The sequence below is a fragment of the Suncus etruscus genome, chromosome 5 (assembly GCF_024139225.1).
Source record: "Suncus etruscus isolate mSunEtr1 chromosome 5, mSunEtr1.pri.cur, whole genome shotgun sequence".
Classification (NCBI taxonomy): Eukaryota; Metazoa; Chordata; class Mammalia; order Eulipotyphla; family Soricidae; genus Suncus; species Suncus etruscus.
In genome coordinates, this window is record NC_064852.1 from 73,740,862 (window position 1) to 73,885,040 (window position 144,179).

General features: G+C 35.5%; 1 protein-coding gene and 1 non-coding gene across 3 annotated transcripts; both read right to left on the minus strand.

The window, feature by feature from the left end:
* Positions 1-26,033: 26,033 nt before the first annotated feature.
* CYTIP (cytohesin 1 interacting protein) lies at positions 26,034-113,560 on the minus strand. Of its 2 annotated transcripts, XM_049773128.1 has the most exons (9): positions 113,505-113,560; positions 59,396-59,552; positions 49,249-49,298; positions 48,655-48,709; positions 45,487-45,589; positions 45,188-45,281; positions 42,100-42,169; positions 28,320-28,386; positions 26,034-26,500 (listed from the first exon to the last, which is right to left on the minus strand). In XM_049773128.1, exons 2-9 carry the CDS (start codon positions 59,546-59,548, stop codon positions 26,034-26,036), a joined length of 1,059 nt encoding a protein of 352 aa, XP_049629085.1. In that variant the 5' UTR covers positions 59,549-59,552; positions 113,505-113,560. The 2 variants fall into 2 exon arrangements, with proteins under 2 accessions (XP_049629085.1, XP_049629084.1); XM_049773127.1 differs by lacking the exon at positions 113,505-113,560 and having other exon boundaries at positions 59,396-59,566.
* A 3,514-nt stretch (positions 113,561-117,074) lies between these two features.
* Positions 117,075-117,178, minus strand: LOC126010692 (U6 spliceosomal RNA). Its single transcript, XR_007496707.1, has one exon. It is a non-coding gene; the product is annotated as a U6 spliceosomal RNA (small nuclear RNA).
* Between the last annotated feature and the right edge of the window lie 27,001 nt (positions 117,179-144,179).

The following is a 144,179-nucleotide window of genomic DNA, read 5'->3' on the forward strand; positions in this document are numbered from 1 at the left end:
TGCTTTTGCTGTGTCCCATAAGTTCTGATAGTTTGTGTCTTTATTGTCATTTGTTTCCAGGAACCTTTTGATTTCCTCCTTGATTTCATCTCGGACCCACTGGTTATTGAGTATGAGGCTGTTTAACTTCCATGTGTTAAATTTTTTCTTCTGTGTCCCTTTGCAGTTCACATCTAACTTCAGAGCCTTGTGGTCAGCAAAGGCAGCCTGCAAAATGTCTATCTTTTTTATTTTATGGAGATATGTTTTATGTGCCAGCACATGATCTATCCTGGAGAATGATCCATGTACATTGGAAAAGAATGTGTATCCAGGTTTCTGAGGATAGAGTGCCCTATATATATCTACTAGGCCTCTTTCATCCATTTCTCTTTTCAGGTCTAGTATATTTTTGTTGGGTTTCCATTTGGTTGACCTATCAAGTGTTGACAAGCCTGTGTTGAGGTCTCCCACAATTATTGTGTTATTATTGATATCCTTCTTCAGATTTGTCAACAATTGTATTAAATACTTTGCTGGACCCTCATTCGGTGCGTATAAGTCTAGGAGAGTGATTTCTTCTTGCTGTACAAATCCTTGATTAGTACATAATATCCATCTTTGTCCCTTACAACTTTTCTGAGTATAAAGTTTGTGTCATCTGATATTAGTATGGCCACCCCCGCTTTTTTAAGGGTGTTGTTTGCTTGAATGATTTTCCTCCAGCCTTTGATTTTGAGTCTATGTTTATTCTGACTATTCAGGTGTGTTTCTTGTAGACAGCAGAAGGTTGGCTTCAGTTTTTTGATCCATTTCGCCACTCTGTGCCTCTTAACTGGTGCATTTAGTCCATTGACATTGAGAGAAATAATTGTCATGGGATTTATTGCCATCTTTGTGTAGAAGTTTGGTGTGTTTTTTGTTCTGACTTGTTTTTAGAGTAGATCTTTCAGTTTTTCTTTTAAGGCTGGTTTTGAGTCTGCAAAGTTTTTGAGCTGTTGTTTATCTGTGAAGCTGTGTATACATCCTTCAAACCTGAAACTGAGTTTTGCTGGGTGCAGTATTCTTGGCGAAGCATTTATTTCATTGAGTTTTGCCACTATGTCCCACCACTGCCTTCTGGCCTTGAGTGTTTCTGGTGACAGGTCTGCTGTAAATCTCAAGGATGCTCCCTGGAATGTAATTTCCCTTTTCGATCTTGCTGCTTGCAGTATTCTATCTCTATCGGTGGGTTTCATCATGGTGACTAGGATGTGTCTTGGGGTGTTTCTACTGGGGTCTTTTTTAGCTGGTACTCTTCGGGCATGCAGGATTTGGTCACATGTTTTCTTTAGCTCCCCTCTGTCTTTTAATTGGAGTTTATCATCCAGAATATTTGTAACCCACGCTAAAGGCCTGTGAATTATCTGTTGTGAAGAAACTTATAGATCAAACAGAATGTACTGATAAGTCTTTTTGCTAACAAGAAAGTGTAATTTTTTTTACCCTTGCAGGAAAGCAGATGTTGGAAATATCTCACAAGTAAAATTTATGTATAAATACACCTCTGTAGCATTTAACATACAGATACACAATTATGATCCACCACAACAACTGAGTTTATCTACTTCCTTTGTGAAACCTTGCACTCACTTTCCTAAGAACCTAGAGAACTCCCTGAAGTGTCTGAAAAAATAGGCCGTGACAAGGTTTCTCTTGTACATTTCATCTTTCAGTACTAGAATTAGACATTCTCTAATATTTCTCCCTGTGTTTCTTTAAAAAATAAGTTTATTTATTTATGGATTGGTTGGTTTTAGGGCAACACCCAGGGGTGCTCAGGGGTCACTCGTGGCTTCTGCAATCAGAAATCGCCCCTGGCAGGCTGGGGGTCTATATGGGATGCTAGGAATAGAACCGGGCATCTACAGGGGTCGTCCGCATGCAAGACAAATGCCTTACAACTGTGCTAACTCTCTGTGTTTCTTATATTAGAAAATGGTATTAAGATCTAAGAACTTGATGCTTGGTGTATTCATTGCTACTAGGTTCCCTAAGCTGACAAAGAAGTTATGTGTGTATACTAACCTGTGTATACAAAACATTTTATAGTGATTCTTCTGTACAATCCCAATATATATTTTAAGTTAGTATTGATAGTAAACAGACATCTTCAATTCTACTCTAATTCTACATGAATCATTCTAGCCTCTTCCTTTGCTTATCAGTAAAATCCTATTCCAATTGTGAGAAACAAGATTTCTGTCATTAGCTACTCATTTATTAATAGTCCAGTTCTCATTTATACAAACAGAAGCTTCAGAGTGCTTAGCTTATATAATATTTTCACCTAGAGCACACATTTATTCATGGTATTTTATCTTTAGTTTTATAGATTAAATCATTCCCAAAGTCTCTTAGGTAAGTTTCTTTTCCTTCCATTTTCTTTTTCTTTTCTTTTTTGGTTTTTGGTTTTTGAGTCACACCCGGCAGCGCTCAGGGGTTACTCCTAGCTCTATACTCAGAAATCGCTCCTGACAGGCTCAGGGGACCATTTGGGATGCCAGGATTCGAAACACTATACTTCTGCTTGCAAGGCAAATGCCCTACATCCATGCTATCTCTCCGGCCCTACTTCCATTTTTTTAAGTAAGTTATTGCATACGTAGCAATGCAATTTAATTGACACATTTTGCTTTTCCATCCTGGGAATCCCCCAACTTTCTCGGTGGGTTTATAGTAATTTGCATACAATGAGTCATTCTCTGTGCTGTAAAATTCTGTGGTTCTTAATAAATGCATAGTATAATGTATGCACAATTAAAATATCATAAAGACTAATTTTACTATTCTTGTCTCAGTCTGCTCATAATACCATAACAAAAATTTAAGGAATAGTAAGCTTAAGCACACAAAAGTTATAATTTTATCTAGTCAACATCTCACTCTTATTACTTTTGCATCAAATCACTAATATAATTACAGCAATGCTGGATTGAAATTAGATTAAGTTACAAAATGGTGGTCAAGAAAATATAGTTTCATGTTTCTACTCTAAGTTTCATCAAAATTAAAAATTTATGTCTTTCTCATATGCAAAATATATTTATTTCATCCTGATTGTCTCTAATACTAAACTATTTTAACATGAACTTTGAAATATTAAATCCAGGGGCCGGAGCAATAGCACAGCAGTAGGGAGTTTGCCTTTCAAACGGCTGATCCAGGACAGACCTCAGTTTGATCCCTGGCTTTCCATTTAGTTCCCCAAGTCAAAAGAAATTTCTGAGCACATAGCCAAGAGTAATCCCTGAGCGTCACCAGGTGTGGCCCAACCCCCTTCCAAATTAAGTCCAGATTCTCATTTAAATATCATATTATGATATGATTTATTTTGAAATTATGATTAATCTTAATTAAATGATAAATTTTAAGACAGCTTTAAACTAGTGAATCATGAAAAAGAATGGATTTCCTAAATATAATAACGGGACAAGCATAAATCAGGTAGCCTGTCCCATTACAAATGGGAGAAAGCAGAGTGAAGTATGTAGAGGCATGTTCTAAGAAAGTACAAAACATAGCAAGCAAAGTCCAGAAGATTTCAAGATTTAAGGTAAATATTTTGTTCAATACTCTACCTTCTGAATCCACTTAGGTAGAGATCATACTAGATAGCCCCATGTCCAGAGCATCAAAGTCACCTGAAAAAAAGCCCAAAAGCACCACTGTTCAAAATCTGGAAGGCCACCCTATTAATATGTAGATTACCTTCAAGGTTATTCTTCTCTATTTTGATATATAAAAAACATATGTAAACAAATTGCTCTATTTTCTTTTCTATGAACTTTAATACAGGCAAAAGCCTAATATTATTTCTTCTTATATTTACTCCTTTACATTCAAGCTAGGAATGTTTGCCAATGCACTCTGTTACTATAATTCCTGACATCTGCTGCGGTGGCTGTTATAACAATGGTTCAAATCTGAACTAAATCTTTAGCAAATTGAGCCACACTTGCTTTCTTTTCTTTCTTTTATTTTAATTCCTTTTTTATCTTTTTTGTTTGTTTATGGGCCACACCCAGTAGTTTTAGGAGCTACTCTGTCTTTGTCTGCAGAGTTTGCTCCAGCAGTTCTCAGAGAAACATGCAGTGCTGGAGATTAAACTGGGGTCTCCCATAAATAGAGCATATGCTCAACCGATTGAGCTACCTCTATGGCCTCTTATTTAAGCCACTTTATTATTGGTTTCTTCACAACATGTTTCCTCACTATTATTTTGCAATATGAATAGACTGATCTGTCAAACATTCATATTCTGTATTCTTTTTTGCCTAAAAATCCATTTTTATGTATCTTCTTTTATTTACTGTAAATCAGTAAAAAGAACTTGTCATATCTTTAATACTTTGCTTATAAATCTCCTCTGCTACATATTCCATCTTTTTTTTTTTTTTTGCCCACAAATTTAACCTTCCAGAAGATAGCAGGACACAGTAAAGTCAAGTTCTTTGCCATCTTAAAACAAGAGCTTCTCTATTATCCTTTTATCCATGTAATAACTCACAAGAAGCATCTTTAATGGTTTTTTCTAACAATGTTCTGTTTAAGATAATTATGGATCACTAATAAGATGATGTGTTCCTTCTAGCTCTCCTCTTTTTACCTTTTGGTTTCATAATATTCACCTTTAACATTCATATCTATATTGGCAGATATTCTAGTCCCCTCAAAACTCAATAGCCTTTTCCTGCCAATTCAGTTCTCGGCCAGTTCTTCATCTGCTTTTTATTCTTAGATATGTGTCGCAGACACACCCCTTTTCTTGTCTGTATTAGTCAGTATGCCATAACCAATACCACATAAGGGTGGAATAAACAAAACCACGTTTTCTCACAGATATGGAGATTGTGCAAGATCAAGGTTTTAGCAAAGTTTAGTTTCTGGTGAGCATGCTCTTTCTGTATTGGCAGATGTTTGCTTGTCCTCAAATGACCTTCCTATCCTCAAGGCTCTGCTGGTAGTCAGACTCCAGAGTTGTGATAAAATAGATTCCCCCCTCTCCATCTCATTTGTGGTATTTCAGTACAGTAGCCTAAAAGGATTAAGATAACTCTATAAAAGTCACAAGTGCAGTCCATCTGTTTAACTTATAAGTGCCTACACTACTTGCATTGGAGTGTGCGAGCACGCACACACACGTTCACACACACAGCGCACACATACATTCACAAACACACACACAAACACACCATAGACACATCTTAGAAACTAGTTATCTCTTAACTCTTGCTATATAATTGCATTTTCCAGAATATCATAGAATGGAATCATACAATACAGAATCTTTTCAGTCAAGCTTCCTTTACTTAAGCAACAATTATTGAAGATTCATCATTACTTTTATGCATTGATAGATCATTTTAATAGGTTAATTATGTACCAAAGGTTTTTCTTTCATTAGCCCATAAAAAAGAATTTTAATTGCTTCCAATTTTGTTTATCTTGAGTAAGACTGCGACAAATATTTATATAAAGATGAGTATTATGGTGGATGCACATTTTAAAATTCTTTTGGGAAATACCTAAAAGTGTGATTGCTAGGTAAAATTAAATGATAAAACTATGTGTGGTTTTGTAAAAAACAAAACAGATATTTTTCCCTAGTCATACTAATCACATATACATGAACTACTAGCTTGTAAGTGAAAATTTCAAATTGAATTAAAAATATATATAGCTGACATTTTAGGACATTAATTTGCTAGTTATCTACCACCCAAAAAGATATGTCTATTCAGATATTTGATTATTTTAGTCAAGCTGTTTGTGTTCTTAATTTTGAATACTAAATTGATTTCTACATAGATATTAGATACAAGTGTTTTTTCAGATATTTTACAAATATTTTTCCTGTTTATAATATTTCTTCTTACTCTCTTCTTCTTACAGTGTCTTTCAAACAGAAGTTCTAAGAATCAATAAATTTAAATGTATTTCATTTCTTTCATGACTTATCCTTTTAGTGTATATGAAAACTATGCCCAAACGCAATAGTATTTAGACTTATGCCTGCACTATTTTCTATAAATTTTACATTATATGTTTTAAAACTAGGTGTATAATATATTTTATCTAACTTTTGTGAAAATGTGTAATTATACATTTAGATATGCAGTTCTTGCATAATTGTTGCTGGAGCACAAATATTTCTCTCTACTTATTTCTTTGTCTAAAATTAGAGTAAGTACTACTCTATTTTATTTATCTGTTTCTTTGCCAATAGCTCAATGTTTTTTTTAATTTTTTAATATAAATTATTTAAGAACCATGATCACATACATGATTGTAGTGGGTTTCAATCATAAACAGAACACCCCCCCCCCCTTCACCAGTGCAGCATTCCCACTACCAATGTCCCCCTGGTCCTTCCTATCCCCTGCCTGTATTTGAGACAGGCATTTTACTACAGTTACTTTTTTAGGTTTATTAAGCTGTTTTTTCCCTTAAATCTTATCCTTAAAAGATAAGATTTAAAAAAATACAATAGTAACATGTGAGAGTGGCAATCACTGGTGTTTGCATAGGCCCAGCAAAATATGGGGAAAACAAAAAAGAAAAAGAAAAGAAAAAAGCCTTGGCCTAATTACTAGGAGGCCTCACCCTGAAGTTTTCTGGCATAAAACTGTTGTATATGTAAACATTTTAATGGGATTATTACGTTACTGACCCTACCCTGATCGGTGATTGTGTCCTACCCTAGGTTGTGACCTTGCATTCTGCTCCCACCCTAGGGTGGTACCTGATTCTGCTCCCACCATTGGGTGGTACCTGATTCTAGGGCATAAAAACAAGGGTCTGTGGAAGGCGAGAGGTTTTTTGTCCTGGACCTATTCTTAGGCCGTTTGGCTTCGGCTTCTTCACAGAATAAAGAGCTGTTTTCTTCGGAAGCCTGACTGCCTGTTGGCTTTCTTCCTGCCGCATTCACCTTAGAACCGCTGACTGAACAAGGTAACAGACGTGTGGTCAGAGCTGGAGGAGAAAGGCCTCATCCTCCATCCCTCCATCAGTCAACCTCTTCAGGGGCTGACTTGCAACATAATCTCGCCTCAAAGGAACAAAAGGAAAAAGAATTCAACTGAATCAACTAAAAGCGCTTTAAAATGTAATAGACAGAAAATGTTTAAATGAATCATTTCAAATTCAAAAAAAATTTTTTTAATGGCAGAGCAGATCTAAAAGAGAATTTCATGCATAATATGAACATGGAAAACTCTACTATAAGTGTATAACAGTATATATACAAAGTTATTGTATAACAGTAACTCTTACAAGCGTAACAATGGGGAAACCTCGCAGGCAAACACTATGCACAGAGAATGAAGATGAAAGCTCGGATGACCTAATAAATTCCAACCACCTGATTAACCTCTCGAATAAATAAAATAAAATAAAATAGCAATATGGAAGATGTTTGTAGAACTCAAAGAAAGCATAGATCGATCTGAACAGAACACAAAGACAGAAATCAGAAAACTCCAAACTGAAATAACAGATCTGAAAAACACGGTAGCTCAACTGAAAACCTCAATGGATGGCCTCGCCATTAGGGTAACAGCAGCTGAGGACAGAATCAGCGTGCTGGAAGATGAGATGCAGAAAAACTCAACGCAGCAGAAGAAATTGGAAAAGAACCTTAAGACAAATGAACAGGAAATGGAAAAAGTACTCAAGGAATGCGAACAGATGAAAATAGAAGTCTCTGATAAACTTAACAGAAACAACATAATAATCATTGGAGTCCCAGAGACCCAGGTAAGAGATCTCCAGGAAGAATCAATTGTCAAAGATATCATCAAAGATATACTCCAAGAGTTAAAGACTACATGAAATCAAATCCTTCATGCCCAAAGATTACCAGCTAAAAGAGACCCAAAGAAAAACACCCTAAGACACATCCTCGTTACAATGACAAGTCTCACAGATAGAGATAGAATACTGAAAGCAGCAAGATCAAAAAGGGAAATTACTTTCAAAAGAGTATCCTTAAGACTTACAGCAGACATGTCACAAGAAACTCTCAAAGCCAGAAGACAGCAGTGGGATATTGTGACAAGACTGAATGAAATGAATGCCTCACCGAGAATACTGCACCCAGCCTGACTCACGTTCAGGCTTGAAGGAAGTATACATAGCTTCATGGATAAACAACAGCTCAGAAACTTCACAAATGAAAAACCAGCCTTAAAGGAAAAACTGAAAGGTCTACTTTGAGACAAGAGTGACCAACAAACACAGCAAACTTATCTACAAAGATGATATTAAATCCTATGACAATCATCTCCCTCAATGTCAATGGACTAAATTCACCAATTAAAAGACACAGAGTGGAAAAATGGATCAAAAAGATGACTCCAACCTTCTGCTGCCTACAAGAAACACACCTGAATAATCAGAACAAGCATAGACTCAAAATCAAAGGCTGGAGAAAAATCATCCAAGCAAGCAGCACCCTTAAAAAAGCTGTGGTGGCCTATTAATATCTGATGACACCAACTTTATACTCAGAAAAGTGGTAAGGGACAAAGATGGACACTTTGTACTAATCAAGGGATATGTGCAACAGGAAGAAATCAGACTTTTAAGCATATATGCACTCAATGAGAGACCAGCAAATTATGTAATACAATTATTGACAAATATCAAAGAAGACATCAATAATAACACAATAATTGTGGGAGACCTCAATATGGCCCTGTCAACACTTGATAGGTCAACTAGATTGAAACTTAACAAAAACATACTAGCTCTGAAAAGAGAAATGGAAGAAAAAGGACTAGTAGACATATATAAGACATTCCACCCCCAAAAAACTGGATACACATTCTTCTCCAATGTACATGGGTCATTCTTCAGGATAGAACACATGCTGACACATAAAACATACCTTCATAAAATCAAGAGGCTAGAAGTCTTGCAGGCTACCTTTGCTGACCACAAGGCTCTGAAATTAGATGTGAACTACAAAGCCACACCGACGAAAGACTTTAACAATTGGAAATTAAACAGCCTGCTACTAAACAACCAGTGGGTCCAGATGAAATAAAAAATGAAATCAAAACTTTCCTGGAAACAAATGGTAATGAAGACACAAACTGCCAGAATCTATGGTACACAGCAAAAGCAGTCCTGAGAGGAAAATTTATAGCTTTGCAAGCACACATCAAGAAGAACAGGCATACCAAATAACTTAATAATGCGGCTCAAAAATTTAGAAAATGACCAACAAAAGGAACCCAAAATAGGGAGACATAAGAAAATAACAAAACTGAAAGCAGAAATTAATGAAGTGGAAACCCCCAAAACAATCTGAAAGATCAATGAAAGCAGAAGTTGTTTCTTTGAAAAAAATAAACAAGATTGAGAGACCATTGGCAAAATTCAAAGAGAGAGAGAGAAAGAGAGAGAAACCTGATAACCCATATTAAGAATAAAAAGGGGGAGATCACGACAGATATTTTAGAGATCCAAAGGGTAATCAGAGACTACTTTGAAAAACTTTATGCTACTAAACATGAGAACCTAGAAGAAATGGATAAATTCCTGGACACTTATAACCTTCCATGGTTAAGTAAGGAGGATGTAGCATATCTAAACACCCCCATCACTATGGAGGAAATTGATACTGTCATCAAACATCTGCCTAAAAAGAAAAGCCCAGGCCCAGATGGATTTACTAGTGAATTCTTTCAAACCTTTCAAGAGGAATTACTACCAATCTTATCCAGGCTCTTCCATAAATAAAAAAAATTGGAACACTCCGAAACAGCTTTTATGAAGCCAACATTACCTTGATACCAAAACCAGACAAGATGTTGCCAAAAAATTACAGACCAATATCCCTGATAAATACAGATGCAAAGATCTTCAACAAAATCCTGGCAAATAGGATCCAATGCGTCAAGAAGATCATACACTATGACCAAGTAGGTTGCATCCCAGGAATGCAAGGATGGTTTAACATCCGTAAATCTATCAACATAATACAAAACATCAACAACAAGAAAAGTAAAAATCACATGATCATATCAATAGATGCAGAGAAAGCATTTGATAAGGTCCAACACCCATTCTTGATCAAAACTCTCAGCAAGATGGGAATGGAAGGAACCTTTCTCAATATAGTTGAAGCCATCTACCACAAGCCGATGACAAATAATATCATCAATGGAGAAAAACATAAAGCCTTTCCTCTAAATTCTGGTACAAGACAAGTCTATCCACTCTCAGAACTCCTCTTCAACACAGTACTGGAAGTACTTGATATAGCGATCAGGCAAGAAAAAGATATCAAGGGAATCCAGATAGGAAAGGAAGAAGTCAAGCTCTCACTATTTGCAGATGACATGATACTCTACTTAGAAAACCCTAAAGACTCTACAAAAAGCTTCTAGAAACAATAGGTGCATATAGTAAGGTGGCAGGCTACAAAATTAACACACAGAAATCAATGAACTTTTGATACACCAATAATGATAGTGAAGAGATGGACATTAAGAAGGCAATCCCATTCACATTTGTGCCACACAAACTCAAATATCTTGGAGTCAACTTGACCAAAGACATGAAGGACTTATACAAAGAAAACTATAAAGCCCTGCTCCAAGAAATAAGAGAGGACACATGAAAACAGAAGCACATATACTGCTCATGGATTGGCAGGATTTTCATTAAAATGGCAATACTCCCCAAAGCATTATATAGATTTAATGCAATCCCTCTAAAGACACCCATGACATTCTTCAAAAAGTGGATCAAACACTTATGAAGTTTATCTGGAACAATAAACACCCTCGAATAGCTAAAGCACTCCTAGGGAAAAGGAGTATGGGAGGCATAACTTTCCCCAACTTTAAACTGTACTACAAAGCAATAGTTATCAAAACAACATGGTATTGGAATAAAGACAGACCTTCAGATCAGTGGAATAGGCTTGAGTTCTTGGAGAACGTTCCCCAGACATACAAGCATCTAATTTTTGACAAAGGAGCAAGAAATCCTAAGTGGAGCAGGGAAAACCTCTTCAACAAGTGGTGCTGGCAGAAATGGTTAGCCACTTGCAAAAAAGCGAACATAGACCCCCAGTTAACATCATGTACAAAGGTAAAATCCAAATGGATTAAAGACCTTGATCATATCTGATACCATAAGGTATATAGAACAACACGTAGGTAAAACACTCCATGACATTGAGAGTAAAGGCATATTCAAAGAGGAAACTGCACTTTTCGAACAAGTGGAAGCAGAGATAAACAGATGGGAATACATTAAGCTGAGAAGCTTATACACCTCAAAAGAAATAGTGCCCAGGATACAAGAGCTACCCACTGAGTGGGAGAAACTATTCATCCAATAGCCATCAGATAAGGGGCTAATCTCCAAAATATACAGGGCACTGACAGAACTTTACAAGAAAAAAAAATCTAATCTCATCAAAAAATGGGGAGAAGAAATGAACAAACACTTTGACAAAGAAGAAATACAAATGGCCAAAAGGCACATGAAAAAATGCTCCTCCTCACTAATCATCAGGGAGATGGAAATCAAAACAACGATGAGATACCATCTCACACCACAGAGATTGGCAAGGATCACAAAGAATGGCACAATCAGTGCTTGCGGGGATATGGTGGGAATGCTGTCTAGTCCAACCTCTATGGAAAGCAATATGGAGATACCTCCAAAAACTGAAAATTGAGCTCCCATTCGACCAGGTATTCCACTTATAGGGATACACCCTAGGAACACAAGAATAAAATACAAAAATCCCTTCCTCACACCTATATTTATTGCAGCACTATTCACAATAGCCAGGCTCTGGAAACAGCCAAGATGCCCTTCAACAGATGAATGGCTAAAGAAACTGTGGTACATATACACAATGGAATATTATGCAGCCATCAGGAGAGATGAAGTCATGGAATTTTCCTATACATGGATGTACATGGAATCTATCATGCTGAGTAAAATAAGTCAGAGGGAGAGAGATAGATGCAGAATAGTCTCACTCATCTATGGGTTTTAAGAAAAATAAACGTCATTTTTGCAACAATCCTGAGACAATAAGAGGATGGCTGAAAATTCCAACTCATTTCACGAAGCTCACCACAAAGAGTGATGAGTGCAGTTATAGAAATAACTATACTGAGAACTACCATAACCATGTGAACGAATGAGGGAACTGGAAAACCTGTCTAGAGTACAGGTGGGGGTGGGGTTGGGATGGAGGGAGATTTGGGACATTGGTGGTAGGAATGTTGCACTGGTGAAGGGGAGTGTTCTTTACATGACTGAAACCTAATCATAATCATATTTGTAATCAAGATGTTTTAATAAAAATAAGGTAAAAAAAAGGTGTGTGTGATAGAAAAAAAAAAGAATAGGCCACAGGAAAAAAAGCCCCCCGCCCCCCGCCTTTCACAAATCCTTGCTTTTATCCCCCAATCAGGTACCACCCAATGGTGGGATCAGGAACCACCCAATGGTGGGATCAGGAACCACCCAATGGTGGGAGCAGAATCAGGTACCACCCTAGGGTGGGAGCAGAATGCCAGGTCACACCCTAGGGTAGGGCATAATCACTGATCAGGGTAGGGTCAATAACTTAGTAATACCATTAAAATGTTTACATACACAATTTTCCCATTTGTTTTTAGTAAACAAACAATATTGTCTATAATTATTAAAGAAAAAACTAGTCAATAATAAAAGAGTGGCTGTTTGCATAAGCGCATCAGAGGAAAATGTAAAGAAAAACTTCTAAGCTAAACACAGGGTGTCTAAAGCCAGAAACATGTGTCAAGAAATCAACTAAGCTCCTGAGATGATAGACCTATGCCATACAAGATGAAGAATTTCAAGTAAGTTTTTCCTTGGAGAAGCCGATGGAGAATCTGAAATTCAATGATCAAGGATCTAGTAGGCGATGAGGAGCTCCCAGGGAAATCAGAAAGCCCAATTGTAATCCATAGGCATAGATCCTTCGAAGAGACGCCAGAAAGGTTGTGTAGCAGGCAAGAAGAAGCACCTTTTCTTTATTTGTTGTTGTTGATGTTGGTTTTTGGTATTTGGTTTTTGGGTCACACCCAGCAGTGCTCAGGAGTTACTCCTAGCTCTATGCACAGAAATTGCTCCTGGCAGATACCGGGATTCGAACCAATGACCTTCTGCATGAAAGGCAAATGCCTTATCTCCATGCTATCTCTCTGGACCCATTTTCCATTCAAGTCCAGGTAGACCAGAAAACCTAATTCAAGGTATTGAATTAGGCCCTTATTTTGGAGGAAGAAGCATATACCCCCTGTACAGTGGGGGGGCCACTGCAATGATGATTGATAGGCAACTGAACTTAATTCAAGTTCTTAGTCCAGGCAAAAGTCCATATGTGGTCTGAAATTGATGTACCAATTACAGCCGATTATTTATAGATGGGAGCTTAAGTCGCAAACCAAAACAAAATGTTTAAGGCAAAGAACCTCCCTGTGTAAATAAACAACTTGAGGGCCCATCCAAAATGGATAGTATTTCGCCTATGATGCGCCAATGCAAAAAAACCTGAGAACAGACAAAAACATCATTTAGGAAATTATAGACAACAATGTCTAACCCACTAACCTAAAGTCAAGAGAGCAAAACCCTAATGTAATACAACATCAATTCCTAAGATTAAAAATTAAAATAGAAAAACATTAATTACAATAGTCAAAAGAAGTGTAGTACCAAATATAAATTCAAAGGATTACAATTATAAGAAAAATACAAAAGGTGAAATTTCTACAGAGTCCAATGCCAATCTGTAAAGATGAGGGGTCTGGAACTCCAAAAAGACTGGAAAAAACACTTGATGGGTTTGAAAAAGTGGGTTGAAGCCTGGTACAGAAGATAACATCTGAATAAAGAAGGAAGGCCAGTACAGTCATCCATGTGTTTGGGAATCCCCATTGGTTGGGCTTCTGCATTTTCTTTGGGATTGGTACAATCTTGGGGTAGCCATTGTAGAAATAGTGTTCAATAGCACTGTGTATGTGGATGGAAAACCAGAAATTCGGATAGCACAGTTTAACTGGGATCCAGAGACTGTGGGTCTTATCCATGGATCTTTTCTCTGGGGTTACATTGTGACACAAATTCCAGGTGGCTTCATTTCCAACAAGTTTGCAGCAAACGTGGTACAAAACTCCAACAGTCATGCATTTCTTCCTCAGGCTGAGAACAGGAGGCTTGTAGTTGTGGGTGAAGGAGAGGATTTGCACATGTGAAGGGAATCCTGAAAATTAAATATTAAGGACTAGGAAGAGAGAAGGAAGGATAAGGAAGACTAAATTGAGGAAGATAAAGTTAGGAAAAAGGGAAATATATACAAAATATGCAAAAGAGACAGACAGAACAAGACATACACATACAGACTTCACAAAAAATATGGCCATAACACTCACTCATGCCAAAAAATATTTGTTGAAAAGGATCCAAAATAGATCATAAGAAAAAAATTCAGCTGAATCAACTAAAAACGCTTTAAAATGTAACAGCCGGCAACTGTTTAGCTGAATCATTTCAAATTCAAAAAAAAATTTTTATGGCAGAGCAGAGTAGATCTGAAAGAGAATTTCATGCACAATACAAACATATAAAACTCTACTATAAGTGTATAACAGTATATATACAAAGTTATTGTATAACAGTAACTCTATGATAGTCAATAGCAGGCGAGAAGCACTGTAAAGAAAGTAAACCTAAAAAGTATTATGTCAGCGTCTCAACACCTAAATTGAGGGAAATAAAGCAATTATGTTAAAATAAAAAGAGTTAAAGTCATTAAATGAGTATACCTAGAAAGAAAAGCAACATTAATATGATGAAAATATTTTCTTTCAGGTAAACCTTGACTAAATTAAATTCTAAGATTTCATGATTAACTGAGACCTAGAGCAGTAATGAAATTAAGACATAAATCCACCATACAAGGAAACACATTGGGGGTTCATGATTTTCAATCCGGTTCATTGATCATGCCTGTAGAAAGAATCATAGAGCATTAATAGCAACCGATAAGGGAGTGAAATGATTATCTAGTGTTCATTGTAGATCTTTAAGAAGTATAAAATGGGATGTATGCTGCTGTGGATTTTATCAATGTATTGGGGACTTTTTTGATCTTCTTGTCATTGAAATTGATCCAGTGTTGTTTTGCAGCAATTTTTCAGTGTGAAGTACAATGTCCACAGTGAACTTTACCATAATGGTTTGACACTGATAAGTTGTGTTTCTTAATCTTGCTTTTATTCTCTGAAGTGAATTCTACTAAATTGATGTCTTCTCTAGGAAAATCCACATAAGTGTGCAATTTTTTTTATTTGCTTGCCATCAAAAGCAAAACGTTTCAAGTGTATTATAAGTACTGGTGACAGTTTCCATAAGTACGTTTTCTTTGAAAAATCCCTTCTAGTTTTGAAGCTGTTGCACTGAACTTTGTTGTCATCCCTTAAATCTTCTTATTTAAAAAAAATTCAGAGAGGTATTCCTGTAATGTACATTTATCTGTAGATGTAACAACCAGAGACAAGTGAATAAATGTCTCATAAACCTTAGACTTTTGGTGGCATGTGAGACACTGTAGTATAGATTTGAATTGTCCTTGAAAGAGATCATAAATAATAGGTTTGTGAGCCTTTTAGTGTTCTGAACTAAATTGTTCATAATTTTCATTTCCCATAAGATGTGTAGTTTTATCTGTCATTAGATTCACAGTAAGCAAGTCCTGATGTAGTACCTCTATTAGAAACATCAGTAATTCATGTGGATCCTGCTGATTGTGTCCAGCAAACTGGTCATTAAGTAAACCAATTGTTACTTTGAAGCTTTCAGAGTTAATATATCTATGAAATCCATTTTCCATGGTTTTGATGAGCCGACCAAATTCTTCGGCTAATTTACCTTCATACACCATTAGATTTTTCTTGTTAATATCCTTTTTATAATGATCTTGATGAAAATACGGAGTCAAGTCTGAAATATTATACAAGCATTGCAATATTGAGTTCATGTCGCAAGAGTTTCCTATATTTTGGAGTCCAGTTAAGACTTTAAGTCTTTTAAAAGACTTTTAAGTCTTTCCTTTTGCATCTCGGAGTGTAAGGGTTTATCACTACCATCAGTCTCACTCAATGTATGGTGTGTGACAGCTAAATCTTTGTTCACAGTCCCGGAGACCTAAGCAATATTACTGTTGTTAGTGTCTTGAGTATTCTGTTTTAGATCTGAAGGGGAGTTTATAGTCTGAACCTGATCATTTGTGCTAGTCCGATTTCTAACAAGGTGTAATGGAACCCAAAATTTCTTGGGAGGGTTGTCATTTGTAGAAAGATAGGCATAACCCCTTTCTCTTAGGAGAAGATATCCAGCTATCCATTTTTTATCCTCGTTGATCCAAATAGGTTTATGGGTTGTTTCTTGTCTCTGAATATCTTCTTTAAAATGTCTTTCTGCTGCAGTGTAACTTCACCCTTGGGGTAAGTTTAAGTAATATAGTGTGATAAGAGTCAAAGATGGCAAATCCGTTGGTGGTAAACCTCTTTTTCTATTTTTTTGTAATTGAGTTTTTAAGGTTCTGTGAGTCCGTTCTACAATGGCCTTCCCCTACAATTGTAAGGAATTCCTTTCAGATGTCTTATCTGCCATTCTTTACAAAAAAATTCAAAAGTTTTGCTAACATAGGCTGGCCCATTATCAGTTTTTATAGAATATGGAATACCCATAACAGAAAAACCTTGTAAAACAAAACTACAAACAGCCTTAGATTTTTGAGAAGACATAGGAATTGCCCACATAAACTGAGAATAAGTGTCCACTACAACATGAAGATAAGGTTTACTTGGAAATAAATCTGTTTGAGTTATATCCATTTGCCAAAGTTCATTAGACTGTAAGTGTCTTGGGTTTGCTCCTGCTATGTGAGACATTTTTGTTAATGGTGCACATATGTTGCAGTTTTCTACAATTTCTCTAGCTTGCCTCCATGGAATTTGGTAATTCACATGTAAATGGTGAGCATTTGTGTGTAGGGCTGAATGTTCCTCTACAGGTGATTTAAATATAGGCATTGCTAGCAAGTCAGCAGTTTTATTTCTTTGAGCCATTGGTCCTGTAAGACCTGAGTGGGCTCTAATATGAGTGATGAAGATGGGCTCAGTTCATTTTTGAAGACGCTGCTGTAATCGTTTAAGTAAGTTCTGTATGATCGGGTTATTAACATTAAGGAAAGCAGTGGTTATTACATGACATAAATTTACCACATACAAAGAATCAGAAACCATATTCATGGCTTCAGCTACATTTTCTAATAGGTAAATTAACGTTGCTAATTCAACTTTCTGTGAAGATTTATATTTGGCATCTATGGTTATATTAATGATGTCTCCGTTTATTCCTCCTTTTATATTTTGGGATCCATCAACGTAAAACCCTTGGCATTGGGAATAGGAGAATCCCGAACAATTGAAGAAATAACAAACTGAGTTTTCTTTAAAAAGTCCAAGTTTTTCCTGCTGGATAATGGGAGGATATTTTACCTGTGAAATCTGAGAGGGCCCTTTGTAGAGATTCATTAAGAGGCAATATTGACTCAATTTCCTTTTTTTGGTATTGGCAAAACTATTATATCTTGGTCAAAAACTTGGAAAGATATAGATCTGAGTCTTGCCTTGATAATAATCTCTGAAATCAGTTCCGAATAGGGGACAACTGAGCGAGGCTGTCTGTTATGTAAATATACCCATTCCAAAGGTCCTGCCTGTTGCATCAAGGCCCCCGTGGGGGTTTCTAGAGTAGGGAAGATTAACAGAAATGTCTTTTCTCCTGGGATGAATCTTAAGAGAAACAATTTTTGTAATCTGCTCAAGAAGATGTCCAATTCATTTTTGGCAGCTGTTGTTAAGTTTCTCGGGCTATCTAAAGCAGGGTCACCCTCCAACATTTTAAATAGATTAGACAACTTTGCATTCGGGATTCCTAGTGCAGGGCGGAGCCAATTTACATCACCTAAAAGTCTCTGAAAATCATTAAGTGTTCTGAGGTTTTCTTTCTTGATAAAAACTTTTTGTGGACATATTGACGCCCAGTCCAAAATAAAACCCAAATATTGATACGGTGGCATTATTTTTTTCTAAAGCTATTTTCATTCCTGATGTTTGTAAACAGTCAATCATATAAGAGTATCAGTCCTGTAAATCTGTTTCATTGTTCATTGTGAGCAAGATATCATCTGTATAATGAAATATCATGGCTTAAGGAAATTTTTCACGAGCAGGGCTCAAAACCTTATCTACAAAAAACTGGCTCATTGTTGGGGAATTCAGCATGCCTTGGGGAGAACAGTCCATTGAAAACGTCTGCAGGGATGGGCATTACTGAGAGAAGGAACGGAGAATGCAAAACGTTTTTTATCATCTGGGTGGCTAGGAATATGGTAGAAGCAGTCTTTCAGATCAATTATAATTAGTGGCTATTTCTTTGGAATAACTACAGGTGATGGTAAACCAGTCTGCAATTTGCCCATAGGTATCATGGATAAATTTACAGCTTCAAGTTCGATCAAAAGTCTCCATTTACCAGATTTCTTTTTTATAGTGAATATAGGTGAATTCCATTGAGAAAAAGATGGTTCAATATGTCCTAAACTTAGCTGTTCCTCCACTAATTCTGTCAGCACCTTTAATTTATCAGTTTTAAGGGGCCACTAACCTGTTCAAATTGGTTCATCAGATTTCCATTTTATTTTTATTGGTGCTGGGGTATTTATGGCAGTGGCCCCTACTAAAAATTTTGAGTTTTTAAATTGAAAGGTTTGGCTTTTCTGGAGCTAATGGGATGTGGAATTCTGCCTTCCACTGTTTGTGTAGGTCACGGCCCCACAGGGATGGTGAAAATGGGCCAACGTGAGGTCTGATTATTGCTTTTTGATGTTCTGGGCCATAAAATATTATAGTCCTTGTACTCAACAGACAGGAACTCAGGCCTCCTACACCTTCTAGTGAATACGGGATTTCCTGAAGAGACCAATTTTCTGGCCATTCTTTATCAGAAATTACGGTAACCTGAGCACCTGTTTCTATCATGCCATGAAAGGGTTGCCCTTCCAAGTGAAGTTTGATCATTGGGTGTTCATTTATAAATTTAGTAACCAGAACCATGATTGGGTTTTGAGCAGCACCCAGATCTGTGCTTCCAAAACCTCCAATTCTAATCTTATCTGAAGTCCCAAATTTGACATAAGGCACTATTACTATCTGGTCAATCGCTTCTCCTTTTTTAAAGGTCCATGTAACTGGTACGGTAATAACTACAATGATTTCTCCCATAGAATCTGAGTCAATGACACCAGTGGTTACTGATATACTGTGTATGTTGAGGGAACTTCTGCCAAGAATCAAACCGATAGTATCTGGGGTTGGCGGGCTCACAATGCCAGTTTCTAACATGTAAGGGCATGCTCCTGGGTAAATTGTAATGTCCTATGGGCATAATATGTCTAATCTGGTGCTCCCTGATGTGGCGTGAATTAATTCCCTTATAGTGATGAATTTTCTTGGGCTGGGCTTGGAAGGATTATTGTCTTTGAACTTTGTCCCTGATTTGGAAGGGCCTGGAGGGAGGCCCTGTGGGCATTTCCCTGCATCTTGTATGTGTGCCCTTGATGAGCTGAATTTATAAGAAGATGGCAATTCCTTTTGATATACCCCTGTTTTCCACAATGGTAGCAGACGATTTGCTTCCTGGGGATTGTGTTGAAGCCTCTTCTTAGGTTATTATCAATGAGGTTTCTGGATCTGCAATCTTTTGCCCAGTGGTGACCCATTTTGCATTTTGGGAAAAGACCTGGTTTATGGAAAGTGCCCTGTCCCCGAGGGGAGTAAGGCATCATTCCCTTGGTAACTGGGAAGGTTTGTACCGAGTTTAAGTGGGGTGGGAGTTGGGGTTCCCCATAGACATTCTGACAGGCATAAAGGAAATCATTCACATCTGCCTTTTCATTTAATGTATTCAATATTAATCTACAGGCCGAATTTACATTATGATAGGCAAAGATTTTACTAAGAAGTTTCTCATCTCCTCATCTTCGATTTGTAATTTCAGAGCATCTTTAATCTTACCTACAAACTCTGCATATGGCTCATAAGGGCCTTGGGTAATTTTTAAAAAGTTTCCTCTACCAATGCTGTTAGAATCAATTTTTTCTCATGATGACAATGCAATACCCATAATTAAATTTAAGATTTCTTTAGGTAAAGCTGCTTGTGTCTCAATATTTGCAAATTGATTTTCTGCCATCAATAATTCATACGATAGAGTAACACCTGCCACTTGTTTTTTTGTATCATCCGGGCTATATAATTTAGCTTTTAAGCCTTCTGAATAGTACATTTCCCATTCAGTTCGCTGTTTAGATGACAGGCATTTTTCAGCGATTCTTTTAAAATCATACAAAGTCCGAAAAGAGCTATGACTCCAAAGTTTTAGTAACTCCACACTGTATGGTAATTTTGGACTATACTCTTTACATGCTTTTTTAAACCGATCTAATTCTTCCATCTGATAGGGTACATAGTTAGAAACATTTACTGCATGTAAAGGGGATGAGGCCAGATTAGCCAAATTACTCTGAATAGAGCGCTGAGGCTGTGAGTGTGGTTCATCTTCTGAATCTGTACTGTAGTGCGATTCAATTTTGTGAATAGAATCTGGTCTCACTTCTGGAGTTAGCACTGGAGGTTGATCATTGTCTGAATCACTACTGTCATGTGATTCGCTAGAATCAGGCTTAACTTTCCAAGTTGTTTTCCTTCCAGCAAAAATTCCTATATTGTTGTTGGTGGGGCTGGATTGGTCAGCCCGCACCTTGGTCTGAATTTTTGTCAGAAAGATTTCCTTATTATTTATAATGGTTTTAGCCTCACCATTTCTACACTTTATATTTCCTAAATACCAGCCAATACCTATGCTCACAGTAACAACGTGAGCTAACACAGAAATTCCACAAACTATGATGGCTGGAGACAATGCAATTTTTATTTGAAATATAGACCACAACCATCCAACTGCAGTGATTGTCCTTAGATCAAAACAAATTAGTTTAAAACAAGATGGAATAATGACTTGTATAATAGAGAACCAATGCGTAAGCAAAAAGGTGGCACAATCCACATGACTAACCACAGAAACCATTTAATGGTCAGCAGAGAAAATTTCCAATGATGTATTTTACTTACAGTTATTGAGGGTCCAGGTTCAGCCTGTCCGGGTGCCATAATGTTGCAAATCAGCCCCTGATGAGGTTGACTGATGGAGGGATGGAGGATGACGCCTTTCTCCTCCAGCTCGAACCACGCATCTATTACCCTGTTCAGGCGGCGATTCTGAGGTGAATGCAGTGGGAAGAAAACCAACAGGCAGTCAGGCTTCCTAAACAAACAGCTCTTTATTCCGTGAAAAGGCCAAAGCCAAAAGGCCTAAGAATAGGCCACAGGAAAAAAGCCCCCCACCTTCCACAGTCCCTGCTTTTATGCCCCTGAATCAGGTACCACTCAATGATGGGATTAGGTACCACCTTCGGGTGGGAGTAGAATGCCAGGTCACACCCTAGGGTAGGGTACAATCACTGATCAGGGTATGGTCAGTAACTTAATAATCCCATTAAAATGTTTACATATACAACATCTGCTATATAAACTCTGGAAATGTCCCAGCTTCACATCTTCTTGACTAATCTTATTTTTGGTACCAATTGTTATAGTATTGTCTTGTTTTCAGTTTCTATTGTTTATTGCTGGTGGTGAGAATTTAAGTCAACCAAAGGAAACACAAGAGTACACTGGTCTGTCTGAAAACTCTGGGGCCCTATAGGAGGAGAGTGTGCTGAATCTCTGGCCAGTAGAAGCCTCATTAGCTGCTCCTACATCTCACAGCCACCACCATATAAAGGGCAAAAACTCACTGCTTCATAAATAATCTCATAAAGCAGATCATGAAGCAAGTAAGCAGGTCTAAATTGACAAAATTCTTAGATAGAAAGATCTATGGACTGAAATCTCTTGGACCTTCTTGGAGTACAATGAGCGGCCTCCCCTGAATCACCCTGTACACCAAAAGCCTCAGTGGTCACATATTCCACAGCCTTCACCATGCAAACACCATGTGAATGACTTTACAGTTTAACAAATAATCTCAGAAGAGAGACCAAGCCAATAAAGCTCAGAGATACACCACTATTTGGGCTAAGAACTCTGAGGCTCCTTTGGGAGGAAATGAGATAAGAATCATCCCAGTTCCACAGATCCTAGATTTTCTGGAGGATTCAAAACATATGTGGATACATATCACATGAAAATTCTATTTGAGCAAAACAATTTTGATAAAAAAAAGGGAGAAAATAGCATAGAAACCCATTAAACCCAATAAGTGAAATCTATAATAGAGATATCAACTATCATCATAATAGGTTATTAATATCTTTAATAACACCATGTGAGATATACAGCAATTTTCACAAAATTTCTCTTGTTGAAATATTTTTGATGATTGCCCTTATGAATATATTGCAACAGCAATAGAAAATGAATTATTTTATTGAGGGACAGCTTGAGGTATGGTCAAGAAACTGGGATTAATAGTGGAGGGATGCTCACATTGGTGATGGGATTAGTGCTGGAACACTGAAGGCTAAAAACAACTGTATTATGAACAACTTTGTAAACCATTGTGTTTGATAGCTAAATTTTTTTCCTCTTAAAGCAGTCATTTCATTAAGGTAAGGAAGGAGAGGGCAAGAAGAAAGCTTTGACATTGAAGAATATCTTTCTTTAATTAAAAAAAGATATCAAAGTTTTTATTGCCTTAAATTATGTAAGGAAATTAGCATAAAATGCAAAGTGTTTGCAATCTGAGGATTTAAATATAGTTATTCTATACGAGTTACGATATTTTGATTGCCCATAGCCAAAAACAATTATTCATTATTGTCAGTACATGCAACTGTCCCCAAGTTTGATTTCTTCAGTACAAACTGGGACTTTTAGATACTATTTATATCAATACAAACTGGGATTTTTATACAGAGTTTACCTAAGATATAAAAGTACTGAGAAGTAAAATGTGATGGTAAAAGTACATTGAAAAAAAATTGTTTCAATATGTTTGACACAATCATATTTCTTTAACCACATGACAAATTTCCAAGTTTGACTCAATTGATTTATTAATGACATAGTATAAAATACATTTTCATAAAAAATTATTAACTAATGCAATTTGCCTATTATATATTTAACAACTTTGAGTAAAAATAACACCTCCATTTTTCAATTATTTCCCAATGAATTACAACAAAATAAGTCACTATGCATCTAAAACTTAAAAATATACAATCATTAAGCCCCAATAAAGTCAGACTCTAACACTGAAAAGAGGTGCTGTGAGAAATTTAACTACATTTCCACTAAATATCTAGTTTTCTCACAAATTGTGAACACACAAAACATGACATAATCTTCCTTCCTGTGCTTTGCTTACCAAGTGGGTTTTTTTTCTCCTCAGAATAGATTAATCAAGCTTTTGGTTCTCATTCTTGTCACATATTATGCTGAAATTTGCTCTTTCTCTTCTTAGTATTCTTTTGGGGTTTGACTCTTACAGTAATACAGGGGGATTAGACGAGATTTACCATTTAAGGCCACAAAAAATGATAATGACTTATGGTATGAATTCCCAGGTGACATAGTCTCAAGATCATGTCCATTGTAGAAAACTTTTAAGTCATGTTTTATTCAAATAAATGGGATAGTTTTTTCCCTAGATTTGGTAAATCATAACAACAATAAATGCTGCATTTACAGAAGAGATATTCAAGATGATAATCTAGTCTACAAAGAGAAATTAATACTATAATTCTAATTATAATTGTTTTCAAGCCCTTAACTTAAAAATGTGTTGCAATTTTTAACTTTGGAACATATGAAAACTTACAGGTATCTTTATTTAATAAGTACAATAATTCATTTTAAATATTTTTGTTTGGGGGGATGGGGTCATGTGATAACTGCATAGAACAACCAGAAAATGGGCAAAAAATATTTAGAAAGATAAGAAATGACTCAGCAACTGACCATAAAATTCAGCAGTTGATCATAAAAGTTCCTGCTTCCTTCTCTGTGCACCTAATAGTTGCCTGCTGTTCAAGCTATTCAAGCCAGGAACACATGGAAAGCACCTTGGACTTTCCACTAAGTGGAATACAGAACTGTACTGCTCCTGTGACGCACACTGCATACTGATTTACATATGAATGAGTTTCATTTAACTGTATATTTAATGCTTTTCAGTTTGGAGAGAGAAGGTTATTTCCTAAAAGGAATCTTTTTGCTCTTTTATTATTTATTTCTTTTATCATGTATGTTTTCCTTTTGCTCCTTTTTAAAAATTGACTCAATTATTTTAATGAGGTGCAGCATTTTCATTCAGTCACTAACATCTCTGTTTCTCCTAAACATAAACACACAGTTTAAAATCAGTAGAACTATATTACTTTATCCAAATTATCTGCACTAGTTTATCAGTAAAGAGTAGTTGTACAACCAAAACAGGGAAGTTATTGATTTTAGTGGGTAATGAATGAACACATAATGGATAGACTGAATGTAATGTTATACATAATAGAAATAAAACAATGCTGAGACAATGACTATTTGGAATATGTAATAAAGTAAGGTCTAATGTGAAAGCTGTACAGAAGAGCATGTTTTTCCTGAGTCTTTAAAATTTTATACATTTATAAAAATATAAAAGCAATCAACAAATCACAAAATACTGAAAGTCTTAGACTTGTCATCAGCTTCGAAATACAAGTTAAACCAGGTGAGAAAAATGGCATGGCTTTTATCTTATATCCATCTTTTACTTTATATCCATCTCCCTCAACATGCTTCTTAAACAACTTTTTATGGATTTCATGATGCTTATGCTCTTGCCTTAAACCCTACTCTTCCTGTTTGAATGCCCCCACGAATGTAAGAAATAACTGATGGTAATCTTTGTGATTTTTGTTATTGATTTGAACAAAAACTGTTTTTTTGGGGATAGACCACATAGGATAGTACTCTCAGAACAGTTGCAGGAATCCAATCCAATCTTCTACTTACAAAGCAGCCACTCAGCCCTTTGATTATGTCTCCCACACTAAACCAAAATATTTAAATAGCGTATTAGTAAACTTTCCCATCTATTACTGAACTTAAACATAAATATTTATATTTTTTGTTTTATTTTTTTGTTTTGTTTTGTTTTTTTGGCCCACACCCAGCAGCTCAGGAGTTACTCCTGGCTCTACACTCAGAAATCGCTTCTGGCAGGCTCAGGGTAACATATGGGATGCCGGGATTTGAACCAATGACCTTCTGCATGAAAGGCAAATGCCTTACCTCCATGCCATCTCTCCGGCCCCAAATATTTATATTTTAATTTAATTTTTAAATTTGTAATTAAAATTTTGTGGTTTATAATGCTCTTACATTTCTTATGGTTTCTTATGCACAGAATTCCAACACCACACTCATTTAGAACTAACCTACTAACTTATGTATAAAAAATACCCCCAAATTTCATAATATTTATTATTATTATTATTTAATTATAATTGAAAAAACTATCCATGTAATACATAATCTAAAAAATAAATACATTTCTGTTATCGCAGGCAGCATGGTAATGAACAAAACCTATGTCAAGTTATTTCCTACCTGATTATTTAGTTCCCCTACTCTCAGCTCAGAACATCAGTTGTCCTAGTTGGAAAATAATTTAGAAAGCAAAACTAATGATTAAAACTTTAATAAAAGTCACTATTGTGATGAAATAGGGTATCAGTTTTGCAATCCATCTGCAATGCCACTAAGCTGAGCAGAACTGATCTAATCATGTTGAGAGAAGTTTATGAAATAAACTAACACAAAGGGCACCAGAACCTACTAGAAACGACTCTCTTCCTCTTCCACTGCTCGGTGAAGACCTGGGATAAATTTTAAGAGCTGCTTTCGCACACTCCCTCGTTTGCCTTTTCGAGGCAGGGTCCCAAACATGCTTGAGAAGTTACCCTCCCATAATGGAGACATGGACCCGCTGCTGGCAGCACTAATGCTCCGGTTCCTCCTGGAAGAAGACCTCTTCAGAACATCATCCCCATCTTTGAGGACAAAACATTCATCATCTGTGCTTGTTTGGCGGCTAAAGGCTCCCCGGCTCGAGTCCTCAGACACACATGTCTGGTAGCCGTCCTCGCTGTCTATTGTCATGGAGCTGAGCCAGCTCCTACAGCTGCTCTCACTGGATAATCTATGCCGGTCCAGGAGGGTTGAGGTTGGTCCAGGCAGACTTCCAAACAAAGCTGATTCATCTATGTCCATGTTTTCCAAATTTGGAAAGTTAGCCGCATCACCTAGATCACAGACAACAATGGTTACTATAGAATGTTTTGAACATGGTTCTTTCCATGTAAATAGACCTGAGCATCCATCCCTCTGTTTAAAATTTCTCCTAGAAGGGCACAAGCAATAAGGGTAAATAATATTTTTCACTGAGCCTTGAATTAAAATGAGTAAGTAGATGTTCATGAAGCTATTTGATATAACTGACCTCAGGTTTCCCACATAAAAATGTCCCCATGGTCATGAAAGCAGTTCTTTTAAATTAAATTAATTAAACAAGATTATTCATCCAGTTCAAGTCATTTGACAGTATGTCAGTGTAATGTAGGAATCTCCAAACTGATCATTCTAAAAACTTAAGTGATCTTTCAATCTTTTATTAAAATTCTTCTAACAATGAGGTTTCAAAGACTAATTATTAGAAAACGCATCATATGGTTTTGTCCAACAGTGTATTTGATATATAGTTACTAATTTTTTAAAAATAATTGTTAAATTCTTACTTCTCCAAACTAGGGAAGACAGCTGTGAAACCTGGCTTTGAATGATGATTATGGAGAATTTAAGGACATAAAACTCAATATTAAAAGTTTTGTCTTAAAATACTTAAATGTGCTGGAATGATGCTACATTAAGACAACATTAAGCAAGTGCTTCAAATGATTCAGTTGAAGAAATCAAATTTTATCTACTTAATTTAATTTTTCACAAATCTTTTATAGCCTAGATCTGAACTCACCAAATTTAAATTTTAATCACACACCAACATACTGCCAATCTACCACTTGCTTCTGTATATTTGAGTTGGTTGGTGCGCTATTAGGAGTATTTTCTATCCTGAACATGACGTAATTAGGTCACTCTGTTTTAAGGGAAAAAGAACACAGAAATGCTTTTAATTTGTGCTAATTACCTCTATAATGCTTTCCTATATCTTTGATTGATAATATAATGGGACTTGATGTTTCATTTAACAAGAAAATTGATATGGTCAGCTATAAAATATTTAGACATAATGCTACGCATTTTGTCAATACAGTCTATTTTATTTCATGTTTAAGAACCTTTAAAGACTTCCAATCAGAGAGTGACTGACTGCCTTATTAAATTTCATAAAATATATATTTATTATAATCAAGAAAGAGTAAACTAAAAATCTCCTTTAATATCTTAAAAATTGATACTGCAACAGCCTTTTTTTTGTTTTTGGTTTTGGTTTCGGGGTCACACCGGCAGTGCTCAGGGGTCACTCCTGGCACTATGCTCAGAAATCGCTCCTGGCAGGCTCAGGGGACCATATGGGATGCCAGGATTCGAACCATCATCGTCCTTCTGCATGCAAGGCAAACGCCTTACCTCCATGCTATCTCTCCGGCCTACTGCAACAGACTTAAAATGACTTAGTTTGGGGAATGAAGAGATGGTATGGGGGTTAAGGCACATGCTTATTTGTAGCCATCCTCAGAATGAGCCCCAGTAATATACAGTCCATCAAGTATCACAGGTAAATATATAAAAAATATATAGTCTTTAATTATGTTTGCTGAAGTAGTAGGAAAATAAGACAGATTTCCAAGTGTCTTTTGCAAGTATATGCACACATGTCCATATGTTTTTTCACATACATGGAGGAAGAAATGTAATTGATTTATTCCTCTGAAAACACAGGCCGCTCCAAAGGTCATGCTTTAAAAACATGGACTAGTGGTATCTCTGATTCATCATAGAAAATTGTTCTTTTAACTATAATCATCTTAAAACAACTTAGAGGCAGAAATACTAAAACAAAATAAATTTGAGTGTGGTTTCTGAACAGGAAATTGCATTTACCATGAAGCAGGCGTTGTTCCTGTAATTGCAGAGATCTGTACTCCACCCATTTTTTCTTCAAGGTTTGCTGAAAGAAAGAAAAACAGTCTTAATTATTAGGAAATTTCAGTGGAGATTACAATTTATTTTGGGGTGTTGAGATTTGTCATTATTATTTTTTCCTTTTCTATTTTACATGAACAATCCCTCTCATTTATATGAAAGATAATTTCCTATATAAATGGACATTTAGTATATTATTTTCTTAAATACAATGTAGTAACAATAATATATATTCTTTAAAAAATAGAAACACATACTTAGATATAAGTCCATGGGGAAGGAGACACCTAACAGAACTTGGGGCTACTCCTGGCCTACTGTTAAAGGGTTGTTTTCATCAGTACTTAGAAATCCATGAGGAATTTAATTTCTGAATTAAACCTAAATCTGAAAAGCATGAACTCTAGTCCTTTAAGCTATGTTCCCAGACTTGTATTTTTATTTATAAAATTATTATAGATACAGACTGATTAGATTTATAATCAAGTATTAACTTTTTAGGTACAAATATATCCTAGGCTTATCCCAACTGCAAGATGAAGACAATAATGCTGCCTAAATTTGAAGATATAAGGATTAAATTAATGTAATAGATGCAGAATGTTCAGTAAATGTTCAGTTGATGAAATCATCAGTCCATTAATCCAGGCATTAAGTCATTTATTTAAAAAATATGTTTTTCCACACTAAGATAAAAAAGCAGACTGGGGACCTGAGTATTAGCACAGTGATAGGGTGTTTGCTTTGTAAACAGCTGACCCTCAAGGGACCTGGGTTCCATCTCGGCATCCCATATGGTCCCCCAACGCAGGAGCAATTTCTGAGCATAGAACCAGAAGTAACACACATCACAGTTGGGTGTGGCCCCAACCCCCCAAAAAAAGAAGGCAGGCCTGTTCTCAAGATCTTCTTTAAGAACTAAATTTATAACAGTCCTAAGCACCCTAATTACTTCATAGTTCCTCTCTTCTATTTGCCCCAGTGCACAAAGCAGCAGCCCATAAGAAAAATGAAATAGCTGCTCCAAAATTCAAACCCAGCAGCCTGCCCCAGACAGCTCACAGGACTGAGAAGATAATACTAAATCAAAACAGGAAATGGGCCACTGACAAGACAGACAAAGCTCATTCTTCTGCCTGCCTTTTGTCCTCTGTTTATCCTTTTTCTCCACATCTAATTATATTTTGTGGTTTGGGGTGCATACTCAGTGGTGCTCAAGGCTTCCTCCTGGCTAGGTACTTGAAGATTACTCCTGGTGCTCAGAGGACTATGTAAGTCCTTCCAAGATCAAACCCAGTTTGATCAATCACATAGAAGGGAAGCACCACAGAAGCTGTACTATTTATTTCTCTAAACCTTTCATTGGCCTCTTGAATCCCACCTAGCAAACCCACCAGATAAACACTACTCAGATTTGTCTATAGATATTTTTCCTAAAGGAAAACAACATTGTTTAGAATCAGCAAATCCAGAAAGGGTAGATGAAGGCAGAAAAGAATGAGAAAATAAAGTATATTTTATAGTAGGTGGTTTAGAAACATAAAAAAATATTAAAACATTATTAAATGTCATTTCCCTTAAATGTTTAAGGGAAAATGGCTGGCTCCACTGTCCAGGTAGTGAACATTCATTACACTGGGTTTTTCAAGACATAAAGATAGCAATATTTAGCTAGATTCTTACACTTAAGGAAACAAAATGCAAATAATAAATCAAAGAAATAGAAATCAATGACTCGGTTTTCTTCTTGTTTCTTCTTGTTTTATGCACTGTAGCATAGTGCATAATGTAGTTTTATATAAGTTTGAGCCTACTTAATTATCTTTATAACTCTCCTTATTACCTGTATATATCTGTGGTCACATGTAAGTCCAAAAGAGAAGCAGGGAATAGACTAGTAAGGATCTGGCAAATATACCAAACTCATTCTTATTTCTTATAGATATTTTTCTTATGCTGATTAAAAGGAGCCCATTAAGAAAATAAGGATACAGTTTAAAGTTGGGGAAAGTAATTCCTCCCCTATTCTTTTTCCCAATGATTGCTTTAGCTACTTGAGGGTGTTTATTGTTCCAAATGAATTTCAAAAGTGCCTGATCCATTTCTTTGAAAAATGTCATGGGTATCTTTAGAGGGATAGCATTAAATCTGTATAATGCCTTGGGGAGTATTGCCATTTTGATGATGTTAATCCTGCCAATCCATGAGCAGGGTATGCGTTTCCATTTCCGTGTATCCTCTCTTATTTCTTGGAGCAGAGTTTTATAGTTTTCTTTGTATAGGTCCTTCACATTTTTAGTCAAGTTTATTCCAAGATATTTGAGTTTGTGTGGCACTATTGTGAATGGGGTTGTTTTCTTAATGTCCATTTCATCCTTATTACTATTGGTGTATAGAAAAGCCATTGATTTTTGTGTGTTAATTTTGTAGCCTGCCACCTTGCTATATGAGTCTATTGTTTCTAGAAGCTTTTTGGTAGAGTCTTTAGGGTTTTCTAAGTAGAGTATCATGTCATCTGCAAACAGTGAGAGCTTGACTTCTTCCTTTCCTATCTGGACTCCCTGATATCTTTTTCTTGCCTAATCACTATAGCAAGTACTTCCAGTGCTATGTTGAATAGGAGTGGTGAGAGAGGACAGCCTTGTCTTGTGCCAGAATTTAGAGGGAAGGATTTTAGTTTTTCTTCATTGAGGATAATATTTGCCACTGGCTTGTGGTAGATGGCCTTAATTACATTGAGAAAGGTTCCTTCCATTCCCATCTTGCTGAGAGTTTTGATCAAGAATGGGTGTTGGACCTTATCAAATGCTTTCTCTGCATCTATTGATATGATCATGTGGTTTTTATTTTTCTTGTTATTGATGTTGTGTATTAGTTATCAAAACAGCATGGTATTGGAATAAGGACAGGCCCTCAGATCAGTGGAATAGGCTTGAATACTCAGAAAATGTTCCCCAGACATACAATCACCTAATTTTGGATAAAGGAGCAGGAAATCCTAAATGGAGCAGGGAAAGCCTCTTCAACAAGTGGTGTTGGCACAATTGGATAGCCACTTGCAAAAAATTGAACTTAGACCCCCCAGCTAACATCATGTACGAAGGTAAAATCCAAATGGATTAAAGACCTCGATATCAGCCCCAAAACCATAAGATATATAGAACAGCACATAGGCAAAACACTCCAGGACATTACAGGCATCTTCAAGGAGGAAACTGCACTCTCCAAGCAAATGAAAGCAGAGATTAACAGATAGGAATATATTAAGCTGAGAAGCTTCTGCACCTCAAAGGAAATAGTGCCCAGGATACAAGAGCCACCCACTGAGTGGGAGAAACTATTCACCCAATACCCATCAGATAAGGGACTAATCTCCAAAATACACAAGGCACTGACAGAACTTTACAAGAAAAAAACATCTAATCCCATCAAAAAATGGGGAGAAGAAATGAACAGACACTTTGACAAAGAAGAAATACAAATGGCCAAAAGACACATGAAAAAGTGCTCCACATCACTAATCATCAGGGAGATGCAAATCAAAACAACGATCAGATACCACCTCACACCCCAGAGAATGACACACATCACAAAGAATGAGAATAAACAGTGTTGGCGCGGATGTGGAGAGAAAGGACTCTTATCCACTGCTGGTGGGAATGCCGTCTAGTTCAACCTTTATGGAAAGCGGTATGGAGATTCCTCCAAAAACTTGAAATCGAGCTCCCATATGATCCAGCTATACCACTCCTAGGAATATACCCTAGGAACACAAAAATACAATACAAAAATCCCTTCCTTACACCTATATTCATTGCAGCACTATACCATATCAAGACTCTGGAAACAACCAAGATGCCCTTCAACAGACGAATGGCTAAAGAAACTGTGGTACATATACACAATGGAATATTATGCAGCTGTCAGGAGAGATGAAGTCATAAAATTTTCCTATACATGGATGTACACGGAATCTATTATGCTGAGTGAAATAAGTCAGAGAGAGAGAGAAAAACGCAGAATGGTCTCACTCATCTATGGGTTTTAAGAAAAATGAAAGACATTCTTGCAATAATAATTTTCAGACACAAAAGAGAAAAGAGCTGGAAGTTCCAGCTCACCTCAGGAAGCTCATCACAAAGAGTGATGAGTTTAGTTAGAGAAATAACTACATTTTGAACTGTCCTAATGAGAATGTATGAGGGAAATGGAGAGCCTGTTTAGAGTACAGGCAGGGGTCGGGTGGGGAAGAGGGAGACTTGGGACATTGGTGATGGGAATGTTGCACTGGTGATGGGTGGTGTTTTTTACATGACTGAAACCCAAACACAATCATGTATGTAATCAAGGTGTTTAAATAAAAAAAATAAGGATACATTAAAAGTCAAAACTAAATATAGATATGGTGCAATAGGCAAGGCACTAACTTTGCAGTGACTGGCTCAGATTTTATACCCAACACCATAGTATTTCCCTGGATACCACCAGATGTGATCCCTGAGACCAGAGCCAGAAGTAACCCTGAGCATAATGGGTATGGGAACTTAAAAAAAAAACAAAAAACCTGATCTAAATGTAAGAGTAAAAGGAAGTGGCCTCACTCTCTAGAAATGCAAAACCAGTGCTAGCCCAATATTTTTGTAAAAACATTGCTTTTAAAAAATAAACTGTTGTAGGACTAGAGAGCTAATAGGTAGGGTGTAAGGTGCTCATCTTACATGAGACTGACCTGGGTCCAATTCCTGGCATATCATATGGTCCCGTGAGTATTACAACAGTGGCTCCAAAATATATTTGTATACATACATACACACACACATACATACATACATACATACATAATCTTGATTTGGAGTGATCATGACCAATTATCTGAGCATCTCAGCCAATGTTTCCAAGTGAATCAGCTTGTAACAAAGCTTCCTTTTTATTCTTAGCTTCATGTTTTGCCCTTTGTTAACATTTCAGGTGCATATTTGGACAAACACAATCTCTCACATTTAGAAGACCATAAAGGTACTTGTGAGATCAACTGTTCATAGTAGAGTCACCTCACTACCTGGCTCAAAGCCTCTTCATAACCACTGATCAATTATTGGTTGAATAAATAAATATAGAAAAGAATGAGTTCCTGAAATAATAAAATTTGGAATAGTTTCAAATACATTTTCAACATTTTCAGTCTACACAAAAGATAGTTGTATGACACTAAGTGTTCATAGTTTTCAGAGTGTTGCACAGATACTATGCTGTTCAATCTTTCTAAGTGAACTAGAAAATTCCAGGCTAGAACATAAAGCTTCATTAAAACCTTCTCAAGAGTTCTATCTCCAGTAAATATCAGAGCTAGGTTAAAAACTGGCTATCCTAGTAGGTGTTCTGTTTTCATGTTAACATTTGAATCATAGATCACAAGAATGGGAATCCCTAAAAACAGTCCTAGAAGGAGCCACTGTTTCTAAAGCAAAGGTTGGGGCCCCAAGATCTTTGAGGAACAATTACAGAAGATGTACAATCTAAAGGTCATTTTGTAAAGGGGAAGCCATAATGGCTTTGGTTAAAGGTCAATCCTTAACATTTTAGGGTCAAGAGGCTAATTAGAATTACATAATTTCAAGATAAGAAATGAGACAATATGAGAAAGATCCATTCTTTTTAATTCAACTGGACCTGGGAAAGTAGAAACAAGTATAGAGGAACTTCTTCAAAACATATACAATTTAAATGCAGTTATTTAAGACAAAAGGCAAAGCTAAGTTTGCTTCTTGTGAAAAGAACTGTGGATAAAACTCTATCATAAAAAAGAGTTTATGAAAATTTGCTGCTGACAGGTCTTCCATAGCTCTTGAAACTAGAAAGAAGAAAGTACAAATGCAGTTCTAGTAATGATATTAAATAGCACACTGACATCTTAGGAGATGCTCAAACTTATCATCAATGCACAAATTCTCTCCATATAAGTTACACTAAATAAGTGTCCAGAGATGACCTTGAAATAAAAATACTTATAAACCAGAAAGAGAAAAATATGATTAATACTCATAAAAACAAAAATAACTTTGGAAATAAAAATAATAATTTATAGAGCTCATAAGATTAAAAACATCCTTTACAAAATGCAGATTATGATATTGCTAGAAATTAAAAAAAAACATAAAAAGAGGGGCCAGAGCAGTGGCACAAGTGGTAAGGCATCTCTCTTGCCCACGCTAGCCTAGGATGGACAGCAGTTTGATCCCCTGGTGTCCCATATGGTCCATCAAGCCAGGAGCGATTTCTGAGCGCATAGCTAGGAGTAACCCTGAGCATCACAGGGTGTGCCCCCCCCAAAAAACACAAAAAGATAAAATGATACATATAATACAAAGGCAGTTAAGAAATATATAACATTAGTGAAAAGATTAGCATATCCCTAACAGGATTTCCAGAATAACTTATAACCCAAAAAACACAAAGATGAGATTAAAAAGAGATCAATTTGATAATTTTTTAAACTGAAGTCACAAATCCTAGGTTGAAAGAGTACTACAAATTAAATATCATACATTTAGAAATTATAAAAATTATAAATTAATCCAGACTAATAACACTATAGTGAAACTAATCACATTATTAAAGACAAAGGAATATCTTAAAACCAACTATAAAAAATGGTTACAGTTTGTATCAGAAGACTAAGTTACTAGTTCAAAGGAATGAAGGGTAGAGTGAATGCCATGCATGTTTGAGGCTTTAACTTCAATACTATCAATTGATGATTATCCTCTCCAGTACCAACAAGTGACCCTGATTTCCTATAATAATGTTGTATCTAAACACTTAATCATTTGGCCTAAACTACTACACCCAGAGTGTCTTGTAATATGAATACCACCATGAAGGTACAACTGAAGAAAAGATGGTCTGTTTCATAATGGTAATTTGATTCAAAATCCAGAAAGTCTTTCAGAGAAAATTACCAAGAAAAATAAGGAAAGATAGAACTACAAGAAGTCTATCCTATCAGAGAAGTATACTGGGAAATACCCACTTTATGCAAATAGTCTAGAAAGTTTATAGCAAAATTTAAGGTAGTCTAAGAAAAGAAAAGTACAAGTACAGTCTGTGAAATAAAGCTACCATCAAATAGACTATAGAAATGTTAGGAAATAGCATATACAAATAGACAAAAAGTAATTATAGATTATGATTAGGATAAATTTTTGTTAGAAAGACAAGGTGTTCTACAATAGAACATCTTTTGATGTTATCACAATGATATATTTAATAAAATATGTCATCTTAACAAATGTTGGGAAAGTTTTATAAAATATAATGTTATATGAGTTATCAAAAGTAGCATGAAACTTGATGCTTAAGAAAGAAACCTTCTGGGCCCAGAGAGATAGCACAGCGGTGTTTGCCTTGCAAGCTGCCGATCCAGGACCTAAGGTGGTTGGTTCAAATCCCGGTGTCCCATATGGTCCCCCATGCCTGCCAGGAGCTATTTCTGAGCAGACAGCCAGGAGTAACCCCTGAGCACCGCCGGGTGTGGCCCAAAAAACAAAAAACAAAAAACAAAAAAAAAAAAAAAGGAAGAAAGAAACCTTCTAAATACAAGCAGAACTTACCCCTGAAGTGTCCTCTATATTTTGCTGGGCCTATGTAAACAATTGCCATTCTAACACCATCTTTGCTATGATCCTTTGACTCATCCTTAAAGAAATAATGTATTTTTATCAACTGTGTCAACAATACTATAGTCTTTAGTGTTAAAGGAGTTACATAAATTTTGTGGCTTTAGATTACTTTGTGTATTGCTAAGAAATGTTATAATGTACTACAATCTGGGAACTTGAGGGACAAAGTAATTTGCATGTTTTTTGTTTAGTTTTCTTAACGTTTTTTTGGCTGAAAATTCAAAATTAAGGTGTCAGCAAGGAGATTTGTTTTAAGAATTCTGTTTATGGATGAAGCCTTCCCACTGTAACTTCACCTTGTCCTTTCTTTGCATCTTTGTCTAAAAAAAAAACAATAAAAAAGAGAAAATAAAAAAAGAAACTTCTTAATAAAAGCTGTATAGAACCATAGAACATGAATAATTTTGTTCTACCTCATATTTTTATCTCCTTTTACAAATTGAGAAAATAAAAGTGGATGGGACCCAGGGGTCAAGCAGTCTCAGGAATATTGAGTAAAAAAAAAAAAGGTCAGATCTAAATACCCAAATTAAAGTTAAGGGCAATAAAATTAAGAGCCCAAAACTATAACAAGCTATACACAAAATGGAGCAGTCCAGGGGACTAAGGGTGGAGGTACAGGATGCATGCTGGGAACTATGGGGGAAGGAGGTCAACACTGATGGTGGGAATGGCCTAACTCACAATCACTATGTGCCTGAAATATAACTGTGAAAAACTTGTAATTCACATTGGTTTTATAAAAATAAAGTTAACAAAATAAAAGCTGTATAATATATTCTGAAGGATAACTCATTCCTACTAGAAAAAAAATGGAATTATTTGCTTTAACATTAAGAACAAAAAAGAAGGCTAAGTAGTTTCTATTTATACAATTGTATTATAGATTCCAGTCAGTGTGATAAAGTGATAAAAAGTATGAAATTAAATTCTTAATAAATGATCAATAATTTATTAGAAAGAAATAATCAACATACATAATTTTTAAATTTAAGATATTTTATAAAAAAATTAAAACAAAGAAACTCTTATGTATCAAAGTACTACTGCAATCAAACCCATTATTCTTTTAAAGAAAAATCCCAAGGCACAAAGAAATTTTAAGAAAAGATACATTGAGGGTCAGTGATATAGCTCAATAGAGGGTCACAGAAACAAGGAACCAGGGTCTGAAATCTGGCAAATTATGGCCCCTTAGCATCACCAGGCATAGCCCTGGAGGCAGCCCACTGGACCTGGTAATCCTTGACACCATAGAACAGAACGTAAGTAGCTCCACATACTCAGAACTTAGTATTGAACCACCTGCAGTGGCTTCTGGTCTTCTGAGCACCAGTTGGTAGGCCTCCTCTTCCTCTCAAAACATGTATATGGCCTACTTGAATAAAGTTATGACTTTATTAAAAGACTAAGTTTTTAAAATGATGAAACTGCCTAAGAAAACTCAGTATCCTCATACATGCATACATAAATACAGTCCATGTGATATCAGTCAAAACTATATTCATGGATCTTGACAATCTGATTCTAAAACTTACACAGACTATAACAGGGGTGGCGAACAGGATTTTTACACTCACTCAAAATAGCAAAATGCAATATGTATTTAATATGTCATTGTTAAAATTATATGCTTTTGCGTGTGTCTGTTTTGGCAGGTCATTGCGTGGTGTGGCTCTCTGACTCTCACAGTTTAAAATTTTGGCTCTTCGTATTGAACTTGTTCACCACCTCTGATTTATAATACACACACACAAACACACACACACACACACACACACACACACACCACAAACCATACAAGAATAATCTGGAAGGTTTTGCTCAAGCAGATACCAAGATTTATAGTAAGGATATAATAAGTGAGTTTATGATAAACAAATTGATTGATGTATTAGTATAGAAAGTTCCAGAATTAAATGTTTATGTGGAATATTTTTTGAAAATAGAAGTTTTATATTGGTTGTCTGGAAAAATGTAATTCTTAAGTATAAAATAAAATAAATGGTACTGGGAGAACTAGTATTCTTATAGAAAATATAAAACTGTAATTTTTTTGTTTGTTTTTGGGTCACACCCGGAGTGCTCAGTGGTTATTCCTGACTGTGCACAGAAATCGCTCATGGCAGGCATGGGGGACCATATGGGATGCCGGGATTTGAACCACTGTCAGTCCTGGATCAACTGCATGCAAGGCAAATGCCCTAACACTGTGCTATCTTTCCAGCCTTATAAATCTGTAATATTAATATTGGATAACTTACAAAGTTAAGTCTGAAAAATTAAACTTTAAAAAGATGTAAAAGAAAATATATAAAATACAACTACTTACAAAAGATAAATAATCTCAGGGCCGGAGCAGTGGTACAAATGGTAGAGGTCTGCCTTGCATGCACTAACCTAGGACCAATTGCAGTTCTATCCCTCGGTATTCCATATGGTCCCCTAAGCCAGGAGCGATTTCTGAGAACATAGCCAGGAGTAACCTCTGACCGTCAGCAGGTGTGGCCCAAAAACAAAACACCAAAAAATAAATAAATAATCTACCTATAAAAGATAAACCATCTTACTTTCCCATAAACAAAAATATCAAAGTAATAATAAATTTGAAGTGTTAGGGAACAAAGCATCAACTCTGAGTAATTAATTAATTGCTTAACTAAATAAGTTAAATGACTATTTAGTAACAAATATTGTTGCAGAAATCTATGTTTTTAAGTTTAAAAAGTAAGCCTTAAAGTAAGAAAAAATAAAGAAGATGCAGTCTTAAATTAACATGTAAAGCATGATAAGATCCTCCAGATTATCAGGAGTGAATGGCTTATTAAAATATATTTGCATAACCTAAAAGAATAGTAGTTAATCATATAAATTAAATTTTTAAAAGCAGAAATTACTTAGAAGAATAAAATTGTGTTGTACAAAGAAGTTTTTATTTTATGAACTAGAAACATATTATTATTTATGTTTGAAATAACAATATTTGTTTGTTTCTACATGTATTTACCATTTTCTAAACAAAAGGCTGACAAATTTAGTTCTTTTTTCAAAAGATGTCCCCACTTTTTAATAAAACAAAGTAACTTTTGGACAACCTTTAAATATAAATATAATATTAAATTAAATTAATTTCATACAAAAATGTAATATAAAATGTTCCTTTTAAAGTCAAATAAGGCACATGCCCAATCTAAATTGAATCCCTAGCACAAAATATGGACTCATAGCCCTGCCAAAAATAATACCTGAGTGCAGAGCCAAGAGCAATTCTTGAATATTGACAGTGTGATTCACCCAAAATTGAATAATTGGGGGCAAAAAAGGCAATACTGTATCTATCTATAGGTATTGAGTTTACATAAAAATTTAAATTAATCTATAATCATTATTAGGATTATGGAAGCAAGCAGCAAGATTTATAGTTTACATATAAATCAGTAGCAACAGGCAGTTGAAGAAATCAAAATATAGATTTTATTTATTTTTTTTGCTTTTGCTTTTTTGGGGCCACACCCAGTGATACTTAGGGGTTACTCCTGGCTGTGCGCTCAGAAATTACTCCTGGCTTGGGGGACCACATGGGATGCCGGGGGATCAAAACCACGGTCTGTCCTAGCTTAGCACTGGCAAGGCAGATGCCTTAACTTTCCGCGCCACTGCTCCAGCCCCTAAAATATAAATTTTAACAGCATGAAAAAACAGGTGGTAAATGAGAATAAATATAATCAAGGATGTTAATAATGAATGAAAAAGTTAGTCTTTATATAAAATATCTAAGGGGAAAGCTCAAGATACATGTTAAAAGCAAACAAAAGTTAAAGCCATCAAGATGTGAACTTCTACCATTTATTCTATAAGTGTAATCAATTCATACCATAAGTTGACTATGAGGCTTTTTTCAAGAAAATTTAGAAAGTGTCTCAAAAATAATCAGAGATTATAAGCAAACAAAAGTATTGGGGCCATAGCGGAGGTGCAAGCGGTAAGGTGTCTGCTTTGTCAGCGCTAGACTAGAACAGACCATGATTTGATCCCCCGGTGTCCTATATGGTCCCCCAAGCCAGGAGAAATTTCTGATAACTCCTGAACATCATTGGGTGTGGCCCAAAAACCAAAAAATAAAAAAAGGTATAAAACCGTTATTGACAATGAATAAAACAAGGCTTACTGATGAATTAATTAGATGTGGTTAAAGAAATATCAAATGAAATAGAAATTTAGTAACTTATGAACTTGCTAATTTAAGGAGCATATTTCCATAAAAAAAACTGTTGGGGCCGGGCGGTGGCACTAGAGGTAAGGTGCCTGTCTTGCCTGCGCTAGCCTTGGATGGACCGCAGTTCGATCCCCCGGTTTCCCATATGGTCCCCCAAGCCAGGAGCGACTTCTGAGCGCATAGCCAGGAGTAACCCCTGAGCGTCACCGGGTGTGGCCCAAAAATAAAAAAAAACAAAAACAAAAACAAAAACAAAAACAAAAAAAACTGTTAAATGTACCATATCTTCTTGATCCACTCACTTTTTTTGAAAATCTAGGTTGATTCCAAGTCTTAACTATTGTACTGAGTGCTGCAAAGAATAGCAGTATGCATACATACTTTTGGATGAATGGTTTCTGTCCATCAAGATGTGGTACATATATACAATGGCATACTACATAGCTTTAAAGAATGGTGCAATCATGCAATTTGCTGCAACATGTATGGAATTGGAAGATATTATGTTAAATTGAGTAAGCCAGAAGGAGAAGATAAAACAGAATTATATCATTTATGATATTCATGAGAATAGCTACATGAAGAAATGCACTGGTCTAAATAGGAGTTGTTTTGAACAACTTTGGTCCTAGAGTATAGTGAGGAGAAGGGGAAAACTGAGTGGAGGAGGAGAAACACAAATATGAAACATTGGGGGCAGAGGCCAAATGGTCTCAGGTGCATTGGTAGAGATTTTTAAAAAAAGGATAGAACTAAATATCCAATCAGAGGCAACAAAAGTGGAATCAAGAAACTTTAACAATCTAAACTTAAAATGGGCCTGTGTACTGACAGTTTTTTTGAGGGGTGGTGAGGGGGCAAGGGATGGTGGTATGAGATGTACTTGGGAACATTGGTGGAGGAAGCTGGACCCTGGTAGTCAGATTGGCCATGATTCATTGTATGTCTTAAAACCATTTATGAAGATCTTTGTAAATCACAATGGTTTCAATAAAACCATTTTTTAAATAGAAACTTTCAAATGTCAGTCCAACACAGTTCAAGAAAGCAACCTGGCTGTTGTGTGTACTGTCTGAGCCAAGCAATTTCTGCTATTCCTTCTCAGTCATGGCTGCCAGGCAGATTGGCCCTCTGGATAAAAAGGGCAAATGGGCTTGGATAGAGGATCTACAGGGCTAGATTCAGACTCATATGAGTGATGGTCTGGATTCCTGGACATGTCAGAATCTCATAAGATTAGCAAATTAAAATTTTAAGAGCTTCAAAAATTTATTCCAAAGAATGTTCATGAAAGTTACTAAATTATACTTATAGAAATCTTTTCACTTCTTAGAGTTGATTGGACATTTGATATTAAAAACAGATTCAAAGGTAGCCATGGCAGGAAAGGGAAATTATCTTAAAAGTAAAAACAAGGTAGAATGAAAGGACATAAAGGAATACAATAGAAAGATAAAAATTCCAGGCTCTACTGAACACAACTGCTGCATTTTGGAAAATAACTAAAAGCCTCATTCCTCCTTTTTGTTTTTTTCCACACAAAATGTAAATCAAGAGAAATCACAGGTGCATTAATGAAAAGTCCTTGAAGCAACCTGCTTCCTGTTGCCTTTTTAAGCCTCATAGACGCACAGAAGAAGGAAGGAAGAAAGTGATTTTGCACTAGTAGGTGGAATTTGATTTCCCTGCAAAGGTAATTGGGTGGCTCTTGATAATTCAGTAGTTTAGACTTATCATGACTTTTCATCCTGAAGGGCTACCTCAATTCCTCAAATAGATCTTTATTTTACCATTCACATGTTCAAGAACAAAATCTGTGCCTCACTTTATTAAATTGTATTACCTTTAAATTTTGCAGCTTTGCTTCAAGCTCTGCTCTTTTGAGAATTGTTGTTCCATTAAGAGTCTCTATCCTGTTTCAAGATTAAAAAAAAAAAAACAGGAAATAGCATAAGTGATTCTTCTAAACAGTACTTTATGAAGTACTATATTTAAGGGCAGGTTATATTTAAATGCAACACAAATGTTATTATTCTTATAATACTAGACCTTAAGTAAAATCTTTAGATCTTAAGTAAAATCATGTGACAACATTCATATTTTTAAAATTCAAAAAATAACAAATTTTTCTTGAGAAAGTGTCTGAAAAGTATTCTGATTAATTTTCAAGTTATAACTTAATTTATAGAAGCCACACTATAGTAAAAATATTATTCTTTATTAAAACCTATTTTTGAGTTCTTTTATTTGATGAATATTTATTGAATAACCACTGTGAGCCAGTTTCTAGATACTGCTAAACCTGAGGTCTATTGAGAACAGCAGTCACTAAAAAATTTTAGATTGTACATATTACTTCTTGAGAGAGGGAATATTCTTTCTTTTCGGATTCTAGTAGTTTAATCTCTAAATTTTATATCTAAAATAGAACAGTCCTACTACGTGATATTATATTCATATAATCTTTAATAGCTAAGCCTTAACAATTTTATTCTAGAGATAACAATTTCACAATACTTTTCTTATCTATATTAATACATTTCTAAAAAATAAATAATTTGTTTAAACCCTAGTGATTTGTGAGCTAAAGCTTTATTTTGATTACTAGAGTCTTAATAGAATTAAGAAAGTTTTATTTTGATTGCTGTTATCTTAATCAGAATACGATAACTTCATGACGAATGATTTTAAGAATTTTTTGTAGTATTACTTCAAAAAATTTAGCTAGCAATATGCCTTCTGATAATCTGTAATTATTAACAAAAATAAAAGATATATTAAAGGTATTAAGTGAAATAATAGCATTAAGTTTGGATATTGTGAGGTGATAGTATTAAAAGTGGGAACTGATTTTCTTTTTCCTCTAGCATCATTCACAAGACCATGTGATGGTAATAATTAATGATGCTTTCTCATAAGGTGATCTTGACTTTGAAATATTGAGGATGCATATAAAACTCTTTACAAGTGACTCTTTTAATTTTTATCTTACTCATTCAATCAAAATGTGTCAATGAGCATAAACTAAAGGTATCCATTATAGTACACTTCTATATAAACTTATTTTTCTGATTTGTTCATTTCCCTTTTTATGCACCCATTACCTCTTAATTAGTCACTTGCAATGTGGTCTCTTTATTCAAATATTTGTGACATATATTTTTTACCTTAGTCAATATTTGTTATTGAATTCTAAACATTTGTCTTTACATACATATTTTTCTAAATCAAAATCACCCACCCCCCACACATATACCCTGCTTTTATTCTGAACATTTAAAATTTAATTACCCTTAGTTGAAAGACCAATACCAATGATCTTTCAACATCAACATCACCTCACACACACTCAAACTTGATTTTAACAGTTAGCTTGAATCACTGAAGAGCACTCATATATATTTTTATCAGCCATGTACAGGATTGGTTTTGTACAGCAGAAAAAAAAAACACATCCTGGCATCCAGAGCATGTGGTCAAATGCCAGTTCTGCCATTAACTAGATGTTTGGTCTCAACTAAGTCCTTATTTAAGCTTCAGTTCATCTATAAATAGAAATAAAACTAATCTCACAAGGTGGTTTGACCAATAATTTAGAAAATGCAGAGCCCATATCACTCCATGTATGATATGAATTACCTCACATGACTAATAAAATTCCTAGCCACATCTGTCTTTATTTCTGATTTTATACTCTCTAATTCACCACCAAATAATTACCTGTGATTTATTTTTCAAGTCTCTTGAATGTGCTAAGCTCAATTTAAGGACACAGGAGATCTCATCCTTCACCTTTCACCTTCACTAAAATACTGAAATATTTTTTTCTTTTTGGGCAGCGCTCAGGGGTTCCTCCTGGCTCTATGCTCAGAACTCGCTCCTGGCAGGCTCAAGGGACCATAAGGGTTGCCGGGATTCAAACCATCGACCTTCTGCATGCAAGGCAAACACCTTACATCCATGCTAAGTTCATATAATCATCTCATTTCTTCATATATGCCCCCGAGTAAAAGTTTATCCTTCTTATAAAAAAGTACTTTTTCTTGTTTTGAGGCCACATAAGATGGCTCTCAGGGGTTACTCCTGACTCTGCACTCAGAAATTACCCCTGGCAGGCTCAGGGGCTATATAGGTTGCAAGGATCAGATCTGGGTTGGCTGCATGCAGCCAAACACTCTACGTACTGTGTTATCACTCCAGGCCCCTCAAAATTACTTATTTTGACAAATTTTCTTATCCATATCCTGTGACTTATTTAGAGCACTAGAAGACTATTATCTTATCATGTTGTCCATGGGCTCATCACAGGGCAAGAAACAGAATTTTCCCAAAAAAATATTTTCATAAATAAGAAAATTATAGCTTTAACAAATGTTAATAAGTTCTATGTATGGTTTGGGGAAACATCATCAACTCTAATTTGAGAGGACATTAACAAATCTTCAATGATAGGAGTGAGTTGTAAGAAAGGGAATTTTAATGCTCAAGTGGAATATTGTTAATGCCCAAATGAAATAATGCCTAACTGGAATATGAGAAAAAATAACTGATCAACATTTTTGACCTTTTATTTTTTTTAGCCACGTGATTATATCAATCATTGAAATTGGGCCAGTTGTTCTTTGTCCATAAAGAATGTATGCCAATTTAATAGAATTCAACATAAAAATATAATTTTTCATGTTTGTCTGCCCATATTAGCCTGCCACTGGTGTCCTTTCACTTCAGATGTTGACATTATGTTTATGTTTGAGGAAACCTTGAGAAACAAAAGAAACTGATTAAAAAAAAATCTACCTCTGTAACCAGTTCCCAAGCTGCAGTACACTGCCTCCCTTTTTATGATCCTGAACAAAAGTCACTTCACTCAACAGGCATTATGAAAAACGTCAACATTTTTGAAGTTCTGTAGGAAGCAGATGAATAGCTACCTTAGCAGGTTTCCTGATGATCTGATCAGGTCAACAACTTGTTTGTGGGTAAAGCCTTCTGTGCTTATGCCATTGATATTTGCAAGGACATCACCTGGGAGATAACAAGAAAATGAGTGTTCAAGTAGTTGAGTAATCCCTCCTGTAATATACATGGAACAAAATAAGAAAGGCCCAAACCATAGCAACAAAAAAGAGCTGAGAAAATTCAAAAACATTATGTTCTGACCTTCATTTCTAAAAAGTTTTCTTTCCTTGTTAGTTAAATAATTCCAAGCATGAACAAAGTAATGAATTACCAGCTTTCAGGCCTGCTTGGTGTGCTGGACTACACTCCTGGATCTTGCAGATCAGAGTGCACGTCTCTGAGGAACAGATGTTTTGTGTCTGGACCCTATATGTCTGAAAAATGAATATGGAACATAATTACTATTCAAAATGACCCTCCAGTACAGCTGGTAAGGTGCTAGTCTTAAAAGTGGCCCAATTGGGCTCAATGAGCAGCATCACCAACACCACATATGGTCTTCCAATATCCAACAGGAAAGATTTCTGAGTTTAGAGCTGGGAGTACTATACGGTGTGCTTTCCCCCCCCCCCGAAGAAAACAAGCCATATATAAAAATAATAAAAGTATATCTATTTTCTTAAGTAGTATGATGCCTAAATATAAAGAACAATTTAGAAAGGTTATCCTAAGTCAAAGTTTACAAATTTTCATTACCAATCGATAGCTAGTCTCCAACATTAAAAATATTTTCCTCGAGTTAGAAAGGGGAATCAGATTATCTTAAGAGACTATAATAACAAACTAACCAAGCTTGAGAGATCACCTAATGCTTCCTTCAGTGTATTATTTATTAATAAGATAAAACAGTCCTGGTCAAAAGCAAAGAGCGAAAGTCCCTCTGTGATTCTATCAAGCTAAGATACTCATTATAGGAATATATGAAGCAGTACACATCTAGCTAGGAAGACATACCAACAACAATTATTTTCAATCAGAATTCTACAAATAAAGAAAATCTGTCCTGCATAAATTCAAAAGTACTATAATTGACTCAATTGCCTTTTTTTTCTAGATGCTCTCTGCTATGCCTGCCTTGAATACCCACTGGTTCATTAGTCATCTAACTAAATCAGAAAAAAAAATATGCTTTCCTTTTGCTTCAATTTGCAAAAGCAGCTTAGCTGTGTATTTGGGGTGGTGGAAGTTGTTTTGTTTTGTTTTGTTTTCACAAACTATACCAAGAACACTGTGAAAATGTGTTCTAGATAGTGGCACAATGACCTACAGAAAAATATTTTTCACATGCTTACTTTTATAAAGTCTTATATGCTTATATTTGATAATTTTTATTATTATAAAACTTTTATAATTTTATAAGGCCTTATGTACATTTATGCAAAATAATGTAACATTATGAATTGTATATAATTTTCATCTAATTGCTTTTTTTCATCTAATTCCTAACACCACTCACATTATAATACACTTCTTTGTGGAGAAGTGAATATCTTGTATTTACTTTGATATTTTACAGGTTTGCAGTCTCCAAAGCCAGAGATAGTTATATGCAAACAATTTGATATTTTCAACTTCTACAGTATTTCTATTTACTCCATAAAGTGTTTAGAATTCACATGTCTTTATTTTAGGGGGTATCCAAGGGTGCCAGAAGCCACTATAAGAGATTTTCAACCAATTGGGTGAACTTTCCACTGCAAGGGCCTAAGAATGCACTACTGCTCAGGTCCTGCAGAGACAGGAATTTCCTAGTTCATACTCAGCAGCATTCAAGGGCCTCCAGAATTGTACCTGGTGGTGCTCAATGGAAAATGTGGTTCTGAGCTCAAACTGGCATAGATTGCACTGCAAGTCATGTGACTTAGTCCCTTACACTATCTCTTTGCCTCCTAGAATTGTCATTATTTTAAAAGCAGGCAGCTTTCAAAGATCATGTAATTTGCATCCTATCTATATATTAGAAACACTTAAAAGCTTTTCTGCAATAGTCTCTTTTATTTTCCAGAGATAGAAAAAAGATCTTCTTCATGTGGAGAATGAACCAAAGCTATATATGACAGATACACCTTTGGAAAGCCATTGTCATAACAGTCCTTATTAGCAATGTGAATCTGTCCTCAATGTTCAGTGAATAAAGTTAGTAATATGAAGTATAAACAAATTGACTTGTGTGGCTGCAGCTGCATATATGTTTAAATGAATATGTGGAAAAATAGGTGAACATATGTATATGAGAATAGATAAAGAAAGCCAAAAAAAACCCAAAGCTATGAAAAAAATCAATAATTTCTCTTTCCCTTCTCTTTTTGTCTTCTCTCATCTGTCTCTTTTTTATTTTGACCCAATGAAAATATTGAGTTTCTTCAAAAAACAGAAGCTACATAGTTATTATCATGACTAATGACCTTCATTAGAGCACTTGTTATTTCCTGAGGCATCTACCTAAGTAATATATTTATGTGTTATTTTATTCAAAACTTCTAAGTACTCCCATAAAATAGTATTTAAATAACATAGATTCAGACATATAAATCTAAAATCTGTGTTTCTATCTTGCTGAATAAGTCTTAGAGTCTAAAGGAAAATCAAAGACTCTTTTATTCCACCTTCCACCTAGTAGACCAGAACCCCAATACATGTTAGCAATGCTGCATGACACAGATACAGATATAAAGTTCCCACTGATCTTCAAAAAATTTTCAGAGCATTTGCCTATTTAATGATTAAAGCAAGTCTTAGGAGAACCTGTACTGGTGAAGGGTGGTATACATTCTATGACTGAAACCCAACTATGAACATTTTTGTGACCAAGGTGCTTAATTAGCATTTAAAAAGTTAGAACTTAAAAAATTTTCATAAAAATGAAGATATATAGAACTAAATGTATATATACATATATACTAAAGTAAGAAAATTTATCATTGAAAAAGACTAATAACAAATTTTTCATATAAATACAAAATCTTTGGTATTTTTAAATGTAGCCTAAGAGGATACTATATGCCTAAATAAGTGCAGTTCAGACACACAAATACACACACTTGCAGGAAATTTCTTGAAAACTAACTAATGCAAAAACATAAAATCTGACATTTAATGCAAATAATTTGATAAATAAATGTATCAGAAATGAAAATACATATAAGGCCATCTCAAGGTATTTAATTCTCTTAAAACTCAATAATAGCAAAAACAAACAAACAAAATAAAATCTTGATGCTAGCAAGCATTTCTATCAATGTTAGGCTTAGAGGAAGATGGCAGTAAGGAGCTAAGAATGTCTCAGGACCTTGTTTTTTTACTTTGTGAGCCCCCAAAACACATCAGAAAAACTACACCAAACTACACCAAAAATGCTATGCCATTTCCATCATGCTCTCATCCTGATTTAATTCTCTCTGCACAGAATAAAAGTCTGAAGAATTTGAAAGTTGCTCACCTGAATTTCAAATCCAAATGTTCCATTATCCTCCTTCTCCACAATAACAATTTTCCTATTATATAAAAATATAAATAAATAAATAAATAAAATATTGCTTTTTCCCTTTTGGGCTAAGATCAAGTATAGTATATTAAAAAGAAAGAAAGAACATGAAACAATGAACTGAAGCAATAGCACAATGGATAGGGCATTTGCCTTGCAAGCTGCTAACCAGGTTTGATCCCCCAGATGGTCTCCCGAAAAATTTCTGAGCAGAGTACTAGGAGTAACCCAACAGCTGCTGGGTGTGCCCCTCCCACAAAAAAAATGAGGGACACCAAAATAAATAAATATTCATGAGGATCAAATCATTTCACATTTGACACATACTTCTACTAAAGTTAATTCACGATTAAACTATAGTGTATATATGTATATATATGTGTATATATATGTATATATGTATATATACACATATATATGTATATATATAATAGTACTACTGAGAAATGAAGAAGAGAAAGAAAGTTAAATAGAGAGTGAGATGGAAGGGGGAGGATAGGAGCTTTCTAAATATCTTGGTAAGAGAATAAACAGCAAATGAATCTTTACCTTGGAGAACAGGAAAAATCACCTAAAGAACTTGATCTCATCAAAGCAAGCTGAAAAACAAAAAACATACAGTTATAAATGTCCTTATGACAGATCAGAAAAATGTTCAAAATTACAAAGAACCTTGTTGGTTTTCAAATTCTTTGGCCCAACTCCTGGGAATTGCTATATGAAAGCAGTAATTTCCATTTCCAACTGATAGCAAAAGAGAACTGTCGGGGGAGGGTCATTTAGGCATTTCTTTTAAAAGATTAAAAGAGGTTTAGATAACAACACTAAGGCCAAAAATAATATACTGTAGCAAAAGATCTATGAACTGAGGCCAAACTTCAAAATGTCCTAAAAGACCCTAATACTCAAACTGTACTTAAAATAGTCTCTGATAGCAATTTGTAGTAGCACTGGAATACAAAGAAAAATAATATAAACTCATAGATAATATATAAAATCCCAAGTGCCAATGAAATGAAAGTATTACTGTAAGTATTATATACACAGAGTTTTTGTATGGGGTCACACCCATCTTTGTTCAGGGTTTACTTCTGACTTTGAGCTCAGGGATCACTTCTGGCTTCATGTGGACATATCTGGTGCTGAGGAGAAAGCCAGAATTAGCCAAGATGCAAAGCAAATGCCTACTCTCTGTATTATCTCTCCAGTTCCACAGTATGTGACTCTTTTTTGTAGGATGCACAATTCAGGTAACCCAGGGGTATAACACCTCTATCCCTGCAATTTATTTATTTATTTGGTTTTTCGGGCCACACCCGTTTGATGCTCAGGGGTTACTCCTGGCTACGCGCTCAGAAATTGCCCCTGGTTTGGGGGGACCATATGGGACACCGGGGATCGAACCGGGTTCCTTCCTTGGCTAGCACTTGCAAGGCAGACACCTTATCTCTAGCGCCATATCGCGGCCCCCCTGCAATTTATTTTTATAAGTTTTTGAAGAGTGAACTTAATGAGATTGTCAGCCAATAAGGTAAGTGAACAGAAAAGCATTAAAAGCATAAATGGGCCAGAGTGGTGGCGCAGCAATAGGGCATTTGCCTTGCATGCAACTGACTCACACAGACCAGGATTCGATCCCCCGGCGTCCCATATGGTCCCCCAAGCCAGGAGTGATTTCTGAGCGCATAGCCAGGAGTAACCCCTGAGCATCACCAGGTGTGGCCAAAAAACAAAAACAAAAAAGAAAAGAAAGAAAAGTAGGGCTGGAGCGGTGGCGCTAGAAGTAAGGTGTCTGCCTTGCAAGTGTTAGCCTATGATGGACCGAGGTTCGATTCCCCGGTGTCCCATATGGTCTCCCAAGCCAGGAGCAATTTTTGAGCACATAGCCAGGAGTAACCCCTGAGCGTCAATGGGTGTGCCCCCCTCAAAACACACACACACACACACACACACACACACATGAAAGAAAAATATAAACAATACCACCTCCATTCCTTTGTATGTTTTGGAGAGAAAACAAACTTCTAGGATATATTTTACCATTATAAATAGATGTAAAATTAACAAAAGAAGTCATCTTTATTTGCAAGTGATTGCAGTGAGTTTTTTTGTGTGATTTTTTTCCTCTTGTTTTCCTTTGTTTCTTTAGTAATTAAACAATATCAGTTACTCAATTTTCATTTTTAGTCAGAGGTTTTAAAATAATATGTTTATCAAAAGATCCAAACTACAAGCTACACACAAAAGGGACCTATTACACTAGCAGTCCAGGATACAAAGGGTTAGGGAATGGGAGACATGCTGAGAACTATGGCAAAGGGAGATCAACACTGGTGATGGGAATGGTCCTAATTCACTGTCATTATATTCCTGAAATACAGCTTTGAATGACTTGTAATTCACATTGGTCTCAATAAAAAATTATATTAAAATATGCTAAAAAAAAGAATATGCTTATACTACTAGATCACCTTTCAATCTAATGTAGTTGTCATCTCTCAGAAAGATGTAAAAAGTCAGGAGATGCATGCAACCTCAGTACAAATAAACATAAATATGGGAGGAGAAGATATGCACAAGAAATTATAGTATAAATATAATCCTCATTAATGTGTTTGTTTTAGCCTAGTTTTGTTCAAGTATGTACAAGACAAGAGGGGATTATTCAACATTATGGGAGCTGCTTCTGTGGTAGAGAGCAATGGACATTTTACTCCCAAGCACTCTCACTCTCTCTTATAATGTGGTCACATCTTCTTTTTTTTTTTTTTTTTTTTTTTTTTTTTTTTTGTGGTTTTTGGGTCACACCCGGCAGTGCTCAGAGGTTATTCCTGGCTCCAGGCTCAGAAATTGCTCCTGGCAGGCACGGGGGACCATATGGGGCGCCGGGATTCAAACCGATGACCTCCTGCATGAAAGGCAAACGCCTTACCTCCATGCTATCTCTCCGGCCCCGGTCACATCTTCTTAAGAGGGAAGCAAGGAAAGTCCAAGCAGAGATCAGGCGACCTAGTGCCACTTTTCATGACACTCCTGTCTGTAGGTGCCTGATGATTCAATTCTCCTGCCCAGTGAGTGATGCTTCTTAAGCACAGTGATGCTGAGGTCATCAGGACCATATCCAAAGATGCATATGTCGCCAGAATCAAATTTGAGGTCTAGTGAATAGGATACATGCATGCCAGCCTTTTGATCTACCTCTCAGATACCATATATTTATAATCTAATTTCATTGTTAGCATATGCTTGTCTTTTCTCCATATTTTAGATATTAAGTAGGTCATGTTATATTGTTATAATCAATGTCTATATTTTAAAATATTACCTTATCAATATCCATTAGTTAATATGATATATAGAGACATATGTACACTGACTTTTTGTTGCTATTGTCTCATTTCTGTGTTGTTATTGGGGGGTATATCAAGCAATGTTCAGTGTTTACTCTTGATTTTGTGCCCAGGAATTATTTCTTATGATGCTCAGGGAAATATAAATGATACTTGGGATCAAACAAAGGTTGCTCATATAGCAAGTAAGTGTACTATCTCTGTGACCCCTGTACTATCACTGTAAACCAATTTATATGTATTCACATGAAAGACATACAGAATCAAACACCTCATTTCTGTATATAATTATTTGTATGATTTTGTCTGGGTTATTTTTTTCTTTCTCCCTAAACTCCTAGCACAAGGAATAAAATAAATGGAAACTGAAAAGAATTAGGTTGGCAATTAGAACTGAGCTACTAAAAAATAATATTAGCAAGTTAAATTAAGATTAAAGTTTCATAATAGGGGCCAAAGAAAGCAAAGAAGCTAACACAGGTGTTATATACTTGCCGGCCACGTGACCAATCATAGTTCAATATATTTCACTGCATATGGTCCCCCAAGCAGCTTCAGGCATAATCTCTTAGAACAGGGTCAGGAAAACATCCTGAGCACCATCAGGTGTAATTCAAATATAAATGAATGAAAGAAAGGAAAGTAAAAATTGAAAAGAAGAGGAAATAAAAAGTGGAAATAAAAAGAAGAAAGAAAGAAAGAAGAAAGCAAAAAGAAAAAGAAAAGATGAAAGGAAGAAGGAAGGGAGAGAGAAAGGAAGGAATATAAATGAATGAAAGTGAAAAAGAGGAAGGGAGAGAAAGAAATGAAGCAAAGGGAAGAAAGGAAAGAAGGAAGGTGTATGGAAGGATGAAGAAAGGAAGGAAAGAATAATGAAATCCAATGTAAAATACTCAACAGAACACAAAGTTGGCAGCATATTAATATGTAATGGAAAAATAAACAATTTGTGACTAAAATTAATTAATAAAAATTTGAGGCCTTCCTCCTATAATTTTAATGCTAAGCAAAAATTTATGACATTTTATGAACCTCAGTATTACATGTAATCTATCTAAACATTCCTTCTAAATAATAAACAATTTTACAAATATTCAAATCCAAATTTTTTTACATCATATAAAAATTTACCAACAAGGCAATAAGGAATTTCTCTATCTGCAGATATCATTTCCTTTTCTTTATTTTTCCTCTAAATTTTTATATAGACACTACCACTTACAAAGATATTAATAATAGTTTTTTAAGTCTCAATATTCAAACTCCAGTACCTCCACCAAGACCTGCCTTCCTCCACCAGTGTCCCAAGGCTCTCTTTTGTTGTGATTTCTTAGCAAAATATATTTTTAGTTTTATTATTGCCATTTGTGTCATATAATTTAGTAGTTTATTCTTATGATTTTGGTGCATAGTTACCTCACTTCATCATCTCATAATCTCTAAAGTATCTAAGATCCTTACCCAATGTCTTTTGTTACTTCATATCCGCCTCAACAAATCCACCTATTCCCCTCTTTACATGGAATCTGAGTTCATAATTCAGTGTCAAGGATTTGTCCATCATTTGATAAATACTTTCATGCCCTTGTCTTGTTACTCTATATAACATACATGAGTTAAAATTTCCAGGATTTGTCTTCTTTATGACTTATTTCATTTAACATTATTTCCTCCAGTTAGATTCAAGTTGCAGCAGGCTACATAACTTCATCTTTTCTTATAGCTACATGGTATTCTATTATGAAATTCCACAGTATTCCATTCCAGAATTATACTACCATTTCTTTATCATTCATCTGTTGTTGGATATTTGGGTGGTTTCCATGCCCTGCCTGTTACACTAAGCACTGCTTTGAACATAGATGTTGTGTATTTTTTTTAATTTATGTTTTATGTAATCATGATAGATGTCAAGAGAACTACTGGATTACATGGGAACTTAATTCTTACAGTGTTGCTGGAGATCCAGCAAAAAGGGAAATCTCATTCATTATTGGTGGGAATGTTGTCTGGTTCAATCCCTATGGAAAAGAGTATGGCTATTTCTTCCTATTAATCTTCCTATGTAGCAAACTGACTACTTGAAAATGAAAATATTTGCCTAACTCAAAGTGAGCCTAACACCAGATAAACCAATTTCTTTATATTGTTTTGGATTATCAGTAACACCCACCAAAAAAAAAACCTACCTTGCAAATTAGAAATATAGTTTTCTTTCTGGACTAGCAATGAGACTGTCTTAATCACTAAGTTTATATAAAATTTTTAAATAAATTAGACACCATCAAATTCTCTGACACTTGCCACATTTTTACACAAAGCCTTCTTGCTTTTGATCTGGGCTGTCAGGCTCCTGCAACATGTAATGTTCTCAGGATTCAATCTTGCTCACTCACTAAATGATCTGTTTAAGCCTTAGGGAATGACTTATTTCTAAGGTCTTATCAAAGGTCTTGTATTTTGGGGTGTAAATAAAATTTTTTCATGTAGTTCTTTCTCTACCACATACAGCCCAACTTCAGTATATTACTAATAGAGTTGCTCTTGAGCCTGCCTTCCCAGTCAACACCTCTTATTAATGTTGTAGTGAAGGCATCAAAAACTCATGAATGAGGAACTGGTGTGCTTAGAACAACATATGTTGGCAACAGCTGTCTTTTATTACACATTATCTAATATGAGAAATCTTGGTTTAGCAAATTGGCAGGCCTGCGATCTACACATTCAATTATGACTGCTGAGTCGCTAAAACTCTTTAACCCCTCGCCAGCCATTAACATCAAGGTGCCTAATGTTCAGCCTGTGGCTCCTTTTCTTCTATTTTTAGTCAGATGACAGAAAAGATCAGGCATTCATCCTCCGAGTGTAATTTTTGCTGCCATGCACTGATTCACAATGTCCGTATTTGGTGGCAAAACATGACCCAGTGCTTGCAGCGATCAGTTTGTAAAAATGAGGAGGCAATGTGCAGCTTAGTCTGCTCAGAAGAGCCCAGACATTAATACTCTACCCACTTCTGCAAAAACAGATTGTTACTTCCTGTTCCCCACTCTTTGTACTCATTTCCTGAAAGTGGTGAGACAGAGGTAGGAGGATACTTATTTAGAGGTGAGATTTTTTGTTTTGTTTTGTTTAGTTTTCAAAAGTCCAAATCATGAGCTCTCCTTTCCTTCCAAACCTTTGTCGTCCAAATTATTCTATACAGAATTTTTATACCTGGAGTCATAAGAAATATAAATTGGCTGACACATAAAAAGAGAAAGCCTAAGGGTCGGAGCCATACCACAGCGGTAGGGCTTTTGCCTTGCATGCGGCTGACCCAGGATGGACCTGGGTTTGATCCCCGACTGAGCCAGGAGGAATTTCTGAGTGCATAGCCAGAAGTAACAACCCCTCAGAGTAATCAGGTGTGGCTCCAAAACACCCCCTCCCAAAACAGCTAGCCAAAAACTATTCATAGATAAATAAAATAAAGGGTTAAACTCAGTTAATTTTCTTAGAGTGCTCTTGAAGTATCCAAATAGACAGCAGCAGAAAGTGTGTCCCCACTTTCTTTTCTTTTCCTTTCTTCTTTTTTTTTATCTGTATTCATCTTGTTTAGAAGCCATACATAGAGGTTAGCCAGCTTTACTACTGGCCCTGGCTTTGTGCAAGTGTAGGAACTCCCCAGCTCTAAGAACCTTGTTTTCTAGTAAACAAATGTTATATATTGATATCAAGAATACTCCCATATTCATTAGAAAGTAGTGATAAAAAGGTGACATTAACATCGTTTTCTCTCTGAAAAATTTCCAAAAGGGTCTAAATTCCTTGAAGCAGTTAGAAACACTTGAAATCTCCTAAGATAGGAACTTCAGATCTACCATTCCAGGTTAGTTCAAAAACCTATATCCCAAATGGTCTATGTGAAATTGCCTTTCCTATTGCCCACATAGAAATAATTCAATAGCTCAAAGAGTATTAGCCAAATATAGTTTTGATTACTACTAATGCACATTCAAGCTTTGCACCTGTTTGCCTACCACCCACCCTACCCCCATCCAGATTCTCACTGCAGCATTCAGTAAAACTGCTTTCCAGAAGCAGCTGGCTGCCCTCTGGGGAGGAGACAGCCACAAAACCTCCTCTTTTGGCAATATCATATTTATGAAGACAATACTTGCTAGCCTCTGTCTTCTTCCTACAGTGCTTTCTATGGACAGTTTTTTTTCCCTCTAAAACAAGGTTTACAAGTAGGAGCTATCCTGATATCTGTCACCTCCTCAAAATACAGGTATGAACACATAGAAATCTATTTTTAAGTAATTCTGAGTGTGAATACTCGGATAATGATAAAGATTCATCTGAAACTAGAGGCTAAAGAGTTCATGCTGGCAGAAACCAAAGCCAACAATAATTAGAAGTCTGAATGCTTGACGTCAGCCTTGAAGTGTTGAAAATAACAGTGCCACGGAAACACCTGCTCATGTGATAGCCTAGCAGGGATCTGTTTGCCCACAATTCAGTCAGTGCCAACTGTGTGATTGTTCTCCAAAAAGCAGTTCAAAGAAATAAACATGCATTTGGAAAATTCTGAAATTTGGGTATAAATGGGCATCAAATCTACTGATAATGATCGTGTAGATCAGAATTACCATGTACAAAAGATTTTGCACTGCCTTTTTTTTTTAAAGGAAATGCCACAAAAGTAAGAAAAAGCAGTTGGAGTAGGAGTTGACTGCCACAAGAAAAAATAAAATAAATAAACTTATTAATAAATTAATTGTTGTGTCAAATGCATATATACACATGTACACATATTAGTAACATGTACATAACATGTGGGCATTTCTAATAAAACCTTTATTAATTTTGTAAGATATTCCAATCCCTTCTAAAAAACCCTTTTTAGTTCCTGCTGTCCTCATTCAGGTTTCAATCCAAAGGTGACTTCTCCCTACTTACTGCCTTTCAACTTCAAGTCTTTCCCCCAACCCCTCTGTCTCTCCTTTTCTCCTTCCTTTCAGTGTGCTGTTGTGATACTGTTTTCAGTGTAACAATCTGTGGTTGTACACATGGCTGGCTGTGATTCTCACATCGTTTTAGCTATGGTGGTCTCCCTGGGGATCACATATTAAGTAACAGCATTCTTATCTCTGGGACTCCCTGAGTTTGCATTCATCTAGTTGTGATGCATGCGGCCCTACTTACCAGAGATGTCACGGCTCATCTGTGATACTTGCACATTTTTTTCGTTACAATGCTCATGTTAGGAATCTCATTTTTTTTTTTGTGGTGCTCATACATATAACTGTGGATAGAATTCACTTGTCATGCCAGAGACTACAGCCAGCAGGACCGCCAAGTTCAAGCAGCAGAGCTGCCAGTATCATGCTTTGCCTAGATGGGACACTAGAGGTTTGAATTTATGATCATATACTTGCAAGGCCAGTGCTTCCAAATGCTGCCCCGTTTCTCTGGGCCCCATAGCCAGTTCTTTAGAACTCATCTCCAGGCCTTCATTCTTTCTTTCTACAACTACAGCAGAGGTTGTTCCCTCACCACTAGTCTTCCCTTCTTTACCAACATGTGGCATTTCTAGAATAAAGTTTCTAAGACCCTCAAGTGCTCAAACACAGTTGCTATCTGTACTAGTCATATGACTATACCTTTCAAAGAAGTGTTCAAGCAAGTAGAAAGCAACCCTCCTGAAGTACTCCAGTCTCCTCAGATGTTGATACTGAGACAATAGAATACTGTACTGTCATCCTACACAAGCCAGGAGGGTCCCCCAAATCTAAGATTTTGTTATAATTGTTTCCTTGCTCTGCCATATCCTTCAACGTCAAGAATATCTACTTTGGGTTATAATTAATGACATTTTTAATTTATAGAAAGTAGAAAATGATATGTAATATAAATGATACATTTTGTGCCTACTGAATTGTCTACTTTAAAAGGTAACAAAGGTGATATTTTTATATTTATGTTCCCAAAACTTCTCTATAACTAATAACTGAATACATATCTTTTGGGATTCCTTCTTTTGTTTATCTCAAACAGATAGTATATTGATTTTTTTCTCATTCTGTTAAATTATAGTCACAGCAGTAATTGAAAATAAAATATCATCAACCCAAACTATGAGAAGTTTACCTTTATGTTTTCTGGGTAACAAAGTAAAAAAGAGTCAACAGTGTACATCACTGAAAAACAATTTTGATTTCCCCATATGCTCTAACTCTAATCCTGAAGTGAGAAGGCCTATGATAAGTAGATGATGGACATGCAAGATTTAGGGATAAAAATCCTGCTAAAAGTGATTCTGAAGAAGCACTGCATTTGAATGCTGAAATGTTCTTAGAGAATTACAGCAAGATATACAACTTAAGTGTTTAAGGTGATTTCTAAAAATTTTATTGAGTGAGAAATTGTAGACTATACACAGAGGTACTCCTGACTATGCATAAGAATCACTGTTGGTAGTTCTCATGAGACTATATGTGGTAACAGGGAATAAGCAGAGTTTGACTTTGTGCCAGACAATCACCTTAAACCCTGTACTATTTCTATTTTTTTTGGCCTGAAAGTTATATTTGCTTTAAACTGAAAACTGTATAATTTTTAAAGTCTATATAAATTCTGTTTGACATAATTATTTTCAAATTAGTCATCGCCTCTAGGGAACCACTCCGTAATCAAAAATAACAGAATGATTGGCCATATACTATACATCAGTCATATTGTTAATAACTGCATGTCACAGAAGAACCCCAGAGGACAGTTTTACTTCTTTTTAACTTTATAAAACAAAGAAACTAAGAAGTCCAGAGATGCAAATGATTTGTTCAAGATCCCGTAGCTAAATAAGTGGCTAAGACGTTACCAAATTAGGTACTTACTTAACTAAAAAACTTATCACAAAATATGTGTTATAATAATAAATTGTTCTGTGAAAAGCTGTTAAAAATAAGTAAGCTCATTTAATTGTGTACAAAAGTGATTCTCAAGAACCAGGTAGAAAACTAGGCAAGAAATAACTAATTGAAGAAATAAAAGGGGAAAATATTAATGCGTTCCTAACTGCTAGTATCTATACAAAACATCCTGTAGTTTGATGTGTTTAATAACTTCCATTTTATATGAACAAAACTTCACAGGAGAAAGATTTATTTTTAAAATATGGCCTTGAAAAAAATGGAAACTAATTCACAGAAATTGAAACCTTTTACCCTTTCTCATTCATTCATATTCATAGTCACTAATTTCAAAGCTCGTTCAATAAGTTTTTTTAGGAGACAGTCAGACAAACTTATCACATTACCTTCAGAATGAACGTTTTTAAATGTACAAAATAGCAATCATACCTGCTTCCGTCCCCGAGGTAATGTGGCCACAGTGTCTGCCAGCATTTGAATTCTTCTGTTATCATCCATCTGGTTGTCTGTGAGTGTGGAGTAAGAGCTATACTCAGGTGCAGCACAGAAGTCCACCAAATTGCCATTGCTGCTCTGGTGCATGAGCCTTTGTAAAGACATTATGAATAAAGATTACTCCAGCTAGCACATGGTTGAGTGGCCTTGCACTATGAGGGAAGCTAAAAGTATAACCCTCTCACCAGTAATCAAAAGTAGCAAAGCAAAAGAGCCCATGTGACTTCTGTGGTTTGAGGTGCTTGTTACACAAACCCTCTCTTGCAGTTCTCTCCCGTTTCTCAATGTTTTCTTTTTTTTTTTCTTTTCTTTAAGCCCTTGGGAGAATCTAAAGCTAGTTTTACCATTAACAATTTTTTTCTTCTTTTTTATCTCATTCAAACAGTTAGAAATCTCAAACTTTCATGTTCTATGGCAAGTGGTATTCAAAACACCATCTGCCCTTTCTTCTTTTAAGGAAGAAATAAAAACTTAAGTTCTGCCATTTGTTTTCCATCAATTCTCTTACTTAATATGAAGAATGCAGCCGTGCAAAGTAAATGCCAGAAGTTATGAACATTCAGTTCTTGTAAGTATAAAAACGAACTACAGGGTCCCTTTATAATATTTTCTTACAACATCCTTGTAGTATACTTTCATAAAGTATACTCTAGTCCATTTATATTAATAAAAAAAGGCATTGTACCTGCTATTTCGGTTGTAATCATTCAATATTCTGCCTTTCTACTTTCTGTCCTGACTAAAATTATCCATCATCTTTGCAAGGTTCAATGGGAAAGGAAAACCAGCAAATGAATAGGACACAAAGGTGCCATTTCTTAAAGTAGGCTTTGCTATTCATAAAGTAGTTTCAGAGGAGAAGTGGTTTCAGGGTAGGTCAAAAAAGTAAACAGCAAACCAAACCAAGGAGGTACATGGGAATGTCCCAGATGTGCCTCCTGTGTACATGGACCCAGACACAACCATAAGATATGCAAGATTTCAGATACCTTCTGCAGAGGTGGGTTTGAAGATGGATACTTTTAAGAAAAGGTGCATCAGGGAAGAAGCAGAGAAGGAAAAAGTAATAATCCTTCCTCCATTCCTTCCTTCTTTCCTCCCTTCCATCTCCTTCCCTCTTGCCTCTTCTTTCCTTTCTTCTCTCTCCCTATCTTCCTTCTCTCTCCTTTCTTCTTAGAACTCTCTCCATCCTTCTCTCCTTCTGCCCTCCTTTCTTCCTTTTCTTTTTTCTTTTTTTCTTCCTTTATTCTTTCCTTCTTTCCTCTTCTTTCTTTCTTTCCTTTCTTCTTTTCCTTTCATTCTTTATTTTTTCCTTTCCTTTCCATTTCTTTTTCTTCCTTTTTTTTCCTTTTTTTTATTTACTGAGTCACACCTAGAAGCACTCAGGATGCTCAGGGGTTACACTTGGCTCCGCTCAGAAATCACTCTGGGCAGGTTCAGCAGACCATATGGGATACCGGGGGTCTGCTGGCTATGTGCAAGGCAAACGCCTTACTGCTGTGTGATTTCTCCGGGTAGCTCAGGTTTACTACTGGCTCTGTGTTCAAGGATTACTCTGAACCCCAGTCAGATAAATGCAAGGTGCCTACTGGCTATATTATTATTCTGGTCCCAGAATTTTTTTTTGTTGTTGTTGTTTTTTGGGTACTACATTCGGCGGTGCTCAGGGGTTACTCCTGGCTCTGCACCCAACAAATGCTCCCGACAGGCACGGGGAACCATATGGAATGATGGAAATTGAAACCGGGTCCATCCCAGGTCGTCTGCATGCAAGGCAAACACGCTACTGTGCTATCACTCCGAACCCAGAAATAAATTTTAAAGGCAACTTTTATATAGCACAAAATGGCTACTGTGTGAAGCCCAAGAGATATTACAAGTGTAAAAGGTACTTGTCTTCTATTTAACTGACCTTGGTTTGATCCCTCAAGAACAGAGCTAAGTATAGCCCCCACGCACCACTAGATGTGGTCCCCCAAAACAAAACACAAAGTCAATTGTTATTTTCAAATAATTTTGAAATTCAGTATTATATTTACTCAAATGTTAGAAAGTTGTTGAACCAAAAAGAAATTCAAGGTGAGCTCAGCTCAGTCAAGACTTCTGGACAAATATAAGCAGGTAATTCTGAATTCACAGTGCTTCAGGAGCTGGAGCCAATTCAGAAACTTTTAACACCTCAATATACAATTATCTATTATTAACAGAATAGAATTATAATACTGGCAAAATTATCTCACTAAAAACATAGAGCTATCTAAATCAAGATTATAAACACATGTCTCAGGGACCAGGTGAATTAAACAACCAAATGCAATATATAAAATGAACTGAATGGTGGAGACACTAATAAGGAAGTCTGTGTGGCTGATGAATCTGGTGCATTCTTTATGGAAAACAGTAAGAATATTTTTTAGAAAACAAAATACGAAGTTTGGTTTTAGCTCAAACAACTAGATTGTGTGCCTTATAATCTCAAGGTCTTGTTCAATATCCCCAGTACTGAGTAACTTGTTGAGAAGTAGTAGAGAGGAGATATTGATTTTGAAATATTTCCAAACCACAGGATACATGATTTTTTGGGTTTATTTATTTATTTATTTATTTATTTATTTATTTATTTATTTATTTTGGTTTTTGGGCCAGAGCTGGCGGTGCTCAGGAGTTACTCCTGGCTGTCTGCTCAGAAATAGCTCCTGGCAGGCACAGGGGACCATATGGGACACCAGGATTCGAACCAACCACCTTTGGTCCTGGATCGGCTGCTTGCAAGGCAAACGCCGCTGTGCTATCTCTCCGGGCCCCAGGATACATGATTTTTTAAAGCAACACTATAGTGAGTTAGTACTCACCAGTCCCCAAGATTTTTCAAGCTAAATAATCACTTTTATTATTTCAAAATGTAAAATGGAAATCACACATTTGTCTAATTTTAAACCACATTGTTCAAATGGCATGCTAGTTTCATTGATGGAGGTTAAAATTCTGTCATTTTAGTGTGTTATTCTGATTTTAATATGGTATAAATCAGTGCTCCACAACTTTTTTTCTAACATGTCCCTCCCATTCCAGCCTTGTTTCCTTTCTGCACCACTCCATCTCCATCTGCACTTGCCCACTACTATTTTGCTACAGTTTCACATTTATACAAATTCACCTATGTCCTTTTTGGCATACTCTGGGGACTAGAGAAAGACCATTTGGTACCCAGTTGAGAAATGTTGGTATAAATTTTAAGAGTCTGATTAAATTATGAATTTGAAAATAGATTATTCTTAACTTATATAAAAAGCTATTGATAGGTAGACTCTTTTAATTATGAGATAATTGGTATAAAATATGAGTTTAAAAGGAAGTTATGACATTCATCCAGTACGTACCAGTATATTCTGATGTAATCTGTTTTGATTAGTACATTTCCTGTTCTTTTTATAAGAGAGTGTGTATCATATGTATTATTAGATATGTTAAATGACATGCCAGATCAAAAGTGTACTTTGTGAAAAAAATATAATAAACCACTAATCTTTTTCATAAATATATAATTCAAAGTCAAATTCCTAATCAGAATGATGTTATAAGGCTTGAAACTTTTCTTTAGAAAATTCACTGTCACTTTATGCCTGAAATTCAACTATGAAGGACTTGTAATTCACAATGGTTTCAATAAATATTATTATATAAAAAGAATACACCTTAGGGTAATTGTAATAGCTTCAACTCTCCTCATCTGCATTCTTCCCTTAATATTAGAAAGATGAGGAGCCAGAGTGGTGGTGCAAGTAGTAGAGGGTTTGCCTTGCAGGCAGCTAACCTAGAATGAACTGCGGTTCGGTCTCCCTGCGTCCCATATGGTCCCCCAAAGCCAGGGGCAATTTCTGAGCACATTGCCAGGAGTAACCTTTTAGTGTCACCGGTGTGCCCCCTCCAAAAAAAAGAAAGATGAATCTGTTCAATCAAGCTTTCTACGTACTTTGCAGCTTTTATAATTGATGCATATACCAAAATGAAATGAAATAATATAAGATATAAGATAAGATGATAAGATAAGATAAGATGAGATGATATAAGATTCTTCTTTAAACTTATCTTCTGAAGTATGTCCCTTTCTATGCTATTCTTTTAAGAAAATAATATGATTATTTTTATCTAAGTTTATCTTTTATCTAAGTTATCTCTATCTTCTAATTATTATTGATGTCCTATACATGTATAAATTGTTCATTAAATATCTTCTAATAAAAAGAAAATAGTTGAACAATATATATTTAACAAAATAAATTAAACTGTTTTTCTGAAGTCCCAAAGAACACTGAACTGGTAGGATTTTTTTAAACTATGAATCCATATTACAAAGTTCTACAATTTTCCATTAGGGGTTATCTGAAATTAGAACAATCTCATTAAATTGTCTACAACATACTTAAAAAATTAATGTATCAGCTTAGGAATGAGAATTTCTCCTATTTAAGTATTTCATCAACAAACATTCAAATATTATCAGAATAAATCAATCTAATACAAATGAGATGGATCCAGATGCTCATAGAGAATAGGGAAGATTCTTTGGAGACAGCCAAGAGGTGTTTTATATGTATGTTATATTAATATGGTGCAGAGAACATAGCAAGAAAGGTTGGTGAGTCTGGGGCCAGAGAAATAATACAGTAAGTAAAGTAGTTGCCTTACACCTCCCATATGGTAGCCAGAGCCCCATGAGGAAGGTCCTGAATGCAGTTAGGTGTGAGCACCACAGGGTGTGCCATAACATTTTTAATAAAAATGAGAGAAAAGAAAAAGTAGGCAAATCTAGCAGAAAGGTCTGGCCCATTTCATAATCATTGATGAGATTCCAGAGTTAACATTCTTGAATTCAAATCCTAACTCAGTTGCTTTAAAGGCATTATGATTTTATAGAAGTCACTTAATCTCTCTTCTATGGACTAAATCGTGTCCCTCAAAATTTCTACCTTGAGGTTTTAACCCACTGTAACTTCGGTGACTACATCTGGAAAAAGAGCCTATATAAAGATAAGTAAATGAGATCATAAGGGGCTGGAGCAATAGCACAGCTTTAGGGCATTTGCCTTGTACACGGTCAACCCAGGATGAACCCAGGTTTGATTCCCGGCATCAATGATTCCCAGACATATGGTCTCCTGAGCCTGCCAAGGACTATTTCTGAGCACAGAACCAGGAGTGGCTTCTGAGCATCATCAGGTGTGGTGAAGAAAGCAAGAGAGAGAAAGAAGAAAGAAAAGAAAAAGAAAGAAAGAGAGAAAGAAAGAGAAGGAAAGAGAAAAAGAGAGAAAGAAAGAAAGAAAGAAAGAAAGAAAGAAAGAAAGAAAGAAAGAAAGAAAGAAAGAAAGAAAGAAAGAAAGAAAGAAAGAAAGAAAGAAAGAAAGAAAGAAAGAAAGAAGAAAGAAAGGAAGGAAGGAAGGAAGGAAGGAAGGAAGGAAGGAAGGAAGGAAGGAAGGAAGGAAGGAAGGAAAGAAAGAAAGAAAGAAAGAAAGAAAGAAAGAAAGAAAGAAAGAAAGAAAGAAAGAAAGAAAGAAAGAAAGAAAGAAAGAAAGAAAGAAAGAAAGAAAGAAAGAAAGAAAGAAAGAAAGAGAAAGAAAGAAAAAGAGAAAGAGAAAGAGAGAGAAAGAGAAAGAAAGAAGGAAGAAGAAGAAGAAGAAGAAGAAGAAGAAGAAGAAGAAGAAGAAGAAGAAGAAGAAGAAGAAGAAGAAGAAGAAGAAGAAGAAGAAGAAGAAGAAGAAGAAGAAAGAGAAGGAAGAAAGGAAGGACGGAAGGAGGGAGGGAGGGAGGGAAGAAACCACAAAAAAGGTATTTTGGGAATAAAATGTTTATCGTCATAATTGGTGCTCACGAACTATATTCTGACATAATACAGGTTTGATATTACACAGGTTGGTGTCCAAGAAAACCAGGCTGATAAGCCTAAATTATTTTTGCAAAGCACCATTGTCAATTTACACCTAAGTCTATTATGAAGTCCCGAATTTCTCACACTAATCATTGGAAGGGCATTTGTGAATAAGTTCAGTGCACTTCTGATAATGCCTAATTTCAGAGTGCCACAGAAAAGTGAGGATATATGAGGCTTCTCTACCCCTCCAAGCAGAGGAGAAACTTGCAGACAGTTTTTGTAGTCAGTAGCTTCTGCACTGAACTGGTAAGTTTGTAGCTTTGGCTTTGTAAGAACCATGATTAAGATGACTTCTTGTAATAGTGCCTAGGATACAAGAGCTAACCACTGAATGAGAGAAATTATTCATCCAATATCCATCAGATAAGGGACTAATATCCAAATTATACAAGGCACTTACAGAACTTTACAAGAAAAAAAATCTAATCCCAAAATGGGAGAAGAAATTAACAGACACGTTGTCAAAGAAGAAACACAAATAGCCAAAAGACACATGAAAAATGCTCCACATCACTCACTAATCATCACGGGGGTGCAAATCAAAACAACTATGAGGTACCATCTCATACCACAGAGATAGGCACACATCACAAAGAATTAGAACAAGCAGTGCTGGCTGGGATGTGGAGAGAAAGGAACTCATTCACTGCTGGTGGGAATGCTGTCTTGTCCAGCCTTTATGGAAAACAATATGAAGATTCCTCAAAAAACTGTAAAATGAGATCCCATATGATACAGCTATCCCATTCCTAGGGATATACCCTAGGAACACAAAAATATGATACAAAAATCCCTTCCTCACACCTATATTTATCGCAGCGTTATTTGCAATAGCCAGACTCTGGAAACCAAGATGCCTTTCAACAGAGAAATGGTTAAAGAAACTGTGGTACATATACACAATGGAATATTTTGCAGCCATCAGGAGAGATGAAGTCATAAAATCTTCCTGTACATGGTTGTACATAGAATCTATTATGCTGAGTGAAATAAGAGGGAGAGAGATAGAATAGTCTAACTCATCTATGGGTTTTATAAAGGAAGTAAAGACATTATTGTAATAATCCCAGAGACGATAGAGTGAAGGGCTGGACAGACCCACAATGTGAAGCTCACCACAAAGAATGGTGAATGCTGTTAGGGAAAAAACTACACTAACAACTAGCATGACAAAGTTAATGAATGAGAGAAGTAGAATGCCTGTCTCCAATACAGGCAGGTGTGAGGGGAGGGGGGCATCAGGAGCATCAGTGATGGGAATGTTGCAGGGGGGGATGTTCTGTTTATGACTGAAATCCAACTACAATCATGCTTGTAATTATGGATCTTAATAAAGATTTTATAATTAAAAAAAAGATAACTTCTTGTTTACTCCCCTTCTCCTTTGGAGTTAGACTGAATAGCTGCACATTTTTTTAATACAATTACAAGGAAGCGACATCCTGACCTGATAAATCCAATCAAATTGTAAAGTTATGAATGGGCTACAATTTCATCCAAGAGATTATGCCCATGAATTCATCTGGGGACTCAAAGCATTTTAAGGAAACTATGAGATAGTACATCAGGTAGGACACTTGCCTTACGCACAATCCTCAGCACCTCATAAGGTTCCCTTGCCTCACATATGGCCCACCTCCCAGTCCCACCAAGAGTGTTACCAGATCACAGAAAAAAGAGTAAGCCCCAGCACCACTAGGAGTGGCCCAAGACAAATAAAATCGTAATAGCAGGGCCAGTGTGATTGCTTATAGGATGGAGCGCTTGTGAGAGCTCCTCAATTCACTCTCTGGATCTGCATGCTATCCTGAATACTGAGCTTTAAGTAGTCCCTAAGCTCTACCAGGTATAACCCAAACACCTCATAGGCCCAATTCCTCCAAACATAGAAACTTAAAATACCAGACAATTATTTGAATGCATAATTGCTAAAAATTTTTTTGAACTTAGGGAAAAGTATTTTTATATGAAGGCTATGAATATATAATTTACAGATGAAACACAAATTTATTATATAAAGGTATTTTTATATTTATGTATAATTTATTTTATTTAGGGGTACTCAAGCATCACTCCTAGTGGTGTTCAGGAGACGATATGCAGTGCCAGAAATTGAACCAATAATAGAACCAAAGTGTATAGTCCCAGAAATACTTTCACATGTGAATAAAATAGTAAAAAATCCTTGTGGAATTATTGTAGTCGTTAAAAATTTGAGTTTAAGTGTATACCATTTGAAAGTGACTAAATTTTTATGATCATTAAAATTAAAAGGAGCTGATGTACCCATTTAAAAGTATTAAATAAAGATTTGTATGATGATAACAATCCTTAAAAACAAAGAATATATAGAAGAAAATATAAATAAAATAACCTGATTCATGCTTCTTATGGAAATATTACCATTTATATGTGTATAATATGCATGAACATTAGAACAAGTAATTCATATAGCAACACTAATGTCATGAGATATAATACATGACAAACCAGTGGTCACTGTTTGTAGAAGAAATTGTAGGCAAAAGTTACGAGGAGTAAAGGAAGACTAAAATTTTATTATATATATTATTTAAACTTCTTAATAAATTTACATACAATTTTTTAGCTTTAATGTGCCAATAATATGCAGGAAATATTTTAAAAGCAAATCAAATGTCATTGATATATTCCATGATTTTATAGTTCCTTATATTTATATGTATGTATAATGAAGATTATTTGTCTATTTTCTATTAGGATGTGAACAGACCTAGTAAAAAGTAGGTGTGTAACATGTCTGATTACAAGCCATGCTATTCTTTTTCTCAATGGAAATGCTTAATTCTCTTAGGTCATTTTATTCTTACCTGTTTATAATTTTATTTTAATCATTCTCAAAAGCAACCAAAAATTACCACAAGTTAACAAAGAAGTAATATAATCATTTATCCAACTGAAAGTAACAGTTGGTAAGTTTGTATAGTGGCAGATCTCTTCTGTCTAATTTGTTTATCAGTCATTTATCATTCCTACCCTCTCCCACTATATCATATGCAGTTTCATTTCAAAATCTTATATAAAAATTTCAAAATTAACAAGAAAATGTTCCCTTCCACTGAGCTAACGTTTCATCCAGTTGTCAACTTTTATTTAATCTGCCCAATGGACATGGCCAGTACTTCCCCACAGAACTGGGAGAGAATAACTCTGGGATTTCTAGAAAGTGACTTCTTAGAAAGCAACCTTTTTGAGACTGGAATTTTGTGTAATATTTGGAAGAACAAAACACCCCTGTGAGATCTGTGTTATTTTTCCCCAGGCTTTTGAGTAAAATCCAGACTTTGCCAGTCATCTGAGGTCCTGCAAATTCCAGTAGTCTATGACTTCATATTGTACCACATCCTGGTCACGCTAACCTTCCTTCTAACCCTGCTCCAGAAAGCAGTTCCTCCTTATGGCTTTTGCACTTACTCATCTTTCTGTCTCAAACACTACTTTCTACCCTCACAAGTCTTCCTTTCTCTCTCTCTCTCTCTCTCTCTCTCTCTCTCTCTCTCTCTCTCTCTCTCTCTCTCTCTCTCTCTCTCTCTCTCTCTCTCTCTCCTCTCTCTCTCTATCTCCTCTCTCTCTCCTCTCTCCCTCTCTCTTTCACACACTCTTTCTTCTTTCTTCCTTCCCTCTCTTCCTCTTTTTCCTCTTCTAGGTGTGTTTTGTTTTTCAGTTTCTTTTGCCTGTCTCTCTGCTCCCCTGCTCCTCCTCCAAATATAATATCAATATTACCTAAAAAGAAAGTTTTCAGCTACTCCAATCCAATGGATAAATGTTTTAGCCAAGAGATTGCTAAATGAAACTTTTTTGGAGAAAGCCTCCCCCTTTAGTCTGCTTTAACTTCATAAAGAGCTGACTGTTAGACATGTAGGGGCACTTTGAATGAACATACATAAGACAGCATAAAGGCATTAATAGAAAAATATCTTACTGTATCCACCTTTGTTTCAGTCTAGAAAAGTGGTGTGTGAGTATGTATGTGTGTGTGAGTGAATGAGTGTGGGGGGACTGCAGAAAGAAAAAAATAACTACTTTGAAAATGTAAATATTTTATTTATATTCTATTCTATAATTTTAGATAAACTCATGATTTCTTTGACATTCAAATATGAAACAAGAAATAATGAACAGTCAGTAGTCATTTCTGTGTGCTTAAGGTCCAGCACAATGTCTAGCAATAGTCATTAATATATAGCTCTTGACTCCTTAAAATAATAAAGTTAACAAGCTACAGAGATAGTATATATTGGGTAGGGAGCTTGCTTTCACATGACTATTTGGATTTGAGCCTTAACACCATAAATGTTCCCTAGTTCTACTAGGAATGATCCCTGAGGGTAGAGCCAGAAAAAAACTTTGAGCACAACCAGATGTGACACCAAACAAACAAACAAACAAACAAAACAGCACAAATAATAGCACATAACTAATGACATATCTCTTTGGTAAGAACATGACATATGTTAGAATGTTTCATACAAAACTGAGTCAACTTTATCTAGAATTGACTATATATATGGGTATTTAAATATATAAACCATTTCTTGAAGTCATAAGAAGTTATTTATTGAATTCATAGAATATTAGCTTAGAAAACATTTCAGATTTATCTCATCTAACCCCTTTAATTTTCGAATGAATTAGGAGTAAATAGAAGTCTGGTCAAAGTGACTGTAAAGTAATAATAGTTCAACTTGGTCTCTTTAGATTCAATTTTATAATTATTTACTAAGTGTTTTATTGATTTTAGAGAAATTTGATCAAGTGCTTACTCTGATATAAACATAAACAAAGATATTATTATAGTTATTAATATATTCCAAATGAATATAATGAAACTAATAAAATTTCTTTTTTGCACAACCTAAATGTATTACAGTCAGAATCAGAATATATATTCTCCTTTTCCAAAGACAAAGAATCATTTTTAATATAGTTTCTTTCCTGTAATTAATGTGCTAACACTATGGGGATACAAACAATGAGCTATATATGGCCTGTGCCTTCCTGGAAATAAAGTATCTAGAATGAATTGTTCTAGTAATTATAATACTATGTATTACTAAAGAAAAAATAATGTTTTCTCTGTTCTTACTTCAAGAAATTTAAAATCTTAATAATGTGTTGAAACCTGGGGCCAAAAGAAGTAGTAAAGGGATAGGGCACTTGTTTTGCAGACAGCCAACCTGAGTTTGATTCTGGGTACAATTTATAGTCCTCCATTTCTGCCAAGAGAAATCCTTATGATAGAGCCAAATGGGAAATGTCTGGTGTGGCCAAGACAGAAAAATTAAATTATAAGTAAATTGATAAGATATACCTATAAATAGACGTTATAAACTCAAGACATAGGTTGAATTGTTTATCCCAAAGTTGTGAAACTCATGTCACTCAGTATCTGTGAGCATTATTTTATTTAAAAACAGGGTATTGGCAAATGTAATCAGTTAAGGTGAGATAGGGTGAACCCAATCCTAAATGACTGATGTCCTTGTAAAAAGGAAAAAGTGTTATGTTAAAGATAGATGCATGGTAATAACACAATATGATTGTAGAGGAAATTTTGAGGTTATAAATGATAAAATCAAGGATAATGGCCACACTCTTAAAGCTAGGAAGAGGCAAAACAGAATTCTCCCCAGTTTCAAAGTGAGTAGGACCCTGACCGTTACCTTTATTTCTGACTTGTTGTCTCTAGAGTTATGAGAAAAATATTCCTATGTAAGCCACTAAGCTTGTGATTTGTTATGAAAGCCTCATGACGTTCATTCTTAGAAATATTATAGACAATAATTATAATGGAATGTCCTTCAATCTAAAGAGCAGGTGATTATTCTGAATCTCCTCATCTTAGAATTGACTCAAAACACAGTGGACACTCTTTGGAATAAAAATAAAGTTGTATATACAAATACATAACAAGGAATTGTGCTGAATTTAAAAACACTGACACTTTCTCTTTAGCCAAGCACCGTGAATATTTTATGTATAAACTGGAGTAAAGGTGGGGGTCATTTGTGATCATTTAATCTAATAGTGTTATACAACTAGCTGGCCTGGTTTCCAAAACAGAAGCCTGAGGAAATTGCCATGAGTGTGGACACTGAGTTTCCAGAGGCAGCCAGCTAAGTCTGTTCCTTCTTCACCAATGGAAAAGTACAGAAGCTATTACCTTACTTGACCATATTTCACTAGTGTTAACCCGAGAATGGTCCATGTTTTTCAGGCAAGAATAATATTTTACCCTTAGATATACTTATTTTCAGTGTTGAGAAAATCCAGTGACAAGCAATGGTGTCCCTTTTTACACCTCTTATTGTAGATTGTTATAATAAAAATTAAAACATGCCTTGAAGAATATCTTTGATGAACTACATTTTGCTTTTTCACCTGCATTAGCTGTATCTATATTTTTTTTCTTTCTAACTGGTGATCTTACTCCCCCCCACATCCCTAACCAGAGTTCTTTTCTCATTCATCATTGCATCCCTCTAGCACTTAAAAAAGTGACTTTCTCATAAGAAATGCTCCATAAATATTTGATGAATAGATCCACAATCTGCCCGAAGCAATGACATTTGATTTATTCTCCCAGTAGTTTGTTATTTTGGGCAATGTAGAAATTTGATGAGTAGCATGTTCTGTGGGTTAAATATTTAAATGTACTTTGTGTTTACCAGATTGTTGATTCAATTATAATTAGTGTAAAAATAATTTGGTGGTTTAAAAGGAAAATTTAGTATACTGGATAGGCATTATATACTTAGTTTTTTATGTTAATATGGTGCTATTAATTTGCTATATTCTTATGCTTTTTTCCAAGAAAATTTTACATAATATATTTACCATAAATTAAAAGGTATTCTTGCTTTATCTTTAAATCCACGTTCTCCATTGAGCATGTATCTCACTCATCTATCTCTGTTTCTTTGCTTTCTTATTTCCACCCTGGAAAAGCATATGTTCTCTCTCAAACTGTTTTTTTTTCCGTCACATTTTTCTAAAAATATTAATAAAAAACTATCATTAAATATAAAGCACCTTAATTTCAGAACTATCAGGTTAGAAAATAATGTTCATGAGATTTAAAGAAGTAATTAGGTTCTGTTTCCCAATACATTCCCATTTATACCACAAGATATATCACAGAATCAGAGTATATCATGAAAATACAAGATTCATCCCATTGGTTTTGCAGGGAAGAAAGTAGCTTCCCATCTAATTGGTCTTTTTTTTTTTCTATATGAAGTTGGACCTCATTTTCAGTCACTTCTGAATCTAGAATGTCTATTACTTTTTCATATCTAGTTGTAATTTGGCCCAAGCACAATACAATAGCAATACAACATCAACAACTGGCTCCCTCTACATACAGTGATAGCCCTACCTCTATGTTATCTCTCCAGTCTGCAACGCAATTTCTTTATCTATTCATCTGTTGTCGTAGATTCTGTGTCTTTGCTTTGAAATTTTCTCTTTTCTCAAGCCTACGTTTTTCATCACATTCTACCCCCAATTTTCTCTTGAACTTAACCTGGTATTTAAAAATCTTTCACAATCTAGCACCTGTTTTACAGCTGCTAACTTTTAAACTAAATAACTATCCTAATTTTTTTCAAGATGTAATAGACTTCCTGCTAACAATGTACCAAATATATTTCTATACATTATTAAAATTTATGATTTTTACTATGGCTAGGAGACCATTATAATTGCTTCAAAGTTCTGATATTGATGTTCAGAAATAATGACTACTGCCACCCAGGTGTCCATGACCCTCTCCCCATTCTCATACCTACTCTAATGGATACTCTTACTTTACTTCCCACCACCCAGGTGCTTGAGTTCATTCACTTATGTTCTCCTCTAACTTTCCAGTAACCTATTAATTTCCCCTTCCCCACTAGTCCACTAGTTCTCTCAGGTGTGTATTCTAATGTTTGAATTGTTTTGTTTTGTCTGTTTTGTGAGGCCACACTTGAAAATGCTCAGGGCTTTTTACTGGCTCTTGATGAGTCTCCTGGCTCAATGTTAATCACAGAAACTTAATCACTCAATGTTAATCATAGGAATTGCCAGGTGAGCCCAACCTGCCCTACTATCTATCTGGTTCCTCTAGTATTAGAATTTTATTATCTATTGGTATTTTATACCCTTAATTTGTTTCTCTGTACACCACAATGAGTAATAACATCTTCATACTATTTGTTTCTGCCCCTGGTCCATTTCTTTCAGAATGATGCCCACCTATTCCATCTAAGTTGCTGCAAACTTCATGAAAATTTATTCTGACAATGATATAATATTTCATTGTGTATATGCAACACAATTTCTTGTTCTGTTTTGTTTGTTTTGGGGTCACACCCAGCAGTGCTCAGGGGTTACTCCTGGCTCTACATTCAGAAATCGCTCCTGGCAGGCTCTGTGGACCATATGGGATGCCAAGATTTGAACCACTGTCCTTTTGCATGCAAGGCAAACGCCCTACCTCTATGTTATCTCTCCAGTCCACAACGCAATTTCTTTATCTATTCATCTGTTGTCGTAGATTCTGTGTCTTTGTTTTGAAATTTTCTCTTTTCCTAAAATCCACAGTTATTCCCTACACTGTTCAGGCTGAACTCAAATGTCACCTTGTTATCGCAATCTCACTCGCTGACAGCAGCCGGAATGTATATGATCACTATTCAATCTTTATAAGATTTAGTATCTGCATTACTCACATAGCCTCTGACTTATTACTATATATTAAAGAATTTTCTTGGTCATTTCCCTTAATATGACAGGAAGCATATTATGTATATTTATATACACATGTTTGTATATGCATTTATAATCCTCAGACTTAAATAACTTTTGGGGGTAACTAAAAATTAAATGAATATAGGTCAAGTTGATAAAAAATTTTTGAAGCAGAAAAGACAGTTGATTAGATGATGCATGTGGATTTCTAAGGTGACAAGGAGGGAGTCAGAAAAGATACAAATTGGTGGAATAAAAAATTTACCATAAATATATTATGTGTTCATTCACTGAGACACTCAGGCATATGGAATAAGGACATTGGACATTTTTAAGAGTTATACTAGGAGTATAGTAGTCATTATCCTTTAACTATTAGACTAAGTAAAATGTGAAGTAAAAATAATAAAATATTAATATTCTTGAAGGTTTAGGGGTGGGGGCTAGAGTGTTGCAACAAAAAATGTTTTAAATAATTGTGTCAGAAATAAAAATATCACCATGTTACAGTAAAAAGAGAAAGAAGAAAGAAAAATACCATTTTACAAGAAGAAAGAAGGAAGTATTTTATATATTTCCTGCTGGAATCAAACTGTTTGAAAGAGAATTTCAACATCACCCTATTCCATAAGACTGGAGAGGAATAAAAATGAAATCTGCAAAGAAGATGCATCTGGAAAAAGATAGTAATTATTGCCCAGGACTGATTAAAATTCTTACTACCATCTCAAAGAAGCAGTGGTCATGGCTAAGCAATGGAAGGAATGCATAACAAGTGCTTCCCAGAGAGCATGTGTGGAGTGAGGAACAAAGACAGGGAAATATAGTATTGGCATCAATCCACAAGCTAAGAAACTGAATGAAGAAGCCAGATTGCATCGATCTGTCGCTCCTATCTATGATATCATGTTCAGTGCCATGATCAGTGTGTAAAACAGCACTTGGCCCTCCCTGGGAGCCAGATTGTTAATATTCCTTGGTCTTTCCTGGGACTGCTGGAATTAATCTTCCTAAATAATAGCAATTGTAAAGACAGTATATTTCTTTGTGTCATGTATTGTGTCTCCTTCATAACAACTAGAAAAAAACTTTTGTACACATGAGCAGGGACACTTCATAAAAGAGGAAATATTTCCTTTCTTTTTGCTCCAGAAAGCGGTGCCCAGGGTTTTAATCCCAGAACTTTGTTGTTTTTGTCAGGCTAGTGACGATTTACTTCTCACCGCACCAGTTTAGAGAGTCAATTTAATAGTTATACTTTGGATTCTATTTCTAAAAGGAGATGACTTTGAAGATGTCTTCCTAATACACAGAAATAACATAAACTGATATTTAATATAGTTAATTTTTATTTGCTTTCTAATTACTGCTAGCTGGTCACTTTAATTTAGTGCTTCTAAATTTTTAAAAGAAAAGCATACTCTTACATATTATAGAAATAACTAATAAAAATAATAAATAACCTCCAAGTAACTAGCATAATTTTTACTCTCCACTTTTTCTTTTTCTTATATTCTTTGTTTATCATATTGCCAGGAGGACATGGATCACTGTTCCAAACAAGTAGAAACATAAAACACCTAAATCACTGAGATACCCAGCAAAAATATGAGAAATACTGGGTGTATTTAAGGGCACAATAGGTAGCAAATTGAGTTTTCCCATTTTCAAGTAAATCATCTGGGTTTGGGGTCAACTTCCTCTTTCCCACAGTTTTGCAATGTGATTTCCCTGAGGGCCAGACCCAAGTCTAGGAAACTTTGGTCTACATGGAGCTCTGAAGTCCTTGCTCAACAATCCCTCAGGCCCTCTCTGTCATGCTGAAATCCAGTCAGTTAATTATTTACTTGATTTTGTGGGCTCTGGAAGGACTGTAAATAAAGAGAGGAATACAATTCTCAGTTATTTTGCTAAGTACAGTGTAATCTATCCCTTTTTTAATTGTCTTCCTTTTCTTCCTGCTTTTTTACCAAAGCTATATTTTAAAGAAACACAAATGGGCATTGCTAACCAAGTTTATTTAAAAAAAATGTGTGTGTGTGTGAGCGCACGAGAGAGAGAGAGAGAGAGAGAGAGAAAGAGAGAGAGAGAGAGAGAGAGAGAGAGAGAGAGAGAGAGCGCACACGAGCCCATGTTTTAAAGTAGAGCAGGCTAAGCAGAAACTAGTGCAATCCCTAGAAGAAACTGTACTTATATTAATATTTCTATTTTCTTCTCTTTTTTTACAATTGTGATTGAACACTGCTAAGAATAAGCAAGGCACTATGGGTATTCAATGGGAAAGAGAAAATGACAAGCAATGAACTCACATACCAAAATAATCAAAGGGATAAAGTATTTCTACATGATCTTAAATGATTTATGCTGTATTTTGTGCCTTTCTAGAAGCAATCCTATATACACACTATGCACATTTCCTTTTGTTAGAAATGTGCTAACAAAGATGAGAAGCTATAATAAAGTTTGAGATAAGGGACCTTTAAAAAATCACCCAATAAAATGGCATCATTCTTCTGTCATAGACACTGAAGCTGATAAGTGAAGTCTTTCCTTAGGAGAATGCAGGTGGTTAGGAGTAACAGTGAAATAAAGATCAGACTACTTTCCCAAACCAAAGTGTTTTCTGCTTAACCACATGGAAAATTTATTGGAAAACCAGCATTAGAATCCAGTCTTTTTTTTTCTCTTGTCTTTCCACCTAAATGCAGTCTATCAAACTTTCTTTTTTATGACCTTTCTATTAATTACTGAAATTTCTTCATGGCATATTAAAAAGGTTACTTTTTAATCAAATATAATCTGTTAAATTGTCTATAATGATATCAAAAGTTACAGCTCTAGCTTTGTGATTTTCAATTTCTCTTAGTAAAAATAATTCTTTGTTGCTATTTTCTGACTTAAGCCAAAATTCTCATACATATTTCTCTTTTTGCTCTTTTCCTATTCCATGTGCTACAGATCAGATTGCTATGATTTCTGAAGCTTGACACAAGAATCGTTTAGTACTCAATCCTGCTGCCTACTGCCTGTCATCCATCCATCAATTCAAAAATGAATATGTAAGGATGTATTTCACAGTCTTGGCAGGATAAAATTTTTAAAGACTCTTACTAATTTACAACACTTTACAAAATTGCTAGAAATAAACTCTAACCAAAAAATAAAAAAAACACCACTTTATCACTAAAACAAAATTATAAGAAAAATAACATTTTCATTCTTAATTTTCAGGTACTTAGAAAAAAATGTCGTGCTTTTTTTTTAAATCAAATTCTGGCTCTTTTTCTTTATTTAGAAATTAAAGACATTTAAAGACATTTTATGTGGTTTGTTATTTAAGATCAGATAAAAAAGGAAATATTCAATCTGTAACTGCATTTTATTAGTAATAAAATATTTTTTTTCTTTTTTTCGACACACCCATTTGATGCTCAGGGGTTACTCCTGGCTAAGTGCTTAGAAATTGCCCCTGGCTTTGTGGGACCATATGGGATACCAGGGGATCGAACCGTGGCCCTTTATGGCTAGCGCTTGCAAGGCAGACACCTTACCTCTAGCGCCACCTCGCCAGCCCCGTAATAAAATATATTTAAGTAGTAGACCCCAATGTAATAAATGTGTACATTAAATTAGCAAGCCATTTTTGTTTCATGAGTAAGAAAAATGCTATTAAGTGAAAGGGTTCATGAATGCTGAAATGTTGAGCTATTTCTGTCTAAGGCAAAAAATTAAAGAATGAAAAATTGAGTCTAGAGAAATAGAAGAGTTGATAAGGTGCTTGCTTACCTTACACATGGTGGAATCTGATCCTTATCACCACATATTATCACCTGAGCACTGCCAGAAGTTATTTCTGAGCAGAAAGCCATATGTCCTGAACACAGTCAGGTGTGGCTCCAAACACAAAAACACAAAACAAAAACAAAAACAAGCCATAAAATATATTGATAATTTATAGAATATACAAAAAATTTAAACACAGCTGGAGCCAGAGAGATAATACAAGGTTTAAGGAGTTTATATAATGTCCAGCCAACCTCAGTGTAGTCCTGATACCACATATGACCCACTGAACACTTCTAGGAGTGAACACTATATACAGAGTCAGGAATAAGTCTCAAGCACTACTGAATGTGGTCCCAACACCAGCCTTTCCAAGTAATAAAATACCAAAATTTGAAACACTGATGAATATTGCTTTATGTCTTTACGTCCATATGTTTATATAACTGGAATTTGGGGTACTTATTACAAAACTATCCAAATTGTTTAGGAAAAGAGTATTTTATTTTCTTTCTTTTTTTTTTTTTTTTTTGGTTTTTGGGCCACACCCGGCATTGCTCAGGGGTTACTCCTGGCTGTCCTGGCAGGCACGGGGGACCATATGGGACACCGGGATTCGAACCAACCACCTGAGGTCCTGGATCGGCTGCTTGCAAGGCAAACACCGCTGTGCTATCTCTCCGGGTCCTTATTTTCTTTTGAAGACTAAAATGGACAAAAAGGAAAAGAGCTTGAGTTGAGGAAAAGCAGTAAAATAAGTGGGAAAAGAATAATAAAGGAAAGGCAACAATAAAAAAAAAAGTGAAAAGTTATTCATGAGCTATGAGATGACAGAGTAAAAAGATTATCTCATTTGATTCCAAAATTATTTTCCATATTTTAATTTTTGTCTTCCAACAGTCCCTTCAAATAATCTTTGTTCTAGAATAACAGAATCAAAAAGTACATTAGCAAGCTAGCTTTATCCTTGAAAAAAATAAAAACTCCTTCATCAGTTTATTTTACAAATACTAGGATTTAGGTTAAAAAAAGATTCTCAGTTAATAAAAACACATAGAAACTTATTCTAAATAAATCATAAAAAATAAGTTGGTCAAAAAGGTGATTCTTGGGGCCCGGAGAGATAGCACAGCGGCACTTGACTTGTAAGCAGCCGCTCCAGGACCAAAAGTGATTGGTTTGAATCCCAGTGTCCCATATGATCCCCCGTGTCTGCCTGAGCAGACAGCCAGGAGTAACCCCTGAGCACTGCCGAGTGTGGCCATAAACAAAAACAAAAACAAAAACAAAAAAAAAGGTGATTCTTACAAATGAATGAGTGAGAAGATCAGTTTCAAGGCAACTTTAAGTGAATATTTTTAAGCGATATATTTTTCTGTTCTTATTTGTTCAATAACTTGTATATAAAAGGGCTGACATTGAGAGCTAAGAATGTGCTTTTATTAGAAGTTTATACACAGTGCCAGAGTGAGCCTACAATGGGTAGGATTTCTTGGGTTCAATCTCTGAGCATAGGGCCAGGAGTAAACCCTGAGCACCACTAGGTGTGGCTCAATCCTCCAACCTCAAAATCTAAAAGTTTACATACAAGCATCCGTCTTGGTTATTACATTTCCTTTTTATGGGAGGGCGGGCCACACCCGGTAACGCTCAGGGGTTACTCCTGGCTATGCGCTCAGAAATAGCTCCTGGCTTGGGGGACCATATGGGACACTGGGGGATCGAACCGCGGTCCTTCCTTGGCTAGCGCTTGCAAGGCAGACACCTTACCTCTAGCGCCACCTGCCTGCCCCGGTTATTACATTTCTTTTTTTTTTTTTTTTTTTTGGTTTTTGGGCCACACCCTGTGAGGCTCAGGGGTTACTCCTGGCTATGCGCTCAGAAGTAGCTCCTGGCTTCTTGGGGGACCATATGGGACGCCGGGGGATCGAACCGCGGTCCGTCCTAGGTTAGCGCAGGCAAGGCAGGCACCTTACCTCCAGCGCCACCGCCCGGCCCCGGTTATTACATTTCTTAAGTATGAGAACTAGAGCTACTCTGGCTAGTGGAAAACGAAATTTCCCCACTGATTCTTCGATGAAAAAGAAACTAAAACATAGATCATAATTTTAGAGAGAATAAAAAAAACAATTATTGGGACCCAAGCAGTGGTGCAGCATAGGGCATTTGCCATGCACGCAGCTGACCTAGACCGGATCACGGTTCGATCCCCAGGCGTCCCATATGGTCCCCCAAGACAGGAGTGATTTCTGAGCACATAGCCAGGAGTAACCCCTGAGCGTCAATGGGTGAGGCCCAAAAACCAAAAAAAGAAAAAAAAAAGAAAAAAGCCCCAATTCTAGTTTTTTCATATACTGTAGATACCTAAAAGAGTGCTCAGGAAGAAACTAATATTTGATTGAATGACATGGTTTAGAAGAAACATAGTAAATTACTGATTTTAGTATTTCAGTTTGTAACAGATGTTCTCAAATGTCCTGACAACAACAAACCAACTGATTATACTACTCTCCAAATGATGGTTGAAATGGTATATTCCAGACAAAGAAGATGATTCAAATTGAGCATGTTTTGTCAAGAGAGTCTGTGGTATCTTTTACTATAAAGTATTATAAAGTTAGGCAAGATATCCTAGGTTAGTGTTTGACAACACATGAGACAGCAGAGTGGAACCACATGAGAATTGAGTACCAGAGAGCTAATTATCATCAAGCAACTGCTTTACCAAGTCGAGCAAGAAAGCTATCATCAATATATCCTAGTATCATAAAGCTAAAAGTTGCCTGAGTTTTTCTCCTAGAGGTTGCAAAAGAACACACTTTTCATCTATGTGAATTGAAAGGCTAGCAAAATGGTGCAGCTTGTGAGACCACAGTTCCTGCAAGAGCAACCTAGTTGTCTTGATTCACTTTTAATCTGGGTGGATGTGGTGAAAGAAAGACTTATGTTTTTAACAACCTTATGTGTTGGTGTTAAATATAGAAAATTCAAAAAAGATTCCTATCTACAGAGGAGTGGAAAATATTACTAAACATGATGAAAGAGTCAGAGAGATAGGAAAGTAGTGAACACCCTCTTTCCTGTAGCAGATTATATGCAGGAAAAAAGATCTTTCAAAGGAAGTCAGGACCCCAAAGAAATAGCTAAATGTGTGGTGTTGGCTTAAAAGCAAGTTCATTATGAATAACTTTACCACAAAGAATAAAAATTATCTGTTACCTGAAGGTAGTAATGGAAAAATTACATTCTATTCAACACTTCAAACAGGATTACTAAATATTGCTACAAGGTGCAAAGAGAATTCTGAAGTCTATTGTTACGAAGTATAAAGAGAATTTGAAAAACTACAGTCTTAATTAAATGTAGGATACAAAAAAATAGAACAGAATATTACAGTAAAGAAATGTTCTTTAAAAAAAACTCAGTATATAACTTCAATACACTTTATGACCCTGATACCTGGTTTGGATCTTGTAAGCATTCAGTTAAGGATGGAACAAGAAGATATTAGTTGTCTAAATTCTTATCCTTATATAGAGCTCCCCTCTAAAAAGAGATTTAAAAAAGTAAACTCACAAAGTGCATACATAGACTTTTAAAGCTTCCCACATACGAATATTTATTATTCTAGTACTGCTTCTTTTGAGTTGCAGAAGCTTCTCAGTTTAATGAATTTCCATTTGTTTATCTTCGCTTCTACTTGTTTGGCCAATGGTGCTTTATCCTTGAAGATGCCTTTAGCTTCAATGTTATGGAGCATTTTGCCTAAAATTTCCTTAAAGTACTTCGTGGTTTCAGGTCTGATATCAAGGTCATTAATCCATTTTGATTTGACTTTGTGCATGACATAAAAGAGAGATCTGAGTTTTTTTGTTTGTTTGTTTGTATGTTGTTGACCAGTTTTCCAATGCCACTTGTTGAAGAGGATTTCCTTGCTCACTTTGTATTTCTTTTTTTTTTTTTTTTGGTTTTGAGACCCACACCCAGTGATGCTCAGGGGTTACTCCTGGCTATGCACTCAGAAATCACTCCTGGCTTGGGACCATATGGGAAACCAGGGGATCAAACTGTGGTCCGTCCTAGTTTAGCATGTGCAAGGCAAAAACCCTACTGCTTGTGCCACCGCTCCAGCCACACACTTTGTATTTCTTGTTCCTTTATCAAAGATTAATTTATTGTAAACCTATGGGTCCATCTCTAATATTCAAGACTATTCCATTAATCTGAGGGTCTGTCTTTATTTTAATACCATGCTATTTTAATGACTATTGCTTTATAGTACAGTTAAAATTGGGAAACCTGATTCCTCCCATCTACTTTTCACCAAGGATTGCTTTAGGTACTCATGGACATTTATTGTTCCACATGAATTTCAGAAGCACATTACATACTTCTTTGGAAAATGTCATGAGTATTCCCATAGGGATAGATTCAAATGTAAACAATGCTTTGTGAAGTATTGCCATTTTAATTATGTTAATCCTCTGGATCCATGAGCAGGATATGTGTTTTCATTTTCTTGTGTCTTTCTTGAAGCAGTATTTTGTAGTTGTCTTTGTATAGGTTTTTGCTTCTTTAGTTAACTTAATTCCAGGGTACTTGATTTTCTAAGGCACCTTATTGAATAGGATTACTTTTTTAATATCCTTTTCTTCTCTTTTATTAGTTGAGTAGAGAAAAATTATGGAGTTGCATGTAAATTTTGTAGCATATATATATATGTATATATAAGGCTAATGTTTCTCAAAACTTTTTGTAGAGCCTCTAGGATTTTTTAGATACAGTATAATGGCATCTACAAACAGAGCTTCACTTCTTTTTTTCCTATGTAAATGCTCTTAATATCTTTTACATGCCTAATTGCTATGGCAAATATCTACAGTATTATAATGAATAAAAGTGGTGAGAAGGAGCAAACTTGTCTTGTGCCAAATCTTAGAGGAAAGGTTTTTAGTGTTTCCCCATTGAGTATAATGCTTGCAATGGGTTTATGATAAATGGCTTTGACAATACTGATAAAAGTTTCTTTAATCTCCATCTTGTTGGAATTTTTATTATGAATGATGCTAGGTCTTGTCAAATTCTTTCTTGGCATCTATTGATATAATCATATACTTCTTACTTTTTCTTTTATTAATATGGTGTATTATATTGATTAACTTGAGTATGTTAGATTATCACTGCATTCCCTGGAATGGGAGAAACTATTCACCCAATACCCATCAGATAAGGGACTAATATCTAAGATATGCAAGACATTTATAGAACTTAGCAAAAAATAATAAAAATGAGCAGACATTTTCTCAAAAAATACAAATGACCAAAAATACATGAAAAGTACTCCACATCATTAATAATTAGGAAGAAACATATCAAAACAATGAGACATCGTTTCACATCATGAAGAACAACCAGTTCTTGCCTGGATGCAGGGAGAGAAAGACTCTATTTTACTGCTGGTGGGAATGCAGACTGTTACATTCTTTTTGGAAAACAATGTGGATATTCCTCAAAAAACTAGAAATTGAGCCTCCAAATGATCCAGAAATACCATCCTAATGATATACTCTAGGAATACAAAAATACCATACCAAAATGCCTTCTGCTCTTCTATATTCATCACAACACTATTTACAATAGTCAGAATCTGGAAACAACCCAGGTGCCTAACAACAGATGAGTGGCTAAAGAAACTGAGGTATATCTACAAAACAGAATACCATACAGCTCTTAAGAAAAATAAATCATAATATTTGTTTATATATGGGTGGATATGGAGATTACTATGCTAAGTGAAATGAGTCAGAGGGAGAGAAATCAACATAAAATAATCTTGCTGAATACTCAAGACTTTCCATTGATCTGAGGGTTTGCCCTTTTTCCGATACCATGCTGTTTTAATTACTATTGCTTTGTAGTACAACTTAAAGTTGGGGAAAGTGATGCCTCCCATCTTCTTTTTCCAAAGAGTTGCTTTAGCTATTCATGGATGTTTATTGTTCCAAATGAATTTCAAGAGTGTTTGATTCACTTCTTTGAAGAATGCCAGGAGTATTCTTAGAGGAATTGCATTAAATCTGTGCAATTCTTTGAGGAGTATTGCCATTTTAATGATGTTTGTCTTCTTAATCCATGAAAAAGGTATATGTCTCATTTTCCTTGTACTCTTTTATTTCTTGAAGCAGTGGTTTGTAGTTTTTATGCATAGGTCCTTCACCTCTTTAGTTCTGTTGACTCCAAGGTATTTGAGTTTGTGTAGCACTAATGTGAATGAATTGTTTATTTAATGTCAATTTTTCTCTATCATTATTAGTGTATAAGAAGGTAATTGATGTTTGTGTTTTAATTTTGCAGCCTGCCACTTTACTATATGAATCAATCCTTTCTAGAAGCTTTTTGGTAGAAGCTTTAGGGTTTTCTAAATGTCATCTGAAAACAGTGAGAGCCTGACTTCTTTTTCTATCTTGATGCCCTTGATATATTCTTCTTGCCTAATTGCTATGTCAAGTACATTCAGTACCATGTTGAATAGGAGTAGCAAGAAAGAGCAGTCTTGTCTTGCACCAGATTTTAAAGGAAAGGCCTTAGTTTATCTCCATTGAGAATAATATTTACGATTAGCTTGTGGTAGATGGCCTTAGAGATGGGGGACATTAGTGGTGGGAGGTTGCACTGGTGAAGGGGAGTGTTCTTTTTTGTAACTGAAACCCAAATAAAAACATGTTTGTAATCATGGTCCTTAAATAAAGATATTTTTTTTAAAAATTATATCTAAAGACACAGTACATCATCACACTTATTCTTGATAATATGATTAAAGGTAAAGTAGCATACTTGAAAAAATGAAATAAAATAATCTTGCTAAATTTATGCGACATAAGAAAAATAAAAGATAGTATGGTAATAGTACTAAGAGATAATAGAGATGAGGATTAAGAGGACCAGTTCATGGTAATAAGCTTTCCACAGAGTGGTGAATGCAGTTAGTGTAGTGAAATGTGACACTGTGACAATGAAAGTTGGAACTAATCAAAATGGACAAAAACTGGTTGCTGAAAGGCTGCATGATGCCCCCTCATTATCAATAGTGCAAACTACTTGTCAAAGAGAGAAAGAGTGAGAAAGTAAAATGTCTGCTCCAGAGGCAAGCAGGGAGGAAGAGGGAGAAGGGAGGAGGGAAATTTCTACCACCTTGGCAGAAAATGTGCACTGGTGAAGAATAATTGTAAAATTTTTGTACGTGTGATTGGTTTCTTTTGTTTATTTGTTTTGGTTTGGTTTGGTTAGGTTTGTTTTGAATTGGTTTGATTTTGGGGCCACACCTGGTAACACTCAGGAATTACTTTTGGCTCTTCGCTCAGAAATCGTTCCTGGCTTGGGGGACCATGTAGGACACAGGGGATCGAACTGAGGTCCATCCTGGACCAGCTACGTGAAAGGCAAATGCCCTACTGCTGCGCTATCGCTCTGACTCTATAGTTGTAAATTTTATGACTGAGACTAAATCATGAAAAATTTTGTAACCGCAATATCTAAATAAAGTAATTATATTAAAAAGAACATTGATTAAACAACCATTGGTACTACTCTTTATTTGGCTTTTGTGTCAATATGAATTAGAGTCAATAATATCAGACATATAGAGACAATAATTGCATATCCAAATGAGAGAAATTGCTCCTGGTGTTCTTGGCAATTTCTTCTCTCTTTATTACTCTTGTTTGTTAATCTTGAGGCCACACAGTGGTGCACAGGGCATACTTTTGTTTAAGAATTCAGCTGTCATTTCTAGCAGTGATCAGTGGACCATATGGAGTGCCAGGTACTCCAGATTTACCACATTTAAGGAAGTGCCTTACCTACTGTACTATCACTCCAGCTCCTAGCAATTCTCTCTTAAATATTATTTTTCAGAACATTTTGAAATTCTGTGTTAGAAAATATAATCTGCATTAACCACAAACCAATCATACATGTTCAACACATTTATTTTATATATCTTATATAATCTCAGAAAATCTAAAATTGATTATTTGGACTCAATTGAATATAGTTTCCTAGAACAAGAATCATCATATTATTTAAAACAACAACCTTTAGAAAAGGAATATTATATGTCTGGTTTTAAACTTAGGGAAACAATGCTAAGTTAATAAAACCTCATTTTTCTCTCATGAGCCTCTATTTAAAAAAATATGCATTTGGGGCCGGAGAGAGCACAGAGGTAGGGTGTTTGCTTTGCATGCAGAAGGATGGTGGTTTGAATCTCGGCATCTCATATGGTCCCCTGTGCCTGCCAGGAGCGATTTCTGAGCGTAGAACCGATTTCTGAGCGTAGAGCCAAGATTAAACCCTGAGCGCTGCCAGGTGTGACCCAAAAACAAAAACAAAAAAATCTGTATTTTTTTTATTTCCACAGAGTATAAGATAAAAAATTGGTAAAATTACTTCTGAAAATTATTAATTATTCTTGGAATGGGGAAAAGTATTTCTTTTGAAAAAAGACATTTTTAGAGGACACTATAATTTCAACTTAGAAATGACAGCCAGGGATTATTAACATTTCACATGTGAAAGCATAAGAGAATATTTGAGAAAAGAAATTAAGATAACTAACTTAATAAGTGACAAAGATTATATACAAAAATTACAGAATGCTTAGTAATATACCTACCAAACAGAAAACTTAGGGTGAGTGAGATCCCTTATATGCTATGATAATTACTTTGAATTTAAATCAATATTTAAAAGAAAAACATTTATTTTTTTGAGCATAGGCATAAGTTAACCAGATGGAAATTTTAGAAAAATTGACTTGACGGTGGATTTCAATATAATTGTAGGGGAGTATTGATGATCAGATCAATTAATACCATTCCCTTAAGAAGAGGCAATTAAAAACTTAAACATGAGATGTGACAGTGTTAGAAGAAGAAAAGAGCATAGAAGACAGAAATATTGCAGAAAGGTAATCAATAGAACTTATGATTTTTAGGTATTAGGAATAACAGATTTGGCTGAAGTTTTAACTATCCTAGAGAACAGGATACTGGTATAAGTGGTAGTAGGGAAATTAAGAACTTTACATTCCAGGGGCTGCAAAGATTGTTACAATATCTAAGAAATTGAGAAATAGATTAAATAAAACTAGTTAACAGAAAAGGGTCCTCAAACAAAAGAATGTTACTATGGCCTTTTAATCATTTCCATATGCATTATGCATAGCTTGGTGTTTGAGCAGAAGATACTACAATGCAAGATTTTGTCAGGTATTATTTTTTTTTTTTTTTATTTAAACACCTTGATTACATACATGATTGTGTTTGGGTTTCAGTCATAAAAGGAACACCACCCATCACCAGTGCAACATTCCCATCACCCAAGTCCCAAATCACCCTCCTCCCCACCCAACCCCCGCCTGTACCCTAAACAGGCTCTACATTTCCCTCATACATTCTCAATATTAGGACAGTTCAAAATGTAGTTATTTCTCTAACTAAACTCATCACTCTTTGTGGTGAGCTTCCTGAGGTGAGCTGGAACTTCCAGCTCTTTTCTCTTTTGTGTCTGAAAATTATTATTACAAGGGTGTCTTTCATTTTTCTTAAAACCCATAGATGAGTGAGACCATTCTGCGTTTTTCTCTCTCTCTCTGACTTATTTCACTCAGCATAATAGATTCCATGTACATCCATGTATAGGAAAATTTCATGACTTCATCTCTCCTGACAGCTGCATAATATTCCATTGTGTATATGTACCACAGTTTCTTTAGCCATTCATCTGTTGAAGGGCATCTTGGTTGTTTCCAGAGTCTTGCTATGGTAAATAGAGCTGCAATGAATATAGGTGTAAGGAAGGGGTTTTTGTATTGTATTTTTGTGTTCCTAGGGTATATTCCTAGGAGTGGTATAGCTGGATCGTATGGGAGCTCGATTTCCAGTTTTTGGAGGAATCTCCATATCGCTTTCCATAAAGGTTGAACTAGACAGCATTCCCACCAGCAGTGGATAAGAGTTCCTTTCTCTCCACATCCCCGCCAACACTGTTTATTCTCATTCTTTGTGATGTGTGCCATTCTCTGGGGTGTGAGGTGGTATCTCATCGTTGTTTTGATTTGCATCTCCCTGATGATTAGTGATGTGGAACATTTTTTCATGTGTCTTTTGGCCATGCGTATTTCTTCTTTGTCAAAGTGTCTGTTCATTTCTTCTCCCCATTTTTTGATGGGGTTAGATGTTTTTTTCTTGTAAAGTTCTGTCAGTGCCTTGTATATTTTGGAGATTAGCCCCTTATCTGATGGGTATTGGGTGAATAGTTTCTCCCACTCAGTGGGTGGCTCTTGTATCCTGGGCACTATTTCCTTTGAGGTGCAGAAGCTTCTCAGCTTAATATATTCCCATCTGTTAATCTCTGCTTTCACTTGCTTGGAGAGTGCAGTTTCCTCCTTGAAGATGCCTGTAATGTCCTGTAGTGTTTTGCCTATGTGCTGTTCTATATATCTTATGGTTTTGGGGCTGATATCGAGGTCTTTAATCCATTTGGATTTTACCTTTGTACATGATGTTAGCTGGGGGTCTAAGTTTAATTTTTTGCAAGTGGCTATCCAATTGTGCCAACACCACTTGTTGAAGAGGCTTTCCCTGCTCCATTTAGGATTTCCTGCTCCTTTATCAAAAATTAGATGGTTGTACGTCTGGGGAACATTTTCTGAGTATTCAAGCCTATTCCACTGATCTGAGGACCTATCCTTATTCCAATACCATGCTGTTTTGATAACTGTTGCTTTGTAGTACAGTTTAAAGTTGGGAAAAGTAATTCCTCCCATATTCTTTTTCCCAATGATTGCTTTAGCTATTCGAGGGTGTTTATTGTTCCAAATGAATTTCAAAAGTGTCTGATCCACTTCTTTGAAGAATGTCATGGGTATCTTTAGAGGGATGGCATTAAATCTGTATAATGCCTTGGGGAGTATTGACATTTTGATGATGTTAATCCTGCCAATCCATGAGCAGGGTATGTGTTTCCATTTCCGTGTGTCCTCTCTTATTTCTTGGAGCAGAGTTTTATAGTTTTCTTTGTATAGGTCCTTCACATATTTAGTCAAGTTGATTCCAAGATATTTGAGTTTGTGTGGTACTATTGTGAATGGGGTTGTTTTCTTAATGTCCATTTCTTCTTTATTACTGTTGGTGTATAGAAAGGCCATTGATTTTTGTGTGTTAATTTTGTAGCCTGCCACCTTGCTATATGAGTCTATTGTTTCTAGAAGCTTTTTGATAGAGTCTTTAGGGTTTTCTAAGTAGAGTATCATGTCATCTGCAAACAGTGAGAGCTTGACTTCTTCCTTTCCTATCTGGATTCCCTTGATATCCTTTTCTTGCCTAATCGCTATAGCAAGTACTTCCAGTGCTATGTTGAATAGGAGTGGTGAGAGAGGACAGCCTTGTCTTGTGCCAGAATTTAGAGGGAAGGCTTTCAGTTTTTCTCCATTGAGGATAATATTTGCCACTGGCTTGTGGTAGATGGCCTTCACTATATTGAGAAAGGTTCCCTCCATTCCCATCTTGCTGAGAGTTTTGATCAAGAATGGGTGTTGGACCTTATCAAATGCTTTCTCTGCATCTATTGATATGATCATGTGGTTTTTATTTTTCTTGTTATTGATGTTGTGTATTATGTTGATAGATAGAGGGCACAAAAAATGGACCATAGCGATAGTGCAGTGGTAAGGAGTTTGCCTTGCATGCAGCTGATCCAAGACGGACCTGGGCTTGATCCCTGGTGTCCTATATAATCTCCAGCCAGGAGCAATTTCTGAGCACATAACAGGCGTAACCTTTGAGCATCACATGGTATGGCCCAAAAACAAACAAGCAAACAAAAAAAATCCACTGAATTAATCAGAGCTTATTTTAATAGACATTGTAATTTAAATGTCTAAGAAATTTAAATTCCAGGGGCTGGAAAGATATTACAACTGGTAGGGCACTTGTCTTGTACATATCCATTCTGGGTTTAATATCTAGAATTCCATATGGAATATTAGAAGTGTTCCTTGAGCAAAATCAGGACTAAGTTCAGAACACTGCTAATGTGCCCCCAAGACAAACAAAACAAAATGTATTTTATTTTATTATCTGACTCCAATAATATTGACTCCACCATTGTGACAAAGTTCTAGCAAGCAGTGTTCAACCTCTGAGGTTCAAAATCTAAATTATTGCAAGAATGTCTTTCATTTTTAAAAACCCATAAATGAGTGAGACCATTCTGTGTCTTTCTCTCTCTCTCTCTCTCTCTCTCTTTCTCTCTCTCTCTCTCTCTCTCTCTCTCTCTCCCTGACTTATTTCACTCAGCATAATAGATTCCATGTACATCCATGTATAGGAAAATTTCATGACTTCATCTCTCCTGACAGCTGCATAATATTCCATTGTGTATATGTACCACAGTTTCTTTAGCCATTCATCTGTTGAAGGGTATCTTGGTTGTTTCCAGAGTCTTGCTATGGCTGGAAGTTACAGCTCACCTCATGAAGCTCACCACAAACAGGGATAAGTTTAGTTAGAGAAATAACTACATTATGAACTATCCTAACAATGAGAATGTATGAGGGAAATAGAAAGCCTGTCCAGAGTACAGGCAGAGGTTGGGAGGAGAGGAGGGAGATTTGGGACATTGGTGATGGGAATGTTGCACTGGTGATGGGTGTTCTTTACATGACTGAAACCCAAACACAATTATGTATGTAATCAAGGTGTTTAAATAAAATATATAAAAAATTAAAAATAAACAAAATATAAATTAAATTGGATATATATATATATATATATATATATATATAGTCTCCCTTTTTTCCCCGAAACTACAAAAGCCATTATCACCCAGTTCCAAAATTTTTTAAAAGATGATAATTCTGAAATTTAAGCTAAATGAACACCTGGAAGTAGATGAGGTGTCTTAATATCTGTTTAGACTCATAATCTTCAAGAATCTAGCCTTCAAAATATTGCCATGAAATTCATGTGTTAACTGCTTCCTCTTCCTCTAGCAAGCAACCTCAGTGGTTTCCCCTACCAACTGTTTTCTACCAATGTGATTTATCAATAGAGGAAGCACATGGACAGTGATTGATAAACATCTGGAGTTATCCTTTAAGGACATAGTTAAAATTAATGTCTTAATTTATATACTACAATATTAAAAAATAAATTAAAGTGAAGTGAAGTCAATCAATTCTGTAAATGCCCACTAAAAATCAGTGCATGCAAAATGAAAACTTGCAAAACTTGTACATGTACTCAGAATCATCTAACTAAATATTTTGATACCTTGTCTCTATAATAAATGTTTTCCAAACTATGAGCAAAACAATTCTTTTTAAATTGCATTTCTGATTTTAAAACCTTATCAATGTTTCATTCGTGGGCTTTGTAAATGCTCAAATTCTAGCAAATCTAAATGGGGGAGAGGAGTAGTGTTCTTGAGATTTGAATATCCTATTAAGGAAGATCACAATTATTTGCATTGCAAATACACATGTGAAAGTTTATTCTTGGGGATCGGGTTGGTCAGATTCAGCTATGAATCTGATATGCAATATCATAGAAGTGAATCTATGCCCAGTGAACAGAAGGTGTTAAGAGCTGATACTGAGGAAACCAAGCATAAGAGGATATAACCAAGGATGAGACAGTGCAGAGAAGATAGAAAAAATGAAATGAGACTTAAAGGAAAAGGGTCCTGAAACAAAAGAATGTGACTATGGTCTTTTAAACTTTTCCATATTTTCTTTATGTAGAGCTTGGTGTTTGAGCAGAAGATTCTTCAATACAAGATTTTGGCAGGTATTAACCAAGAGGACAAAAAAAAAAAGCCTCTGAATTATTCAGGGCCTATTTTAATAGATATTGTAATATTTATTTATGAAATATCTAAAAGCAAGCAAGATAGAACCTTTAGATTTGACCTTTTTTTACATATAGTTTCATCTTCCTACAAATGATGGAAGGCTATCACAGAACACAAGTAAGCTTCATGTAAATGAATGGAGCATCTTAAGTTAATTGTGATTTCTAGAGGTGACTCATGATAGTCATTATATAAAATAGTTGATAAATAGTATATTTCTCCTTCAGTGTCAAAATGACACTCAGGAAATAAAATTAAGTTTAAAAACATTTGTTAATCACTCCAAGGGAATCCTTTTACAAATGCCATTTCTAGAACCCCCTAGCAATTTTCCCTGGTAAGATGTTTTTGACTGTGGATCCTATTTTTGAGAAAATGGGCATCATCCTCATTTGTCTGAGCCACCACCTCCTCTCCTGGATCTTGTAAACCAATTCAGTTTAGTAAGTTGCTGGTAAAGGGATAATCCTAAATTGAAGAGACACTTAAACTTTAAAAATAAGGCCTCATCTATATAACTCTTTCCACACATTTTCTTTATAATGTGATCTGTGAAAAGTGGAATATACATTATCTCCCCTCTAATGTGGGAAAGTCTGTGGTGACTGCAGAAATAGTTCTATGTGATATCCAATGTCAAAGCTATAAAAGGCAGTACAATTTTTGCCCATCACTCTTTGGATGCAAAATCCAGTCTTCATGTCTAAGGAAGTCCAGCAGGTTCATGAAACACACATGGGTCAGGAGAACATGCTTGTCCTGCAAGTGCCCAGTGTTTGATCCCCAAGCATCATGCTAAAACAAATTCTGAATGCTACTAGAAAACAAAACAAAGCCTTATGAAAATAAAAAAAGACTGTACAGATTTCCATATGCAAGAATGTAAATGCTCAGGCCTCATCTCATCCAACGCTCCAGAGGAGATTGAGCAGCAAACCCAACCTGAGAATAACAATCTTCAAAGGATTCCAGTCACACCCAGAGCTATAAAAATGATTCTTAAAGGAGCCAATATGAGGTGATCCCACTTCATTATCCTGATACCCCAAATGCAATTTTATTACCAAAAAATATTTCAATTATTTTTAAGTACTTAGATTTTAGTAATTTCTTAAAAGTACATAGCATGATTTATGAGAACATTTAATTATTTTAGGGAAATAAGCAATGTTCACAAATTCACTATATCAATTTATAACACAAATACTTTCAAAAATTCACAATAAAATAGGTATATGTGCATAATTTTGAACATCACATCTTAATCTATGCAAAAAATTTTCTGAATAGTGGGTCAAGGTATAGTACAGTGGATAGGCACCTGCCTTGCACATGTTTGACCCATTTTTAATCTATGGCAACTCATTTTCTTCCTCTTGGGCACCAGGAAGGATCTTTGAATGTAGAGTCAGGAATAAACCCTGAGCAACATCAGCTGTGACTCAAAAGAGCAAAAGAAAAAAAATCTAACTATATTAAATTTAAAAATAATTTTCTTGATGGAGCAGTCTTTGTGGGTAAGAGAAGATTCCTTTATGTCTATTTTTATGTTTTGGTACTTGCGTCCTCCATACACTTATACCTGTAATATTTTAAAGTTTACACTTAAAAATTTATAATAAAGAGAGATATAGCTAAATAAGTCCTGCATTTACTTCATGAGAATGCATGCAGCAAAGGCATTGGGAATAGCTATATAGTTTCTCTCTGTGTGCCTTAGTTTTAAAATCTATATGAAAACAGTATTAGCCTCATAGAGTATTTATAAAATATAAAGTGACTAGAAGAACCTGACATAATAATAAGCACTCAATAAGCATTAATAAGAATAAGGAAATACTGAGATTCTGAGCACTTGTATGAATACAATGACCTCAAAGGTAAAATCAGACTATTACTTAGTGAAAAAAGATATTGTTTTCTACATAGGTTAAAGGGTAAAAAAGAACTAGCATTCTAAGGTGCAACTACGATGGAAGAGGAGGATGACTTTGATAACAACATGAGAACTTCTGCAAATGCTTAGGTTTTCCATATTCAAGACACCACTAAATTAGAAATTTTCATTTCACTTCCCCCATTCTGCTTCCCCTTAATGATTTTCACTGGGGTGTGGCAAGTTGCCTGCCTATGGCAAATAACTGTCATTCATAGAGATCAAGGGGATTACTGTTGACCATACTTTTGCATCAAATGCCCATCTTATTCATGAGGGCACTGTTTCAATTGTGTCAAAAAGAACACCAGTCTTTCCATTTGTTCTACACAGGTTTTTTTATCTGAGTTATAGAGAGCTGGATAGGCTAAGCAGAAGAGAGAACGACATAAGTTGTCTTCTTCTTCCTCATAGTGCATTGCTTTATAAAAGTTGTGAAAGCATTTTTTAGTTCTAGAAGTATGTAGTGCAGGCATTAACAAAGAAAATGGAGAAGATAATATTGCCCAAGATGTGAGAGCATATTCGTAGTATTTTCATAATATTCTATTAGTTATCTCAAGATTTGTAGACCAGAACAAATCGCATCATCATTTTACTAATAGAGACAAATGAGTAATGTTCAGTTCCTCTCTTACTCAGTAACTTCTGTTGTTTCCTGTTTTGGCTAATTACTCAAGTGTCATAGGAACAGATAAAGCAGTATTTATCTCTGTCTGTCTTTCTTTGTCTCTCTGTCTCTCTCTGTTTCTCTCTGGTTTTTGGACCACACCCTGTGATGCTCAGGGGTTACACCTAGCTGTGTGCTCAGAAATCACTCCTGGCAAGCTTGGAGGACCAATTGGTATGCTGAGGATCAAACCCAATTCAGCTGCCTGTAAGCAAACGTATTTCATCTTTTTATGGTAACTGGACTTGGCATTTTTTTTTATGAATCCAAATATGTCATCTCAAGCAGATTTCTGGCATTTCTGGAAAATAACTGTTTTTTCTCCATTAAATTAGAAGTAATGCTAGTCTCTTGAATACAAGATAATGCTCTATAGCAACAAAGTAAACAAACAAGAAAAGCAAAATTATAAAAAGAAAAGAGAAACCAGGGGCCAGAGTTATAGCATACAGTTAGGGAGTTTGCTTTGCATGTTTTGTTCTATTCTATTCTATTCTATTCTATTCTATTCTATTCTATTCTATTCTATTCTATTCTATCCTATTCTATTCTATTCTCTGCATGCCACTTCATACCCTAAGAAATGCTAGGCATTATTCCTAAGTACAGAGCCAGGAGTAATCCCTGAACATCACCTGGTGTGGTCCCAAACCAAATAGAATAAGAGAAAACAAGGAAAAGAGTAAACTTTCTAAGTGGCCATGACCTAACTTGCTGAATTTAATACAACTAAACCACTTTAAATTATTTATAACATATATAATAAAATAAAATTAAATTAACCAAGATACTGACTTTTATTAAATAAATTATCTAATTGAATCACCATGATATTCTTTTTAAAAGTTATTCATGATAACTTAAAAGTTATTCATGAGTTTCAGTCACACAATGTACAAGCCCCTTCACCAGTGCATACTTGCCATCAGCAATGACCCCAATTTCCTCTCTTGCCCCCTTTCCTATCCCATGCTTAACCAACATACTGCCTTAATAGCAATCAAAACCTCACTCATTCCATCACTGTATAGAAAATACTGAGAAAAATATGCATGCTAACTGTAATGGATGTCAAAAGTGGGTTTTATAAATAACACTTTTGATATTCACACTAGGATGCTGTAAAACTAGAAATGTCCTACGTGAAGTTCTTGAAGAAAATGCCACCTACAGAGACCAAAGACAAAGTAAAGATTAAAAGTTTGCTTTGCTTCCTGCCAATCCTAGTTCAAATCCCCAGCACTGCATTTGACCCCTGGGCACTGCTAAGGTAGACTCCTCTTCACAGAGCCAACAAAAATCCCTGGGTTCTACTGAGTGTGACCCAATTCCCTTTTCTTCCAGAAAAAAGAAAAAATTATTTGCAAACACTTTGACAACATTTATTTGAGACTTTTGAAAGTCTCAAATACACACATAGAATAATATACAAGATTCAATTAATTAATCTGAGTTCGGAGGATAAATTCTTGCACTGTATGTATGTGTGAGTGTGTGTGTATGTATGTGTTTACCTTATTGTTTCAGGGAGACAGTCAGACCTGGAAATGTGGATTTTTCAAACCAGCTTAAAGGCATAGAGGCCTTTATATAATATATATTACTATATATTATATAATATATATTATAATTATATTATTATATATAATATATATGTTAATATATTAAAAGGGCATCTCTTTCCCTGACAACACCCTTCCAACAGACTTTATCTACATAAGAACTGCCATGTAAAGAGTAGTTTTAGGAAACCCAATAAAAACTAACTTTTCAGGGCACAATTTCCCCATATTGGGGATTCACCTGCATATTTGCTTCTTAACTTTCCACCTTAAACATGTGCTTCCATCTTTTTCTCCCCTAAATTTTCTCAAGTAAAGGTATTTCTCCTTCCTGAACCTCTATTCTGCAATGACTGTCGATGAACCTGACAGTAGAGGTAGGACCCATTTTATTCCTACAAGAAAACAATTTTTCATTTCAGCCTGAAGCCAAATTCATAAGAAATCTGGTGATGAGGAAAAGTTTCTATGCCATAAAGATCATATGGAACTTTGTTGGCTGTGCCACAGGGTTGTGAGACATGAGCATCTATATCTGACAGATGTTCTTGGCAGACTATTTCAATCCTAATCCTCCCATACATTGACTGGGTGACTACCAAGGCTAGCACACTTTTTCCATTTAGAAGTGTTTCTTCCTCTTTCTCTTCCTTCACCTAAGTCACTTGCAATAAGGCCCTCAGAAGTCTGGTGATCTGCAATATATTTTACAAGACACCTGAGTACAGCTACTTTTTTTAAGTTAATGCTTCTCTGGCCTGCAACATTACCACATTAAATATTTTATCAAATAATTTTATTAAATAATTTTATCAATTATTACTCAACAAATTATACATTATTTCAAAACAAGAAGTAAAAGCTCACTAACCCATGTTCTGTATTCTTAGTAACTCAAATTGTATGTTTTTTCTCCACCACTAAAAGGACTCTAATAATCAACCAAATTGAAATCTGCTTTAACTTCAGCCTTCTACATAAGTTGCTATACTTTCTTACTCATCTCCTAAACTCTCTCTCTCTTATTCACACACATATACACATGCATACACCACTACCTGGTAAAAATTTAAATATTTTAATGCACATTTTATATATTAAATGAGGTACAATTGACATACACTTATAGTTTTAGGTGTGAAAAGTAATTGGTGGATGCCTGTATCACTGTGCAATGCTAACATTAAGTTAAATGAGCATCCATACCAGTCCTCTTTGTTATTATAACACAGATGACCCATGCTTCTGTGATAGTTTAAGTTATTATCAATGGCCTGGATGCAATATTTAAGAAGTCTCCAAATGCTTTTAATAATGATATCTGCCTTCATAATGTGAGTTTAATAGAATACAGAACACTTCTTTTTTTAGGGGGGGGTTTGGTTTTTGGGGCCACACCCATTGGATGCTCAGGGGTTACTCCTGGCTAAGCGCTCAGAAATTGCCCCTGGCTTGGGGGGACCATATAGGATGCCGGAGGATCCAACCGCGGTCGCAGTCCTTTCTTGGCTAGCACTTGCAAGGAAGACACCTTACCTCTAGCGCCACCTCACCAGCCCCACAGAACACTTCTTATTCAAAGTCTACCTACACAATTAGGAACTAAAATAATCCATTCTCCTTTATAGCAGATAATAAGTAAAATTTATTTCATAAAATCACAGGGAGTGGCCCAAAAAACAAAAAAGAATTATATGTTGAAACTCTAAATGACGGTGTGATATAATTTGGAGACAGTCATAAAAGAAGAAACTAAGTCCCAGGACCCTCTAGGGGAATTAGTGCCATAGTATGAAGATACAAGATATCTGATCTCTCTCTGGCTTGTGCAAACCTAGACAAGGTGGAAGTAGATTTTTAGCAGAATTCAATGCTACTTTGCAATATGTTCCTAGAATTGTCTATCTACAGATAATGAGCCTTTCTCTATAACAATTTACAGCATCTCAAGCAGGCTAAGGTGCCTTAATACCTGTGATCATTATCAAACCAGGCTTTGCAGGCTCTTACAGTCACTTTGTTGCTAGTATGTCCAGTACCTGAATTACTGAGTTAATATAGATCAGTATTCTATATCCAGGGAATGAAAAAAGTTAGTAGAAATTTGATGTAAGAGTGTTCTTTTTTATAACTAAAACCCAACTACAAACATATTTGCAATCATGGTGTTTAAATAAAGATATTAATTATAAAAAAGGAAAAATAAACTTTATGTATAAACTAGTATATACAATCACCTCTCCTCTTTCCTTTCCTATGTTGTACTACTGTATTGATCAAGTGTTGGACACATGATGTCATCAGAACTTTGGAGTTGTGATACCTAAGATTGCACATTTAGTTGTGGTTCTCACAGCTTATTGTAATACTAGGTATTTCAATGGTAGTAATACAGAGATTAGGCTCAGCAACGATTGATAAAGTAGGACCAGAGATGCAACTATGGCAAACACTATAACACTATATATTCAATTTAGCTTTATTTAATTTGCTTATAATGTTTAATTAATCTTTTTTTAATTTACTGATTTTCTCTAACTTCACATGCAAAATGAAGCTCTTGGATTTTTTTTCAAGATGTTTTTGATAATAAAACTACCCAGAAAAATGCCAGGGGGTTGTAATCATTCAATTAAAAAAATACTTAACTGGCATGGTAAAAGAGTAATAGAAATAGAAGCAATGAGAGTTGTTAGATCTATTGTCATATTAGTAGTGTAAAAGTAGTGAAAGTAGTAAAGAAGTAAAAGTAGTCATAACTGTAACAGTAGTCATAGTTGCAGTAATAGTAGCAATATATTTATAAAGATCTATAGAAAACTACTAAAACAATGAGGAGCAAACTGAGAACCAGAATATTTTAAGATGAGCAAGTTAGAGTGATCCTGACAAGTCTTAATATTCTAAAATTTAAGAAGATTTATCGATGTATTCTTCTGAGCAGAACAGGGAAGCCACAGAGATGTCCTAGAAAAAGGGCAGCCTCATGTAAGCCTTCTCTGGGAAGATCCTGTTCAGTGATCTTCACAAGTCAGACTAGAGACCTTGAATCAACCTCCAGAAAAGTTTACTCTTAGCCAAACACCTATTTAAAAGGTCCTTTAATTCAGCAGGGTGCCTTCAGGACTTTTGTTCGTGAAAAAGAAGTCATGTTTATATATTTTTCTTTTCCATTATGTAAAGTTCTACAGAGAACATCCCCAAATTTTACCTTTTCAAAATATCTCTGGAGGCTAGATGATAGATAACCTAAAGGGCCAGGGCATACTTTGCATGCAGACATGCAATAGACCAGGGTTTGATTCCCAGGTCTATATGTTCCCTTCAACTCTGATCATAGTGATCCTTAAATACTGCACCAGGAGTAGGTTTTGAGCATTGCTGGGTATGGCTTAGAAACTGACAACAAAGAATGCACACACATACAAATCACAAAAGCTAACAAGAATTATGATCTTCATTCATTCCATGATTACTGGAGAAAAATGGTTTATATATTTTACTGTTCTTTTGACCTGGTGCTTCTGGAATGCCATTGTGTGTCCTTGTCAGTAATATAGTTATGTGCTACCCATTGAATAGGAAAATGTATGAATCAGACTCATATAATTCAGGATCTATTTTCTTCAGGTTCTACATTGCTCCTCCAGAAAACTCTCTTGAACTGTCCTCTCCAAAACCTCAACTAAACTCTTGTACATTATATTTTCCCACTGAACAGGGCTCTTCAGATTCCACCATGCTATAACTAGCATTTTCTTTTCTGTGTTTCCCACTGTTCTGTTAACTCCTAGAGGGCAGGAACTCTTTCTTCATTTTTACCCTGAGTTCTGGGGTACCAGCAGAATGTTTGGCAATGAATGGTGCTCATGACCAATTTACTATACAAACACTTGAATGTTAAAATAGTAGCATCGTGGCAATATTTGCACCAGGTATCAACAGTATTAGGATTCCAAGAGGGAAGAGTAGGATTTCTACTTGATGTGACTGTCACAATTCCACACATTTAAAGGGTCTTAATGATTTACAAGACTTCATTTCTACTTCAATGGCATTTGCATTTTAATTTATCATTTAGCAACTTGAATTGCCATTTTATATTTACAAAGCAACAGAGATGTCGCTGTATTTTGGTGCAACTTGTTTAGCATTTGGTAATTTTACACAGAGTCTAACAGCATTCAAAGCAGTCAATACTGGCCTCAGAAAGATAATAGAATTGGGAAATGTATGAAGTGGGGAAAATTGGAAAAATGTGAATTTATCTGTATAGTCTTTTTGGCTCAGTTCAGCAATGCAGTAAACCAATATATGTGAGGTTGACTAATGCCCTAGGCCTTGGTGACATCATGCTTTGGAGAGCCAGCATCCCATGTCCTCAGCAGATGAAGAACATATAATCTTAATGAGACCAAAGGTGGGAAATGTAACTCTTTTTATAAAACATTCCAATGATGACTCAGTGGAAAATACAGCTTGAAATAACACTTTGTTTCTGTTCAGGTTTATTAGTCATAAATAACTATGTTCATGTTTTAACCAAAACACACTGATACTGCCTAAAAATGAAATAATGAAATAAAAAACTTTTTATTTTTTAATCGTTCTTACCTAAGAGGCTACTAGTAGTTGGAGTGGTGAAATTGAGTTATGTACAGACAGGGGAAAAGCAAACTGAGACACCAGAAAATTTTGGAGACAAAAACTGAAAGTATAAACTTGAATGTGTGGGCCAGAGATCCATTAAACTGAGATCACTAAATAAAGGCCTAATTCTTGAGAGATGGATAAGAACTGAGAGGTTTTTTTGTTTTGGGGTTTTTTTGTTTTGTTTTGCTTTTAGGTCACACCCAGCAATGCTCAGGAGTTACTCCTGGCTCCATGCTCAGAAATCACTCCTGGAAGGCTCGGGGACCATACGGGATTTCGGGATTTGAAACAATGACCTTCTGCTTGAAAGACAAACGCCTTACCTCCATGTTATCTCTCTGGCCCCCAGAACTGAGAGTTTTTATATAAAAATTAAAAATGGTGTTGAGATGAAGGCAAGAGACAGATGAATTTAACTTCCCAGAGAAAGATAGTTTAATGAAAATAATTAGATCTGGGGCCGGGCGGTGGCGCTAAAGGTAAGGTGCCTGCCTTGCCTGCGCTAGCCTTGGATGGACCGCAGTTCGATCCCCCGGTGTCCCATATGGTCCCCCAAGCCAGGAGCAACTTCTGAGCGCATAGCCAGGAGTAACCCCTGAGTGTTACCGGGTGTGGCCCAAAAACCAAAAAAAAAAAAAAAAAAAATTAGATCTTCAAATTTCTCTCGGACATTTTAGGAAAGCTCAATTAAAATCGGGCTCTGAAAACTTTGAAATGTTTGCACATGTAGACTACAAAAATAAAATATAGCATCTAATGGATAGACCACATCTACTTTTACTGCTTCTCCTCAGTCCTAAATGTCTAACATAACATGAAATGGAAAGTTTACAAATTTAGAGAATAAATGTTACAGCCTGAATTTCAAGACTTATTTGAAACATCTTGCCAGGCATTTCAGAGGTGAATTGGAAAATTTTATGTAACATGTAAAATGACTTTTTATAGAGAATTGATTTATTTAGAAAAATACTGGCTTATATCAACATATTCAATGGATAGGTTGACTGCAGAAACAGATCCACCTTTAAAGTTTTTCTATTAGCCTTAGCATATTTCAGTAATCAGCCAAGAATATTCATTGCTGCACTATTTTTTCTCTAGACACCATCTCAAACTACAGTCATCTCAAATTTCAGATCATATTCACATGCCTTTCACCATTTGCAAAATATTTATCATTTTTTTCAGTCTCTGTATTTTCTCCTCTTTCTTTTCTTAACTGCAAGTTTCTTCTATTATTATCTGTTAAAAACTTGTAAACTTTTATTTAGTTTCTTAAATTTTATAAAATGTAGCAAACCTCCAATGGCCAGTGCCATCATGAATATTATTAAATATTAAAGCCCTTCGAGTCCTTTTTTATTGGTACTAACTCTAACCAAATGAGACAACATATCCTCTTGTTGTGCTTAAATTGGCATCTAATAACCTTTTTTTGTCACTAAGAAGTATTCACAATATGTTTTTATTGTAGTACAATTATCCAATTCTATTATTATATGTACTACATTTTCCATTTATTAACAACTGATATAATTTTATTAAATACATCATTCCTAATATTTACTATTTAAAAAGTAATAATAAAATCTGGACATAAGTTTTCACCCATCTATTTTCTTTCTTTTTTTTTTTTTGTTTTTGTTTTTGTTTTTGGGCCACACCCGGCAGTGCTCAGGGGTTACTCCTGGCTGTCTGCTCAGAAATAGCTCCTGGCAGGTACGGGGGACCATATGGGACACCAGGATTCCAACCAACCAACCACCTTTGGTCCTGGATCGGCTGCTTGCAAGGCAAACGCCGCTGTGCTATCTCTCCGGGCCCTTCACCCATCTATTTTCATAAAGAAAAATTTTATGTGAAAAAAACTGGTTTTAATATATGTTATTATTTTTATAATTCTCCATGGAAACAGTTAAATTATTGGCAAATATTTTACATAAATTCATCCATTCATTCTGCAGCAAATCAGGAGACATTTACTATTACTAGCTAAAAATGTTTGCTAAAATGTTCTCTGTACAAAATACTACCTATTATTATTTGCTTATATTCAAAAATGCTTAATTTTCTTATCTTTTTTTCTTATTTGTTTTGTTTTGGGACCCCCCCCAGTGATGCTCAGGGGTTACTCCTGGCTATGCACTCAGAAATCACTCCTGGCTTGGGGGACCATGTGGGATGCTGGGGAGACCATGTGGGATGCTGGGGATTGAACCCAGGTCTGTCCTGGATCAGCAGCAAGCAAGGCAAATGCCCTAGTGCTATGCTATCACTCCGGCCCTTAATTTCCTTTTTAATAAGATATTATTTTTCATATTTAACCACTTCTGTTTTTCACTATTTTTGTGTTTTTTCTACAGACATATTAAAAACTAAAAAAAATTTTTGAGGGGAACTGGGCTCCTATGTGGTTTTCAGGAACATCAGGACTTTTGCTAGCAACTGAACCATCCAGACCAGTGGTTGAACATTAGAGCCCAAGAATGTGGTGCTATTTGGTCCTTGCTGGAGACAAATAGGAACTTTTCAGTAATGCTTGAGAATCTCCCAGACTAGACCTGCCAGTGATTGGCGAGGCTGGATTGAAAGTAAGTGAAGCAGATGATAAAAATAAAAACAAGAGCCTCATCCCTGTGTAATGCACAATTTTTAAATATATTTGTTGTTTATATTTTTATTCTATTTAGGGCATAGAGTAAATTTATTGTTTTATTCATCTTTTCTTCTGGAATTGCTTTTAAGTTTAGAAAATGATTTTTTTCATTTAGAGAGTAATGAATATTTATTTATATTTTTCCAAATTATACTATTTTAACTATATATAATTATTTGTCTATTTGGAATAAAATGCATTTTAATTGGGAGATAGGTTCAAAAATGAACTTTTTAATTAAATAACTAAGTTCTCCAGATAGCATTTAAAATGACCTTATTTTATTCTTACTAATTTATGTATTTCATTTATCCTATAAAGTTTTTTTTATATTTTAATTTCTATTTTTAATCATCTATTTATATTATATTGATAGCTATGGCCTTTACCCAGTACTACATTTTTATTACTGTGGATTGTTCTAGTAGATTAAGATTAAGAATCTTAATCAGTGGCAAGAGGGGTGGTACAGGGAGAGTAAGCACTTATCTTACTTTTAGCAAACACAGTATAAAGCCTTCACCATCAGAATTCATTCCTATGTATAGATCCAAGAATAGCTTTGCTGAGTTTGGGTGAGGCCCCAAACCCTCTCTACTCACGTAAAGAATTCTAATATGGTGTAATTAATTGTTCTCTGATTTCAATTTTACTTTTTAGTACCTTATAGTGGGCAAGTTATGATCTCTCCGTGACTGTTTCCTTATATGTAAAATGGACTTACCAATACTAATTCTCTCATAGGTTGTTAAGATTAAATTGGTTAATAAATAAAAGAGCTTCGAAAGGTGCTTGGCCATAGTACCATGAAAGTGCTGACTATACATTTTGATGTAATTCTATTGAGTAGGAAAAATTCTTTTTATAATCCATATCTTTTAAAAATTAAAACTACTTTATGTAGCCTTTGAAAACACCTCTAACTTTAGAAACTTTTATGTTGGTAATAAATCATACACATTATAAGTTTTGTTTTTAATTATTATTATTATTTTGAATAATATCTTTATTTAAACACCCTGATTACAAACATGATTGTAGTTGGATTTCTGTCAAAACAAAACAAAACAAAACAAAACACCTGGGCACTTTCACACTCTCCACATGGGAGCCTGAGACATGCTTCTCGCCGCCGCACCCTGCGCCCCTCCCTAGGGACCCCAAGCCTGAGTGGAGAGCACACTGGTGAGTGCCTTTCCCCGACACTTCCACACTCCCCATGTGGAAGCCTGAGACGGGCCTCGCACTGCACGCCCCTCCCAGGGACCCAAACCCGAGCTGAGTGCAGACCAGGTGAGGAGAACCCTGCACCTGACCCACTCTGCGCTGCTGGGCCCGGCTAGGACCAATAGACTGGGTGACTTGGGCCTGCCACCTGGACCTTTGGCTAACCTAGAGCAGCCTACTCCCCTGAGCCCCAGAGTGGACCTGAGACTCCCCAAGGGCTGAGGGCAGTTACTGGGTGGGTTTGACTACGGGAATTTCTTCTGCTGAGGCTCAGAGGGGGCGGAGCTCCACTGACTTTCAGAGAGGGGAGGGAGGATAGAGAGCTAGGCTCAATAGCACTCTCAAACATTGTGGCCAGGAGCAGAACTGCACTAGCTGGCAGGAATAAGGAGAAGGAAATTGACCAGACCCACTGAAGGAGGGCTGACTTCCAGATAGGGGAGTGGGGGGGAAGGAGCTAGGCGCAACAGTGCCCTCCACCATTGTGCCCAGGAGAGGACCTGCACTAGCTGACAACAAAAGGGAAAAGGAACGGATCAGGCCACATAAAGAGCACAGGAGGAGCCAAATCTCAGAGAGATCACCCAACAATCCCCACTAGAACCATACTCAGGGAAGGGACCCATCCCCACGCACAGGGGACCAAAGCAGGCTGAATTTAGAAGGCACAGCACTCCAAACCACACCAATAAAGGCAAAGAAATATGGGTAAATCAAGGAGAACCCTAACACCTGGAAATACGGAGACAAACACCAGCAAGTTTCCAAGTCCACCAAAATGCACAGATTCATGGTAAGGAGACATAAAAGCAGCCATGAGGAAGGAAATGCAAGAACTGATGAAAGAAATGAAAGAAACACTAGCAACCGAGTATAAGAAATCTATGAATGAACAAATCAGTCAAATTAAAGAAGAAATGTTAAAGAACATGAGAGATTCCATACAAAAAGAATTGAAGGAATTAAAAGACAAAGTAACAAGCCTTATGAGCAGAAACACAGAGTTGGAGAAGCACATTGAAGAACTCGAAGGAAAACTGCAAACAAATAATTGATCAAGAAACCAACAAATAGATAAAAGGCAAAGCACTGGAAGGAAAAGTCCAGTATCTAATGAACAAGGACAAAAGAAATAATCTACGAATTGTGGGTATACCAGAAGGGGAGGATATAGGGGAAGGGATAGAACAAGTAGTCAGGGAAATAATAGCAGAGAACTTTCCCACCCTCTGAAAAAACTTTAGTGCAAATCCAGGAAGTGAAGAGAGTCCGTAATAAAAATAGACCCTAATAAACCAACACCAAGACATATAGTAATCCAAATGGCAAAAAACAAAGAGAAAGATGAACTCCTTAAAGCAATAAGGGAGGAAAAAAACCTCAAGTACAAAGGAAGGGACATAAGAATCAAACCTATCTATTTCTTGTCGATTTCTTTGTTTTGGTGTGGTTATTGAAGTTGTTGTCCCCATTTATATTTATGATTTTTTCCTTCTTTTCTTTCTTTATGTGCCGTGCCATGTTTTTTTTATCTCAAGACCATGGCTTTTTTTGTGGTGCTTATTGTTGTTATTGTTGGAGTGCTCACTGCATATTTGACACTTCTTTTTGTACTGTTGGGGTGTTTCACCTTATTTTTCTTCTTCGTCTCTCAAACCGATGATGAGAGCCTCTAGAAGGATTCCGCCCATTTTCGGCATATTAGACTTTTACCCCAGTTTATTACTTTTTTCTTCTTCAAACAAAACCACATAACTTGAACTATCTAGTCCTGCCTCCCAGTTAGAGGGGGAAATAAGGGAGGCACCAAGACCAAACAGGTGCAAGACTAAGTAGTAAACTAGGTACAGAGGGGACCACATTTTCTAGCAGCCCCAGGGGTGAGGGAAGAGGATATGGGAGGTAGGACGAAAAGGAGGTGTAGGGAGGACAAATCAGTGATGGGAATCCCCCTGATTTTATGTAAATATGTACCTAAAATATTATTGTCAACAATATGTAAGCCAACATGATCAAAAATATATTAAAAACACCCCCTTTCACCAGTCTTATTTGTAAAATGTATGAATATAATTTGAAAACTATATTCTTATCAACCTGAGAAAATGTGTAACACCTGCCTAGGAAATTTCTAAGAGCTAACACCACATTAGCTATACTAAACCCTTATTTGAATAGAAGATAATCTCTGAGACCTAGAAAGGTAGAAAATTAGTGTCTTACACTATCCTGAAAGATATAGAGAATAGGTAGGCAGCAATTTAGACCAAATGGCTAAACTTCTCAGAATCAAACCCTGTCTACTTTGTCAACTTCAATAGAACTTTCTGGGTTTTTTTCTTGGTTTAAAGTCTAATCAAAGTTGTGACTTCAAGAGATTTCTATGAAAGATTAAAACTTATGACATATTGATGAAACAGTGGGTAGAGCACTTGCTTTGCATGTGGTTGGCCCAGGTTTGATCCTCAGCATGGTTCCTGAACATCACTAGTAGTAATTCCTGAGTTCAGATAAAGGAGAAAACCCTGAGTATCACGGGATATAGCAAAAAGAAAAATAAGAAGGATGATTTTGTTTTTAAGGCAACACAGTGTCACTGTAGAGTCAGATCATACAGAACAGCAAACTTTCCTGCAGTTGTAAAAGTAGGTGGGCCATCAAAGATGAGGCTTCCAAGAGGAGGCATCTCCACTAACCCACCTGCACTATTACATAGTTAAACTTAAAATCAGTTGCTTATGAATATTAGTACATACAGAGGTAGAAGACAGAACCATACCTCAATATTTCTTGTCTTTGGAATGAAGTTAGATAATACAACATTACTTAATTTTTTACAAAAAATAGATGTCTATCATCTATTTAGAAAGAAGATTGCTCTATTTTAGCCATCTATGACTTATAATAACTGTACATTATATAATTTAATATAATATAATACATTATATAATATATAATTTATTATAATCTAATCAGTTATAGTAGCCCAATAAAACAGAATAAAAGTATAAAATTATAAATTATCCTTTGGCATCATACAACCTTCTCCACTAATAAGAAACAGCACCAGGGTTTTTGGTGTTGTTGTTTGGTTTTGGGATCACACCTGGCAGCACTTAGGGGTTACGCTCAGAAATCACTCCTGGCAGGCTCAGGGGACCATATATGGGATGTCAGGATTTGAACCGCTGACCTTCTGCATACAAGGCAAGTGCCTTATCTCCATGCTATCTCTCCAGCCCAAGCGCCAGGGTTTTTTGTTACAATTGATGAGCTATAATAACATCACTAACACACAAATTCCATATTTTAAATTAGGATTCAGTTTTGGTGTAGATTATTGTAAGGTTTTGGAAAAGTGCATAATTTTCACAGCATAGAGACAAATCTCACTGTTCCTCTGTTGGTTGGTTGTCTCCGTAATACTTGGCAAACACTGATACATTTTACCACAGTTTGCATTTGCAAAATCTTCATCATCAGAAGTATAAAATGTATGTAGCTTTTCATAAGACTTCACTTAGTATTATGTATTTAAGACATATTTCATAACTTGGGAGGTCATTTATCCTTAGTATTGAATATTTCCTTATGTAGGATACCATATTGGTTGCTTCTAAATTTGGAAATTATGAATAAAGATGCGTTAAGCATACATGTGTAGATTTTTGTAAGATTTTTTTGCTCATTTGTGTAGATACTGAAGAACACAATTTCTGGATCATATGGTAAGCATATGGTTAGCTTTGTAAGAAACTTCTAAACTCTTGTCTGAATGGCTGTATCATTTTTGCATCTCCATAAGTAATGAATGAGAAAGTTCCTGGTTGCTCTACATCCTTGCAGGCATTTACTATTGTCAATGCTCTTGTTCTTTTGTGCATTTGTAAAATTGCTATCTTTTGTTAAACTTTAGCTTTTTTATATATTGGATAATAGTATTTTATCAATGATATAGTTGCTTCTGTTTTTCTTCTAGTCTGGGGCTTGCTTTTTTAATCTCTTGCTTAACATTGTCTTTAATAGGTAAAGGGCTTTATTTGTATATCAATATTTGTTCCCAAGAATTCACTGATGTAAGACTATTAAGTGACAATTTTCTTGTTGCCTTAGAATCCTCCATGATAACCCTAATATTGGAACAAAGAAGATGGAGCACTCACAAGAGGATACCACTTGGTAACTCTCCAGAGTTGCCAGGGTACAGATTAAAGGCTCTACTTGTATGGCTGTCACTGAATTGTGCCATGCCCTTTCTCAGTCAAAAAAGAAGTATGGAGTGAGGTAATAGTAGTGAGCCCATGTTGGTAAGAGTGGGAAAAACTTACATTAACTTGTTTCTCTATTCCCGAAGGACACATGTCTTAGCACTAAACTTAAGGCAGGAACCATCAAGAAGCTGTTCTTAGAGCCACAGTAAGGTGCATCTAGGAAGTTGAAGCTGCAGTTTCATTTCTATATTTGGCATCTGGTTATGCAGCCACCTTGCCAATTTATACCAACAATTTAATATATGGAAAAGCAGGCATGCACAGGCTTCTGGCATGTCACAAACATGTGCACACGGGTCAGTCAAGTTGCCTGGGAAGCAGCCAGAACTGGTTTATTTTGCTGTATTCTGCATAGAAGGAGCAAACCCAACAGTAGGAGGCTGGAAAAGGAATATATATCTAGATAAGATCTTACTGGGGTTGATGTTCCACATCCAAGGCTGTACAATTGGGGAGAATGCCAAGGGCTTTTTATATACCTGACATACAGAGGCCTCAGCCTGCATCCTTCACAATTGCCAAGGAAAGTTAAACAGACATCAAGGAAGGTCAAGAACTGCAGCATTGAACATATGAAACTTGTCCTTTTCTTCTGTTTTTCTTCATTCAAATCTCCTCAAACTCTAGTAGCCTAGAAGAGGGAAGGCAAACCACACCCTGTAACCTAGACTCAATCTATGACATCAAAGAGTGCTGTCTTTAATTGGAGGGAGAGTGATTTTTTTATGACACTGAGTCAGTTATTGTCTTGAATTTTTAATAGGGAAAACAAATTACATCCAAAAATCATGGTTTATGCCCAAGGAAACGGGAAATTTGGCACAGCTTAGGCAATTAGAGAAGAAAGTAATTGTTTCTTCCATGAATACACCCAGGCAAGTTCAGACTAGTCAGAGAACTCCTTACTCAAAGTAAATAAAACAATATATATTGACATTAGGGTAGAATTGTGCCACTAACATAATCACAAAGTTAAAGAGGTAGAATAATATCCTTGCATTGTGTTTTTGTAATTATTTTATTTTTATATTGGCTTATCATTGCAATGAATTATTACTATGAAATTTGGGGGAGTTAGCTTCAGACTTTATATTAAAAAAATCCTAAATAGATTGTCTATCAAGGGCTAAGAGTAATGTATAAAGATATACCATTATTTTTTCAATTTATTTGAAACATTGTGATTTACGATACTGTTAGTGATAAGGTTTTTGATGCAGTGTTCTTACACTAAACCTTCCACCAGATTATCTGCTTCCCTCCACCATTATCTCTGAGTCTACCACAATGGGATCCCTTATTGATCCCAAATGAGAAGGGTTTGTCACTGTAAGTTCAGTTCTGTAGTCCAGCTCTCATGTTCTGTTGTCTTGAGCCATTTGTTATTTCAATACCATGTTACTTTAATGCCCTTAATATGGAATACAAAAGGAGTAAAAACATAGTCTAAAGTTAGTAAGACCTTGATTCAAATACTGACTCTGCTATTTGCTTATACTATAATCTTTCTGATTTCTCAAGGAAAATGACTGTTGGATAAAAATAAGACAAAAATATAAATATATAAGGATAAAATTCAAGTGGTACAAGTATAATATCTAGCAATGACAGGTATTAATTAATACCTATTACCATAGTTAATGAAAAGAAATCAGGACCATCCAGATAATGAATAAACACTGTTAATAACATTTGAAATTTGAGGAGAATAAATGTTAAAATATTAAATAGTCAAACAGAAATATAACTCCTCAAAACAACTAACACTTGATGTAACTTACTTGCCCTAGTTTAGGAAGTACTTCCCATGTAGAGTAAAGCTTCCATGATTTGTTCCAACATCTGTGCTGCATCTGAGAAAAGCTGGAGGCCCATAAAGTCTAAACAATTTGCTTCAAGACTGTGTGTTCCCTTTTTGCCCACTCCTCCTTTATATTCCCCATTATTAACTTGTAAGCTGTTTCTGACATAGCATAGATTTAAATGATGTTAAATTTTACCTTTGAATTTTGAGAATACATAATTACAACATCAGCCTTGTTTACTTTTCCTGCTTCATCTTGGGAGAATACTTGGCAACAGCTAGATGCCAGCCAGCCAGTGGGTTCAGTACGACCTGACATTGCACTGAATTACCAGACAAGGATTTGATTTAATGACAGTCTATTTGATTTGTGGTCCCTGTTCCTTTCCTGCCTTGGACTGTATTTCTCTCCATTCATTATGCGTTTCATGCAAAATGGGTGGCAGATATAAACAAATCAGTAAATGTGATGTATTATACTTTGCTCCTATGTAGAAGATTTTAAAGATTTTCTATAGGAAATTCAATTAAACTATTATCTTAAATACTATTCTACGATCAGTTTAATTGCTTTAAACTTGGCCAAGTTGACTGTACATTACCATTCTTATGGAAAAAGTGTAATGATGAGAAATTATCTCTCCCATCTTCACATTTATTTATCTCTGTCTTACCTTAAAACATTGGGCCAGATTCTGATGTCACAATAACAAGCCTCCTATTTGTTACACCTTAGTTCAAGCCTTATTTGGGCATAAGGTTTATTATAGGTATTTCCTTCTCTCCTCATTGCAAAGGCTCCCACTTACTCATTGTCTCTAATTGGTGCCATCACTCTGCTAAGGATTTTTTTTGTATATTATTTCTTTAAGTCCACAAGGCAAATAATATTCTGCTCTCCATAAAAGGAGAAACCTAAGGCAGGAGTGACAGTATAGTGGTAGGGCATTTGCCTTGTATTTGGCCCACCTAGGTTTGATCCTCAGTATCCATATGGTCCTTGAGCCTGCCAGGTGTGAACCCTGAGCACAAAGCCAAGAGTAAACCCTGAATACTACCAGGTATGGCTCTAAAACATAAAATAAAAAGATTAAAAATAAATTTTAAAAAAGGGGGCCAGAGTGATGGGGCAGCAGTAGGGCATTTGCTTTGCACACGGCTGACCCAGGATGGACCTCCGTTTGATCCCTCGTGTCCCATGTGGTTCCCCCAAGCCAGGAGCAATTTCTAAGTGCAGAGCCAAGAGCAACTCCTGAGCATCACCAGATGTGGCCCCAAAACATACATAAATAAATAAATAAATAAATAAATAAATAAATAAATAAATAAATAAATAAATAAGTAATAATGAGGAACTTGAATATCTAAAATGGTTGGTGCGCTGTCCAAAGCTTCATGGGATTCAAACCAGGGTCATTGTGGCTAGCAGCTGTCCCTTCATCTAAGCTGCAAATCTTTGTCAGAATCCTGGTTGGATGGAAAATCTGCTTGTGGAATCAACAATTTTTTTTTCAAAAGGAAAGCACTAATACCTGCAGCTTTTACAAAATAAGGTTCCCAGTAACACACACACACCCCAACCCTCAAATTTCTGAAGGATTTCTCTCTAGCCAGGACTTGGCACTTACCACATTTCAAAATTTAATATCTACTGCTCAGTGTCTTATACATATGATTTAGGTCACAAATTTACAATAGTGTTAATGGTGTTTTAGTGTAGAGTGATTTCACCTCACCATCACTAATCAGTTTTAGACTTTTGACTAATGCCCCCTACCCCATCCACCTCAGAGAAAAAGGAAACTGATACCCAATGATCTCACTCATTTTTGGTCTTCAAAGTAATAAGACAAGGGAATAGAAAGTAGCAAATGATGCCAATATCATTCTTTACAAAGTTTTCTTGGAGACAATGCCCTGACCCCTGGTGGTCTAATACATAAGTGTGTATTAGAAAGCTCCACTAGGATGGAGCTTTGGGGAAATTTTATGTGATGTGCTCAAAGCTCACCTTTTGGCTGCTGGAACTAAATCTAATTAAGATTCAGCTGCTTCTGACTGAGCACAGATGACCTCATTCAGGCCTCTTCTTCAGAAAGCCTGTTTCACACATAGGAGCTAAGACTGTGCTGACCTTTCTTTGTAACAGCTATAAAAGCAGATACCTATTTCGATCACTAAATGTTTATACTCTACTCTGCAGATAATACAGAGCTAAAAGGAAAAGGAGTTTCTCCTTAGAGAGGCTGCTCTAGATATAGATAATTGATCAAGTCTCTCTTTAACCTACACACACAATAAATTTCTATAAACTGTGTTATCTTAATCATTTGAATATTCCATTTGGGCTCTCATGCTTAGCCAGGTTAAATTTGATTTATCGTCTTCTTTTGTATTTTTTTCTTCTAATAGGACACATCAACATTTTAAATCAACCTCTTTTCCTTTCACCATGCAAAGATATCACTTCACTATTTATTGAACCTTCAGGCCCTTCTCACAGGTTGTCTGATTATTAGGCACTCAGTATTTGCCTTAATAGAAGACATCTCTGCCATCACATCCATTGACCATAAGTTTTAAGCAAACAAAAACAGAAAGCACCTGATTACCAGAATAACCATCCCAGAAGAGAAGGCTAAGATGAAATTAAGCAGGAATTCTTAAAATTTAGGGGCATAAAACAATTAAAATTGAAGTTTACTCATTAAGCATCAGATAAAGAGTTGATATGAATAAATAGGAATAGTTTACTTACATAAATAATGAAAATTCTTAAAAACTGTTTACCTGTTTTTTCTTTCATACTGAAGGGGAAAATACAGAAAGAGAATTAACCTGAGTGTTTTACACTCACACTTACCATAGAAGTTTTGTTGGTAGGTAATCGGCAGTGATTTCTCCTGGTCTCTAAGCTAGAGTGCATATGAGCTTTCATCTGTCCAGCCCTAAGAAAATTTACTGCCCCCTGCAAAGCAACAGGACACTAACATTATGAATAGGAAAATTAATTGCACTTAATTTATACCCACCTTCTGGGCTTTCCTTAGGGAGCTACCATCTATTTCTTTTAGGATATGAACCAACTGCTGTCAGATACCTCACATAGAAAGAGAAAAGGAAACATCAAGCTGTCAGCAATGTCTACATGATTCTTAGGTGCTATGAAAATGAAAAATTTGCATTCCTCATTCTTTAGTGAGTTCAGTGAAGAAAGAAACCATTCGTCATATGTGGTATTACCTGCAAAAGGAAAAATTAATTTGCATGTTCCTTTCCTGGGGATGCTCAACTTTCAGAGTTTTAAATGATACTATAATCTACCAATTTTCTCACTTCCTTTCCCTTTTAGATTAGTAATGTGTTTAATTGGTAAACAGTCTTGCTTTCCAAAAACTATTTTCTTTTAAAGTTTTGTTTATTTATTTTGGGGTTTATTGGAAACCACACACAGCAACATTTGGTGGCTACTGCTGGTTCTCTGCTCAGGGGTCATTCCTGGCAGTTCTGGGATTCAAACAGGAGTTAGCCACATGCAAGACAATTACTCTTTACTATCTCCCCAAACTCTTTCCCCATATTTTAAAACAATAATAATTAGTTAACGTCATTCTGTTTAACCTGAGCTAGACTTGCTCATTCTTCCTTCAAACCCAACCATATATTATTTTATGGTCTAGCTCTTTAACAGAAAAGCACCTTTGTGTATAACGTTCATATTGTCTTTGAAACAATCTAAATGGTATATATATATATATATAAAATTTATATATCATATGCCCAACAAGAAACATATAAATACATACTTAGCATGAAAAACTTCCCCACACAGCAGCAACTTCATAGTTTGGTTTAGAAAACAAGTCACTTCAAAGTTAGAAAATAGAATTTGTTCCTGCTCTAAAAGAAAGATCTGCCCCCTGATAAGACAGCATACTTATTCTACGCTTATTACTGACTTTTCCTAAATTGCTTTGAGATATTTATCATGTGTGATCAATTTTAAGATAATATATTGTAACCTCAAAGTAAAACACATATTTTGGTTTGGGGCCTAACCTGAAGGTATTCAGGATTTACTCCTGGCTAATCGTGGAGAACATTATAGGGTTCCAACTATTAAATTCAGATTAGTAGCATTTCAAGAGAAACATCCTATCTACTGTACTATCTCTCCAAGCACAGAAAACACATTTTTCCATAAGGGATAATAAAACAGCTCTTGCTTCCTATATCATATTCAAACTGTTTAATTATTAAATACCAAAGTTAGAACAATTTTATATCAAAAATTGCATTGAAATAGATTGCTGGCTGTGATTTTCTTTGAGAAACAGAACTCCTAATGCTATTGTTAATCAAGAATTTAAAAAATTCTTTAAAGTGAGAGAAATTATAATAAACTTTTATTGACTTGTCCTGTTAGCATTCTTTCTAATAAAACTACATTTTGCTAGTTACTTGTCACGGATTTGTATTGTATGTGTATAATCGTATTTTAGATGCTAGTTGCTTCTTTGCACAGAATCCCATTCACCTCTATGACACCTTTGCTTCTCTTTTGAGGTTTAGTATCCTCTCAGCTCAACCTGTCTCTGTTCCTCTAGCTTACTACATGGCTGACCAAAAATATGCCTTTTTTTATACACTAATGGCTCTCTGAGAGCTACTAGAATCAACTCAAAAACCATTTCCCCAGAAACTTTGAAAATGACTTAAAGAAATTGTTTGGTATATTTTCTGTCCCTACCTCTCCTGTTGAACTGGAGGTGGTTGGAAGAAGGCTGGAGCAGTGTGTCTGCCATCTGGGAGATCCTGTCCCTGAACGAAGCTGGGGGAGGGCACAGTTTGAGCCACTGGAGGAAGAAAAGTAGGAGTGATTCATATACCACTGCAAACAAGATCCTGTGCCAATAAAAACACTATTCTTTTTCCCAAGAAGTTCAAAGTACTTTGCAAACATTAACTCATGAGCCCAAGTTGTCTTAAGAGCAATTATTACTTTATTAAGCCTTCAACATCACCACTTTAAAGCAAAATCACAAGGAAAGGGAGTCCATTTACTGTTTTGTTATTGCTCAGGTATTTACTGGGCACCTATTGTGTAGTAAACACTGGGAGAAGCACATATGAGAAACACTGGCCTGTATTTTAACAGAGTCATTCTAGATATCTACTTTTTATGGACTCTAAGCTACTGGCAACATTACTTATTACATTTATTTACATCTTATTTTGCCCAAACTGTTTAATGGGAATGCTCTACTCTTCAGAACATTTATAATGTACTTAGTGCTGAGTAAAAACACACTCACTCGTATATAGATTTATTACCTGTAAATCTTATTATGATGATAAAAATTTAGGAACATCAATTCAAAGTGGTTTTGTCTTAACAAGTCATAAACACTTCTTCATAGTGAACAATTTTGTCACTTGTAATGTTGAAGAGTAAGGATAAGGTGATGGTTAAGGAGAGTTAAGATCAGTAATCATGCCAAGCAGTTTATATAAAAATTACATACTTTAAAAAATAATCACAAGGAAAACATATTTTGTAAAGCAGAAATCCTTTTTCAGGGATACTTTCTGAATTTTTATTTAAACAAATGGTGATCAGAGATATAGTGACTGAGACATTTTAGAATCCATTTCCTAAAGCTATGGGCCCTTTAAGTATACAAGTATCAACTCTTATAATATGGTTATTTTTGGTTTTGCTTTTATTTTGTTTTAAAGCTGCTCTCCATGGTGTTTGAAGACCATGAGATGCCAGGAATTGAATCAGGGTCTCCTACTTACCAAACATTCTTTCCTACCTCTTAAACTATCTCTTTGGCCCAAATATATGAATATTTTATATTTTTAGAGAATATCTTATATTGCATTCTTCTTGCAATTTATTTTAAAATTAATTGTTTTAATTTATAAACCATTATTTTAATATTTTATTTGCACATTTTAGGAATACACTATCATTGCACCACATCTGTCACCAAAGAACCAACTTCCTTCCACCAATATCGCTAAGTATGTCGTCATTCCCACTACTTCACTCTCCACCTTAGACACACCTTTAGCAAACTCAATTCTATCAACAAACTTTCAGGGTTTGTTAGCATTGGTTGTACTTATTTTCTTGCTATGCTTCTTATACTACACATTAGAGTGCGATTATTGCAGAAATAGATTTTACTGTGCAGGTAATTTATCTTATTTTATATTTCGGGTTTTTAATTTTTGGTTTATACTTGAACCACACCGAGTGATGCTTAGGGATAACACCTATCTCTGCATTCAGGGATCATTCAGGCTGAGGAAACCATATGGGAAACCAAGGATCAAACCTGAGTCAGGCCCAGGCAAGGAAAGTGCCCTACCCCTTGTACTATCCTCTGACTTCTATTTATGGTTTTTCTATTAACAATTTTTTTAAAATATGGAATGCTTCATGAATTTGTGTCTCATCCTTGTGCAGGGGCCATGCTAATCTCTGTATCGATCCAATTTTAGTATATGTGCTGCCGAAGCAAGCACTCTATTAACAAATTTGCTTTATATCTTTTATTTATTGTTTTAATTTAAATATATTATTATAATTAATGTTTACAATAATGTTAGCATTTATGCATTTTGCTGTTCAACATTATTGCTCTTTAATTCTCCTAAAATGCTTAAGACCTTCCACAACTCCCATTGTGTTAGTTTTAGGTCATCTTGTTTTTTCTCTACCCCCCTCCCCTCTGTGGTTAGTCTAGATATGTTAGTCAATGACCATTTAAGAATATCTGTACAGGGCCGGGCGGTGGCGCTGGAGGTAAGGTGCCTGCCTTGCCTGCGCTAACCTAGGACGGACCGCGGTTCGATCCCCCGGCGTCCCATATGGTCCCCCAAGAAGCCAGGAGCAACTTCTGAGCGTATAGCCAGGAGTAACCCCTGAGCCTCACAGGGTGTGGCCCAAAAACCAAAAACCAAAAAAAAAAAAAAAAGAATATCTGTACAAAAGAGACTTGTGGATTTTTTTAAAACAAAGCATGATATTTTGATAGGAAAGAACTTAAATGATTTGTTTTCAAGATTAAAGTAAAGTTAGTATTTTAATATTTACTGAGAGTCACATTAATCCAGGGTGAAATGAACAGTAGACTATCTTAGTTTTTGATCTGAAGTATATAAATGTTTTTATTTAAGTTTTGGGGATTGCACTACTTAAAACCCACTTCTATCCATAAAAAAGCACTATTCTGACTAAATCTGAACATAGAGAGGCATAATTTTAATCTGCCATTCGAGTATAGAAATTAAGTGCACACAAAGAAATTTTGTGAGAATGGAATCAAATAAAGTTTAAAACAGCTATTATTCGTAAATTTTTAGGAATTGGTCATTGTCTTCAATTTTCTTTCAAATTATCTTTCTAAACTCTGCCTTACACTCCCTGTTGTTACAGACCCAACAAATATTTTAATATTACTGGACCATACTTTCATATTACTGGATCATACATATATTTAAATACACAAGCATTCATACAAGTATTCATTTATTTTTTCAAAATTAAATAACACTTCTTTATTTCCCCCTTACTTTCTGTACCACCAGCTGACCACACAATTATTATATGGGTATCTAACAAATTTATGAGTATCTTCTGTTTAGCATTGGCAACATGTTCTGTTGTATTTTCAGTAACTAGAATAAAGTCTTTTATGAAGTTGAATTTTCTACCGGCTTGTATATCTATTCTTGAAATTTTCAAGGTGATTAATTGTGCTTGGGTTTACTCGTTATCTGAAAGTATTAATAATATTTTTAAAGTAGGCAAGTAATGGAAATGGAGTCAATAATAACTATTTTGGAGAAGCCCAACAGAAAGGGAAGGGAAGGGAAGCATAATTATTAAGGTCATTGTCCACGGACATAAATTATGTTGATCACACCGATGCTTACTCTAATGTGATAAAAATCATAATTTACTTTTCTGATCTTCCCTCTAATAACCCCAAATCCCAGTCTAATTGTGAGAAAACTATGGAACAAAGACTAATTGAGGGGCATAAAACCAATCAAGAAATGAAAAATAAAAATAATGTAATTAAGAACCTTTATTAAGCGAACTGTTAATGATGAGAATGGAATCAAATAAAGTTTAAAACAGCTATTATTTGTAAATTAAGGGCAATTGTACTAATCATACAATTATTGTTCAATCTTTATCTTTTAGATGATCAGCAGCAGTACGGTAACTATTCTACAGCAATTATAATAACAGTACATAGAAAAACTATATACTTGCAGGTTTGCTCTCTAGGACAAATGATAACTAAATATTGTCAATAAGGGTAATTAATTCTAGCTAGAATATTTACTTTTAGATTGAGTGAGAAGAGCAAAGAAGACAGGAACAGGGAAGAACCCACAATAGAGGAGAGAAAAAGGGACAGAGAATATTGATGGACAAGATTATTTATCTTAGAATATTTATAATTCACTTTTGCCTGTTTTCTCTTCATGAGAGTGAGAAATACAAATGCCCTTACAGAATTTTAGGGGATTATTTTAGGTAATTATTGCAAAATACTACCTAATAAAAGTTGTTTAGTCCTCAGATCCTCTGTTGCAAGCTGTTTAAAAGTTGGTGCTTTCTTTCAATATGCTTTAAGAAGATTCCTTTCATTCTCTACATTTTAAATATTGATTATTTGTTTTCTAGTTAAATTCAAAATAAACATGTCAGTAAAATTGCTTTTAACATTTGCATGAACCTATGTGTATCCTATATTTGTATGTGTGGACTCAAGTGGGAAATTTTATATAGTGAGCATGAGTTAAAATTTCACACTTACTGGACACAAGAAAGTGCTTCCACATATATTATTACTTCATTCCCTCTTCACAAAATTCTAAATCAGAGAAATTTAGTGTCTTGCAAGAATTAATTTATAAACTTAATAAATCTGTCAGTAGTCCTGATATACTATTACATCAACTATGTGAACATTAAATAAATATATCTGTACTAAGGAGGCAATATTGATTCTTTGCTTTTCTTTAAAATGCCAGCACTATTTGAAGGTCCTCTTTACTGAGCCAGAAGTCTATATATGATATAAAATTATTTTCTGGAATAACAAGAGATATTATAAGAACAAAACTTTAATGTGATATATCCCTGATTAATTAAATATCATCAACATGCAAGTAAATATTTATTTTAGATAAAATTAAATTTTTTCTACCTTAATTCCTGAGCAGACAATGTAAATTCTTCCTGCCAAATCCAGCAGAGGGCAGGATTCTCCTAGTAACTGCCAGACTTGGAGCTATCAACAGGACCAGAACAAGTAAGTACCTGGTATTACAGTGATTTTCTCACCATATAAAAAAAATCTGCATTGTGGAGTTGAGAATAGGGGCCATGAGACTGGGCCTGAGAAATTTTAGGACATTTTTTCTCCGAGGATACCATGTTTAACTTGAGATTTGATCTTCCAGATACCTGGAAACTGGCCAGTTCTAGTTTTTTTTTTTTCTTTTCATAGATTATCTTTGCTAAAGATAATTAATTTCCCAGTATAGCCTAATAATTTTCTGTGTCTGGTTTTAGGCTGTTTCAGAACTCATCTATGCCCATTACACCCCTAATTCTTATTGAAATTACTTCTATATTGATAGATCGATATCGATATAGATAGATGATAGATAGATGATAGATAGATAGATAGATAGATAGATAGATAGATAGATAGATAGATAGATAGATAGATAGATAGATAGATAGATAGATAGATAGATAGATAGATAGATAGATCTCTATAAGAGAGAGGTAGGGAGGGAGAAAGAGAAACTTTCAAAGATCTCTTCCTGAGTCCCCATCAAATGACTGCATTGCCTGTCATAAACACAGGCCCTTGCAAACAAGGTCTAGGACCTCAAATGTTTAATAAAAATCTATCTCTTCACTACTTTTGTGAAGTTTCTGGTGACCCTGGACCCATGATCATTTCTTAAGAAATTTTCACCAAATGAATAACTAGGTTAAGGTTTTGTGCCTGGTTCTAGATATAAAAAGCTATGAACCATTCCTTCTAGTTTAGGTTGTACCATAAAAAAAGACAAATTGGAGGAGAGCAAGATGAAAGAATGCCACTGCTCACAGGAGAGGTTCGGACAGTGGTTTCTTGAAACTGGTAAAATCTGCTTATAGAGTTTTCAAATCATGGACTAGAGATTTACTTTCCATAGTAGGGAAAAAATTGGGTCACACCCTCAGCCAAAGGTACATGTATAGAGCCAAAGGACCATACAAGGCAAGGAATGAATTTTAGCCTGAACAACAAAGCAAGCATGCAGACATATATGGATAGCATTCTACCCAGAGAGCCCACCACAAGCAAAAGCTGTTCTACAAAACAACCAATTAGTGTTCTTCAAATTTGTCAAATTTCTTAAGACAAAGAATAAGAGTGAAAAAGCCCTAGACTGGATGGCAGCATCCATATCACTTTGCTTCCTTTCAGCACCCAGTTCTTGTCCAGAACAATCATTTCCAACTTTCTGCCTACTATATTTCCAACTATTGTCACAATAGACCCTTCTCTACCCTAACTGCACTCTCATAGTTTTAGTGGCAAGTTTTCTACCAAGAACCAGTCCTCCTGGATATTGTCTCTATTGGTTTGAGGTATTATATAATTTGTGTTTGTATGTGGCCAACCTCCATTCAATTACCAACACTACATTGTCCGCCAAACATTTAGGCCTTTCCAGAGGTGTTTGGTGCTATTGGCAAGTGCCTTCAGATCTGCAAATGTGGTGAAGGGACCTTGTAGTCGTATAAATTGATCCACATAGAAACCATGTATGTTAGCCCCTCGACTCTCTCTCTCTCTCTGGCCTCAAAGATAGTCTGTTAGTCTTTCTTAAAAAAAAACATACTTACAAGGTTGTTCATAATTAGTTGGATTTATATTTTCACAGATAAAGTTGTTCATGATTGAGTTACAACAACATTCACCTGTGCACATTACCCACCACCAATGCCTCCAATTTCCTTCTTACCCGCCCCAGGCTCTCTTCCCTTCCTGACTCTGAAGCAAACATTTTTCTTCTCTATCTCTCTTTTTATTACTCTCTTTCTCTCTATTCCTTTTATTTCCTTTGAAACACTATGGTTTTTAATATAGTGCAAATTTCCTACCACGAATATCCCCAGTTTCTTTCCTACCCACTGGTTTAATGTAGTCCCGTTCATTTATCTTTGCTTCCACTTGCTTGGATAGTGGTATTTCCTCTTTAAAGATGCGTTTAGTCTCAGTATCATGGAGTGTTTTCCACTGGTTTAATGTAGTCCCGTTCATTTATCTTTGCTTCCACTTGCTTGGATAGTGGTATTTCCTCTTTAAAGATGCGTTTAGTCTCAGTATCATGGAGTGTTTTGCCTACGTTTTTCCTTTATGTAACTTGTGGTTTCGGGTCTCATATGGTTTTTAATCCATTTTGATTTGACCTTTGTGTATGGCGTAAAAGAAAGGTCTGAGTTCACTTTTTTGCAAGTAGTTGACCAGTTATCCCAACACCACTTGTTAAGGAGGTTTTCCCTGCTTCGCTTTGTATTTCTTTTTTGGGGGGGAGGGGCGGCACACCCAATGACGCTCAGGGATTACTCCTCGCTATGCACTCAGAAATCAATCCTGGCTTGGGAGACCATTTGGGACGCGGGGTGAGGGCGGGGGATCAAACCTCGGTCTGTCCTGAGTTAGTGGTGCAAGGCAAATGCTTTACCGTTGGTGCCACCACTCTGGCCCCACAAATACACTAATTTGGAAAGTATATGCCATACCTGTGTTCACTGCTGCACTACTTACAATATCAACATCTGAAAGCAATTTAATACCTCAGTAGCAAATGAGTAGATATGGCAAATATATTATGAGTTTTAAGCAAAAAAATGAGGAACTAGATAGATAGCTCTGGTATTAAGGTATGGGTCTTGCAAGTGGCCAACCCCAGTTTAATCCCTAGTATGACATAGTCTTCAAACATCAAGTGTGATCAGATGATCCTTAGAACCTTAGACCTCACACAACACCACATCCTTGGGCCTTTACACTAAACTACCGACCTAGTTAGCCATCACTGGAGAGGGTAGCTGGGCCTCCTGAAAGTAGTTGGGGAGCCTAACCCCACAAAAAAGAGATAAAATTAAATAATAAATGAAATATTAAATTTGGCTACAACTCAGATAGAACTGGTGGATGTCAGATTGAGCAAATTAAGACAAGAGGGAAAAAGGCAAATATTGGATTTCACTTGTGTGTGATATAAAAAGAAACAAAGCAAGAAAATGTTACAGCAAAACTAATTTAGCTCCTCTGTGAGTCCTTGAATTTTGTGTATAAGATTAGCATGTAATTTATATGAAGAGATAGTACTACAGGCAGGGTGCTTGTTTTACATGCAATGACCCAGGTTTGATCTCTTCACCCCTATATGTTCCACCAAGCACTGCCAGAAGTACTTCCTGAATACCGAGCAAAGAATAACCCCTGAGCTTCACCAGGTGTGGCCAAAACCCAACAAAACAAAGGAAAAAACCCTCTCGATGCTTATGAATAGTTATTTACTTAGAATAGTTATTTACTTAGAAATATTGGTTACTGTTTATGTTGTCCTTGGTTCATGCTGGTTTCTTACTGATTCCTCTCTCTTCCTCTCTCTTCCTCTCTATTTCCCTCTTTCTCTCCCTTCCTCTCTCTTTCTCCCTTCCTCTTCTTCTCTCTCCCCTCTCTATATCTCTTCCTCATCATTTTTTCTCTTCCTCTTTCTCTTTCGCTCTAACACATCCTCTCCCTCTTCATTTCTTGCTCTCTAGAAAGTTGTCTTGGTCTATAACTAATGTTCTATAGTCTGTTACTGGTGCTCTGTGGCTTGCATCTCTAGGTTCATAGTTCTTCAACCTTTTTGTCCCTTTGACTTTCCTTCGTTCTCCATTTAGACACACATATTTGAAAACTTTCATTTTCCTGCCATCTTCCCAGGGACAGTAAAGGGATTAGAAACAGATTAGGATTAGTTAAGCAATTAAAAGAGAGAGGAAGGTACATCCCCTGTGTTATCCCTGTAATTGCTAATATCCCTGTGCCTTATCCACTTATCTATTTACTCTTAGGTTGGCAAGATTTAAAATGATCAGTTGTCTTTGCTAGATCATCTGGTACTCCTTCCCACTCTCCACCACCTCCATCACACTAAGAATATAGATTGGTTAATGAAAACAGATTCAGACTCTGACAACTGAACTGAGGTTCATAAGACGATATAGAAATGGTCTGTTTGGTGGATTGAGAATATGGCACTTTGGTATGATATAATAATATTATGTCCCTAAAATATATAAACATTTACACTCAAAATAATATCACTTCCAAAACAGGAATAAAACAACAAAATAACTATTTAGTCGTGCCCCCCCCCCCCCAAATGTTTTCAATCCTCAGCCCACTCACTGTTGTTTGTGTTTTATTTTTTATACCACATGGTGTCGCTATTAAGGGCCCTTCTATGGAGTGGAGCTTCTTGACTTTCCCTAGACTGCAGCGCCCCTGCTGGTCTAGATTAAATAGTACCCGTTACACCTTGGAAAAATGTATTTGAAGTCAGTATTCATTTTTCAAAGTGGAATCAGAATCTCTGGGCAATAAGGGCCACATCATAGAGAAATTCCAGCAGAATTTACGCACTAGTTCAAACTAGATACCCTTTATTAAACTCTTGTTCTGAATCTTGTCATTAAACAAGTCTTCATTGTGACTTTTCTAAGGGTATTTTCTTAGATATGTCAATTGGTCCCTTTTGCCCCTGTAACCAGCCAAGCATAACCTCAGACAAAGGAGATGACATAAAATTTAAATATCTCCCATTTGAGGTAGTTCCTTAAATTTTTCCCTTAAGATTCATACTCATACATATATAAAGGGTAGTATACCCTTTTACACCCAGTTTTTGAAATGTTAGGAATGATTACCTTGGGGAGGTGATATTTGAATTGAGCTTTTACTGATAATTACTGACTACCCTAGTGAAACACAGGAAGGTGAAATAAAGAACAGGCCGGAAAAAGCAAGTAATGAATACAAAGAACCTGAAAACAAAATAGATTAATAAAATGAATGCTCTGTAAAATGAGGGGGGAATATACTGTTAAATAAGACAAAAAAGTTTATATTAAAATAATTTGTTTATATTAATAAAATTTATATTTTATATTAATTATATCATTTAGATAAAATTGTTCAAAAAATGTCAACTTTCGGGGCAGAGTGATAGCACAGTGGTAAGGTGTTTGCCTTGCATGCAACCAACACAGGATGACAGAGGTTTGAATCCTGGTACCCATATGGTCCCCTGAGCCTACCAGGGGTGATTTCTGAGCACAGAGCCAGGAGTAAACCCTGACCTGAGCTCTGCCGGGTGTGACATAAAAACCAAAACAAAAAAATGTTTACTATCATAGTTTTGATAAACAAAATTATTCTACTTTTACCATCAGCAAAATGAGCAGGTCCCTCTAGCATTTTCTTTGTGTCATACCTAGTCTAACCACACCTTCTGCTCCACCTCACTGGTTTAAATATTCATTTTTCATTGTAAGACCAGAATTTGTCTTCTTAAGTATTGTCTACGTCATACAGATGAGTAAAACCATCCACCATTTGTGCTTCCCCTTCTTTGCTTTTAGTTCTTTTACCATGATTTCCTCTTGTTCCATCCAAGTTGTAGCAAACTCCAAGATTTTATATTCAAAAGAATATTTGAACACAATCATTTCCTACTCCTGAAACAGAGGAATTCCTCTGAAATAATGTTAAACTTTACATTAATGGATACATGGAAATGCATGTCAGGATCAGAATTACTAAGAAAATTTTGTTTTAGTTGCAGGAAAGAAACAAACTGCAAGAATAGATACTTGAAGGTGAATTATAAAAATAAAGCCCTGGAAACTGAATTCTATGTTTTTTGAGAAATTCTATGTATTTGGTTTCTACAGAGATTGAAGTAGTCTGCATTCTCACTAGCAGTATATTAGGAGTCTCCAAGGGCCCAAAAACTATCCTGAAAAGATATTTGTGCTTCTATGTTCATTGCAAAACTATTAATAACAACCCAAAATCTGGAAACAACCTAAGTGTCAAAAATAGATGAATAGATAAGAAAACATATAAAGATGAACTCATTCGATTTGTAGCTATGTGGATGAATAGGAGATTATCATGCTGAGTGAAGTCAGAAAGAAATAATAGACAGATACAGAATGATCATCTAGAATGATAAGACAAGGGTTAAGGTGCTTGCCTTGCATCAGCTAACCCTGGTTCAATACCTAGCAAGCTGAGCACCACCACAAGTAATTCCTGAGCATCAACAAGTATTTCCTCCACAAAACAAAACAGATAAAAAATTAACCTTTCTAGTAAGGTGAAAACAATGGCCAAAGATAACAGAACATGAGAACTGGTCTATAGAGCTGCTTATCACAGTAGGACAACAGAGTGTGGAAAGGAGGTACCATCACACTAAGTCTCATTTCATCATATCCTCACTAGCATTAATCAGTTTAAATACCAGAATTAGTCATTGCAATCATTTTCCTTTATATATCTTCAACTCACTTAACATCCTCCAGTATCTAGAATATCTTGACCAAACCACCACTATTGCAATTAAACCAAGTCCTTGGAGGTTATATAAAAATAGGGTGGACAGATATCTATTTCCTCCCCCAACTCTAAGCTCTATAAAAGTAATTTCTAAAGACTGAGACTCCAGAACTTCAGTGCCCCTGACTCAAATATTTGACCAATATGAAGCTCTATTAGAAAATAGAAGGGATCAAGATGAGATTCTGTTAGTTTAGTTTGCTGATTCTATCCCTGAGAGTTTATCAATGGCTATTTGTGCTCCTTACGAAATTCATTCACTGATCTACTATACAATTTCATAAATTCTTTTTCCAAATTTAGGAAACTTTGGCTCCCACTCAATCATCCTATCTATATACATATATATACATATATATTTATTTTTATTATTGGGCTCCTACATATCTCTATAGTTAAATTGTACCCCATCCACAATTTTTATTTTATATTTTTTATTACAGTGTAATGGATACATTAAAATGCAAATGAGTACTTGACAAATGCTCCCAAAAATGCCAGTTCAAATTTCAGGACACAGCTTATCAGTTTTTTTCATGACTTTTTCCAGTCAGTACACTCTCTGCCCAGAAAAGCAGTGTTCTGATAGATGATGATCTGTCATCACAGATCACTTTAGATTAGCTTCAAATTCTGTTAGTTGGACCATTTATTTTTTTATTCTTGTGTCTTGCATTTTGCTCACAATATCATGTCCTTGAGATTCATTGTATAGTTATATCTGTAGCGTGTCACCTTTCATTTACTGTTAGTATGAAAGTACTAGAGTTTGTGTGAGAGTATGAAAATACTATAGTGGTCTACTCTATTTGTGAACATTTGGGGGATTTCTAATTATTGGTATTTTTACATAACATGGTCATATGTATTTTACAATCCTCTTAGACATTTCATTTTTGCTCCATATTTTTTCTCCTCTTAAATATATAGAACATGATTTATACATCACAGGGAGAACCTATGCTTACCTTAACAATAAATTTCCATTTAAATGATTGAATGAGTTCATATAATCTAAGTAATAGATGGTAGTTACAATCACCTCTATGTTGCCAACTTTTGAGGTTGTTAAAGTATCATTATATTTTTAGATATTTTATGGAGTGTGCAGTGTCTCATTGTATTTTTATATTAAAACCTGTCTAATGGCTTACTGATTACTCTTTTGTGAGGATACCAGTCTTTGTTCCAGAGTAAAGGAAGAATTTTTTTTCTTTTCTTTTTTTCTTTTCTTGGTTCATATGCAGAAACACTCAGGAACTATCCTGGTGCGTTGAGGACCATGAATTATAGGGGACTAACCAGGCCTTCTATATGAAGCATGCACTCCACTCTTGTGAATTGTCTCTAGCCCATATTTATCCTATAATTGAAATGTGAGTGCTATTTCTATATTCTTATTTTACAGATGTATTTTTGCATTTCCATTTGCTGAGGTTTAGAAGATAGTATTGTACCATATTACATCCCATTTTGATCATTGTACTGTGGTTATCTCAGAGATTGTCCAGGTGTTTAGGAGATATATACTACAGTAAGTAAAATAAAAAGGCCAATACCCTGGTTAGGGCTATAGAGATATAATAAATGGATAGAGTTTGTCTTATATTCAATCTACTGGTGTTTAATCCTCAGCACTCCATAGGGTTCTCTGACTCCTGCCAGAAGTGACCCCTGAGTAAGAACCATGACTAAGTTTTGAGCACTGCTGGGTGTGACCCAAAAACCAAACACAAATAAATATAAGAAGTATAGTTGTCTGCCTTTACATATATATTCCAGAACACTTGTATGAGTAGGTGTATATATATGAAGTAGATAATAATATGGCAAATTTATAAAATATATAATTTGGGTTTTATTTATCTTATTTGATTTGGGGGTGAGGAACACCCAGCAATGATCATGAGTTACTCCTGGCTTTATACTCTGGGTTTACTCCTGGGAGTGGTGTCATTGATAGAACCCAGTCACCTGTACACAAGGCAAACACCCTACCTACTGTCCTATTACTCAGGTCCCTATTTTTGGTTTTTAATTCATGCCGGAATGTGCTCAGGGTTTGGCTCTAGGCTTAGGAAATACTTCTAGAGGGTTCAGAGGACCATAGAGAAGACTAGGAATCTAGTCAAGATTGACCATGCAAGGCAAGTGCCCTGTCTGCTATACTAACACTCTGGCCACAAAAATGTAAAACATTAACTTGTTAAATTTGAATAAAGAAAATAAAAAGACTCTATTCACAGCTAAGTTTCTGAGAGTCTTAAATTATTTGAATATTAAAGAAAATAATTTGTGACCTTTAAGAAATTTTGTAAAGAAAGCCTTTTAATAAGACAAAAGATACATGGATTAAGATTTTGTATAGCCCCAATATTTCTATAAGACTGTCCTAAGTGGGGGCATTAGATGGAGTGGACTTGGGGAGATAATTAAATTTAAATGAAATCATGAGAATAGAGAAAAATTTCTAATAAGAAGACAGAGGGAACCAGATAAACTATAACAAAAAGAAAATTATCTGAGAACCAGAATAAAGTCCCTTTTGGCACTGAAATTGCCATGATCTTAGTAATGGACTACCAATCCATTTATGTTATGCTTTAGCATCTCAAATTAAAACATAAGTATTCATTAGATATGTGTGTTGGGAGAAGTCAATTCATCGAAAAATTAAAATTTACATATATAATCTAAATAGTAGGCATCTTAAATGCCAGACAAATGATAATTAACTGTATTGAGAATAGTAAGGACATACTAAAAGTTGTTTAATATTGAAACCTATACCATTTTAGTAGGTTTAACCTGGCAAAGACACTTTTGGTGACACCAATAAATAGAGAATAACAGCAATCCTGAAAATAAATATTTGGGTTCGAGTTGGTGTAAAAATAATGTAAAAATGAGAAAAAATATGAAAGCATTATGATACAGTACTATAGGGTTATATGAGCCATACAGTATCTATACATTTCAAAAACCTTCCCATAAAACTCCATGGAGCTTGTGACTAGATGGGACACTAATGTCAGCATGAACTCTGAACAGAAAGATTAGTGATAAAAGTCCCTAAATTGAGGGTAAAAATTAGAATATTACTATGATGAAGTTGTAGGTTTAATAATTATAAGTCAGAACACTTCAACAAAATATATATAGAAGGTAATAAAGACTGTAGCATGAAATAATTAACGATGGGGCTGGATGGCGATGGATGGAGGCCTTTGTGCTTAGGCCCCAGCCACGTGGCTTCATCCCCATCCAGCTGGCGGATTCCAGGCCCAGGTAATCGGCGTAATCAAGACTCACTCACAGGCAGGCTTCAGGAAGCATTAACTTTATTCATGTCCTATTCACCACATGTGTGTGGCCTATCTCATAACCTTTTAAGCACTAGTTATTCTTGGCCCTGCATCTAAACTCCTTTCAGCCATCTTCCCTTTGGGCTCCATGCTGGTCAAAGACCAGAACACAGAAACCCAAAAGCCAGAGCGCCCAGCAGCGCAGAACGGGCAAAGAGCCAAAAGGGCAAAAAGCCAAAAGGCCCGAATTCCCTTGGTCCAAGCCTTATATAACATTTCCCAGACCCCTCCCAGGAATGGGAGGGTCTAGCAGGTAAGGTTACACCTACTATCCGGTTCCCAAGACCCCTCCCAGAAGTGGGTGGGTCTAGGGTCTTAAATAGGTACACCCACAAAAGACAAATAGATAACAATAAAACACACAACATAGAGTTGACTGGAAATAGAGCCAGAGATATGGATATTGATTCCTCAAAATGTTATGTACTAAGTATTTTATATATTTATTAAATTATAATGAGTTTTAGAGGAATTCCTTCCAACTGATGCTTAGGAGACCTGAGGAACCCTCTTGCTATTCTTGGCAAAATTGAATCAGTTTTGTGTTCTGCGGTGCCAAGAATTACCCAGGCCACATCAATAGAGCTTCAGAGTCTTATGTACCACATCTGTCAATGCTAGGCACCCTCCTGAATGCACTCAGATGTTTTTGGGAATCTACATGATGTTGGGAAATAAACTGAGGTTTGCATATGCAAGGAGTTCTTTAGCCTCTGTCTTATATCTCCAAAATGCATTTTTAATTTAAGAATCATTGATAAGCAACATTTTTTCAGGTGTCTAACATAAAAATTTGGAATTGCATACATTTGTGTATTGTTTAAATCACAGTAAATCTGTAATCTTAGCAACTTCCAAGTTTGCCACGCTGTATTGACTATAGTCCTCATTCTATATATTATATATTTGTTATTATGATTAACAACTTATAACTATTTTCCTTTTCCCATTTTTCTCTCTCATCCCCAACACTATGGCCTGGTAATCACTAATTTATTTTCTGTATTTGTGCTTTTAGTTTAGGTCTTTTTAAAAAAGTATACACATAAAAGTAAAATAATGTGGTTTTATCTATCACCATCTTACTTACGTAAGCTATTTTAGTACCTTCAAGGTCTCCCTTTTTTTGTTGCAAATGGCAAGACTTCATTTGATTTTGAATGACTGAATAGTATCATTCTGCAGTAGATATTTAGTTAGGCATCTAACAAGTTTCCACTCAACAGCGGTGATCCCCATATACGTGATGTCATAGGTACATAGTAAGTTAAACCCTACAATTTTGGAATATAGTACTCTATGACTTCTTACGTACTAATAATCTCACAGCGCTTTTCTCATAACATATATTTTACAGTTAAATATGTCTGACTATATGCACACCTACACTGTATATGGATGAATCTACCCATTCATCTGTCAGCAGATATTTATGTTGCTTCCGTATCATGACAATAATAAAAAGTGGTCCAATGATTATAGAGGTGCATAAATTTATTTTAATTTATGTACTTGTTTTCTTCAGGTAAAAACTCATAAGTGGAAATGTGTCATATGGTAGTCCTATTTCAATTTTTTGAACTCGGTAATTCTCTTTTTATTTCCCAGTGCTGAGAAAATTTACAATCCCAATTCTACATGAACATTACTTTTCATAACACTCTTGTCAACCCTTGTCATTCATTTCTTTTCCTTTTTATACATTCTATTCGAACAGAGATGAAGTGATAATTTGCACTGTAGTTTTTATTTGCACTTTCTTGTTGATTAGTAATATTGAGTATCTTTTACTGTGCCTATTGGTCATGTTTTGTCTTTAGGAGAATGTTTTGTTCCTTTGCCCATTTGAATCTGATAGTTTCTTTTTTGTATTAAATTATTTGTATTTTTCTGTTGAATTATTTATTTTTATATTAACTTTTGGAGAAATATATATATTACTTGTGAACATCATCTCCCATTCCACTGCTTTCTTTATAATTTATGCCTTCCTTCATTGTGCAGGAGCTTTCGGCTTAATGTAGTGCCCATTTGACTGTTTTAGTTTCTTTTTTTGCTTTTGTTGCCCTTGCCTACTGAATCAAATTCAGAAAAATACTAAATAAACATATATCAAAGAGCTTACTGCCTAGGCTTTTAAGGTTCATGTCTTACATTAAAATCTTTAATACATTTCAAGTTTTGCCATATAATCCACTGCCTTTTATCGTTGCTTTCTTGCCCTCTTAGTCATAAAGTCATTGAGTATATATAAGTTTAACTTTATAGTCACTATTTTTTATTTTTCTATCTGTATGTTTTTCTATCAATTTCATATATATAATTGCTACATATTCATACTATGTATTAATTTCAGTATTCTAGAGATTGAATTTATTATTGGGGTCCTTTGTGGTTAGATACCAGTTTTAAGATTGTTCTATTAAAGTGAGAAATACTAATGTTTTGATAGGAGTTGCATTGTGTGTAGAGTGCCTTAATTAATGTAGACATTTGGCCATGTTGATTTTTCTAAATTGTAATCATTTGATATCTTCCCTTTGCTTTAGTTATCTTAGAGAAAACATTTACGTTTTCCTATATACAAAATTATAATATTGCCAAATATTTAACTTTATTTTTACCTTTATAATTTTCTTTTGTCACTGATTGCTATGACTTCTATACTACTTTTGGATAAAAGTGGGTAAAGTGAATGTCTTTTCTTATCCTGAATTACTTTTGTTTTATATAGGAGTCACACCTGGATTGGCTGGCGTAAGTGTGGAAAAGGAATGTTTGCAATGATGAAGATCAAACTTAAATTGCAGTGCATGGAAGGCCTGTGCTCTACATCTTCATCTATCTCCTTACATCTTCTTGGTTCTGAACAAAAGAGTATTCCCCTTCTCATAATTAGTATATTATCTTTATGTTTAGCATATCTGATCTATATTTTGCTAGTGCATTTTATCTACATAACTATTAAATTTTATCATAATCTAATGTGAAATTTTGTCATATACATTATCTATGTCATTTGAGATGATTGTGTATTGTTAATCCTTAATTTTGCTAATATAATATATTGATTTTTGTTTTTTTTAAATATATTAACAAATTTTAAATCCCTGAATTGAATCCCATTTGAGCATGGTGTATGTTTTTAATGTCTTGTTAAGTTTGGTTTGCTTATATATTGTTGAGAAATTATGCATCTGTGCTGACCAGAGATGTCGACCTATAATTATCCTTTGTGTGTGGTTTCTTTGTATAGGTTTTATGATTTTTTTATTTTATTTTGTTTTGTTTCTGGGCCACACCTGGCAATGCTCAGGGATTACTCTTGGCTCTGCACTCAGAAACCAATCTTGGCAGGTTTGGGGAACCATAAGGGATACCGGGGATTGAACCTGGATCAGTCACGTGCACATCAAATGCCCTATCTGCTGTGCTATGGCTTCAGCCCCAGCTTCCTGATTATTAACAGTACCTATTGTTGGTGGTATACCAAAGCCTGTCAGTATTCAAAACATTATAGAGCCAGGAGTAATCTCTGAGAGCTGCCGGGTGTGACCTCCCCCCACCCCCCCAAAAAAAAACCACAGAAACAAAAATATTGTAACACCATGTTTCAGAACCTCAGACATCAACTTTTTAAAATAAATATATATGCCAATATTTCTGGTCTGTAGGATTACAAGATCTAATCTCTGCTGGTTTACAGAACCATCTGTAGGGAGGAATGATCTTAGAGTATCTTGTGGAGATACGATATCTAGATAAATGCTCTTTTCCTTTCTGGGAGAGATTGACAAACTAGAGTGAGGCTAAGAGTAATGTCAGAGACAGCATCTCCTACACAATGTTCCCTGAGAGCTTTTCATTTTTAAGCACAGCTGCAATGGGCACTGACGATTTTAAGAGGGGGCAGAGCTGGGTTGCATTGAGCAATGCCAAATTGAGCACTTTCATGTGAGACAGCAAGGGTAGGTGGATTTGGTAAACCCAACCACATTTATCCAGTATGGTGGGATTACCTAGTCAAATCACAGATGTTAGGAACAATGATAGAATGTCTCCAACCACCAGTGTCTCCAGCATGAACAATGAAAATAGGAATAGTACATATTAATACCTCTGTTCCCTGAGAAAGTTCCAGTAGACCCTTGTTTTTTTTTTTTGATAGATGCCCTCAAATTAGTGAAAGTGAACTGGATAGATATTACAGAGATAAAGTGTTTGCCTTGCTTGTAATGAACCCTGGTCCAATATGCAGCAACATATATTGTTCCCTGAACAAGGTATGATACAAGCTTCCTCTTCTTCTGATCCCAAGGGAAAAAAATCTAATGAATATGTCTACTGCTTTAATAGCTGTACCAATTGTTACTTCTCACTGGGCTGCTAGGGTGAGAGAGTCATATGTAAGACACTTCTTGCCAAAGGCTCGCTAATCATTGCAAGCCCCTTTGACTTTACCTGAGGTGTAGGCAATAAGCATCAGGATATCTGATAAAATACATACCCCTCTCAATTCTCAGAAGGAGGCTTTGATTGATAAATTCCTTCCTAAAAGTCAAAAAAAGGCATGAATTTTCGACAATACCTTCTTCACCATTCTTGGTGCATCTTTTAATTCTTGCTTGTGCAAAAATCATTCATCTCATTCTGAGATCATTTTGAGGGTGAATTGTAGCACAGATACCTGTATATTTGATGTCTATTGGAGAATGTGAGCCCACAGTTTTTGTATATGAACATCTTGAATTGCATTCCATTTTGTTATATTTAATTTGCTTTAGTAGTATCCATGGATAAAAATACATACACCCTCTAGCTACTCTACATTTCATTCTTCATCTCATTACCCTGATATGTAAAGATATCTCTTGCACATTTCCTAAAATGTGAATCCAAAGCCTCTTTAAAATATCTTCCCCTGTATACTTTATTCTATTTAAGTTCTGCTTCATGATCCTTCACAGCACAGCATAGAGAAATGTTCTGTGGTGCAGTCAAACAAAATGGAGCATTGTCACCATATAATAGACAATTAAATAAATAATTGCTTGAATTATTTTTGGGTTTTGTCTCTTTATCCCCTCCTATAGAAAATTTACTTATTCAATGTGATGGATATTACTTTTAAAATTAAATTTGTTTAATACAGAAAATAAAATTGTAAGAAGACAATGACATTAAATTTAAGAGGTTTCTAATATCTGATACCAAAGATATCTACCACCATCATCAATTCCTTAAGGAAGGTGAGAAAAAAGTCAAATTTCCAAACAAAATAGATTTTTCTATCACCTGCTCTTCAAGCAAAAATAAATTTTTTTTTTTGGGATTCTGTTGGGATATAGAATTTTCCACAAGGGGTATAAAGAGGTTACAAAATAGCTTTTGTGAATATTTTTTGCTTATTGTAGGAGGAAAGAAAGAGTAGGCAAGGAACTCTGGGAACAAATTTGTCTCTCCCACTAATTCTACCAGTTAGAGATTCATAGTAGTTAAGGACATGCTCTTTTAAAGTGCAAAGGGCTCCTAGGGTTGTTTCATGTGCATCTTAATTTGTTAAACAAATAATCATTTTTAGCTAGAAAGAGAGGCAAGAAAATAGGTGAAATGGGAAAGAAATGCTGTTAGCCTATTTGCTGAATGGGGCAAGTATGTATTTCAGAGAGCTAGAAGCCCTGGAGGGCAAACCTTGGGGGGAGTGAATTGCGAAGCTAGAAGGAAGGTGAAAAGTGGCACTAAGATTTCAAAAATGAAAAGAGGCAGTGATAATGTTGATCAAAAGATATGTGTAACTGTCATATTTTTTTTTTTTGTGGTTTTTGGGTCACACCCGGCAGTGCTCAGGGGTTATTTCTGGCTCCACGCTCAGAAATTGCTCCTGGCAGGCACAGAGGACCATATGGGGCGCCGGGATTCGAACTGATGACCTCCTGCATGAAAGGCAAACGCCTTACCTCCATGCTATCTCTCCGGCCCCGTAACTGTCATATTTTAACAGGACTTTCAGATGTCTGTAGTAAAACATTCAAATAAAAAATTTTTTCTTATTCCGAAACAATTTAAATTCTTATAATTTTGTGTGTTTTTTTCTTTGTGTGTGTGTGTGTGTGTGTGTGTGTTTTGTTTTTTATTTTGTTCTTTTTTTTTTTTTTTTTGGCTTTTTGGCTTTTTGAGTCACACCTGGCAGTGCTCAGGGGTTACTCCTGGCTTCATGCTCAGAAATCGCTCCTGGCAGGCTCGGGGGACAATATGGGATGCCAGGATTCGAACCAACAACATTCTTCATGAAAGGTAAATGCCTTACCTCCATGCTATCTCTCTGGCCCCAATTCTTATAATTTTGTCAGACCACTGTTTTGTTTTGTTTTTAATTTTTATTGTGACCAAAGTGCATTACAAATCTTTCACTGCATCATTTATGGTACATAGTGACAATGAATGAGGGGCATTCCCACCACCAGTGCTGTCCTCCCTCCGCCCCTGTTCCCAGTATGCATCCCATATCTCCCTCCTCTACCCCCCAGATTGCTAGTGCAACTGATCTCCACTTTACAGCTTGTTGTAGATTGAGCATCTATTCCACCATCATTGGAGATAAAAAGGATAAGGAAAAGGGGAGAAAGAAATTTGGTGACAACTACCAAAAAAAGAAAGAAGAGAGAGAAGAAAAAAAGAAAATAATGGACCCAGCAAATGTTTGGTATTCCGTTTCCTTTCCTAGGAACCATCTAGAATGAAGAACATTTTTAGATAATGCTTAAAAAGTATATTTGTCACATGGGCGCAAATACATATAAAAGTGAGTATTAGTAAGAAAAGACACCACTGCAGGGGATCCAGTATGAATATGGGAGGAGTTTCTCTCCTCCCCCCTCCCCCCAGAGCCCAGTTGCCAAGCCTGGTCCTGAAGACCAGTTTGGCATGGGGGGGGATCTCGGTCTCCTGGACTAAGTGGTCAGCCCAGGAGGCCATTGGCCAGCTATCTGCCCAGATTCCCCATTCATACCCATAAGAGAGGAGCAGGAATCCTGGCATGTGGGATCATCTGGGTCCAGATGCAGGCTCCCTCTCCAGTATGAAAAAGCATGGGGGAGGAGTTTGCCTCCTCCCCATCTCCCCAGAGCTCGGATGCCAGACCTGGACTTGAAAGCCAGCTTGGCATGGGGGGCTCTCAGTCTCCAGGACAAACTGGTCAGTCCTGGAGGCCTTTAGCCAGCTGTCTGTCTAGCTTCCCAGCCATGCCAGTAGAAGAGGAGCAGTAATCCTGGCATGTAAGATCACTGTTATATCATTTTTTTCAGATTGAAGAAACAATAAAATTGAAGAAACAATTTAAAATAAAGAAAAAAATTCAAAATATGAAGAAACATAACAAAATTATGTATCTTGCTTGAGGTCAAACCAAAATTCATAAGTAGCACAGAATTTAACCATAATTTTTTGATAGCAAAATATGTCTTGTTTTTAAGGAAGGTCTTTATTTTGGCATACAACAAATCTTATTTTCTTTCTACTTCAATCTTTTCAAGGGAGGATTTAATGAACTTTCTAGACCAACTCAGTGACTTTCTGGTCAAATTCTGTCCTCCTGCTTGGAGTAAATCAAATTACAGAAAACTCATATACCCTGGAACTCATAGTTTAGCTCTGTTCATGTGTAGGTGACTTTCAGAACATTTTCACCTTGCCTGCAAAATTAGATGATCATACATACCATACAACGTACTCAGTAGTTGTTTGCCTCATCAATCGCTGCCAAGCAAACTACTTCATAAAGCAGTGGTTTAATAATTGATAATTATTTCATTCATAATTCTATCATCTGAGCCTGGTTGGGAAAGCTCATGTCTGATCCACTCAATGTCAACTACAGTTGTGTAAAGGCTAATGGCTGAATTACTCACAGGTCTGCCATTTGAATCTGACTATTGTCTGATGTCCCAACCAATGTTGAAGCTTAATATTTCTTATGGCATAATCTTGATGCCAAAAGCAGATATTTCAAGATAAAGCCTAGAGTATAACTTTGCAGTCCTGTGTTGTTTGAAAGAATTACTAACATCTCTCAAAACTTTAAAAGATAAGACATGTACTAGATAATGAAAGAAAGTAAAGTAATATGCATGGTAACCCCCCTTCAGTAATATTATTGCAAACCACAGTATCTAAAAGGGGGAGGGAGAGAGAGAGAAAGAGAGAGAGAGAGAGAGAGAGAGAGAGAGAGAGAGAGAGAGAGAGAGAGAGAGAGAGAGAGAAAGGAAAGTGTCTTTTATAGAAGTGAGGTTGGGGAGGCAGTGGGGGAGTGTGGCTCAGAAACTGGGGACATTGGTTGTGAGAAATGTGTAGTGATTAAGGGGGGATGAATGTTGCACATTATATGACTAAAGTCAATCTTGAACAGCTATGTAACTCATAGTATTTCAATTAAAGAATTTATCTAATTGAGAAAATGATGAGACATAAAATTTCTTTAATAGGGTAGAAGTTGGTTTTTGCAATGCATTTGGAACCAAAAGTATTGCTGTTGCTGCTATTGCAATCTAAAATCTGTCACAATGTAAATTGTGAGGTCACAAAACTTCACATATCTTCCTCATGCAAAACACACACATACATGCATATGCCTATATTTTTTCACCCTCATGATTTTTTTCCAAGTAAATTGATTCTAAGATATTGTCATTTAGATCAGATAAAAATCTTGGTGCGTGGTTTCTTAGGTGTACTCTGAGTGCTAGTCCCTTTGATCTGCAAGTGTGTGGACTTAAAAAGATAATTAACTTTATATATGGCCTGACATACAAAGATAATCACATTTTAAAAGAGAGATATTAAATAAAGGGCAGCAGACATTGGTTCATTGGTTCTTTATTATAATTCCTTGATTAGATATCAGACTTCCTTTACTATGGAGAGAAAATTACTCTCTGGCTATTTGCTCTGCCTTTTGGGCTCTTTCTACCATCTGGAGTCTTCAATTCAATATAGTGTAAGTCATATTTACAGTTGAATTTTTAGTCACCTTCTGCCCATAGATTTTTTTTAGAGTCCAAAGATCTCTTTAAGTTTGTACTGTATCTATCCTTTTCAGTACAACGTGATAAAATTCCTTTAAATACTTTGTGGATTTCTTATGAATCAATTATAACCTAACCTTATTAGATTAAAAAAATGTCTAAATCCTGTTGAAGTAAGTCTTCATTTCTAACTTGGACTCTCTTTAAGTATATCTCCTTGTCAATTTTAGAAACCCTGTTGATTTAGGAGAAAAACCTAAAAGGCATGCCCTAAGATGCCTGCAGGGCCTTTTGTCTGAAATGGTCAATTTAGCACTATTTTGAAATTTTAAGTCTTAACAAAGGTTTTATATTTGGTACATGTTTTCCTGACAACACCCTGGATTTGATCTCTGTTCACAAGCCATCTCTTAATTTTAGCAGCATTTGCCATCTGGAGAGGCTGGGAATGAGAAACAGTTTTCTTTTCCAACCCAGCAAGTCCTGAGACTTTATATATAGCAGTTCTTTCTTTAGCTCATCTTGCTTCCTACATTTTACTACAGGCAACTAGAAGGAGACAGGAGGTAAAGTCTTCCAACACTCAATACATCTCCTTAACTAGAAAATAGGTATGTTTCTTATTTTCCACAATAGTGCGGGAGGCATTGTTGCAAAACTTTCTTTGACTCCACAACAAGAGTCCTCTTTCACTAGCTTTCCCTCCTAACCTTTAAGTTTTTACTAACAGTTCTTTTAAGCACATGGAGTTTCTCTAACAGTATCCTTGATCTCTCATAGTATTTCAATTTTACTTTTTTTTTAATAGAAGCCTACTACTTCTACCTGTTTACTATTCCAAGTTACTACTACATACATAAGGTTGAGATTTTACTATAATTTCCTTTGTACAATCAATATGTGTTCTAGCTAACTACTGCTGCTGCTTTAAAACTGTCCTAAAACTAATATCCTAGACAATGTTATTTGTTTTGTTCAGATATCTCGGATCAGAGGATGACTCTATGAGGGTTTCTCATCATTGCTCAATTCCAGTCTTAGCAGGGGAAGCCCAAAAGTTGAGAACTGATTTCCCATTTCTGTCTCTGCTCCATGATGTGTTTGGGTCTACAACTGATAGAATTAAATGATATTGTTGACTTGTAGACTGGAATCATCTATAGGCTCATTTACTCACATGACTAATGGTTGATACTGGCTGCTGGATGAGATCTTTATTACTTAGATCTTTATTGTTGGATCATATTCACAAAATACAACATTCCTAGGATTCCTTACAACTTAATTACAATACAGTTTATTTTGAAAGCAGGTTAAATAACAAAAAAGAAAAAATATATACTGCCTTTTATGGCTTAGGTTCAAAAGTCAGGTATGTCACTTCTGTTGTTTTCCGTCCATTAAGTTATTCACACAGGCTGCACAAGTTCAAATGAAAGATAAATAGCTTGAACTGGAGAGATAGTATAACGGATAATGGCTTGTCTTGCACATGACAAATCTGGGTGGGATTCTGGCACCATATATGGTCTCTAAAACCCTGCCATGAGTGATCCCTGAATATAGAGTCAAGTATAAGCCCTGAGTACTATGAAATGTGGCAAGAAGAAAGGAAGAAGGAAGGAAGGAAGGAAAGAAGGAAGGAAGGAAGGAAGGAAGGAAGGAAGGAAGGAAGGAAGGAAGGAAGGAAGGAAGGAAGGAAGGAAGGAAGGAAGGAAGGAAGGAAGGAAGGAAGGAAGGAGAAAGGGAAGGAAAGGAGGGAGGGAAGAAAAAAGGAAGGAATAAAGAAAGGAAGGAAAGGAGGGAGGGAAGAAAAAAGGAAGGAAGAAAGGAAGGAAGGGAGGGAGGAAAAGAAAGAAAGAAAGAAAGAAAGAAAGAAAGAAAGAAAGAAAGAAAGAAAGAAAGAAAGAAAGAAAGAAAGAAAGAAAGAAAGAAAGAAAGAAAGAAAGAAAGAAAGAAAGAAAGAAAGAAAGAAAGAAAGAAAGAAAGAAAGAAAGAAAGAAAGAAAGAAAGAAAGAAAGAAAGAAAGAAAGAAAGAAAAAGGAAGGAAGGAAGGAAGGAAGGAAGGAAGGAAGGAAGGAAGGAAGGAAGGAAGGAAGGAAGGAAGGAAGGAAGGAAGGAAGGAAGGAAGGAAGGAAGGAAGAGGCAGGCAGAGATAGACCAAGAGAGAAATAACTTCCTCATTTGGTATATTGGTAAGGTTTTGAAGCTGAATTTCCTATCTTAAAACATACTTTATTTGGATGGGGGACTAGAATGATTGTACAGCTATTAGGGTGCTTGCCTTACATGCATCTGATCTGGGTTTGATTCTCAATATATATATGGTCCCCAAAGCTCACTAATATTAATTCTTGAGCACAGAGCCAGAAAAAAAAATCCCTGAACATTATGTAGAGTGACCAAAAACAAACAAAAAATGTTTTTTATTTTCTTAACTACCTTAACAAGTATAATAATGGGTTTTAACTAAACCACAGATTGAATATAAAATATCCAGCAGAGATAAATGTGTATAATTTTTATAGGTGCCACCATCTGGAATGTTGAAGTGAGGGGCAATTAACTCCTGTGGTGCTCAGCCTGGTGATGCTCACAGTTTAAAGAGCATGCCTACTAGGAGTTTCTAGGACCATACTCAGTGGTACTCAGAAAAACCTAAGTTAAATCTTATAAGGCCATGTGATGTTGGTGACTGCATTTAGGATCACATATATCCATGATAAATGGGCTACCAATAAACTATCTCCAACCCCATATATAATGTTGTAAAGTGAAAAGAGCCCTTCAGTTTAAAATAATGTATTAGTATCAGAAAAAATGTTAAGTATTATCATATTGTGTAACAAAGTACAGAATACTTAAAAATACACTTTTTGAAAAGGGATCACTTTCCTGTAATCCAGAGGTTAGGGACTAGAGCAGTGGCACAAGATGTAGGACATCTGCCTTGCACACTCTAATCTGGGACAAACCCATATGGTCCCCCAAGCCAGGAGCGATTTCTGAGGGCATAGACAGGAGTAACCGTGAATATCACCAGGTGTGGCCCTAAAACAACAAACAAACACACAAACAAAAAACAGACGTTAATTTTATAGATATTTTTTCAGAGGAATAAGCAGGGTAAAGGTAGCAATAATTTTTAATGTTAAGTTATATATATTTAAATAATCCAATGATAGTGAGTTTTTATTTATAGTTTTATGCAGCACATCTATTGAATTTTTTATTTATTGAATTAAAATACTGCTAGTGATTTAGATGGGTCTCTCCTCAAACCCTGTCCCCCTACCAAGGTAAATTCAGTTCTGTAGACTAATTTTCAGGTTCTTTTGCCTAGGCAATTTGTTATTCTGTTACTATAATTTTTTTTATAAATTCTTTAATTGAACCACTGTTTACACAGTTACACAGTTACAAAGATATTCATGATTAAGTTTCAGTCATACAATGAACAACACCACTCATCATTACACTTCTTACCAAGAATGCCCTCAGTTTTGCTTCCACCCTCCACTCATCCCTCTTCCCTGTGGCAGACATATGTATTCTTTCAGCATGTGTTTTTTAAATACACATTAGAGAGATCATTCTGTGTCTGTCTCTTTCCTTCTATATGACTTCATTCAGCATAATTATCTCTAAAGCCACACATGGAGCATCACTTTGACCTTATTTTATACTTTATTATTATTACATTGTGCCTATACCACACCGTTTCTTTACTGAGTCACCTGTTCTTTGGATGTTCTTTGGCACTTAGGATGTTTCCAGAATTTGACTATTATGAACAATATTGTACTGAATCTACAAATATCATTTCTTTGTTTCATCCTGTCTTTGAACTCTCACTAGAATGAAAATCAGTTTATATCAATTCAACATTCCTATTTTTATCAAGCGGGCATCAAAAATACACATCATGGTAGTACTGAAAGTCTATTGGAAACTGTGTCAAACTGTCCTCAGAATCATTCTTCATCAAATTTCAATAAACAAGCTGTGATTTCATGATTCTAATCTCAAAAGTCTCAGCTATATTTAATGGCCAAGACGTAGTGAGTAATTCATATGAAAGAGAAATAATAAAATAAAATTTGTTTCTTATTCCTTTTGTTAACTGCTTGTTGAGTAACAAAAGGATGGGAAGTGAATAATACAAATGATTAATAAGAACAGGAAGTTACAATGGTAATAAGAGTAGAAGCATCAATACCACAGTAAAAACCTAGTCAGGCACTTGTATTTCATCCTCCACCATTCCAGGGAAATAAAATATATATGTGTCAGAAATAAAACAGACATCTCAAATGTATATATAATTCCTATACTTTAAAAAATCATAATCAATGATTTTGTCCTAGAGTTCTGTAAAAATGGCAAATTTCATAGAGAACTAATACTAAGAATTTGAGTAATAAAGAAAATAATAAATAATGAGATCCAAGTAATAAAGAAAAATGCAAAATATGATCAAGCTATACCTACAATGAAATTGAACAATTTTGGGTAAATTTGCATTGCTTACAAGAAATCTGTCTCTTAAAAGTTATTTTCATTCACCATCTTTCACTATTTTTATGTACCTAAATAACCTCTTATATATAGGATTGTGAAGTTCTTGTGATTTCTTTTCCTTCACTCAGTCAACCCACAATCATAATACCCAAAACATTTCAGTGATTTACACAGCTCTAGAACTAATTTTTGTTGTGGGCCAGAGATAAAGTAGAGTGGATAATTCATTTGTCTTACATATGCTAATCCACATTCTATCCTCAGCATCCTTTCGTGTCTCTTGAGTCCATCAGGAGTAATCACTGAGCTAAGAACCAGAGTAATCCCTGATCACATTCATGTATGACCAAAGTTATTTAAACATTTATTTAGAGTATTTTTATATTATACAAGATTTGATATAGTCCCAAAAGACTTCCTTCACAAACAATGTATATAAGTATTAAAAAATAACACATTAAAAAGTTCAAAATTAAAACATAAATTTCCATTTACATCCATGATAATCTGGTACTATAATTGCTCTTCTTCAATAAGTAGCAAAATATTAAAAATAATAAAATGAAAAATATATGAAAATTATTAAACTTAATAAATATTCCCTATTTTATTTAAATATCATTTCTAACATGTATATACAACATTCTACAAAATAGTACTAGAACCCTAAGATAATAGGATAAATGCATTTAAAAAAAGCATTTCTATCATTGCCCAGGATCTTTTCTTAAAGACACTTTCTGGAGGATTATGGGGGAAAAAAAGTAACCAAGCTAAACATTACAATCTTGCTATGTTAATTGCATAGAGAGGAAAAATTGAAAAGGTTATGATAACTCATATTTGTAGAGGATGAGGAAGTTTCACAAAGAAAAAACTCTAAGCAGTCTTCTAGAGTATTTTGCTAGAT

Bases quoted from the DNA above. Each gene is read 5' to 3' on its own strand.
- CYTIP (XM_049773127.1), bottom strand. From the start codon at position 59,566: ATGTCTTTACAAAGGCTCATGCACCAGAGCAGCAATGGCAATTTGGTG. The intron at 49,299-59,395 runs GTATGATTGCTA...TTTGTTTTTCAG, and splicing joins TACCTCGGGGACGGAAGCAG to CTTGCTTTGATGAGATCAAG. The intron at 45,282-45,486 runs GTAATTCATTAC...GTTATCTCCCAG, and splicing joins CCAAGCAGGCCTGAAAGCTG to GTGATGTCCTTGCAAATATC.